Source organism: Trachypithecus francoisi, unplaced genomic scaffold, assembly GCF_009764315.1.
Source record: "Trachypithecus francoisi isolate TF-2019V2 unplaced genomic scaffold, Tfra_2.0 Lachesis_group10, whole genome shotgun sequence".
In the NCBI taxonomy this organism is placed as follows: domain Eukaryota; kingdom Metazoa; phylum Chordata; class Mammalia; order Primates; family Cercopithecidae; genus Trachypithecus; species Trachypithecus francoisi.
The window spans coordinates 73,695,952-73,801,157 of NW_022681455.1; the positions used below are offsets into that span (position 1 = coordinate 73,695,952).

Below are 105,206 nucleotides of genomic sequence, written 5' to 3' on the forward strand. Positions count from 1 at the left end.
AGGCGTGGTGGCTCACACCTGTAATCCCAGCACTTTGGGAGGCCGAAATGGGTGGATCACCTGAGGTCAGGAGTTAGAGGCCAGCCTGGTCAACATAACGAAACCCTGTCTCGACCAAAAATACAAAAATTAGCTCAGCGTGGTGGCGCTCGCCTATAATCCCAGTTACTAGGGAGGCTGAGGTGGGAGGATCGCTTGAACCCGAGAGGCAGAGGTTGCAGTGAGCTGAGATTGTGCCACTGCACTCCAGCCTGGGTGACAGAGCAAGATTCTGTCTCAAAGAATAAAAGAAAAAAAGATCAAGGTCTCAGATAAACTGTGGAGTCTGAAGCCTATGGTGAGAACAGCGGGAGAGAAGATGAATAAGGAAACAGGACAGGAACAACAGTGTAAACAAACTGGACCTACCAGACATGTGCAGGACACTCCACCCACATGTGGCGAATGCACGTTTAATTAATACCAATGCTCTCAAACTAATTCAAAAGAAAAAAGAAAAAGGAGGAAATACTTCCTAACTCATTCTATAAGCATGGCCCCAATACCAAAGCTAGATGAAGACCCTGGAAGAAGATTACAGACTAATATCTCATATAAAGATTGAGGCCGGGTGCAGTGGCTCATGCCTGTAATCCTAGCACTTTGGGAGGCTGAGGCAGGTGTATGATTTGAGATCAGGAGTTCAAGACCAGCCTAGCCAACATGGTGAAACCCCGTCTCTACTAAAAATACAAAAATTGGCTGGGCATGGTGGCTCACGCCTGTAATCCCAGCACTTTGGGAGGCCAAGGTGGGCGGATCACGAGATCAGGAGTTTGAGACCATCCAGGCCAACATAGTGAAACCCCGTCTCTACTAAAAATACAAAAAATTAGACAGACGTGGTCGAGGGCACCTGTAATTCCAGCTACTTGGGAGGCTGAGGCAGGAGAATAGCTTGAACCCAGGAGGCAGAGGTTGCAGTGAGCCAAGATCGTGCCACCAGCCTGGGCGACAAAAGTGAAACTCCGTCTCAAAAAGAAAAACAAAAAAACAAAAATTAGCACATGCCTGTAATCCCAGCTACTTGGGAGGCTGAGACATGAGAATTGCTTGAACCTGGGAAGTGGAGGTTGCAGTGAATAAGATTGTGTCACTGCACTCCAGCCTGGGCAACAGAGTGAGACTCTGTCTCAAAAAAAAAAAAAAAAGATTGATACTAGGCTGGGTGTGCTGGCTCAAACCTGTAATCCCAGTACTTTGGAAGGCTGAGGTGGGCAGATTGCTTGAGTCAGGAGTTTGAGACCAGCCTGGGAGACATGGTGAGACCTCATCTCTACTAATTAATTAATTAATTAATTAATTAAAAATAAAATAAAATAAAAAGCCAGGCGTGATGGCAACATGCCTGTCATCCCAGCTACTCAAGAGGCTGAGGTGGAAAGATCACTTGAGCCAGGGAGTTGGAGGCTGCAGTGAGCCGTGATCAAGCCACTGAACTGAGTGACAGAGTGAAACCTTGTCTCAACAACAAAGACAGATACAAAAATCCTCAACAAAAATTCTAGCAAACTGAATTCAGAAGCATATTAAAAGAATTATATGCCATGACCAAGTGGAATTATTCCTGGAGTGGTCCCATGTACAAAAATCAACCAATGTAATATACCACAAAGGGGAAAAAACCCACATAATCATCTCAACTGATATAAACAAAAACTGAGAAAATTTATATCCTTTCATGATTTAAAAAAACACTCAAATGGCCGGGCACGGTGGCTAAAGCCTGTAATCCCAGCACTTTGGGAGGCCAAGACGGGTGGATCACGAGGTCAGGAGATCGAGACCATCCTGGCTAACACGGTGAAACCCCGTCTCTACTGAAAAAAAACCAAAAAACTAGCGGGCGAGGTGGCAGGCGCCTGTAGTCCCAGCTACTCGGGAGGCTGAGGCAGGAGAATGGCGTAAACCCGGGAGGCAGAGCTTGCAGTGAGCTGAGATCCGGCCACTGCACTCCAGCCTGGGCGACAGAGTGAGACTCCGCCTCAAAAAACAAAAAAAAAAGCACTCAACAAAATTAGAAATAGGTAATTAATTCAATATAATAAATTCAATTTATTTATGAGGCAGGATCTTGCTATGTTGTCCAGGCTGGAGGGCAGTGGCATTATCATTACTTACTATAACCTCAAACTCCTGGGCTCAAGCTGTCATCCTGCCTCAGCCTCCAAGCAGCTAGGCATGCACCACCATGCCCAGCTAAGTTTTTAGTTTTTTGTAAACAAAGAGTCTTCCCATGTTGTCCAGACTGGTCTCAAACTCCTGACCTCAAGCAACCCTCCCATCTCAGTCTCCCAAAGTGCTGGGATTACAGGCAGAAGCCACCATACACAACCTGACCGTATATAAAAACCCACAGCTAATATCATACTCAATAACGAAAGACTAAAAAGCTTTTTCTCCAATAGCAGGAATAAGACAAGGATGCCCACTTTTTACTACTTCTAGTCAGTATAGTATTGAAGGTAGACAGAGAAATTGTGCAAGAAAAACAAAGAGAAGGCATCCAAAATGGCACAGAAGTAACATTATGTCTATCATGATCTTATATATAAGAAATCCAGGCAGGGCGTGGTGACTCACACCTGCAATTCCAGCACTTTGGGAGGCCAAGGCAGGCGGATTACCTGAGGTCAGGAGTTCGAGACCAATCTGGCCAACATGGTGAAACCCCGTCTCTACTGGAAGCACAAAAATTAGCTGGGTGTGGTGGGGTGCACCTGTAGTCCCAGCTACTTGGGAGGCTGAGGCAGGAGAATCACTTGAGCCTGGGAGGCGGAGGTTGCAGTGAGCAGAGATGGCACCATTGTACTCCAGCCTGGGCAACAAGAGCAAGACTCCATCTCAAAAAAAAAAAAAAGAAAAGAAAAAAAGAACAAATATTGTTCTTTCGAAAGATTTCACCTACAGGAATACCTGAGAGATACTGCAGGTTTAGTTCCAGACCATCTCAATAAAGTGAATATCACATGAATTTTTTGGTTTCCCAGTGCATATAAAAGTTATGTTTATTCTACACTGTATTCTATTACGTGTGCAAGAGTATTATGTCTTTAAAATGTGTATGCCTTAATTTAAAAATACATTATTGTTTTAAAAATGCTAATGATCATCTGAGCCTTCAGCAATGGTGTAGGCTCTTTGGCTGGTGTAGAGTCTTGCTTTGATGTTGATGGTTGCTGCCTGAGCAGGGTGGTGGTTACTGAAAGATCAGTGGATGGCTGTGCAGGCAACATTGAAGTTTGTCTCATTGGTTGACTCTTCCTATCCCGAAAGATTTCTCTGTAGCAAGAGAGGCTGTTTTACAGCATTTTATTCACAGTAGAACTTCTTTCAAAATTGGAGTCATTCCTTTTAAACTTTGCTGCTGCTTTATCCACTCAATTTGTGTAACATTCTAAATCCCTTGTTGGCATTTCAACAATGTTCACAGCATTTCACCAGGAGTAGATTCTATCTCAAGAAACCACTTTCTTTGCTCGTTCATAAGTAGCAACTCCTCATCCATTCAAGTTTGATGAGATTGCAGCAATTCAGTCACATCTTTATGCTCCATTTCTAATTCTAGTTATCTTGCTATTTTTTTGAGATGGAGTCTCACTCTGTCGCCTAGGCTGGAGTGCAGTGGTGCGATCTTGGCTCACTGCAACCTCTGCCTCCCGAGTTCAAGCGATTCTCCTGCCTCAGCCTCCCAAGTAACTGGGATACAGGCACCTGCCACCACACCTGGCTAATTTTTGTACTTTTAGTAAAGATGGGATTTCACTATATTGGCTGGGTTGGTCTGGAACTCCTGACCTTGTGATCCGCCCGCCTCGGCCTCCCAAAATGCTGGGATTACAAGTGTGAGCCACCATGCCTGGCCTTACAAAATGTATTTCTAAATAGGAGGACTTGAAAGTCAAAATTACTCCTTGATCCATGGGGCTGCAGAATGAATGCTGTGTCAGCGTGCATGAAAACAGCCTTCATCACCTTGCACATCTCTGTCAGAGTTCTTTGGCGACCAGGTGCACTGTCAATAAGCAATAATATTTTGAAAGTAATTTTTGTCTCAGTAGTAGGTGTCAACAATGGCCTTAAAATACTCAGTAAGCCACATCGTAATCAGATGTGCTGTCACCTGGGCTTTGTTGTTCCATTTCTATAGCACAGAATAGATTTGGCGCTTTTTTTTTTTTTTTTTTTTGAGTCAGAGTCTCACTTTGTCACACAGGCCAGAGTGCAGTGGCACAATCTTGCTTCAGTGCAACCTCCACCTCTCAGGTTCAAGCAGTCCTCACGCCTCAGCCTCTCAAGTAGCTGGGACTACAGGCACGTGCCACCACACCCAGCTAACTTTTGTATCTTTTAGTAAAGATGGGGTTTTGCCATGTTGGCTCGGCTAGTTTCGAACTTCTGGCCTCAAGCAATCTGCCTGCCTTGGCATGACCCACTGCACCCAGTGGATTTGGCATAACTGTTAAGGGCCCTAGGATTTTCAGAATGGTAAATAACCACTGACCTTAATGTCACCAGCTGCATTGGATACTAGACACTAACAAGTCAGGCTTTCCTGTGAAGTTTCTAAGCCAGGCATTGACTTCTCTCTAGCTATGGAAGTCCTAGATGGCATCCTCTCGCAAGAGAAAGCTGTTTCGCCTACGTTGAAAATCTGTTGTTTAGTGTAGCCACTTTCCTTCATCAATGATCTCAGCTAGATCTTCTGGACAACTTGCTTCAGCTTCTCCATCAGCACTTGCTGCTTCACCTTGCACTTTTATGTTATGGAGACGGCTTCTGTCCTTAAACCTCTGGAACCAACCTCTGCTAGCTTCCAACTTTTCTTCTGCAGCTTCCTCTCCTCTCTCAGCCTTCACACAATTGAAAGAGAGTTAGGGCCTTGCTCTGGGTTAGGCTTTGGCTTAAGGGAAGGTTGTGGCTGGTTTGATCTTCTATACAGACCGCTCGAACTTTCTCCCTATCAGTAATAATATGGTTTCGCTTTCGTATCGTTCGTGTGTTCACTGGAGGAGCACTTTTTCATTTCCTCCAAGAACTCTTCCTTTGCATTCACAACTTGGCTGTTTGGCACAACAGCTCTAGCTTTCGGCCTGTCTCAGCTCTTTTTTTGTTTATTATTATTATTACCATTTTTGTTTTTTGAGATGGAGTCTCACTCTGTCAGCCAGGCGGAGCGCAGTGTTGCGATCTTGGCTCACTGCAACCTCCGCCTCCCAGGTTCAAGTGATTTCCTGCCTCAAACTCCCAAGTAGCTAGGATTACAGGCGCCTGCCACCACACCTGGCTACTTTCTGTATTTTTAGTAGAGATGAGGTTTCACCATGTTGGCCAGGCTGGTCTCAAACTTCTGACCTCAGGTGGTCCGCCCACCTTGGCCTCCCAAAGTGCTGGGATTACAGGCCTGAGGCACCACACCCGACCCTATCTCAGCTTTTGACGTGCCTTCCTAAGCTTAATAGTTTCCAGCTTTGATTTAAAGTGAAAGGCATGTGACCCTTTCACTTGAGCACGTAGAGGCCATTAATTGGCCTAATTTCAGTATCAAATTTGGAATAGGACGGATGGGAGGATCACTTCAGCCCAGGAGTTCAGAGGATCACTTCAGCCCAGGAGTTCAACACCAGCCCTGGCAACACAGGGAGACCCTGTCTCTACAAAAAAATTAAAAATAGCCAGGCATGGTGGTGTGTGCCTATGGTTCCGTTACTCAGGAGGCTGAGGAAGGAGGATCGCTTGAGCCCAAGGAGGTTGAGGCTGCAGAGAGCTATGACTGCACCACTGCACTCCAGCTTGGGAGACAGTGCAAGGCCCTTTCCAAAAACAACAAAAGTAAACACAGTTTCAGCTAATGCTGTACATATACCAGAGTTCCCCCTTTCCCATGGTTTTGTTTTCCAAGGTTTCAGTAACCTGAGGTCAGTTGAGGTCCAAAAATGAGTATAGCTAAGATATTTTTTTTTCCAAGATGGAGTCCTGCTCTGTCATCAAGGCTGGAGTATAGTGGCGCAATCTCAGTCCACTGCAACCTCCACCTCCTGGGTTCAAGCAATTCTCCTGCCTCAGCCTCGCTAGCAGTTGGGATTACAGATGCCTGCCACCAAGCCCAGATTTTTTGTTATTTTTAGTAGAGACAGGGTTTCACCATGTTGGCCAGGCTGGTCTCGAACTCCTGACCTTGTGATCTGCCCACTTCATCCTCCCAAAGAACTGGGATTACAGGTGGGGTTTTCACCATGTTGGCTAGGCTGGTCTTGAACTCCTGACCTCATGATCCATTGCCTCGGCCTCCCCAAGTGCTGGGATTACAGGTGTGCACCACTGCACCAGGCAAGATATCTTCAAAGACCACATTCACATAACCTTTTATTGTTATAATTGCTCTTTTTTAAATTGTTGCTAATCTTACTGCACCTAATTTATACATTTTATCACAGATATTTATTTATAGGAACACATCCCATCAACCAGCATGCCACTCGAGCTGCAGGGCCTACACTCTAGAGGACTCTGATTTAAGGATTCTGAATGGTAGAAGAGGGGCTGTTACCTCTCCAGCAGAGAGCGCTGAAGGCTTCTGCAGTGCCACCCTGCAAATGCAGGTTCAGGCTCAACGCCAGTCACGTAACTAAGAAGGCCCTGTAGACGAAGCCTAGCCATCACTCAGGGAGTTCAGCAGACAGGTGTGGGACAGGCCTTGTTTCTGAAATATGAGGTCATCACTCAGGGGCCCTACGAACCTGTCTCATAACTGCACTGACTTCCAGTTGTGGCTGTTAAGTTTAAGCCCCAAACTTGGTGGCTCAAAACACATCAGTCTGGGCACATTGGCTCATGCCTGTAATCCCAGCACTTCGGGAGGCCAAGGCGGGCAGATCACTTGAGGTCAGGAGTTCATGACCAGCCTGGTCAACATGGTGAAACTCCATCTCCACTAAAAATACAAAAATTAGCCAGGCATGATGGCATGCACCTGTAATCCCAGCTATTTGGGAGGCTGAGGCAGAAGAATCACTTGAACCTGGGAGGCAGTGGGTGCAGTGGGCCAAGATCATGCCACTGCACTCCAAGCCTGGGCAACAGAGCAAGACTCCATCTCAAAAACAAACCACCACCACGGATGTCTTCTCTTACGGCTCTGGAAGTGAGAAATCTGAAATCAGTTTCTCTGGGCTAACATCAAGGTGTTGGCAGGCAGTTCCGGCTGGAGGCCGAGGGAGGCTCTGCTGCTATTGCCGTAGGCAGCATCCCCTGGTTGCTTCTGCTTCTTGTCTTCTGGGCCTCTCCTCCTCTGGCTCTGACGTCTCGTCTGTCCCTCTAATGAGGACTCCGTGATCTTACCAGACCCACCTTGATAACCCAGGACCACCTCTTCATCTCAAACCCCTAATCCCATTTGCAAAGCCCCTTTTCCACAGAAGGTAACACACACTCACAGGCTCTGGGGATCAGGACATGGACACTTCAGGGGCCATCCTTCAGCTGGCCACCATGACCAAGATGAAGGAGGCAATTGAACAGGCCAGCGTGGCCACGGCGGAGGCAGGAGCCGGAGAAGAGCACTAGCCTCGCATCTGGTGGAGGCCAGGGGTCAGGGTGTGAGGCACAGTGTCACGTGCTGCAACGAACAGCACGTGAGGGAGTAGATCCTAAAATGGACTCGAGGTCATGGGCCGAGGGTGACTCACAGGGAGTAAGTCAAGGTCAAAGCAGACTTGGGGTCCTTGGCTTTAGCTAACACAGAGATGAACCCTGGCCCGCCCAACCCATGGGGCACAGAATGAGCAGTGGCAGCCAGCAGAGTTCCAACCACAGGAGACTGGTGGCAAGTGAGATTTATTTAAACACCGACATGTCAACGGGAACAGGAAGAGGAACATGTGTGACCACCATAGTGATCGAGGCTTCTCAGCGTGTGGGATGAGACCTGCGGACGAGGCCCGCCCAGCGCTCAGGGAGCTTGCAGGTACCCTCCAGGAGGGCGAGTGGCCTCCGCTTCTGGCTCGGCACAAGCCTTCAACAGATTAATAAGTTATCTCCTTCAGCCCTGAGGGGAGACACACAGACACCATTAGGAGACCCTGGTGGCCAGGAGCAGCGGCCCCGAGAGGACCCCCAGTGACCGGCTCAGGGGCACCAGTCACACTGCTGACCACTGCAGCACCGCCCGCCTGCTAACATAAAAAAGGTTTCGTAAGGACAAAAGGTTGGGCAAGACTGTGTTTATGGGTGGTTTTAAAAGGATTAAGAAAGCATTATAACAGTTTATGGACTGTCTGCAGTTAACGCCAAAAATCTGCCCTTTATGTGCTGAACTTTGAGCAGAGGCAGAGATGGATCTTCCACATAGACAAGCACTGATGTCCCAAAGCAGCCAGGGGTCAGTGGGGACAAAAGAAATTCCTGACATTAAAATGCTCAATATATTGTTCCTTTGTTAGAACTAGAGTTCACATAAAAGTATTACAAATAACCTACATTTCCAAAAACATGGAAAAATTAATTCCGCCATAGTGACATAATATAATATTATAAAGCCATTACAATTATGCTCATTGAGCATTTTTAACTGCCAGTGGGAAGTGCTAAAAGTTATAATATTAAATTGAAAACACTTGAAATCAAAGTTGCATAAATATAAAAATTCAACTCATTATAAAAACAAACAAAACAATATTTAGAAACAGAGGGGAAGGGAAAAGTTGCAAGAGATCATCTCTGACTGACAGGCATACAGGTGGATTTTCTTTGTTATATTTTTTAGAAGCTTTCAACTTCCCTACTACGAAGTATTTTTTTAATATAATTAAGAGGAGGATAATATAAAAATACGCCAATAGTGACTTTTTTTTTTTTTTTCTGGAGACAGAGTCTCGCTCTGTTGCCCAGGCTGGAGGGCGGTGGCACAGTCTCAGTTCACTGCAACTTCTGCCTCCCAGGTTCAAGAGATTCTCCTGCCTCAGCCTCCCAAGTAGCTGGGACTACAGGCATGCGCCACCATACCCAGCTACTTTTTGTATTTTTAGTAGAAACGGGATTTCACCATGTTGGCCAGGCTGCTTTCGAACTCCTGACCTCAGGTGATCCGCCTGCCTTAGCCTCCCAAAGTGCTGGGATTACACGTGTGAGCCACTGCACTCAGTCCACCAATAAATGACTTTAAATCCAAAACAAACGTGAAGGCCAGGCACAGTGGCTCATGCCTGTAATCCCAGCACTTTGAGAGGCCGAGCCAGGCAGATCACTTAAGGTCAGGAGTTTGAGACCAGCCTGGCCAACATGGTGAAATTCCATCCCTACTGAAAATACAAAAAGGAGCTGGACATGGTGGTGGATGCCTGTAATCCTAGCTACTCAGAAGGCTGAGGCAGGAGAATCACTTGAACCCAGGAGGCGGAGGCTGCAGCGAGACGAGATCATGCTACTGCACTCCAGCCTGGACAACGAGCAAGACTCCATCGCAAAACAAACAAACAAACAAACCAAAACCAAACCAAACCAATGTGAAAGGTGTGTGTGGGCTGAGCTGCACAGTTAGGCAAATCTGTGTGGAATGACAAGTCCAAAGGGCTGATTATCAGTCTCAAGTCAACCTGGAATTTTTGCTTAGGGGATGGGGGAGGTCCTTGCCTCTGCCAAGTTCTGTTTCGGATCAGCTGCCTGCTTGTGATTGCATGTCATGTGGATTACATCCGGGGGAAGCTTGAAAGGAAGCCATTCCACTGAAGGCCGGAACTGGGATCTAAAGTGGCCCCCATGGGTCTGGAGAGATACTCAAAGCCTAACCACTGGGGGAAGCAAGCCCAGCAGGGGGCAGCTGAAAAGGAGCTGGGCCACGACCAAGACCAAGGTAACAAGAAACATAGATGGCTCCACACCTGCTCCCCGTGGCCCTACTCGGCCACAGACAGGGATGTGCACCTTAACGAGAAGAGGGAAAATTCAGCCGCTAGCAGCATGGGTTGGTGAGGGAGATGGAAGGATCTGTGCGTTTAACATCCAGTGAACCTGGTTGTAGGTGGATGGAAAAGACACACGCCGGTTCCTTTTCTGGAGATTTTTACTTTGAACTCTCAAGTCTTTTACCTTCCAGCTGCGGGAACTCCACAGTACATCTCTCAAGGGTTGTTTTGGGCTACATGGCTTAAACAGTTCTCCTGGTTTTTGTGCTACAAAAACATACAAGATATAACAGCAAATTCTCTGGATATGCTCACAGATACTTGTACATGATCCTCTAGTTCTTTCTGGGCCCAAAGTTCCAAATATATCTTTCAGTTTGGGAAGAAGAAAAGTTCCGGCCAGCCATAGTGGCTCATGTCTGTAATCCCAGCACTTTGGGAAGCTGAGGCAAGAGGATTGCTGGAGGCCAGGAATTATTTATTTATTTTTTACTTTTTGAGATGGAGTTTCGCTCTTCTTGCCCAGGCTGGAGTGCAATGGCACAGTCTTGGCTCACTGCAACCTCTACCTCCCGGGTACAAGCGATTCTCCTGCCTCAGCCTCCCGAGCAGCTGGGATTACAGGCGCCTGGCACCACGCCTGGCTATTTTTTTTCTTTTTCTTTTTCTTTTTTTTTGTATTTTTAATAGAGACAGGGTTTCACCATGTTAGCCAGGCTGGTCTCGAACTCCTGATGTCAAGTGATCTGCCCGCCTCAGCCTCCCAGAGTGCTGGGATTACAGGCGTGAGACCCCGTGCCCAGCCTACTTGAGGCCAGGGATTCAAGACTGGCCTTAGAGAGACCTCTACAGAAAATCAGCCCGGCTCCTGTAGTCCCAGCTACTCAGGAGGCAGGAGGATCGCTTGAGCTCAGGAATTGGAGGCTGCAGTGAGCTATGACCGCACCACGGTACTCCAGCCTGGGTGACACAGTGAGACCCTGTCTCAAAACAAGACAGAAAGAAGACAGAAAGAGAGAAAGAGGGAGGACAAAAAAAGGAGAAAGGGAAAGAAAAGGAAAAAGAAAAGTTCACTATTTCCAGGTCAAGGCAAGAAAAGTACAATCACGCACCGAGCTCATTTCCTCCTTTGGTTGCCCAGCAAAGGCAGTAATGCCGCATGAGCTGCTCCAGCAGCTCCATTTCATCCAGGAATTCAAGTGATTCTATCCTGTGGGAAGAATTAAAATAGAACAATCCCAGGGTCTGCATTGAAAAGGAAGATCATGGCCCATAGTTACGGATATGAAAAAACGTTCATGGTAGGTTAAGTGGAAAGAAGGCGGCTATAAAATAGTAATTATGATGTGGCTCCACTTTAATTTCTTTTCACTGAAAAGAAACAAAGTCAAAACACAAATGACAAACTAGAAACATATATTTGCAATTCAAGTGGCAAAGGGTTGAGTTCCTTATTATATAAAGAGCTGTTAAACTTTAGTAAGAAAAACTAGTGGTAACTGGAGGAGACGGGCAGAGTAAATTGAAGCAGATTGATACTGTCAAAACAGGACACTATGCAGCCATTTTAAAACATGGGGTAGGTCCATACGTATTAATAGGCAATAACCTCCAAGACATATCATGGAATTTAAAAAGCAAGTTGTGTCATTTAAAAGGCAAGTAATGTGCACAGTACACTACTCTCCATGTAAAGAAAAAGTGAGACAAATTTGTCTGTATATGTACAGACTTTTGGAAAATATAGAAGAAACCAGAAATGGTACTTGTCTCTTGAGACAGAAGGTAGTAGACCAGCAGTGAGGAGGGTTGTTTTTACTCTATACTACTTTATTCTGGCTTTATAAAAAATTATATGCATGTATGACTTTTCCAAAAAAGCCTTGTAAATGTAAACTTTTAAATATACATACACAGGTTGGGTGAAGCGCCTCATGCCTGTAATCCCAGCACTTTGGGAGGCCATGGTGGGTGGATCTCCTGAGGTCAGAGTTCGAGACCAGCCTGGCCAACATGGTGAAACCCCATCTCTACCAAAAATACACAAATTAGCCTGGCATGGTGGTGCCCACCTGTAGTCACAGCTATTCGGGGGCTGAGGCAGGAGAATTGCTTGAACTGGGAGGCAGAGGTTGCAGTGAGCAGAGATCGCGCCACTGTACTCCAGCCTGGTAACAGAGCGAGACTCAGTCTCAAAAAAATAAATAAATAAATAAATATACACACACAGAGAGAAACATGCACAAACACATGGAAACAGCTTTTTAAAAAGTTTCTGTTTGCTAGGAGCAGTGGCTTACGCCTCTAATGCCAGAGCTTTGGGAGGCCAAGATGGGAGAATCACTTGAGGCCCGGAGTGTGAGACCAGCCTAGGCAATATAGCAAGACTCCATCTCTATCAAAAAAAAAAAAAAAGTTTATGTCAAACTATGTACACACTATGGAGGAAAAGTCAGGCATTTTCAAAAAGTACACAGAATAAAATTAAAAAAAGAAACAGGATCCAAATTCCTACTATTCACAATAGCCACTGCTAACATCGAGTCCTGCCAGTTGCCCAGGCCTTGTCTGTTATATGTGTGCACGTATGCACAGGTGTGAACACATGTGCATGTCTGTGCATGTTTCTGTATTTGTGATTTCATTCCCGTCTTGGTATGCAGGCCTCAGGACCACATCTGAAGTAAGAATGACTACACATTAAGTAATGTGGTTGCTTCCCAAGTCATTCTACCAGAGACATCCAAAGCAGATCTGATACCAAGTTCTAGAAAAATCCATCACCATACTGAAGGCTCCAAGATGGTTATTATCAAGTACAGCTATCAGGAGACACTACTAATTATTAAGCTGTTCACTAGAATGAGTGCTCCCAAGGGCAGGAATGTCTTTTGTCCTATTTTGATCATTGCTGTAACCCTGGTGCTTAGAAAAGTGCTGGGTACACAGCAGACACTCAGCATTTGTTCAATGAATAGCCTCGCCTTAGACTTATACTCCACAGTTTCTGGCAAAAGCAGATACAAACTACGTGGCATTCAGAGAGCTGGGCAGGCTGTTCGGCCTGGCATAGACAGACAAAGGCCTTCCAATCTCCTTACCCACCACCCCCGCGAGGGTTACACGTTGCTGTCTACAGAAGTCCTGGAAACATGAGACAAATGACTTCCTGGAGGCAAGAGTTTCCTTGTGGTTGATGCTAGTCACAGGCTCCTTTCTGGGCATCTAGAAGCAGTCCCAGAGCAACCCCGTGTCAGGGATGTTCAGAACAGTCGTCTTGACATACAGCAAATGAAAACCAACCTGTGGAGAAGGATGCTTCCAGAAGAATCCAGGAAGCACTGACCTGATCACGTGGAGACAGCACTTTCTCAAACCCTCCAGGCTTTCATGGCCAATTATTCATGTACATATTTGGGAAAACCAGTGATATGTCTAAATGTTAATAAGTTATATGGAAAAGCAAAGCCAAAAATTCTTCTCATGATCTTGTAAGAGACCAAAGGCTATTGATCTTAGATCTCCAAAGGCAAGAAGAAAGCACGAAGCAGGAAGCACAGAGTGACTACAAAAAAAAGAGCTGAAGTGCGCACTAGGACTGTACATAGATGCACGACAGTGATGTTCTCTCCAGTGTTGTTTATAACAGGGAAATGAAAACAAGATGAATAAACAAGACACCACAACTAAATGCCCAGCTACAGACATTTTTAACTATTTAAAAATTATTATCAATATACTATATCCACATATCAATACAAATACTATGTACCCTATTTTTTTTTTTTTTTCGAGACACAGTTTCGCTCTTGATGCCCAGGCTGGAGTGCAATGGCATGACCTCAGCTCACTGCAACCTCTGCCTCCCAGGTTCAAGCAATTCTCCTGCCTCAGCCTCCCAAGTAGCTGGGATTACAGGCACCCGCCACCACGCCCGGCTAATTTTTTGTATTTTTAGTAGAGACACGGTTTCACCATGTTGGCCAGGCTGGTCTCGAACTCCTAACTTCAGGTGATCCACCTGCCTTGGGCTCCCAAAGTGCTGGGATTACAGGCGTGAGCCACCAGGCATGGCCCTATGTACCCTTAAATGGGACATGGCAACCCTCAATATTTTGATATGTAAAGGCACATACAATCTATTGTTTTCAAAAAGGATGGTGGTTTACAGACCAGTATGTGTAGTATGAATCCACAGATTAAAAAAATAGAAATCTATGTATTAATAAATATTTATCTTTCTATCTATCTAGGAAAAGACTATTCCCCAATATGTTAAGAACTGCTGCCTCCCAAGTGTGACTACAGAGGGGACAACTACTTTATACTTCATGCACTTTATAATGCTTGAGGAACTTTTTAGAACCACAAGCATAGATTTCCTTTATAATGGGGAGAAGTCCATTTAAAAACCCACCAGCCCCTTATACGTCCTTGAGCAACGTCGTTTTCTTCCCTCTCCAAAGTTATGTAAAATTTCCACTGCCAGGCTTGCTCTGGGAGTTTTCCAGGTGTAACTGCTTGTTTCTACTAAAATAATCAGTTTGGGCATAAGCCCTATCTCAGCTAATAGCTAATGAGTTACTTTCAAGCTGCTATCAGTGTTTAACTTGTTTCAAAATAGGTCTAGTTAGGGTCTTTTTTTTTTTTTTTTGAGACGGAGTCTCACTCTGTCGCCCGGGATGGAATGCAGTGGCCAGATCTCAGCTCACTGCAAGCTCCGCCTCCCGGGTTTACGCCATTCTCCTGCCTCAGCCTCCTGAGTAGCTGGGACTACAGGCGCCAGCCCCCTCGCCCGGTTGGCTTTTTGTATTTTTTAGTAGAGACGGGGTTTCACCGTGTTAGCCAGGATGGTCTCAAACTCCTAACCTCGTGATCCGCCCGTCTCGGCCTCCCAAAGTGCTGGGATTACAGGCTTCAGCCACCGCACCCGGCCGGTCTTTTTGTTTTTTTTTTTGAGAAGCAGTCTTGCTCTGTCACCCAGGCTGGATACTGTGGCGCAACCTCAGGTCACTGCAACCTCCGCCTCCTGGATTCAAGTAACTCTCCTGCCTCGGCCTCCTTAGTAGCTGGGATTACAGGCCTGTGCCACCACTCCCGGCTAACTTTTGCATTTTTATTTATTTTATTTTTTGGAGACAGAGTTTTGCTCTTTCACCCAGGCTGGAGTGAAGTGGCGTGATCTCAGCTCACTGCAACCTCCGCCCCCGCCCCGGGGTTCAAGCGATTCTCCTGCCTCAGCCTCCTGAGTAGCTGGAATTACAAATGTGTGCCACCCCGCCTGGGCTAATTTTTGTATTTTTAGTAGAGACCGGGTTTCACTATGTTGGCCAGGCTGGTCTCGAACTCCTGACCTCAAGTGATCGGCACACCGATGCCTCCCAAAGTGCTGGGATTACAAGTGTGAGTCACTGTGCCTGGCCTTGTGTTGTTTTTTTTTTTTTTTTAAATGAAATCTCCACATATTGTTCTGTTTTTCTGCATTAAAGAATAGAGGCAATCATGCCTTCAGTTCACAATGAATGCCCATCAAGCTGACGCTCACCAACCCCATACCTGCTCACTTCAGCTCGAGGTAACCTGTTGTACAACTCCATCATGTCGACGGCCGATGCTGTTTCCCACCCATTCGACAGGAGCCGTTCTTTCTAAAATGTGCAACGAAGAGAAATGGAGAACTAGAGAACTACCAGGCACCGGCTTACAAATCTGAGACACTATTTTGTTTTAAAGAGACAAGGTCTCACTCTGTTGCCCAGGCTGAAGTGCAGCGGTGTGATCATAGCTCACTGCAGCCGTGACCTACTAGGCTCAAGCGATTCCTCCCCCTTCAGCTGCCCAAGGTGCTGGGATCAGAGGTGTGAGCCAGTGCGCCTGGCACTGAGACGCTCTTAAGCACACCAGACCTCCTCTGAGCTGACTCCTTTCTCAAAAGCACATTCTAGACCCTAATATCTTCTTTTTACTTTCTGACTTTCCATATTGAACAAGCATTCCAAAGAGAAGTACTTCCAAAGAGAAATAAAGGAAGAACTTTTCTATGAGCGACAGTTTTTTAAAGCATTCTAATGGTTATGTGACAAAAGACATGTAAAAATGAACCTATTTATTTATTAATTTACTTACTTATTTTGAGGCAGAGGCTCACTCTGTTGCCCAGGCTGGAGTGCAGTAGCTTGATTTCGGCTCACTGCAACCTCCATCTCCCAGGTTCAAGCAAATCTCCTGCCTCAGCCTCCTGAGTAGCTGGGATTACAGGCATGCGCCACCACACCCGGCTAATTTTTGTATTTTTAGCAGAGATGGGGTTTCACCATATTGGCCAGGCTGGTCTCAAACTCCTGAACTCAGGTGATCTGCCTGCCTCAGTATCCCAAAGTGCTGGGATTACAGGCGTGAGCCACCGCGCCCACCCAAAAAAATGAACCTATTTATATGCGGGCAGGGGTGGGAGTTGTTTTGAGAAAAAATAAATGACTTTTTTAAAGGAAGGGGGCATTACGATAGAGTCAAAGAGGTTTAAGGGACATATCAATCATCTACAAAGTGTGGACAATGTTTAAATCCTGATTCAAACACATCAACTATAAAAAAAAGGTTTTTTTAAACAACTGGGGAAATTGAACATGAACTGGGCATTAAATGCTATGACGGAGTTGTCAGCTTGTGAGGTATGATCTGTGAAACGGTATCATCATCATCCTGGGAGAAGCAAGTCCTTATTGGTAGGTGATTCACATGCGTATTTAGGGGTGAGATCATGTGCTGTCTGGGATTTGCCTGAAAATATTCCAACATCAACAAAAAAATTGTGGGAGAATACAGGAAATAATACTGATAAAACAAGTAATACTGAAGTTAGGTGATGGGACGTGTGTTTTTATTTTACCATTCCCTCTACCTTTATGTTTGTTTGAAAATTTGCACAATACAAAGTCAAAATAATAGGATGTAGGAAATGTAAATGTGTATTTTCTACACCAAGATGGCAAAGCAGGACTTGGTCTTCCCAGTATCATGAACTAGCAGCCCACATGGAGGCTCAGCAGCCTATGGTGGCAGGCACTGAACAGGGCTTCTCCACGATCATATCTGCAAAGAAAGACCTTTATATATCTTGGTTGACTAAGGGTCCAAATGGATGTCCCAGTTCCTGCTCTCTGACCTGTGACTCTAATGACTTGCAGGTCTCCACTCCCGCCAGGTCACACTGGCGTCTCCGCAGGTTTTCAATCATGATCTGCCCAAACCGATCACCCATGTTCACCTAGGAGGGAAAGAGAAGGTAAGATATTACTCTAAGAGTTTGTTAAATATGCAAAATAAAACATCATCATCCTATTTTTAAGCAACAGAGGCTGACGCTTGATGATGCACACCCAGTGTAGGAAAAGGACTGAGGGGCAGGCACCAGCACAGTGCTGGCGGGAGCATAAACTTGGGTAGCCCTGGAAGGGCAACTGGGCAGGATACACCCATTTTAAATGCTCAACCTGGCCAAGCGAAGTGGTTCACGCCTGTAATCCCAGCACTTTGGGAGGCAAGGAGGGCGGATCACGAGGTCAGGAGATCGAGACTATCCTGGCTAACACAGTGAAACCCCGTCTCTACTAAAAATACAAAAAATTAGCTGGGCATGGTGGCGGGCGCCTGTAATCCCAGCTACTCGGGAGGTTGAGGCAGGAGAATGGCAGGAACCCGGGAGGCGGAGCTCGCAGTGAGCCGAGATTGTGCCACTGCACTCCAGCCTGGGCGACAGAGCGAGACTCCGTCTCAAAAAAATAAAAAAAATAAAAAATAAATGCTCAACCTGTGATGCACCAATTCCACCGAAAGCAATTTACCCTACAGATACACTCACAAGTGTATGCTAAGATGCAAGAATGTTTATCACAGCATTAGGTAAAACAGGAAGAATCTGGAAATAACTCCTGGCATGTCTGTATAATGAAATCATATATAGCCATGAAAACAAGAGAAGGAAGACAGATACAGAAATGAAATGACCTCTAGGGTAAACTCTTGAAAAGTGAAGTATAGAGGAGTATGGATAGTATACGCCCATCTGTCTTCAAGGAAAAAAAGAATCTCTATGTACATAGAAAAATTCTGGAATGTGGCAGCCTTGCTTTCCAGATTAGAGGACCAAGGTCTAGGGCAGGAGAGAGATTTACTTTTCCTTGTCTACCCTGTTGTATTTTTAATTTTTCTACCCTGCATGTGGTATTACTTTTCTAATTACAAAAACTGATCTTAAAAACCCAAAATTATATGTGAAAAACGCCAGGAAACAATATTAGTGTATACCATTGTAGTATATACACTATTGCTTTTTCAAAAATTCACCACTTTCAGCCAGGCATGGTGGCCATGCCTGTAATCTCAGCACTTTGGGAGGCTGAGGCGGGCAGATCACTTGAGGTCAGGAGTTCAACACCAGCCTGGCCAACATGGTGAAACACCATCCCTACTAAAAATACAAAAATCAGCTGGACGCAGTGGCACGTGCCTGTAATTCCAGCTACTCAGGAGGTTGAGACAGGAGAATCACTTGTACCCAGGAGGCGGAGGTTGCAGTGAGCCGAGACTGTGCAACTGCACTCCAGCCTGGACGACAGAGAGACTCTTGTCTCAAAAAAAAAAAAAAAAAGGATGGGTGTGGTGGCTTATGCCTGTAATCCCATTACTTTGGGAGGCTAAAGCAGGTGGATCACTTGAGGTCAGGAGTTCGAGACCAGCCTGACCAAAATGGTGAAACCCGTCTCTACTGAAAATGCAAAAATTAGCTGGGTGTGGTGGCAGGCAACTGTAATCCCAGCTACTAGGGAGGCTGAGGCAGGAGAATCGCTTGAACCCGCGAGTCGGAGGTTGCAGTGAGCCAAGATCACACCACTGCATTCCAGGCTGGGCAACAAGAGCAAAACTCCATCTCAGCAGGGGAAAATCCACTTAACAATATGAGAAATGATTTTTGGAGTGCACATGACAGCACTGCCAGACAAGAACCAACACTATTTTGGTGGAGAGAAAGGAATGTGGCACTAATGATCACATGGCACTTCTTCATTCCAGATAGAAAGTGTTTGTCAGCACATACTCTGTTGTTTTACTGCCTGGGTTTGAATCTTTGCTTGACATTTAAGAGCTTTGAGGCTGTGTGTAAACTACATAACTCTGTGCCTTAGTCTCCCCTTACCTATAAAATTAGAATAGTACTAGTATCTACTTGTGGCCAGTTGTGATAATTACATAAATTAAAAGGCTAGGTGCACTGGCTCACACCTGTAATCCCAGCACTTCGGGAGGCCGAGGTGGGCAGATCACTTGAGGTCAGGAGTTCAAAAGCAGCCTGGCCAACATGGTGAAACCCCATCTCTACGAAAAATACAAAATTAGCTGGGAATGGTGGCACACACCTGTAATCCCAGTTACTCAGGAGGCTGAGGCAGGACAATCACTTGAACCTGGGAGGTGGAGGCTGCAATGAGCCAAGATAGTGCCACTGCCCTCCAGCCTGGGTGACAGGGTGAGATTCCATCTCAAAAAATAAATAAATAAGTTAATCTATGTAAAACTCATAGAATAGTCCCTGCTATATAGTAAGCAAAATCTAAGAATTTGCTACCACTGCTTTAGAATTATTATTGAAATTATTATCATCCATGTAGTTTTGTCATCTTAAACTACTAATTAGAAAACAAGCTAAGCATGGTGGCTGATGCCTGTAGTCCCAGGGCTTCGGGAAACTGGGGTAGGAGAACTGCAGAAGTTTGAAACCAGCCTGGACAACACAGCAAGTCTCCGTCTCTCCCAAAAAAAAAAAAGAAAAAATTAACCGAGAATGGTGGTGTGCACCTATAGTCCTAACTAATGGGGAGACCAAGGTTGGGGGATCACTTGAGCCTGGGAGCTCAAGGCTGCAGTGAACTATGATGGCACCACTGCACTCCAGCCTGGGCGACAGAACAAGACCCTATTTCTAAAAAAAAAAAAAAAAAAAAAAAAAGCAAACAATGTAAGGCATGTGAGCAATTAATACATGGTTGTGAGGGTGCTGATCATTTTGTGTTTGTTAGGAAATTACTGAATTAACTTAAATGTTCATTATGCACCAGGTGAGGGTGGCGGGTGGGAGCAGAACCGGTTGAGGGACAGCTATGGGCAACATTTTGAAAACTGGCACATTCCCAGGCTTGCTCCAAAGTGACAAGATCTCTGGTCAGAATTCACTGAATCCATCATCTCTCATATGATGTTGAATAAACACCTGTTCAACAAAAGAATACACAAACTAAGGAAAGTAAAGGTAGAGGCACAAATCTGAAACATGTGGAGTATGGACAGTGGAATTTGTTTCCCCAGATGTGGTTATCCTGAAAGCAAAGATAGGTCCCCAGGATTTGTTCACATGAAAAGAAAAGACCAGTGAGGCCACCTTCCATTACATCCATCCATCAGGATGGAAGACAGAGTCTGAGGAGCGCTCCCAATTAAAGAGAGGGAAGGATGCAAAATTAACCAATCAAGAACCATCTACACAGGAACCTGGGCAGGAAGGGACCTGGAAAGGAAGCTGAGAGATCAAGGGCTAGCCCTAGATCTGTCCATAATTACGTGACACTGGGTAAGTCCCCTTATTGATCTTATGTGTGATAAAATAAAAAAGAAAAGGAGATTTAAAAAATAAAACTGACCAACTCGGGCAACATGGCAAAACTCTGTTTCTACAAAAAAAATTTAAAAATTAGCTGGGCATGGTGTGTGCACCTGTGATCCCAGCTACTTGGGAGGATCATCTGAGCCCCAGGTCGAGGCTGCAGTGAGCCATGATCCCTACCACTGCACTCCAGCCTGGGTGATACAGTGAGACCCTACCTCAAACAAACAAATAAATAAAAAGCAATACACAATAAAAATAGTGAGCATGTATCAGTGCTTATCATGCGATAAGCCACTGACCAGCATCTCAGGAATCCCCTTAATAATCTGGAGAGAAGGTATTATTCTTTTTTTTTTTTTTTGAGATAGAGTCTCACTCTGTCATCCAGGCTGGAGTACAATGGTACAGTATCAGCTAACTGCAACCTCTTCCTCCCCGGTTCAAGCGATTCTCCTGCCTCAGCCTCCCAAGTAGTTGGGATTACAGGCATCTGCCACCATGCCTGGCTAATTTTTGTATTTTTAGTAGAGACAGGGTTTCACCATGTTGGCCAAGCTGGTCTCGAACTCCTGACCTCAGGTGATCTGCCCACATCGGCCTCCCCAAAGTGCTGGGATCACAGGCATGAGCCACTGTGCCCAGCCAAGAGTGGGTATTATTTCTTTAAAAACAAAAAACTGGGGCTCAGAGACAGCAAAAAATAGCTAATGCTTACTTACAGCTGGGCAACACTGTCAGTACTTTTGGATACATTAACTCATTTACATCTCACAACAATGCTATGAAGTAGGGACTATTATTTTCAGATGAAGAAACAGGCACAGAGGGACAGCCGGGCATGGTGGCTCATGCCTGTAATCCCAGCACTTTGGGTGGCTGAGGCAGGCAGATCACCTGAGGTTATGAGTTTGAGACCAGCCTGGCCAACATGGTGAAACCCCATCTCTACTAAAAACACAAAATTAGCCGGATGTGATGGTGCACACCTGTAATCCCAGCTACTTGGAAGGCTGAGGCAGGAGAATGGCTTGAACCTGGGAGGCGGAGGTTGCAGAGAGCCGAGATTGCGCCACTGCACTCCAGCCTGGGCAATAAGAGTGAAACTCTGGCAAAGAAAAGAAAGAAAAGGAAAGGAAAGGGAAAGGGAAAGGAAAAGAAAAGAAAAAAAAGAAACAGGCACAGAGGGGTTATGTAACTTGCCCAGGTCACACAGCAGGAATGCCCACCTCTGGAGCATGGACCTTAGGCAGCTGTGCTGCCTAAGGTCACATAGCGGAGAGCACAAGCCAGGGCCAGGATTCAACCCAAGCTGGGCTATTCCAAAGCTCTAAAACAGAACTTCTTCTGCAATAAATCAGAAGAAGTAACAGGCAGCTGGTAAATCATACACAGTAATCTTAGAAACTAGAATATTTTACATTAAAATCCCACATTTCCAACTTCTTTCAAAAATCAGGAGTTCTGGCAGCTCTAGGCTCACATGCCTACATGATAACAACTGGCTGTAAATGGACAGTGGCCACTCCCATGAGGTGGGACGTTGGTGCTCCAGTTCACCACAGTCCCCAAACCCTATACTACTACACCTGGCTGACTTCCTCCACTGGTACCACCTGCCTGTCCCTGACAGTACCTGAGTTGCTACCCCAAAATGCTGGTAGCCAAAATCCCCTTCCTCATGTTCTATGACTCCACGGTACATGTAATGATAAAAATAAGAACTTGAAAGACTTTTGTAAAGGCTAAGACAGAAGTTCCAATAACTCTAGCTAAAAGTCTGCAGGAGGTCAAGAGGTCAGGAGTACTAAGATTGCTGGTTGATGAATAAAGGAGATACGTGAGAGGCTGGAGGAGGAAGGAAAAGGATGAGGGAAGTTATCCGAAGGGTGCTGGGAGAGGGAAGCCACCACAGGGGTCCTGTACAGAATCCAATTCGCCTGTGCTTCCTTTTACCTGTTCGTAGTTTATGAACATGGCTGCCTCAAAACTGTTGGCTGCCCACTTCAGGAGGCTTGCGGACTGCTCTGGAGTCATGTAAACCAGCACACATTCAGCTATCAGGAGTGTTGGCAATCTTAAGAGAAGAAAAAAAGGCACATAAATTTGTTATCATCAAGTCAGGACCCTCTAATCGTACTGCAGTGCTGGTGGGGCAGTCCATGCCCCAGGGAAATCAGAAGGCCTGAGTGAGCACAGCCCCAGTCAGGGCAGAAATACATGGGGAATACCATCACAATCCGAGCTTTCTACTGTGAACAGGTGAGCAGTGAGCAATGATTTGTGTGGCAATGAAAACATGTTAAGTGTGTGTGCTGAACTGTAAAAACGGCTACAAGTTCTCCCTTGCTGTGTAATCACACCATGCCAACATAACACTACAGCTTTTCCCATTTGAGAGGTGTTTATTCTTCTACCCCTGGAATCTAGGCTGGTCATGAAACTTTGCTTTGGTCAACAGGACAGTAGCAAACATGATGCAAAAAGAAGTTTTAAAGTCACTTGCACATTGGTGCTTGCTCTCTTGCTGCACTTGGAAACCTGAAGGAACCCAAGCTAGCCTGCTATAGGAGGAGAAGGAACCATCTGAAGGAACCCAAGCTAGCCTGCTTGGAGGAGAAGATCTGTGGAATAGAAGGAGGCCTCCCAACTGACAGCCAGCCAGACCCTAGCTGGCCTGCCCACTATCCACATGATTGAACTCCAGGATATCAGCTAAACCTAACCCCAATCAGAACCATCCAGCTAAGCCCTGTCCAAACTGCAGAAGAACCTCCAGCTAAGTAAGGCCAACCCAAACTGCAGAAGAACATCCAGCTAAGCCCAGCCCAAACTGCAGAACATCCAGCTAAGCCCAACAAGAAACTGGCTGAAAAGAACATGGTATGCCCTACCCAATGGACTACTATGCAGCTCGTAAGTATGATGTTTCAGGGACTGTGTTTATTGATACAAAAGCTATCCATGGTCCCCAGATTCAAGTGGCCTATCAGATGCTTCCCTGCACTTCTTCAAAGCAGATATCCCAGGAGTAACTAAACAGTCAAATGTCATTAGCTGTTTAATGTCTCTTTACACACAACAATGTGTAAGCTGTTTTGTTCATGGCTCTATAGTGGGTACCGGTACCTCACAGAATCTTGATTATTTGCTAAATGAGCGAATAAACTAACAAACAAATGATTATATGTGAACATATACACACATATATTCGATTTTTTTTTTTTTTTTTTGAGACGGAGTCTCATTCTGTCACCAGGCTGGAGTGCAATGGCGCGATCTCAGCTCACTGTAACTTCTGTCTCCTGAGTTCAAGCAATTCCCCTGCCTCAGCCTCCAAAGTAGCTGGGACTACAGGCACACACCACTACACCCAGCTAATTTTTGTATTTTTAGTAGAGACGACGTTTCTCCATGTTGGCCAGGATGGTCTCAATCTCTCAACCTCGTGATCTGCCTGTCTCAGCCTCCCAAAGTGCTGGGATTACAGGCATGAGCCACCGCACCCAGCCGATTCTTTTAGAAGTTCCAAAACTGGCTGGGTGCAATGGCACATGCCTGTAATTCCAACACTTTGGGAGGCCAAGGCAGGCAGATTGTTTGGGCTCAGGAGTGCAAAGCATGCCTGGGCAATATGGTGAAACCTTGTCTCTACAAAAATTAACTGGGTGTGGTGGTGCATGCCTGTGGTCCCAGCTACTCAGGAAGCTGAGGTGGGAGGATCACTTGACCCTGGGAGATTCACGTTGCAGTAAGCACAGATCACGCCACTGCACTCCAGCCTGGGTGACAGAGTAAGACCCTGTCTCCAAACAAACAAAAAGTTCCAAAATTATACACATAGCATAATCACATTTTAAAGAAAAACATATATTTACAAATTTGGGGATAAAATTATTAAGGTGGTTATCTCTAAGTATTGGGATTAGGAATTATTTTTATCTTCTCTTTGAGGAACCATCAAAATCATCAGCAACAATTAAAACTACAGAAATGAAGAGCATTCCTCAGAGACTTCTTTGACAGTTATCAACAGTCTCAACCGCTAACACAGGTGGATTCTATTAGTACTCACATTTTCACTTTTTTTTTTTTTTTTTGAGATGGAGTCTTGCTCTGTTGTCTAGGCTGCAGTGCGATGTCATGATCTTGGCTCACTGCAATCTCCACCTCCTGGGTTCAAATGATTCTCCTGCCTCAGCCTCCTGAGTAGCTGGGGTCCAGGCGCCCAACAACACGCCCAGCTAATTTTTTGTATTTTTAGTAGAGATGGGACTTCAATATGCTGGCCAGGCTGGTCTCGAACTCCTGACCTCAGGTGATCTGCCCACCTCGGCCTCCCAAAGTGCTGGGATTACAGGCATGAGACACCACGCCCAGCCTATAATTCACATTTTTCAGAAGAGGAAACAGATGCAGAGAAGTGAAGTCATCCAAGGTCATGGTCTAGTGCATGTTCCTGTCAGGATTCAAACCTGTGCAGCTGGACTCTGTTCCTAGACTCATGAACTACAAGGAACATTCTCCTTATGCATATATGCAAGATCTTCTCAAAGGGACACCACGAAAGTGGAACTGCTATATCCTATGGTACACACACTTACAACGTTACTCAATACTTTCAGATTGCTCCTCACTCTGGTTGCACCAAGTTCACTTCCAGCAGTGGTGTATCATTCCCTATCCCCCACATCCTTGCCAACACTTGATATTGTCAGCTGTTACATTTTTGCCAACTTGGTGAGAGTAAAATAGAATTTCATCTGATTATCACTGATGCCCAATACCTGTTTCATATGATATTCAGTTTCTTCTTTGAACTGCCTGGTAATCTATCCTTTGCCCATTTTTCTATGAGGCTTTTAATAGTAGTTGTTCTTTATATATTCTGGACGCCAATCTTTTCTTTATATGTTACAAACATGTTTCTATCCATACAATTATCTTCTCTCAAACTTTTATATGAAATAAGGCACCAGTATTTTTACAAAGTAACACAGGTGATTCTGACGTAGAAACAGACTTGAAGAACAGTATTGCTTAAAAATTTTCAGAAAACTAGGCCAGGCGTGATGGCTTACAACTGTAATCTCAACACTTTGGGAGGCCAAGGCAGGCGGATCACCTGACGTTGGGAGTTTGAGACCAGACTGACTACATGGAAAAACCCCATCTCTACTAAAAATACAAACTTAACCAGGTGTGGTGGCGCATGCCTGTAATCCCAGCTACTCGGGAGGCTGAGGCAGGAGAATCACTTGAACCTGGGAGGTGGAGGTTGCGGTGAGCTGAGATTGTGCCACTGCATTCCAGCCTGGGCAACAAGAGCAAAACTACATCTCAAAAAAAAAAAAAAAAAAAAAAAAGAATTTTTTTTCAGAAAACTAGGTAGCAATGAAATAAAACTTACAGAATAAAAAATAAGAACATGAGTATCATGCTACACTTCTGACTGGCCTTATCTCATAATTAGCATAAAATCACAAATGCAAAAGAGGTTTTAAAAAAAAATCTCACTGTGTATTCATGTTACATTTCTTTAGTTTCTCTTCCAGTTCAGACAGGTCTCGGAGATCGGCTCCAATAACGGCATATCTCTTTGAATCCAGTATGTGTCCATCTGCAAATGCAATCAGAGACTATAATTTTAATGAATATGTCTTTTCCAAAGTTATAGTAGCCTTATGGTTTTTCCCTACTAAAAAAATACATGCATCGTTAAAAAAAAAAAAAAAAAATTAGAGGAGGGTAAAAATTAACCAAAATCGTATCTTCCAAGATAACTATTCGTGTTTTGGTGTGTAACATTTCAGCCTTTTGTCCTATGTGCTTAAGTTATTGTACACAACAAAAACACATTCTCCCTCTCATGCACATAGTGGGTGCACACACGCACACACACACACACACACACCCTGAATAGAGAAAAGAAAATGGGACCATCCAAGATGTGGTTTGAAAACTGCTTTTCCTACATAGCAACAGCATCAGGGACATCCTTCTGTATAATGATTTCATAGCATTCCACTGACTGGATAAAATATAACTTATTTAGCCAATCCCTCACTATGAGACGTGGTATTCCTAAGTTTTCCCCATCTAGGTATTGCAAGCATCCTTGTATATACGTCATGAAGCACCTGTCCAGTTATTTCTTTAAAGTAGACAGTATGAGTGAAATTAAGAGATCAGAGGGTAGCCAGGCGTGGTGGCTCAAGCCTGTAATCCCAGCACTTTGGGAGGCCAAGTCGGGCAGATCACGAGGTCAGGAGATTGAGACCTTCCTGGCTAACACAGTGAAACCCTGCCTCTACTAAAAATACAAAAAAAAAAAGAAAAAAAAAATTAGCCGGGTATGGTGGCAGGCGCCTGTAGTCCCAGCTACTCTGGAGGCTGAGGCAGGAGAATGGCACGAACCTGGGAGGCGGAGCTTGCAGTAAGCCAAGATTGCACCACTGCACTCCAGCCTGGGCGACAGAGAGACTCCATCTCAAAAAAAAAAAAAAAAAGGAGATCAGACGGTAAGCCTATTAAATATGGGGACCCATTAGCAGGCTGCTTTCTAAATCTTATGCCCATTTGTGTTATGTTTTAAAAAAGACAATTTATGTACTAACGTATTTACAAATAAAATGACAGCCTTTGCTTTGAAAGACTCCAGCAGAGGTGGGATGAAATGGTATCTATAGTGATCCTCAGGATTCAGCTGTCATCAGAATCACCTGGGTGGCTTGCTAAACCACAGATTGATAGGCTCTACCCCAAATTTCTGATTCACTACATCTTCCACTAGCGGAAACTGACATTTCTAGTGGCTGGACGCGGTGGCTCATGCCTGTAATCTCAACACTTTGGGAGGCCGAGGCGGGCAGATCACGAGGTCAGGAGATCAAGACCATCCTGGCCAACATGGTGAAACCCCATCCCTGCTAAAAATACACAAATTAGCTGGGTGTGGTGGTAGGCACCTGTTATCCCAGCTACTCATGAGGCTGAGGCAGGAGAATCGCTTGAACCTGGGAGGTGGAGGTTGCAGTGAGCCTAGATCGCACCACTTCACTGCAGCCTGGGTGAAAGAGCAAGACTCTGTCTCAAAAAACAACCACCAAAAAAAGACGGACCATACTTACTCAACTCTGAGAAAGTCAATTAACATTGATTTAAAACCTCTGTATTGCTACTAGCAGTTCTTTCTGTGATCAATACTACTTTAGAGGATTGATTTCTAAGAGGCTTAAGAGGGAAGAGAAGCCCTGAAAATGTAAGACCATAATATGGTTTAAAAACTTAAGAACCAATTTATACACAGCCAGAATGAAAAGACAGTTGTGAAAATCCTAACTACTCAGGCTTGGTCATTATTACATTAAAGCAGTGGTTCTCCAACAGGGCAACTTTGCCATAGGGAACATGTGGCAATGTCTGGAGACACCTTTTGGTTGTCACAACCACAGGGTGCTATTGGCATCCAGTGGGCAGAGGCCAGGGACGCTGGTAAACATCCTACAATGTACAGAACGGTCCTACACTACAGAATTACCCAACCCAAGTGTCAAGAGTGCCGAGGCTGTGAAACCCCGCATTAAAGTTACACACAAAAACCCAAAGGCCGCTCGTTGATATCCAATTGTTAAAAATCCCTAAATAGTCCCAATTATTCTCTGATAGAGAAACTTAACATGCTGTGGCTTTTATCCAGAACATAGTATCCAGAATAAAAACTCGCTTTTGAGTGAATTTGCAGTTACATGGGCTTTGGTCTCAAACAGCTCTAATGTCAAATCTCATGTGAGCAAGCTGGGCACCGTGGCTCACACCTGTCACCACAGCACTTTGGGAGGCTGAGGCGGGAAGATTGCTTGAGTCCAGGAGTTCAAGACCAGCCTGGGCAACACGGCGATACCCTACCTCTACAAAATATACAAAAATTAGCCAGGTGTGGTGACGCACGCCTGTAGTCCCAGCTACTTGGGAGGCTGAAGCGGGAGAACGGATTGAGCCTGGGAGGTCGAGGCTGCACTGAGCTGTGACTGCATCACTGTACTCCAACCTGGGCAACAGAATGAGGCCCTGTCTCTAAAAAAAATTTCATGTGACTCTGGGAAAGTCACATAATCACTCAAGACTACCTTTCTTTTAATCATAAAACGTGAACAATGCCAGTCTTAGAAGACTGTGGTTAGGATTCAAGGAAATGGTAAAGTGATGATACTGTGGTACCATGGGTGGAATGGGAAATTCACCGGGGCAGAGAGGAATATTTTAAATTTTTCAGGGGAACACAGAGATACTACTCAACATCCGTCAGGCATAAGTAAGCGACTAGCTCAAGGCCATCACAGTTTCAACATCAGATTGCTCTGTATCCTTGCAAAGCTAAGTGTTCGGATGTTGCTATGGTTAAAAGGCAAGTACCAGGCTGGCACACGGTGGCTCATGCCTGCCTGTAATCCCAGCACTTTGGAAGGCCGAGACAGGCAAATTGCTCAAGACCAGTTCGAGACCAGCCTGGCCAACACGATAAAACCCCACCTCTACTAAAAATACAAAACTAGTCAGGCATGGTGGCGCACACCTGTAATCCCAGCTACTTGAGAGGCTGAGGCACGAGAATTGCCTGAACCCAGGAGGCGGAGGTTGCAGTGAGCTGAGTGTGTACCACTGCACTCCAGCCTGGGTGACATGTCAGAGCAAGACTCCGTCTCAAAAAAAAAAGTAAGTATTGTGCCAATGTGAATGTGGAGCAGGGGTGGTGTCTAATCTGATTCCAAGGTGAAGCTGTAAAGTGCCCTACGGGGCACACATCCCAGTAAGCAATTCTGGGTGCTTACGAATGAAGTAAAAATGGTATTTTTCTTTCACTGTATGTGTACTTTTTTTTCTTTTTTTTTTTTTGAGACGGAGTCTCGCTCTGTCGCCCAGGCTGGAGTGCAGTGGCCGGATCTCAGCTCACTGCAAGTTCCGCCTCCCGGGTTTACGCCATTCTCCTGCCTCAGCCTCCGGAGTAGCTGGGACTACAGGCGCCCGCCACTTCGCCCGGCTAGTTTTTTTGTATTTTTAGTAGAGACGGGGTTTCACCGTGTTAGCCAGGATGGTCTCGATCTCCTGACCTCGTGATCCGCCCGTCTCGGCCTCCCAAAGTGCTGGGATTACAGGCTTGAGCCACCGCGCCCGGCCTGTGTACTTTTTTTTCAAATGACTAATAAGTTGTTAGGACATAAATATACTTCGGCTGTTTAAACCTAGCTAATTAAAAAGAATTGCTGAGTGTGTTTTTTGGCTCAGGGATACTATGAAAACATTACTGAGACAAATTACTGGGAAGCAAGAAAGGTGGGGACCCCCTGGCCTAGCCCAATGCTTGCTACACAGCAGAGGTCTTCTGTGAAGACAACCACAAGTGATTAAATCCAGGCAGGTGCTGGAATGAGCCCAGCTGAGAAGTTTCACCTGAATGAACCCAACCCAAAGAATTGTAAGCTAAATAGACGGCTGTTGTTTTAAGCCACAAGCTAAGCAGCAGTTTGTTACAGTGCAGAAGCTAATGAATACCGGCTTTAATTATCTGCCTCGTTAAGCTCATATACTTTATCGTCCTAATCAGCTTTTTTTTTTTTTTTGAGACAGGGCTGTACTGTGTCACCCAGGTTGCAGTGCGGTGGCATGATCATGGCTCATTACAGCCTCGACACCCTCCCCGCACCCCCCCCGGCCAGGCTGCCTCAGCTTCCTGTGTAGCTGGGACCACAGGCGTGCACCACCATGCCTGGCTAATTTTTTTTTTATTTGTACAGATGTGGGGGGGGGAGGGAGGACGGGAAGAAGGGGGTCTCCCTATGTTCCCTATGTTGCCCAGGCTGGTCTTGAACTCTTGGGTTCCAGGGATCCTCCTGCCGCTGCCTCCCAGAGTGATGGGATTATAGGTGTGAGCCACCAAGCCAGTCTTAATCACTTTTAAGAGGGGATTAGGTCATGAGGTGAAAAGGCATGAGAAAACTGAAGACTTACACAATGTAACACAGTAGTTAAACACACACACACACAAGTGCTGGTGTATCATATGACTAATAATCTCTTCCACCACCGCCAGGTGCATTTCAAAAGAGATGTGTTGGATCTGTAGTGAATCCCATCAATCCCATTCATAGTATCTTCTATGACAGACTATCACTGTTGTTAAGCATTGCAAAGTGATCTTTTAGGTTCACAGATTTTCCCAGGAGCCTTTAGTTGGAAAAAAAGAAAAAGAAAAAAAAGAAGAAGAGGTAAAATGGAGACAGCCTGAGGCGGATTTCCGGACTGTACAGAGGGTTAGTTTGTCTGACTACCCATCTGATACTTATGACGCACTGAGCCGAGTCCTGGGAATAACTGATGAACAAGAAGACATGGTCCCTGCCCTCATGGGCTTATAATCCAGTGGGAAAGAGAGAGAACAAGGGCAAGTGGCTACAGAGAAGTTCAGGGTGTTGTGGGGCATGTGTAACAGGCTTTCAACTCCCTTTAGAATGGAGTCCAAAATTCTCAACCAGCTTTATGATCTTTCTCAATCTTGAAGCACGTACCTCCTGCCACCCAAGCCCCAGCCACACTGGCCTTTCCAGCTCTTCCTTCAGTGTGTCCCGGCTGAGATCATCTGTTCCCTACCTAGGGCCTTCTCAGGGCCCAGCTGAAATCCTGTTCACACTCTGAAATGCTTTCCACTTGCTGTTCTTCTCTCTTTCTGCCTACCTAATTTCACCAGAGTAGAAGTGGATTACAAAAACACAAACACATTGATCCATTCAAGCAGTCACGTGAGTATTCATTCAACACTGTCTATGCGCTAGATACTGCTCTTGGTGCAGGGGTTACAGTGGCGAACAAGACAGAAGCAGTCCCTGTTCTCAGGAAGCTTACATAGTAGAAGAGGGAGAAAGTGAATCATTAAATAAATGAGTCATCAAGATGGTATCACAGAGCAGTTAGTACCACAAGGAAACTGAAAGAGAAGAGTGTGAAATTAGGCAGCAGGGAGGGGGTCTGTCTTTAACCTAGTAGTCAGGGAGGGCCCCTCTGAGGAAATGGCAGTTGAGCTGATGAGAAGGAGCCCATCAAGCAAAGAGAGAGGAAATGAAAAGGACTGAGGGAAAGAACATGCTTGGCACAGTCAACAGCAAGGTATCTGTGTGGCTAGATCATAGTTACTGTGGTCAAAGGGAAAATCAGAAGCAGGTGCAGTGCTCACGCCTGTAATCCCAACATTGAGAGGTCGAGGTGGGAGGATCATTTGACCCCAGGAGTTCGAGACCAACCTGAGCAACACAGCGAGCCCCTTACCAAAAAATAAAAATAAAAATCAGCTGGGTGTGGCAGCACATAGCTGTAATCCCAGCTACTCGGGAGACTGAGGCAGGAGGATCACTTGAGCCCAGGAGTTCAAGGCTGCAGTAAGCTGTGACCGATCGCACCACTGTCCTCCAGCCTGAGCAAAAACAGTGAGACCTTGTCTCAAAAAGGAAGGAAGAAAGGCAGGAAGGAAGGCAGGCAGGCACGAAGGAAGGAAGGAGACAGAGAAAAAAAGAGGAAGGGAGGGAGGGAGGGAGGGAGGAAGGAAGGAAGGAAGGAAGGAAGGAAGGAAGGAAGGAAGGAAGGAAGGAAGCGAGCGACCGAGGGAGGGAGGGAGGGAGGGAGCAAGGGAGGGAGGGAAGAAAATCAGGAGGCACATAGAGGCCTGATGAACAACATGGGTCCTGCCAGGTAGGGAGTTTTAAGCAAGGGGGTAACAGAACCCAATTTCCCTTTTTTACTCTTTTGAGAGAAAGGGTCTCACTCTGTCACCCAGGATGAAGTGCTGTGGTGCCATCATAGCTCTCTGCAGCCTCCAACTTCTGGGCTAAAGGTAACCTCCCACCTCAGCCTCCCAAGTAGCTAGAACTACAGGCGTGCACCACCATGCCCAGCTAATTTTTTAAATGTTTTTGTGACAGGGTCTCACTAGGTGCCCTCAGCAATGCTCCTGCCTCAGCCTCCCGAAGCACTGGGATTACAGGTGTGAGACACCATCGACTCGGCCTTCCTTTTTAAAAAAAACACCTTCTGACTTTTCACATTCGTACACTTTTGATTTTTTACCCTAAGCAGATTTTAGCTTAAAAAAATACATCATCAATTCTAAGATGCATCCTTTCACATTTTAACATTCCTGAAATCAGGATGCATCTAACAGTTGGTGATGTGTCAGCTTAAGTGTCAGCACTTTTCCTTTCTTACTGATAAATAATGGTGATTCTTACTGTCACAGCCTTGTAGGTTTGATAAAACAAGGTCATTTTTAAACAAATATTTTTGTTGGTTTTAAGATCACCTATCACTTTGCCCAAATTTTCATTCACATTTTTATTCAAATTCTCCTTTCCCAGAATGATGGCAAAATAAAAATCTGTAAAGACCCAGAGTAAAAAATTTACCGACGAGACACAAAGTTAAAAGATAAGTAAAAGAACGAGAAAAAAGTTCAATAAAAAAAAGTTGACAACAGACCTTTATCAAAGAACACATCTATGTGTTATGAAGGGTTCCTATAAACTGAAAAGGAAAGAAACTACAAACTAACGGAAAAAGGAAATGAAAAACTTTACAAGAGGTCCCAACGTTCAATAAAACGAAGGAAAGATGCTCCATCTCACTAGCATTCAAAGTTACATAAATTTTTTTAAAATAATAGGGCATCAGCGGGGTGCAGTGGCTCACGCCTGCAATCCCAGGACTTTGGGAGGCCGAGGCAGGAAGATCACAAGGTTAGGAGTTCGAGACCAGCCTGACCAACATGCTGAAACCCGTCTCTGCTAAAAATATTTAAAAAATTAGCCGGTTGTGGTGGCGCTTGCCTGTAATCCCAGCTGCTCGGAAGGCTGAGGCAGGAGAATTGCTTGAACCTGGGAGGCAGAGGTTGCAGTGAGCCGAGATCGAGCCACAGCACTCCAGCCTGGGTGACAGAGGGAGACTCCATATCAAAAAAATAAATAAAATAAAATAAATAAAATAAAGATAAAAAATAAAATAAATAAAATAAAACAAAACAAAACAAAAGAAAAATAAATAAAATAATAGGGCATCATTTTGGCCTACCAGACTGGTAGAAATTTTTTCTTTTGGATAGACTCTCATCTCACTCTGTCACTCAGTCTGGAGTGCAGCAGCATGATCTCAGCTCACTGCAACCTCCGCCTCCCAGGTTCAAGCGATTCTCCTGCCTCAGCTTACCAAATGGCTGGGATTATAGGCGCCCGCCACCACACCCAGCTAATTTTTGTATTTTTAGTAGAGACGGGGTTTCACCATGTTGGCCAGGTTGGTTTTGAACTCCTGACTCAGGTGATCCACCTGCCTCGGCCTCCCAAAGTGCTGGGATTACAGGCGTGAGCCACCGCATCCAGCCAGACTGGTAGAAAAAATTTTAAATCACAATACCCAGTGTTCGGGTGCTATGGTTTGAATGTGTCCCTCCAAAGTTCGTGTGTTAGAAACTTAATCCCCCATGCAACAGTGTTGAAAGGTAGGACCTTTAAGAGGTGATTCAGTCCCAATGAATGAATTAATACCACTATCTTGGGATTGGGAGTGGGTTCTGAGTTGGTACTCCTTCACCTCTCTCACACAGTCATGCTTTCTTGCCGTTCTACCTTCCTCCATGGGATGACACGGCAAGAAGGTCCTTGCCAGATGTGGGCCCCTCAACCTCAAACTTCCCAGAACTCTACTAAGTCTCTGTTCTTTTTATAAAGTACCCAGCCCCAGGTATTCTGTTATAGAAGCACAAAATGAGCTAAACCAGAAAACTGGTACTGAGAAGTTGAGAAGAGGGGCTGTGGCTGTTAAGTACCTGAAAATGTGGAAGCAGATTTGGAACTGGGTAATGGGTAGAGGTTGGAAGAATCTGGAGGAGCGGGCTAGAAAAACCCTAGACTCCTTGCCACCCCTGCCTCAGAGAACACTTTCCCTCCTCTCGTGTCCCTACTTGTTGAAATAAAAGGACCTGGCTCATCTAGTCACCTGATGCCCATAGTGTTACCTGTGCTGACCACTGGTGAAGGCTGTCCTCTCTGCATGTTCTCTGATCTGAATTACTAATAAACCCCTTTAACTTCTCTCAGACAAAAACTGAAAATAACGGAAGATTGTGATAGAGATTTACCCATAATTTGAAAGGCTCAGAAATGGGAAAACCATTGTTAAGACACAGTCATAATTAAAAGTTGAGGGAAAAAACGGGGAAAACTGACTGCCAGGGCCAAGCAGGTAACAGAATTGAGTGAAGCAGGTCAAGTGTAAGATACCAGAGAGTGGTGGGGCAGAACTGGAAGACAGGCAACTCCTCTAACCGAGGCAGACACTATTTAATTGTTGCCTTGTGGAAATCATGGCCTAATGTTACCGCGTCTTCTGATTTTTTTCCAAGGAAAGCTAGAAATCGAGATTTTTCATGAGAAGTTTATTTTTGAAATGTTGGCAACTAACTCAAGGTCTTTACAGAAAGACTAAAGATTAGAGACCTAAGGACGTCTAAGAAGAGTCATACAGAAAGTCGTTGAAAATTCCTTCATGGTAACCCCAACACAAATGTAAATGTATCCGCAAAAGTCTACTGTAGACTAAAAATAAAATTCTAAGCCCCCCAGCCACCTGAACCAAGAGGATCCCAGAGTGACCTTGAAAACTGAGTTCTTGGCCACGTGGGGATAGGAAGTCAGATGCCTCCTTAAACCCCTTGCTTACTAACTGCCTGGAGGCGTTCTTCCCTAAGGGCTGAACAGCAACCACCCTTTCAGAAGACTCTACTGCTGCTATCATCCAATCCAGCTGCCTGACTGCTGCCCCTCTCTTTGGCCACTTCAAAACAGTCAACCAGCATTCCTTCCTGATAAGAGACCACAGAACAGGGAGTGGTTCTGGCCAGTCTCCGAAAGATGCGGGTTTTTGTGTCCTCTGCCTCACCTTTTGATGTCAGAGGGCCAAAACCTCCACCCTTGGATCATGCTAACACTGCCATTTTTTTGTACATGGAACCTATGACAGGGTGTGAAGCTCAACTGCACATGCACACAGTTGTCCCTTCATAAATATTCATGACTCCTCCTATAGCTCATTAAATATGTATGTTCGCCCACCCGACTGAGCATAAATTCCTCCTCCTTTTGCCCCTCCTTCAAAGTATCTGTTGTTGGCTTCTGGCAGGAAGCTGTGCTTCCCAGCCTGTTAGAATGGCCTCCCTGCAGGCTGCAACCCTCTCTGAGAAAGCAAGCTCTCCTTTCCAAATTTATGAACCTCGTCATTCTTCAGTTGACAATACATTGTATAACAACACACACACACACACCCCCAACACAAACCCCATCTTCAAAAAAGGGGTGGGAAGCAAAAATACTGATAGAGTCAGTTCTGCATTAGCTTGATACTTGCCCATCTGAAGTGTGTCCTCTGAATGCAGTTCTAGAATGGGGCTGGATAGGGGAGGCTTGCATCTATGGGAAGACAGGAAACAGGAGAAAGATGAGTCTATTTGCTCTTCAGTTTACTCATGAGCTCATTTATTGCACAAATGCAGACACTCACTAGCAAAATGGCAAATATATATTTGCTATTGTTCAAAGCAGGGGCCCCTCTAACAAGGGCTTCAGTTTAATCACTTTTGACCCTACACACATACAGTAAAACTTCAGTGGACACAGGTCTCAGGTGACATTGGCTAAGCATTACACTTGGCATCTGATGTCCAAATCACAAACTGATCATGAAGTATTTAGACTTAGAAATAGCTAAAGATAGCCTAACAAGAATTTTTCAAACATTCCAATGTTTTTTTGGGCCATCTCTAGTTTGCTGCCTATTCTCAATCAAATTTTAAAAGTTATCTGTTATTTGTCACAGGTAGCCAGAAGAATTGACTCTTACACAAACTTAAAGTTCAGTAACATTTATGTGGTAACTCCCCCAATCCAGAATAGGCAAAAAATCAGAAATCAGATATGCATCAATATCCCAACAACCATAACCAAACACCAATGCACTTTCTGTCCCAGGAAACCATCTCTGGACTTAACCAAGAGCCACTTACTCTTATTCCACTCAGAGTTTTAACCAGCCAGTACTTTCCAGTTCCCAGAGCATCAGAATTGCCATTTATCACTTAAAAAGCATATTTAATATAAAATTAAATATATTAAATATAAAAGAAAAGAAAAGGTAAAATCAGGAGGCACATAGATTCCTGATCCATTATTTTCATGGATCCAGAAAAAAATAAAGCCTGAAAGTTATTTCCAATTTGTAAGGATCAGACTTTTCTAAAGGATGGCTGAAACACTTAACGTTTACTCACATTTTTTTCAATATAAGAATTATGGTTTTATTTAAATGACTAAGTTAAAAGGGAGGATGGTGAGGGACTATAGTTAAAACTATTAAGATGCAGGCCGGGCACAGTGGCTCACGCCTGTAATCCCAGCACTTTGGGAGACCCAGGCGGGCAGATCACCTGAGGTCGGGAGTTCGAAACCAGCCCAACCAAAATGGAAAAATTCCATCTCTACTAAAAATACAAAATTAGCCAGGCATGGTGGCACATGTCTGTAATCCCAGCTACTAGGGAGGCTGAGGCAGGAGAATCGCATGAACCCAGGAGGCGGAGGTTGCAGTGAGCCGAGATTGCACTCCAGCCTGGGCAACAAGAGTAAAACTCTGTCTCAAAAAAAAAACAAAAAAAAAACCAACTATTAAGATTCCTTGATCTTGAGCTTGAAGTCACAGTTTGAATCTCAGCTCCACCCTTTCCTAGATAGAAGACTTTGGGCAAATTAACTTCTTTAAGCCTCAGTTTCCTTATCTGCAAAAAGGGGATAACAGCAGCACTTAATTCATGAGTGTCTTGTGAGGACTGAATGAAACAATCCAAATGAAGCACTTAACATGGTACTAGGCTATGAAAGCTCTCAGCACACACTAGTAAACCTGTCATCTGCAAGTCCGTAAACTCCCTGATACTGGACTCGGAATGGCGCCCATAACATCTCCTATATAATAACTAACTTCAGTCTTCCGTTAATTCAGTCACTTACACAAAAAAACCACTTATTGCACATCTATTCTGGGACAGGTAACTTACTTTTCTTTTTTTTTTTTTTTTGAGACAGAGTCTTGCTCTGTCACCCAGGCTAGACTGCAGTGGTGTGATCATAACTCACTGCAGCCTCGACCTCCTGGGCTCAAGTGATCCTTCTCTTTCAGCCTCCCAAGTAAGTGAGACTACAGATGCACCTACCATGCCTGGCTAATTTTTGTATATTTAGTAGAGACGAGGTTTCGCCATGGTGCCCGGGCTGGTCTCGAACTCCTGGGCTCAAGCAACCCACCAGACTTCGTCTTCCAAAGTGCTGGGATTACAGGCATGAGCCACTGTGCCCAGCCAAGGCCAGGTAACTTTCTACATGCCCTTGGAATAAAGTAGTAAACAAAAGACACACACATTCAGATTATGAAAATATGGGGTCACTTTTTAAATGTTCCAGGAAACTACATTAATGGATGGAGAGTCATAATGAAAAAGAACAGGAATGGGATACGGCTCCTTCTTCATGTTTAACCAGACCTGTTTAAAGAATCCCAGGAACTAGCCTTAGGAAATCTAAATGTCAAACCAAGGCGGCAGAGTGTCTCGTTCCAGGAAGGAACACTGAACAACTGATTTATAGCAGAGGTGTCCAATCTTTTGGCTTCCCTGGGCCACACTGGAAGAACTGTCTTGGGCCACAAATACACGAACACTAACAATAGCTGACGAGCTTTAAAAAAAAATAAGTCACAAAAGAATCTCATAATGTTTTAAGAAAAGTTACGAAATTGTGTTGGGCTGCATTCAAAGCAGTCCTGGGCCGCATGTCACATGCCCGCATGTCACCCGCCGACAGGCCTGGGGTTGAACAAGCTTGATTACAGCCTTGTTGCCTCTGTTCAGCCTACCAGGTGGTCCATTAACCAAGATAACCATCAGCCACTAGATATGCTGACCCACATCCCCTACCCCTCACATGCTTTGCCCAGCCCAGCCTACATGCCCTCTCCTGATGTCAGTTACCAGGCTTCGCTAATAAAATGTCTCTCCCGGCTCTTCCAGGGAGCCAGTCGCTGAGCCCTCGAGCCTCTGCCCTCTCCCTGTGCGCTCAAGCACAAGCCCCCAACTAAAAGCCTTGTCTGGGAAATCTGCTTGGTGCCATAACAGATTATCTGGTGAGCCAGGCAGGAGCACAAGGAGCAACTACCCTCCCCGCAGGGGAGGCTTATGAGCCAGTGGGCTGGAGGGAGGCACCATTGATTCAGCACTGCCACCACGACTGGTGAGTTTTCCTCTGGTCTCCGAGAGACTCCTCGCCACCCCCGCCCCAGACAACGCTTTCCCTTCCCTCGCGTCCCCTACTTGTTGTCTTTTTCCTTCTTCCTTTGTGCTTTCCTTCCTTTACTTTTAATTTCATTGGCTCAACCTGAATAGACACCCGTGCAGACGCACTGACGCGACTGGCAGGAACTGTCAGGCACCCTGGCTTCGGCCTCTGCCATCTTCAAGTCTTTCAGTGCTTTCCCTCCCTCTGCCACACCTGGTGGGAACGGAAGCCCGTGAGCTCTTCTCTGTCTGTTCAGTGTTCGAGCCTACAGACTCTGGGCGTGGCCTTTGTGTGGGGAGAATTGACAGCACATGGGACTGGAGTTTGCCTAGCTCATGCCCTGATCTGTTTTTCTTTTTGTGTGTTTCATTCAACATCTTATTGACTATCATTTGGTTACTACTAAATGCAGGACACTGGTCAGCAGAACCCGCATCTCATGTAAGGTTGAAGAAAAAAAAGAAACTATCCAAGCTAGCACTCTGTTTTGGGGAGAAGTTCTCTTCACTGGCCACACCTGCCCTCTCGTGTGACCCGTATTGTTGTGCTGTGCGGGGCTGGGAGCCAACTCTCTTGTCGTCGCCTGACACCTGTGCTTGCACCCTGCCCCTGGCCCTCTACTAAGACAAGCAGACACAGCGGCTACAGTCATGGGCAATGCCCCAGGCATCTTCCAAGACTCACGTCTGGGATGTATCATTTCTAAATGGAAGGAATCCAAATCAGACGGCTTAAAGAAAAAGAAACTCCAGCCTGGGAAACACAGGAAAACTCCACCTCTACAAAAAACAGGAAAAAGGAGCCAGGTGTGGGGGTGCCTGCCTGTGGTCCCAGGTACTCGGAAGGCTAAGGCAAGGATCCCTTAAGCCCAAGAGGTTGAGGCTGCGGTGAGTTGTGGTCGCACCATAGCACTCCAGCCTGGGCAATGGAGTGAGACCCTGTCTCAAAAAAAATAAATTTAATTAAAAAAAAGAAAAAGAAACTGATTTTCCTCTGTAATACAACCTGCCCTAGTACACATTAGATCAAGAAAAATGGCCATGGGTGGAAGTAGATCTCCTAGTTTTAACACTATCTTACAGCCAGATCTATTCTGTGAATGGACAGAGAAATGGGGAGAGATACCTCGATATAAGCTTTTAGGAAGTTATGCTAGGACCCAAAGCTACTGGATTCTTGTCAGGTGTGTGTGGCCCCTATTTCCAGGTTCCTCCTGAAGGAACTTAAGGAAGTGGACCTCCACAGCCTCAGGCCCCCGGAATTCCCTCCCCATCCTAAGCAGGCCTCCTGGGGAGGGGACCCCTGTGCTGTCCCCAATAGTGCTCTAATCGGACTCCAAACAGGCACCCTCTTTTGCTTCCCCACTGGCCCAGGGCTGTTTTCCCCTCAGAGAAATGGATGGAAACAGGGGAGTGACAAGGGTGCACGTTCCTTTTTTGGTGGTGGATCTAGGACTATGTAAAGAACGCTTTGGTAGATTTTCAGAGGATCCTGGTAAGTTTAGAGATGAATTTGTTAGACTAAATTTTGCCTTTTCATTGATGTGGCGGGATGTTATGGTCACTTTGCAGTATTGATGAAAAGCAACACATATTTGAAAAGGCTAACGAATATGCCAATATCTAGGTAGTCACTAAACACCAATATTCAGTCCTCCGTGTAGGGGGAGATGCGGTCCCAGGCAGTCTCCATGCGAGTGAGACTATGGAGAAAACCTAGATAAAGCTAGAATAAGCCACTTTGTCACCTGCCTGACTGAAGGAAGAAGGAAATGTATAGTCAAACCCGTACACTATGACAGGGTCAAGGAAAGTACCCAGAGAAAGGAGGAGATCCCAGTAGTCTTCCTCAATAGAATCCCTGAAGTGCTTGAGAAATGCACCCATGCAGACCTGGGGGCAGCAGAGGGGAGGCATCGCGTGCCGTGCATTTTATCCTTCAGCCAGCTCTGGACATTAGAAGGAAATTACAGAAAATTTGGAGGCCAGACCCCAGACTGTGCTGTTGACCTTGGCAGAGGAGGCTTTTAAGGTCTTCAATAACAGGTAGGACAGAGATGGCAGATGAGAAGAGGAGACTGACCAAAACAGTACCAAAACTGGCTGCCCTAATTCATCCACCACCTGAGGGTGACCCTAGGAGGCCCAGGAGATCAACCAATCGAAGACAGCCAACGCTGGATGGAGCCAATGTGCATATTGCAGGACAGAAGGTCACTGGAAGAGAGGCTGCCCTGACCTCCCTAAAACAAGACAGCCGGCAGGCAACCCTGGCCAGTCCCCACTCCTCACCAAGCTTTCAGATGAGATTGATAGACATCACCTGACAGCACCCTGGCTCCGACTGCAGTACACTCCATCATCATCACACCACGGAGCCTCAGGTCACCCTCAATGTGGCAGGTAGGAAAACTGAGTTCCTTGTGGACAGCAGAGTCGCCTGCTCTGTCCTGACCCAGCCTATTTGACCCCTCTCTAATTGCAATTGCAGGGTAATGGGAATAGACAGGTATCCTAAGGTAAGAAAATTTACTTTCCCTCTTGCTTGTGAGGCCATGTCTAGGCTTATTTCTCCTCATTTCTGTATGCTCCCCAGAATGTCCTACTCCATTTCTGGGTAGAGACTTATTAAGCAAAATGGGAGCCACTATCTCCCTGGAAGAGGACAGACTGCAGGTAGAGGCAGAGCCAGAACAGGGAATCCACCTGCTAGCACTCTTAAATGGAAAGGAACTTGAGAGCCAAAACATACCCAAAGAAAGCAACGATCATGTCACCCCTTCTCTACGGGACACTTCAGTCCTAGGACAGGCTAATAAAGTTCCCCCAGCAAAGACAGACCTGAAGCCTGGGATGGGCTACCCATGGAAGAAATCGTACCTCCTAAAACCTGTGGCACTGAACAGGGTTCAGCCATTACTCCACAAATTCCTATAGCAAGGGCTAAACCCTGCCAATCCCCAGGCAACACCTCGGTCCTCCCTGTTAAAAAGCCTAATGGAGAATATCAGTTTGTGTAGGACTTGAAGCGGGGTAATGAGGCAGTCATTTCCATTCACCCCACATTGGTACCAAGCTTGTCTGTGCTCAGATACCTGGAGATGCTCAGTTTTTCACTCTACTACACTTCAAGGATGCTTTCTTTTGTGTAGCTCTCTCCACCCAGAATCCCTGTATCTTTTTGCTTTGAATGGAGAAATCCCTGATACCCAGAAGGTCACACAGTACACATGGACTGTGCTTCCCCAGGGCTTCCGGGAAGGCCCTCACCTTTTTGGGACTGTAGAGAGCTAAGCCTACAGAATGGGACTTTATTACAATATGTGGATGACTTGTTCATTGTCAGACAGACATGGCAGGATTCAGATTTTAATATCATTAAAACCTTGAATTTCCTGGCTGAGCGGTGATACAAGGTCAGCCCCATCCAAGGCCCAGATTTATTTACAGAAGTTCTAATATCTGGGGTTCATTCTGACTCTAGGAGCCCAAACACTAGCTGTGGACAGGAAAAAGCAATCACTTCACTGCTGGTCCGACAAACAAAAAGGCAGCCCCAGGGTTTCTCGAGAATTGTGGGCTTCTATTGTATTTGGATTCTAAATTATGGCCTGACAGCTAAAGCCCCACATGAGACTCTAAAAGGGGAAGAAAGAGAGCCCTTGGACTGGGAGAAGAAATGTCAACAATCTTTTGAACCCCTAAAAACTGAGCTGGGTCAAGCCCTCGCCCTTGGACACCCCAACTGAAAAAAACCACTTACCTTGTATGTTTATGAGAGACTAGGAACAGCTTTGGGAGTCTTAACTCAAAGGTTAGGACCTGTTCAGAAGTCAGTGGCTCATTTTTCAAAACAGATAAATCCAGTTGCACAGAAGTGGCCTGGCTGCTGGAGGGCAGTGGCAGCCACTGCCCTGCTATTTAGTGAAGCATCTAAGCTGACACGGGGACAATATACAGAAGCTATGACTCCCCACCAGGTTCAGACTGGGTTAGAAGTCAAGGGACACCAAGCTCTCTTATTAGACACCCTGGATATTACTTCCAGGGTATGTCAGACTTTGAACATGGCAACCTCACTCCCAACCACAGATGATGAGGACTCACAGCATCAATGCACAGAGCCCACAGAACACACTCCAGCAGGCCTGGCTTGTGAGATAAGCCTCTTGAGAATGCAAAGACTGAATGATAGCCTGATGGCAGTAGCTTTGTAGAGGGAGATCCAAAAAGCAGGACATGCAGTAGTAAGCCCGAAGGAGACTACAGACACTAAAGCCCTTCCTCCCCAAAACGGCACAAAAAGTGGCACTAGAGAGAGGCCTTAACAGAGCCTCACAACTGGGAGAAAGGGAGGGAGTAAATTTATACACCAGCTCAAAGTATACGTTTCTCCTGCTGCGTGCCCATGCAGCCATATGGAAGGAAAAGAGAATGTTAACAGTTAAAAATTCCCCAGACAAATGTAAGGATCCAATCCAACTTCTCCTGGAAGTGGCACAACTTCCCTGACAGGTGGCAGTCATTCACTGCAAAGGCCACCAGAGGGACTGGTCTCTCATCAGCCAAGGAAATAGGGCCACAAAACAGGCAGCTGGTATAGGAAGCCAGCAATGTGTTGGCCTTAATGACAGACCCTACCAACCTTCCTAATCACCTACAACACTCACAACAAGAGCAAGAGGAAGCTAAGGGGCAGGGGGACCAGGAAAACAGTGCTGGATGGTTCACAGATGGTGACAAATTTTATTCCGGGAACTGACCACTGGAAACTTATTAAGTATCTCCATGATGCCACTCATTAAGGGAGAGATGTTTTATGGAATTCTGTCCATAAAATATTCACCAGAAAGACACTGAGAAAAACTGTAAAACAAGTAACCTTTGCCAGTGAATTGTGTGCCTGGAATAATCCCCAAACCCATCCAATTTCCCCCTCTTGACTTAAACTGGTTCAACACAGGGGAACTTATCTGGGAGAAGACTGGCAGGTAGTTTTAACCCAAATGCCTCCAAATCTAGGGTACAAATATCTCCTGGTGTTTGTGGATACTTTTACTGGATGGGTCAAGACTTTCCCTACACATACAGAAAAAGCAGTAGAAGTCTATAAATCTTCACTAAAGGAAATAATTCCTCAATTTGGACTCTCCAAGTCCCCTCAGAGTGGTAACAGGCTCTCCTTCATGGCTAAGATTATTCAGAGCCTCTCCACAACCCTAGGAATAGACAATGAACTGGCACCCCAACCATCAGGGAAAGTTAAAATGAACCATACACTTGAGATGACTCTAGCCAAACTCTGTCAGGAGCCGCGCGAGCCCTGGGTTAAGATGCTCCTAGTCTTCTTAGGGTCCGCAGGGCCCCTTTGTGCAGACTAAGACTTAGTTCTTCTAAGATGATCTACCAGAGGTTTTTCCCCACCACTGACCTCCTGTTAGGTGAAGAATTACATAAAGAATTACAGTATCAATTTAAGACAGATTCAAAAAGTGATTTCAGAGTACAGAAACAAAATCCTGCCAGTCCCCACTAAGGATGGGAAAACCCCTTTACAAGTTAATCCAGGGAACCAAGCCCTTCTAAAGAGTCAAAGGGCAGGCTCCCCGGAGAATCACCCCTTGCCTAAATGGGAGGGCCCTTACTGGGTGACCCTGACCACTCCAACCGCAGCCAAGTCACAAGGAATCACTAGCTGGGTACACCTCTCCCAATCAGAAATGCTTTCTCCTAAATGTTTCCAGACTCACCCAGATGGCCCATCTTACTCCTGAAAACCTGTGGAAGACCTCAAATTCAGGAGAGCCAATTCATCATCGGAGAAGTAATGTGGTTAAAGATCTTCAGTCCAGTACTTTTCCTCATATTACTAATTGTTTTACTATTATTCTGTTGCTTTGCTCAGCCTCCTCCCTCAGGTAAAGACTTCGTTTGTCTCTGCTGGGTATAAAGATGCTACTCTTTACTGTGTTCCTACTCCTCCACATCAGGGCACAGGGTAGGCTGGACCCACTAAGATGGGAAATGATCTCTCTTGACAACCTTTCCAGCATTATAGCTTCAGGTCATAATTTGTCCAACTGCTGGCTGTGCTACCATCATCCCCAGGCTCAGAGGGGCTGCCTCTTGCATTCCCTAAAAGCTCAACTACCAACTTCACAAAGGAGGTATGGAAACCTAAAATAACCTCTGTACCTCTTATTGTGGACCTAAGTGTCTCCCTTTCTTTGAATGTATAAACCTCACTGGGCTGCTAAATGCTTTGGTCACCAAAAAGGGTGGAAAAAAGAGAAGCTAGACCGCCTACTTTGGAATCCCACCGGGTTTTCTCTTAGCAGTAAAGAAAAACCCTAATCAAACTTGGGTTCAGGAAGGCTATCTTTTTCCCCATGCCAAAACAGTCATACCTCTCGCCAAAGCTTAGCTACTCACCTGAACTCCTCTTGCCTTGTGTAAGTTTGTGCACCCATGGAGTACTCTGTTCCTTTGTGGACACCCAGACTGCCATCTGACCAACAGCTACCCCTCAGCCAATTTCACCTCTCCGTTACTTGCACTAGCGTGCCCTTGTGTGGATAATGGACAACGCAACGAGGAATGCACGTTAGGTACTTTAAGTCCCAGTGGAGTAACAGTTCATAATATCACACATGTGAAATCTAAAAGGGCAATAGGGCTAATTTTGGCGGGAGTTGGAACAGCCCCTTGGGGTGGCTCTGCCCCTTAGCAGCCCCTTGGGATGGCTTTGCATACTGTGAGGCGGCTTTGAGAAACTTTCAAACCCTTGAAACACTGGCAACAAGTAGAGGCAGAGCCATAAAAGGATGTCAAGCCTCCCTGCACTCCCTAGCCAATGCTGTCTTAGACAACAGATTTGCCCTGGACTATCTTCTCGCTGAACAAGGGCAGGTATGCGCAGTAATAAACCACATCTTTTGTTCTTACATTAACAGTCCAGGATTGGTTAAACTGCAAGTTCAAAAGATTTACCAAGACCAGGCACAATGGCTCATGCCTGTAATCCCAGCACTTTGGCAGGCCAAGGTGGGTGGATCGTTTGAGCCTGGGAGTTCGAGACCAGCCTGGGCAACATGGCAAAACCCCATCTCTACAAACTTGCAAAAAAAGAAAAAAAAATTAGGTAGTCTTGGTGGCATGTGCCTTTATTCCCAGCTACTCCGGAGGCTGAGGTGGGAGGATCACCTGAGCCCATAAGGTTGAGGCTGCAGTGAGCCATGGTGGCACCACTGCACTCCTATCTGGATATCAGAGTGAGACCCTGTCTCCAAAACAAAATAAAAGTAAAGATTTACCAAGAGGCTACCTGGCTACATAATCTCAGTAACTCTACTGCTCAAACCATCTGGGGCTCCATCAGTGCATACCTACAAAGTATGACATGGTTTTTACCTTTCTTCGGACCCTAAGTGGTCATTTAATTGCTATTACTTTTGGGGTATTCTGTTTTTAACCTTTTGGTAAAGTTTGTGTCTTTCAGGTTTCAATCGCTCCAAGTCAAGCTAATGATGGCCCAAGGATTCCAACCCATACCATCCCAGGAGCACCCCAGTCCCTACAGGTCTTTAGGACAGTCAATGAGAGATTTCCCCACCCCCCAAAGTGAGGCAAGGATGACATCCCTGTTCAGCAGGAAGTAGCTTCAGAAGATGAGATCCTTAAGAATAGAGGGTGAAATCTCTCAGGGGAACTAAAGATAGAACAGAAATGGAATGGGGTTGCTTCTTCATAATATTTAACCATGCCTTCTACTTAAAGTTCCAGGAACTGGCCTTAGGAAATCTAAATATGAAACCAAGGTTATAGAGTGTCCCACCTCAGGAAGGAACACTGAACAACTGATTGACAGTCTTCGTCCCGCCAGCCAGACCACCAAGTGGCCCATTAATCAAGATAACCAACGCAACCAGATACGCTGACCCGCATCCCCTCCCCTCACGTGCTTTGCCCGGCCCAGCCTGCATACCTTACTCATGATGTCAATTCCCATGCTTCGCTAATAAAAACATCCCTGCAAGCCTCTTCAGGGAGCCAACAAGACAGTCCTTGAGCCTCTGCTGTCTCCCTAGTGCTTGAGTACAAGCCCCAAAAACAAAAACCTTGTCTGGGAAATCTGGTTGGCCTCGTGTTAATTTTAATTACATGGGGAGCCATAGAGCCTGTGATCTGTAATAAGGAAATGTATATTGCATTTTACAGACTGTACAACATGCTGGAATGAGTGCCAGGGCAAAAGGAAGTTGGTGAGGGGCAGTGAACGGAAGACAACACCCTAAAGTGAAGTCTCTGGCATTCAGGTCTGCCATCTCTTGAGAGCTAGATCTGAATTCTAGCTGGCTCTTGTTCTTCTGGCCACACCACACTTACTTGATACTGTGCAGCTTTCTTGTGACGATCATTGGAAAGTCAACCTCAAAATATTTACTTGGGAGAAGATCTTCATCCTGGGGAAAAACACACAATACTTTTTACTTCTTTACTCTTACATGTGCTAATCATCTTCCACATATCAAGCACTAGGCACCTAAGAGCGATACAGTGTTTAAGGATTTTAAATCAGGTGACTGATATGGGCAGACATGTTTTTCAAATTACTCATGAATAGATTTGAGGGAAGCAAGCACAGATGAAGGTAAAAGTCAGGACGCCAGAGGAGTTAGCCAGATAAGAAGGTAAGGTCCAGGAAGGAGCCTGAGCTAGGAGGTGGCAGCTGGGATGGTGGGGAGAGCTCAGAGGCGCTTTGGAAGTAGAATATACTCCATATTTTCAAAAGGCAGCTTGAGGCCAGGTGCAGTGGCTCACGACTGTAATCTCAACACTTCAGAAGGCTGAGGCAGGAGGATCGCTTGAGGCCAGGAGTTTGAGGCCAGCCTGGGCAACACAGCGAGACCCTGTCCATACAAAAAAATTAAGAAGTTTAAACGATGTAACAACAACAAAAAAGTCAGCTTGAGCTCTATTAGGAGGGTCAGGAAATCAACGCAGTAGGTTTTGACGAGCATTAATTTTTGGATGAAATAGGTTAAAACAGCTAGTATTAAAAGCATCACATATATTAAGGGTATTATTTTCTGATACATTTTTTTTTCTTTTTTTGAGATGGAGTCTCGCTCTGTCACCCAGGCTGGAGTGCAGTGACACAATCTCAGCTCACTGCAACCTCCACCTAGTGGGGTTCAAGTGATTCTCCTGCCTCAGCCTCCACAGTAGCTGGGATTACAGGTGCCCAGCCTCTGATACATTTTTCTGTGACAGTGAAGTATGGTAGATTAAAGAACAGGCACTCTTGGAGCTGGAGGGGCTCAAACACCAGCTCCACCACTTATATGCTGTAAGGTCTTGGGAAAGTCAGTAAACTCACTGGGCCAGGATTTACTTGTTTGAAAAGTGAAGAAACTGGGCACCGTGGCTCACGCCTGTGATCCCAGCACTTTGGGAGGCTGAGGCAAGCGGATCACAACGTCAAGAAATCGAGACCATCCTGGCCAACATGATGGGGGTGAAACCCCATCTCTACTAAAGATACAGAAAGTAGCTACTGGGGAGGCTGAGGCAGGAGAATCACTTGAACCCGGGAGGCGGAGGTTGCAGTGAGCTGAGACTGTGCTACTGCACTCCAGCCTGGGTGACAGAGCGAGACTCCATCTCAAAGATAAAAAAAAAGAAAAGTGAAGAAAATGCTAACACTTCATGGGGTTGTGAGGATTAATGAAGCAATACATGTGGGGCTCCCAGGAAAGGGCCTGACCTTAGTAAAATTATCACACGGGGATCCAAAGAGCCGATGAGCTATAACAATAAAGGAAGGTATACTGTGTTTTCAATACTGTACAACATGCTGGAAAGAAGGTCCCAGGGCAAGAAGGAAAGTGGGGCGGGCATCAAAGGAAAGCAGCACCCTAAAATGAGGTCTCTAGCATTCAAATCAACACTGTGGGTGCCTTTATTATTACAGACACAGGTACAGAGATGGGGGCCCTGGCTCGGGATGTAACATTTCTTCTTGTGGCCTGCAGTCAAACAAATATGAAAGACACACATACTCACACAACCATAGACACACACACACACACACACACGCACACACAGCCCTGGGTCACCTGGCTTGCTTGGTAGCTACACCCTCCCTACCCAGTCACGCACACATCACCCTATCATCCTGGTGTTCTCGCCGTGCCCTCCTCGCCATCCAGCCACCCAGTACCTCAGCCCTGCTGATGCCTCTGGAATCCCTCCACTCCTCCTGAGCTCTATCACCTCCAACCCAGACTGTCCCAGCGCTGCCGCTGGTGTCTCAAAGCTGCACGCTGCTGTGCACTGCACTAGCCACTGCAGGTGGCCTTCAGCAGCTCTGTACAGCGCTAAAACTCAGCAAGAAACAAGGCATTCCACGGCCTGGCCCACCTGCCCAGCCTCTCCCCCTCCCCGTCACCACTTATCCCAGAAATACAGAACTACTTTTTTAAAACAAAGATGACTGCTGACATCCAGAACCTGGTGATGGCTTCGCTGGTAGAGGACGGGATAGCGGAAAAGGCAAGGCGACACCTTGTTTCTGACTGGAGCAACCGGGCAGGTAAGAGAACCATTCATGGAGACAGTAACAGGAGACGGAGCACAAGTATGGAGGGACAGATGAATCCCAGGGGATAAGTGGGGGATAGCAGACCTCCTGTGGACAGCATGATGGGGGCAGAAATCACCTGCAACCATATCCTAGTAGATAAGTAACCCTTAAAAGCAAACATCAGGGCTGAAAGATACAGTACCCTCCCACATACAGACCATTCCTCTGCTGGAATCCCAGAGGACCCAACCTGGGCTTTATCTTTTTTTTTTTTTTCTTTTTGAGACAGAGTCTTGCTCTATCACCTAGGCTGGAGTGCAGTGGCGTGATCTTGGCTCACTGCAAGCTCCGCCACCTGGGTTCCCACCATTCTCCTGCCTCAGCCTCCCAAGTAGCTGGGACTACAGGCGCCCGCCACCGCGCCCGGCTAATTTTTTTGTATTTTTAGTAGAGACGGGGTTTCACCATGTTAGCCAGGATGGTCTCAATCTCCTGACCTCGTGATCCACCTGCCTCTGCCTCCCAAAGTGCTGGGATTACAGGCCTGAGCCACCGCGCCCGCCCAGCCGGCTTCATCTTTTTTTTAAAAAAAAGGAGGGCCAAGTACAGTGGCTCACATCTGTAATCCCAGCACTTTGGGAGGCCGAGGCAGGAGGACTGCTTGAGTCCAGGAGTTCAAGACCAGCCTGGGCAACACAGCAAGACCCTATCTCTACCAAAAATACAAATTAGCCAGGCATGGTGGCTTGCACCTGTAGTCCCCAGCTACTCGGAAGGCTGAGTTAGGAAGTTTGCTTGAGCCTGGGAGGAGGAGGCTGCGGTGGGCTGAGATTGCATCACTGCACTCCAGCCTGGGAGACAGCGCCAGATCCTGTCACAAAAGCCATCCCAGGAGACCTGGGCTCCTGAATCTGAGCCGATCACACTTAGAGGTACAGTCCATACTTGCCGGGTAGGGTTATGCAGAAGCTATTTCAAGATACTTGAGGGGGGCCAGGTGCGGTGGCTCACGTCCATAATCCCAGCACTTTGGGAGGCCGAGACGGGTGGATCACCTGAGGTCAGGAGTTTGAACCAGCCTGGCCAACAGAGTGAAACCCCATCTCTACTAAAATTACAAAATATTAGCTGGGCGTGGTGGTGGGTGCCTGTAATCCTAGCTACTCGGGAGGCTGAGGCAGGAGAATTGCTTGAACCAGGGAGGCAGACGTTGCAGTGAGCTGAGATCACACCATTGCACTCCAGCCTGGGCAACAAGAGCAAAACTCTGTCTCTCAAAAAAAAAAAAAAAAAAAAAAAAAAAAAGCTACTTGAGGGATATGGGTAGAGGGGAAATGGAAATAACTTTCCCTAGGAATTTCAATTTCTACAACACCTTTTCAGAACTTTTGCTCACAGCGTATGGGAAGTTAAGGATCACCTAAAATTCCAGAAGACAACGAGAACAACATTTTCTTGGTGCTTAAAAAAAAAAAAAAAAAAAAAAAAGGCCAGGCGCGGTGGCTCAAGCCTGTAATCCCAGCACTTTGGGAGGCCAAGACGGGCGGATCACGAGGTCAGGAGATCGAGACCATCCTGGCTAACACGGTGACACCACTAGCCGGGCGAGGTGGCGGGCGCCTGTAGTCCCAGCTACTCCGGAGGCTGAGGCAGGAGAATGGCGTAAACCCGGGAGGCGGAGCTTGCAGTGAGCTGAGATCCGGCCACTGCACTCCAGCCTGGGCTAGAGCGAGACTCCGTCTCAAAAAAAAAAAAAAAAAAAAAAAAAAAAAGCATATGAATGAAAGATAGCATACTGCCCCGCAGCTCTTACAGGACTTCTTCCTTTTTAAAGAGCTTTCCCACGCATTAGCCCTCCCAAACCTTGTAAAACTTCTGAATAAGAGGTCAGAGCAGAGAAAGCTTACAAAAGGCACACATGGACCTCTTAAAAAAGACATCCTGCCTGTGTGGTGACTCACATCTGTAATCCCAGCACTTTAGGTGGCTGAGGCTGGTGGATCACTTGAGGCCAGGAGTTCAAGACCAGCCTGGCCAACATGGTAAAACCCCATCTCTACAAAATAGCCAGGCACGGTGGTGCGCATCTGTAATCCCAGTTATTCGGGAGGCTGAGGCAGGAGAATCGCTTGAACCTTGGAGGCAGAGGTTGCAGTGAGCGGAGATCACACCACTGCACTCCAGCCTGGGAAACAGGGTAAGACTCTGACGGGTTGACGGGTGCAGCAAACCACCATGGCATGTGCGTACCTATGTAACAAACGTGCACGTTCTGCACATGTACCCCGGAACTTAAAGTATTAAAAAAAAAAAAAAAAAAAAAAAGAGATCCTGAGAAGGGGGCAAAATGACTGTGTGTGACAAGTGATGCTTCAACTTCTTATTCTGTTGATTCTTGATGGCCCTTTTGACATTTCACCCCAAACAGCCTGCAAGAAACTGACTGGAATGGGAGACACCAAGACTGGGAACAGCTGCCACAGGGCAGGAGGAATGGGGCACCCAAAGAGGACTCAACATGGCTGACCACCTCACAGACTGCCAAAATGGACCCTGCTTCCCTCCACAGGGAGATGGAGAGAAGTAGGTTGTACGAATCCTTTGGTTCTATGGAAACAGAATTCCGGAGACACCAAGAAATGGAGACCCCTTAAAGCTTTTCACTCACCCATTATTCCTTTTTTTTTTGAGACAAGGTCTCGCTTGGACGCCCAGGCTGGAGTGCAGTGGCGCAATCTCGGCTCACTGCAGTCTCAACCTCTAGGACTCAGGTAATCCTCCCACCTCCGCCTCCCAAGTAGCTGGGACCACAGGTGTGCACCACCATGCCTGGCTAATTTTTTTTTTTTTTTTTTTTTTGTAGAGATGGGGTTTTGCCATGATGCCCAGGCTGGTCTCAAACTCCTGAGCTCAAGCAATTCACCCACCTCAGCATCTCAAAAGTACTGGGATTACAGGCGTGACCAACTGCACCTGCCCCTTTATTCCTTTTGTGTGACAAGACTAACTCTTCTTTGTCCTGTTCCTGCTCACTGCCAACAGATGGGAGTCTTTAACTGTACAGTCTTGGGCTCCTGAGATTTTACGGAACAAGCTCACACCCATGACTCACAGCTAAACTTCTGCTGGTGCAACCTAGGAAGCATTCCGGCTGGAAGGTGCATGAGACACTAAGACCCACCGACAATGTTTTTGCTACGCTTTTAGAGACACGCACATACCTCTAAAACAGAGATTGGCAAACTGCTTCTGTAAAGAGCCAGAAAGTAAATAGTTTAGCCTTTGCAGGCCAGATGGTCTCTGTTGTAACTACTCAACTCTGCTGTTATAACTGTCATATGGCTGCTGAAGCACAATATGCAAACAAATGGGAGTGGCTGTCTTCCAATAAAACTTTATTTACAAAAACAAGCTGTGGGCCAGATTTGGCCCTGGGCTACAGTTTGTAACACCTGCTCTAAAAAAGCAAACAAATGTAATATATATACATATTTATATTTATATTTTAAAAGAAACTTCAGACCAAAAAAAAGGCCTTCAGCTCAATATAATTACCAATCAAAACCAAAACATTTCCACAAAGAACTTTCAGACACTATACAGTCTTCCTTCCTCACTACTGACTGACTGCCTTCTTCTTAGGAGGGGTACATAAGCCTCAGGGTACTTTGCTCAAAAATAAGAGGCTCAGATTTATTAATTATTAATCCACCTACAAGACAGGAGAAAAAAAAAACAAAATGCCAGACAAATCAAAGGGGTCTCAGGTCCAATAGCAAGATCTCTCCAGCGGCCTCTGTTAACACTGACATAGCACATTCTCTCACACTGTACTGTGCTCTGGTTCCTCACACCACACCATGGGACAACTCATTACAAAAACACAATAGGTCAGCCTGGCGTAGTGGCTCATACCTGTAATCTCAGCACTTTGGGAGGCTAAGGCAGGTGGATCACTTAAGGCCAGGAGTTTCAGACCAGCCTGGCCAACACAGTGAAATGCTAGCTCTACTAAAAATACCAAAATTAGCCGTGCGTGGAGGTGAATGCCTGTAATCCCAACTACTAGGGAGGCTAAGACAGGAAATCGCTTCAACCCGGGAGGTGGAGGCTGCCGTGAGCCAAATCACACCACGGCATTCCAGCCTGGGCGAGAGAGTGAGTAAGACTCTGTCTCAAAAACAATGACAGAAAAACAAAGACACAACAGATCTACAGAAAAGGGAAGGTCACCCTCCTGAAAAACCACAGAGGCTGTGTGCAGGGGAAAGAGGAAGAAATGTGGAGTTTAATGGGCAGATTCCAATGCTTGATCCCTGCCCCAGAGCCTCTGGCTGCAGGATCCTGGAAGACAATCTTGCAGTCCCATTTCCTTCATCTGTGTAAAATACCCTTACAGAGTTCTCAAGTTAATTCATGAGGTCACCTATGTAAAAACACTTCATAATGTTAGTGATTATATCTTGAGATGAGACTGTAGAGGCAAACAAATACCTACACTCTGTTGAGGTCACTGATTTCTCACTTTAGTAAGAGAAGGGTTGACAGCTCTGATGACCAAAGACCTTCATATCAGGTAAACTGATTAGGGACAAAACAGATAAGCAGGTCTTGGTCAACATCCGTAAAAAATCTGGAGAAATGCACGTACCCATTACTGTCACCTGACGGACCTGACAGAACCAAGCAAAATCTGTACAAACCTACAAAAAAAAAAAAAAAAGACAATTAGTGAGGACATTTTTTTTTTTTTTCCCAGAGACAAAGTCTCACTCTGTCACCCAGGCTGGAGTGCAACGGCACAATCTCGACTCACTGCAACCACCGTTCTCCTGGGTTCAAGCAATTCTGCCTCAGCCTCCCAAGTAGCTGGGATTACAGGTGCCCACCACCACACCCAGCTAATTTCTGTATTTTTAATAGAGACAGGGTTTCACCATGTTGACCACGCTGGTCTCTAACTCCTGACCTCAAGTGATCTGACCACTTCAGCCTCCCAAAGTGCTGGGATTACAGGCGTGAGCCACCATACCCGGCCAATCAGTGAGGACTTTGTAGGGAAACGGTTTGGCTATAAAAACTAAGCCCAGGAGGCCAGGCACGGTGGCTCACACCTGTAATCCTAGCACTTTGGGAGGCCAAGGTGGGCAGATCACAAGGTCAGGAGATGGTGACCAGCCTGGCCAACACGGTGAAACCCCATCTCTACTAAAAATACAAAAATTAGCCAGGCGTGGTGGCGTGCACCTGTAGTCCAAGCTACTCAGGAGGATAAGGCAGAAAAATCGCTTGAAGCCGGGAGGTGGAGGGTGCAGTGAGCTGAGATTGCGCCACTGCACTCCAGCCTGGGCAACAGAGCAAGACTGTCTCAAAAAAAAAAAAAAAAAAAAAAAAAAAAAAAAAAAAACTAAGCCCAGGAGTCAAAGACCACACTCTAGTTTTCTTTCCCTGTGAGAATGTAATTAGACCTGTATTCATACTCTAACAGAGCAGTTAAGAGACCAAATCAGAAAAAGACTACAAAATGGCTTTGCAACATATTATCATCACCCGGCCATACAAATCTCCAAATTTTAACCAAGATGCCATTATCCTGACAAAATCTTAGTTACTGTCAAAATTACAAATGTAGGCTGGGCGCAGTGGCTAATGCCTGTAATCTCAGCACTTTGAGAGGCTGAGGCAGGAGGATTGCTTGAGGCCAGGAGTTCAGGACCAGCCTGGGCAACATAGTGAGACCACTGTCTCTACAAAAAAAACTTAAAAATCAGCCAGATATGGTGATGCATGCCTGTGGTCCCAGCTACATGGGAGGATCGCTTAAGCCCAGGAGTTCAAGCCTGCAATGAGCCATGATTGTGCCACTGCAGTCCACCCTAGGTGATGGGGTAAGACTCTGGTTCAAAAAAAAAAAGTTATAAATGCATGCATGGCCTCTCCATTCCAGCAATTCTACTGGTGGATTTTTTCCTCCTGACATATTTCTACTCATACTGAGAGAAATATAAGGGTTTTTATTATAGCTCCATTTGTAACAACAATTAGAGACAACCTAAAATATCTGTCTCTAGGGCCCTGGTGAGATAAAACAGGACTGACAGTCGTAGGGGCATCTAGGCAGATGGGACAGGGGTGGGAGACAAGCTTTCGCTGCAAAACTTTTAATATATTTTTAAATTTCGAATTATGTGAAACTCTTCCAAAAATGAAATCTAAACACTTGGAGAGGGAGGAGGGGAATTTGAACATACCTTTAATCTCCAGAAGGTGGTATCCATGCCTGCCCCCAGGTTGATAATTTGACAACGACATTCTGTCTTCCGTAGAAACGCCTTTATAAGCTGACTGACACCATGGACTCGAGCAAAATATCCTGGGGGGGGGGGGGGGGGGCGGACACAGAAACAAGCTATCACACAGTGATGACAGAAATTATCCCTGTGAAGCCCACCCCAGCAGAAGAGCAAAACAGAAAGCATGCACCTTTCTGCAGTGTCACAGGTTAATCTGCAGACTCTATGGGAGAAACAGAAACTTTCAAATTCTCTTTTTTGTTGTCGTTGTTTTTGTTAAAGGCATCTGAACCAAGGTAAGTACAATCTATTTCATGAAGCAATTAACTGCCTTTGAAAAAATAAGCTATATTTTTATATATGAAAAATAAGTGTTTTACTTTGAAATGTCTGAAGTCCATCTTGGAAATGTGCCTTTCCTGGCTATACTGAAAGCTACTCTGGACTCAGGTAAACCTGAAAATTGTGAGATCACATGAAAAATAATATTATGGGTCAGGAAACTGAGCAGATGCATGTTACCACAAAGGAAGCTATATTTGTTATCCTGTTCCCTTCACCTCCACCCTGAATGGGTTAGTCTCTATGTAAAATGGGGGTAACAGAGAAGACCAGCAAATTGCTGCCTAATAGCTTGCTACTAAAAACACAAAAATGAGCCAGGCATGGTGGTGCACAACTCTAATCCCAGCTTCTTGGGAGGATGGACCACAAGAATTGCTTGAACCCAGGAGGCAGAGGTTGCAGTGGCCCAAGATTGCGCCACTGTTAAGTTTTCGGGTGGAGGGTTGGGGAAAAGGAGATGGGAAATAAAGAAGAAAAGACCACAAGGTCTGTCTGTGCTCTAAAACTCTGCTGCTCAAAGTATATGCATGGCTGTTAACAGTATGTGACTATTTTAAGAAAAAAACCTCATAGCATTTAGAAACTTTATTACAATTTGACAGGAAAATTTCAAGCCTGTTCAATCTACTAATAAATGATTTGGAATTGTACATTGTATGTCATTTTCATTTTATTTTTCTAGATCATTTCTATTGTATTTTACCGAGCTATCATCCGTGACGGATCGGACATTGGGGGAAAAATGTCCTCACCATACACCATTTAGGAGGCACTCCAATTTGGCTGCATTCTAAAGGTTCAAATCCAGGGTACAAGAGAGGGGTGCTGCCAGGGGGTGGGGTGGGGGTCTTTGCCTGTGCAGCATTTATTAGGAAATCTGCCTCAAAAGCAGGGGAGGGAATGCAAAATAAAATTGCATGTCCGTGTTTTCAGAAACCACCACTTCAAAATTTCTTGGCATTTCTTATAGAACCCACCTACAGGATCCAACTTGAGGACCAAGATTCCCTGCACACACAAGAATTATGGTCATTTGGTCAATTTCTCAATCTGGCTGAGAATAAGGCAGGCTCCCGTCTCAAAGCCTTTGACTTCATTGATGGAAATTATTTGCAGAGCCTAATAGTGTCTTAACACTAAAATAAGGCAACAAAAAGTAATTATCCATCTCTTCCCTCTCAGGCTTTACACTGCTAAGCCAGAAAGGAGCTGAATGACTACCTTTCCTGCATACTCTGCTGTCTGGGAAAGAGCAACTGGGGACTTAACACATTCAGGCTGCTGCCAATCAAACGTTGCACATGGCACATGCATGTCCAGATAGAGACTTCTCTTTATGCTCTGGAGCTTCTAAGGGGCAGGCATCTGAAACAATATTCTAGTTATGTCTGGAACAAGTTGTCTGTTGGTGCAAGCTTCAAAATAAATAAATACTTAAATGGCCAACCCTATGCATACTGTGAGCTGGGGAGGAAAATAAATCTACTGAAGACTCTTTTTTCTTGAGACAGGGTCTCACTCTGTCACCCAGAATGGAATGCAGTGGTACAATCTTAGCTCACTGCAGCTTCAATTGCCTGAGCTCCAGTGATCTTCCCACCTCAGCCTCCCAAGTAGCTGGGACTACAGGTACATGCCACCACACCTGGCTAATTTTTTTTTTATTTTTTGTAGAGACGGTTTCACCATGCTGCCCAGGCTGGTCTTGAACTCCTGAGCTCAAGTGATCTACTTGCCTCAGCCTCCCAAAGTGTTAGGATTGCAGACGTGCGCCACCACACCCAACTCTGTTGAAGAATCTTTTTTTTTTTTTTTTTGAGCTGGAGTCTTGCTCTGTTGCCCAGGCTGGAGTGCAGTGGCGCACTTCCGGGTTCACGCCATTCTTCTGCCTCAGCTTCCTGAGTACCTGGGACTACAGGTGCCTGCCACCACGCCTGGCTAATTTTTTGTATTTTTAGTAGAGATGGGGTTTCACCGTGTTAGCCAGGATGGTCTTGATCTCCTGACCTCGTGACCTGCCCGCCTCGGCTTCCCAAAGTGCTGGGATTACAGGGGTAAGCCACCATACCCAGCCCTGTTGAAGAATCTTAAGGGCCAAATCTCCTAAGCCTAGGCCTACTGCTGTCAGCACCTCTGAGCCCTCCCTCATATGAGAATTAGCAGGTCTCACAACACTTTCCCTCCCGCCCACAGTGGGGAACGTCAACAAAGCCGTAAAGGACCCACGTCCTCTAGACTTACAACCCTCAAGCTGTGCGACTGGGCAGATATCCTCAATTTCCATCCTTAGGGAAGATTCATATACACAGACAAGAGGCGTGAAAACTAAGATATGCTCAGCCTGAAATATACAAAAGCCTCTGGAATGTCTCCTTATAGACACTGGGTTATAGAAGAACCCAATTAAATCCACGTAATTAGTCCACACACCTAGATGAGCCATAGGCAACTAACCAAACAGAGGAAAAGTCTGATGTAAACTCTGAGAGACTGTCCTCCTCATGACTGTACTATAAAGCAGTTTCTCCGTATTTATCCAATTAGAGTAGGAATACACATGTGAAAAATAAAGCTTTCTGTATTTTTTTAATTGGGAAAAAAGTGATTACTGATAGGGACAGTTTACAGTGAAAGATATTTAAATGGGCTTTGAACATATGAAAATGATCCTCAACGTTACCTATAAATAGGAGAAGTATTTTTAAAATGCAATAAGATACCATTTTTCACATGACAGATTAACAAAGATTAGTACTTTTTTTTCCAATTCATTAGATTTAATAAAATTTCAAAAACTCTCATGATTTTAAAGTGGAAGTAGATATTGTGTTCTTCTTTTTTTTCTAAGTTCCGGGATACATGTGGCAGAATGTGCAGCTCCGTTACATAGCCATACATATGCCATGGTGGTTTGCTGCACCCATCAACTTGTCATCTAGATTTTAAGCCCTGCATGCACTAGGTATTTATCCTAATGCTCTCCTTCCCCTTGCCCCTCACCCCGACAGGCCCCAGTGTGTGATGTTCCCCTCCCTGTGTCCATGTGTTCTCACTGCTCAACTCCCATTTATGAGTAAGAACATGCAGTGTTTGGTTTTCTGTTCCTCTGTTCGTTTGCTAAGAATGATGGCTTCTGGCTTCATCCATGTCCTTGCAAAAGAAATGATCTCATTCCTTTTTAAGGCTGCAAACAAGTTTTATAACACCATGTTGGTGAGGATCTGGTGAAATAAGCACTTTTGCGCACAGCTGGAAAGGGAGCAGACCACAACTCCCTTCAACAATGAACCCCTAAAACCTTAGGCAGCTGATGAGGTGCTGTTGGGCAGGGAGATGATCGCTTGCCTCTGTTGATTTCGGGGGCCTTCCTCTCTTTAGACAATCTCACAAAGTGCTGGATGTAAGGGTCATGCCAGTAGCCAATGCTTACTGCAAACCTGGAAGGGAGGAAAAAGGAGGAAGGTGAGTAGAGATTGAGTAGGTTCAGACCAAGGTCCACTGCCAAGTTCCCAGGAACCAGGTCAAGGAACTCGACAAAAACCAACCATCCACCTCAAAAGGCCAAGTGCACGTTTAGTGCCCCGTTACACATGTGAAGACGCAGCCATCCATTCATCTTTATGTTCACGTTACACCACCCATCACATTGCCCACAGTAGGCCTTCTCACTCCCTTTCCTCATATTGCTAATTCACTGCCCAGGACCCTACATAGCAAATAACCTCACTTCATGTTTCATAAAGAAGATGTGCAGCCATTTATTCACTCCGCGAACTCATGGCCACAGTTAGTCAGTTAATTCCACTAAATGAAAAGGCCTGTGCCCAGAGGAAGGCAGACTCAGAAACACTCGACAAACAGCATGAATTAACCCAAGTGTTTCTCCTGACTCTGTGTTAGGTGCCGTCCTCTTACTCCCCTTAGAGATGTCAGAGTGGGGAAACCAGGAACAAATGAACACAGCAAGCACGAACAAAATAATGTGGAAAATGCCACAGGAGCCTTAATTCTCTCTACCCAGTCTATACCACAAGGAGTTAAGGCTTCGTTTAGCACAGGAAGCCTTCTTGCAACCATGAGAACCAGCTTTAGGACGACTGAGGAGTCATGAAAAGAACCTGGATGCCGAAGGCCATGCTCAGCTGCGCTGGGCCTGCAGACTGCTCTACCTCTGAACATCAATTTTGTGAGATAGTAAGTATCTTCACTCTTTTAACCAATGTGAGTCAGGCTTCTGTTACTTGCAGCCCAAAGCATCCTAGTGATACCCTGAGTAATACCCCCATTTCTTCTTGCCTGCTAAGTAAGGTGAAATTTAGGGTATGGGTGTGTCATGTCTCTGAGCTTCTAGAAGCAGATCATATAGCTTTAAATCTACGACTAAGGTTTACCTCTGGCCTGACTACAGTAAGTATTGAATTCTGCACAATCTCCAACCTCTTTCATGCACAGGCATCCAAAAAGAAGCACATGTTCAGCTGCTCCATGCAGCAACTCACCACAGAAACGTGCAAAACATTCACTAATGGACACGACCTGTTATACAAGCCCAGACTGTCCAAGGAAAACAGCATACCCACACAGTTTTATAACAGCATACTTTAAAAATGTTTTCAAACAGTCATAACCCATTAATACAACAAAATCAATTTGTTTGTAAATCTGCATTTTTTTAAATGTCGAACAAAGTAAAATAAAAAATAGGATGCATTACATACAGTAAGGATTAAGACATTCATGACACTTACTCACGGCTTCAAGTGATTCTCCAACCTCCGCCTCCGAAGGTGCTGAGATTACAGGTGTGAGTCACCGTGCCCAGCCTACTTCTGTTTCAAGTGTGTGGTGAGGGTGTAAGTGCAATGAAAAACATATTTTCTCAGTGCGGTTGGCAGTTTGGGAAACGCTGATTTCAAAGAAATCATATAGTGTCATCTAGTGGTAAAAGCCACATCTGCAGTTGAAACAAGAATGATAGCCCAGCAACCCACAGATGAGAATACCCATCCCACAGTTTTAAGGATTGGAAGGGACCTTAGAAATGATCTCATCAACCCTAATATCCAGTGCAAGAACCAATGCAACAACAAGTCACTGCCTGACTACTTCCCCAAGGAAGGCACCCACCCCACTGCTAAGCAGCTCTGTTGAAAAGCTGATCAATTTGCCTCCCTCTGGAAGCCGTAGCTTGTTGGACTCTTGGACAATAAAGAGCAGGTTCTATCCTCTCACCACTGGATTCTTCACACTATTCAATACTGAAGTTTAGTCAAGGAACATGTGGGTGTCTGCCAAGTGCTAGGCACTGCGGGTACAGCGGTAAACAAGGAGAGAAAGGAGAGAGAAAGATAATTACAAGATGATGAGGAATGAAGGCTGTGACTCATAGAGAGGATGAAGGCGACAGGGGAAGGCCTCTCTCAGAAGGGGATGGCCGTGGCGAGCCCTAGAGAATGGAAAAGTCAGGTGTTCAAAAGGCATTCCAGACAGGAGAAAGGGCAGGCAGAAAGGCTCGGGGAACACACCTGAGCCTCCAGTACAGAGAGGAGGCAGGGAGGCTGGAGGACAGCAAGACACTGGAGAGGAGGCCAGAGGGAGAAACAGGCTCAGGATGCAGGGCCTGGCGGGCATCTGGGACTGACCTCAAGAGCACCCTGTCCGTGGTCACAGTGGTGCACAGTGCTAGAGAGTGGTGAGATGCATGGGTCCATAATGCAAACACACGCAGCCAGCAACTCCCACCGGCTCCTACTTCCTAGTGCCACTAACACTTTCCTCCTCCCACTCTGCAAACCCAGGTGACTGCAATGGGTTTCCATGCACCCTAGGAAGAAGGATCTCACTGTCCAGCCTATCAGAGTGGCCAAGATGAAAAGATTTGCCACTCAGTGTCGGGCAGTAAGGAGGAGAGTGCTGTCGGGGGCTGCTGATGGGAGTTCTCAAGGGAGACAAGCAGCAAGTTTCAGGATTTACAGGACATCAGCTGGAGAGTAAGTGAATCAACTGCTGAACAAACTGACAACAAAATTATTATTATTATTTTTTTTTTTTTTTTTTTTTTTTTTTTTTTTTTGAGACGGAGTCTCGCTCTGTCGCCCAGGCTGGAGTGCAGTGGCGCGATCTCGGCTCACTGCAAGCTCCGCCTCCCGGGTTTACGCCATTCTCCTGCCTCAGCCTCCCGAGTAGCTGGGACTACAGGCGCCCGCCATCTCGCCCGGCTAGTTTTTTGTATTTTTTTTTTAGTTGAGACGGGGTTTCACTGTGTAGACCAGGATGGTCTCGATCTCCTGACCTCGTGATCCACCCGTCTCGGCCTCCCAAAGTGCTGGGATTACAGGCTTGAGCCACCGCGCCCGGCCGACAACAAAATTATTATTATTTTTTTTTTTTTTGAGACAGAGGTTTGCTCTTGTGGCCCAGGCTGGAGTACAATGGCGTGATGTCGGCTCACTGCAACCTCCGCCTTCCAGTTTCAAGCGATTCTTCTGCCTCAGCCTTCCAAGTAGCTGGGATTACAGATGCCTGCCACAACGCCTGGCTAATCTTTGTATTTTTAGTAGAGATGGGGTTTCACCACCTTGGGCAGGCTGGTCTCGAACTCCTGATATCGTGATCCACCCACCTTAGCCTCCCAAAGTGCTGGGATTACAGGCGTGAGCCACCACGCCCAGTCCAACAAAACTATTATTTAATCGAACTTGGCTTTGGAGAGGGATAAGGAAGAGGGCACTCAAGCTGCCAGAACCTCAAACTAGCACAATCATACTGCAAGGCACTGTGATGACAAGTATAAAAGGCCTGAAACACATGCATACACAATGACCACACAATCCCATTTCTAGGACTTAATCCTAAGAAAATCACCAAGAATGGGCACAAAGATTTCTCTGCAGGAACACTGAACACGGAGTGACAGCATCAGGTGAACAAACCCGGTTACAAAACTGTATGTATAGGATGTTCCCAATTTTGTTAGAGAATACATACACATGCAAGGCTGCCCACAGCAGACACCAAAGTGCTAATACACTGTTATCTCTGCACCCTGCATGACACTGTGCATCCAGTTCTGCCTGTCCATTTCCATTACATGTCTCTGCTCCCAAAACTCAGAGAATATCACTTCTATTTGTATATCCTGATTTCACATTTAAAGCCAGACTCAAAGAATCAAACATCTCAGATTTGGAAAGACCTCAAAGATTTTCCCAGTTTTCTTTCAATCCACAAATGCTTTCGGTTTCCATGACATTCACATGCCACCTGTTCAATTTAGTGTGTCTTTAAATCACTCACTTTTTAAAAATACCGAGGTCTGAGGTGCTGCCTAATATTTTCTGCTAACACAACACTGTAATAATTAGCTAACTACAAAAACGATAAACATCTGTGTAACACCTAAAATCATCTCTTTCCTCCCACGGGAAAGGCAGATCTGGTCCAACCACCTAATGCTTCATTCAAGAAGCATTTACTGACTGAGTCCTATCTCCATGAACGTCAAACTGGAACAACAGGGCCTTCTTCTGAAAGGTGTGAAATCCCCTCCAACAGCCGTTTTCTCATCTGAGGCGTCAAAGAATAAAAAGGGGCCTCCCTGCTCACCTGGCCTATAAGGATCAAGCCTGGAGTCTCACTTACCTCTTTCATCAACAGTCACCAAGTGCTTACTATGTGCCAGGCATTATTCCAAATGCTTGACAAAATATGAATACACACAAACAAGAACCCTCATAAGACCCTACAAGGCAGGCTTGGCTTTACAGATTGAAGTTAAGTCAGTTATATAAGCTGTGGAACTTAATTCTATTAACATAGAGAACTGAAAGTTTAATGTAGGTGTTCAAACTTTCTCCCCTGGATTTAAATCTGCCCCCCATACACACTTGTTTTTTCCCCTCATAACACTTGAGTTGCTTAAATGATGTGTGTTTGTACGCATACACACATAAGTCATGTGTTGCTTTAAGATAAGGATACATTCTGAAAAAACATGCTGTTAGGTAACTGTTGTGTAAATATCACAGAGTGCACTTACACAAAGCTAGATGGTACAGCCCACTACACACCCAAACTACAAGGTATAGCTAGTCCTCCTAGGCTACAAACCTCTATAGCACACTGTACTGAATAATGCATACAACCATAACACAATGATAAGTATCTAAACATAGCTAACTTAGAAAAGGTACCATATCTACGGATCACTTGAGGTCAGGAGTTCAAGACCAGCCTGGCCAACATGGTGAAACCCCGACTCTATTAAAAATACAAAAATTAGCTGGGTGTGGTGGCAGGCGCTTGTAATCCCAGCTACTCAGGAGGCTGAGGCATGAGAATCCCCTGAAACCAGGAGGCAGAGGTTGCAGTGAGCCAAGATTATGCCACTGCACTCCATCCTGGTGATAGGACCAAAACTGTCTCAAAAAAAAAAGTACCATATCACAACATAAACACAGAAAAGGTACAGTAAAAATACAGGATAAAACATAAAAAATGGGCCAGGCATGGTGGCTCATGCCTGTAATCCCAGCACTTTGGGAGACCGAGACGGACGGATCACCTGAGGTCAGGAATTTGAGACCAGCCTAACCAACATGATGAAACCTTGTCTCTATTAAAAATACAAAGTTTACAAAAATTACAGGGCATAGTGGCATGCACCTGTAATCCCAACTACTCGGGAGGCTAAGACAAGGATAATCACTTGAACCTGGGAAGCAGAGGTTGCAGTGAGCTGAGATTGCACCATTGCACTCCAGCCTGGGAAACGAGAGTGAAACTCTGTCTCAAAAAAAAAAAAAAGAAGAAGAAGAAGAAAAAGATAAAAAATGGTACCCCTATACAAGGCACTTGCCATGAATGGAGCTTGCAAGGCTGGAAGTTGCTGTGGATGAGTGAGTGAGTGACTGGTGATTGAACGTGAAGGCCTAGGATGTTGCTTTACACTATTATAAGCTTTCAAAACAATGTACACTCAGGTTACACTAAACTTTTACAATTTTTCTTTCTCTAATAAGTTCATCTTGGCTTACTGTAATTTACTTAAATTTAAAGTTTTTCAACTTTTTACTCTTTTATAATAACAGGTCTACTGTGTAGAGTTTCCGGAAAAGATACTGCTTTGCTGATGAAAGGAAATGGGCTCTTGAGAAACAGATGTCCTTTCCTAGGATTCTTTCTTTTTCTTCTTCCCTCCTGGAACAAAGCTGCTCAAATGGACTAAGAATACTCAGCAATTCCCTGGTAAAAACCTATCCTTACACCTGCAAAACAAGCTGTGGGAATTGCATCTGACTCAATTTGCAACTAAAAGCCTTTGGAAGTCAACATTTTGAGCTATCAGATTGAAAGAAAGCAATTTAGGCCAGTCATTGTGGCTCACTCTTGTAATCCTAGCATTTTGGGAGGCCGAGGTGGGCAGATCACCTGAGGTCAGAAGTTCGAGACCAGCCTGGCCAAAATGGTGAAATCCTGCCTCTATAAAAATACAGAAACTTAGCCGCGCATGGTGGCTCATGCCTGTAATCCCAGCTACTCAGGAGGCTGAGGCAGGAGAATCACTTGAACCCAGGAGGCTGGTTGTGGTGAGCTGAGACCGCACCACTGCACTCCAGCCTGGGTGACACAGCAAGACTCTGTCTCAAAAAAAAAAAAAAGAAAGAAAGCAATTTAACAGGAAGTCAAGGATGAAACACACACTGCAATGTTAAAGTGTAAGCAAGAATTTAGTGTATAAGGCTGGGTGCAGTGGTTCACGCCTGTAATCCCAACACTTTGGGAGGCTGAGGCGGGTGAATCACCCAAGGTCAGGAGATCAAGACCAGCCTGGCCGACATGGCGAAACCCCATCTCTACTAAAAATACAAAAAATTAGCTGGGCATGGTGGTGCATGTCTGTAATCACAGCTTCTCAAGAGGCTGAGGCAGGATAATCACTTGAACCTGGGAGGCGGAGGTTGCAGTAAGCCAACAATGCACCATTGCACTCCAGCCTGAGCAAAGAGCGAGAATCCGTCGCGAAAAAAAAAAAAAAAAACAATTTATATATAATACAAGTGTCTCAAATCAATGGGGAAATACAGACCATTCAGTAGTTGGTATGGGGACAAATGGCTAATGATGTAGAATAAAATTAATACTACAACCTTACAACACATTCAAAAAGACAGATGAACAATCCAACCATAAAACCAAAGCCAGAAAAATGATAAAAGAAAAGTTACAATAATTGGAAATAGCCTAAGCATGGCCCAAAACTCACCACCTATAAAGGTAAAGATTGTCAGATTTTGTATCATAAAGATTTAGAACTTCTGAAGCTGGACACAGAGGCAAGCGCCTATATCCCTGCTACATAGGAGACTGAGGCAGGAAGATCACTTGAGCCCAGGAATTTGAGACCAGCCTGGGCAACATAGCAAGATCCTGTCTCAAAATAAAGAAAAAAAGATTTACAATTTCTGAATTATGAAATGTACTGTACGAGTTGAACCAAGAGACAAGCATCAGCTTGACAGAAAATACTGCTACCAAAGCAAAGGCAAAGGATAACTATGCCTGAAATAAAAAGTTCTTACAAATCACTAAGAAAAACACAACCAAACAAGACACAACAAACAGTCCAACAGGAAATAACATGAACTGGAAGCAGTGGCTCGCACCTGTAATCCCAACACTTTGGGAGGTCAAGGAGGGCAGATCATTTGAGCCCAGGAGTTCAAGAGCAGCCTGGGCAACAAAGTGAGACTCCATCTCTATTGGGAAAAAAAAAAAAAAAAAACACATAGCCGGGCATGGTAGTGCATGCCTGTGATCCCAGCTACTTGGGAGGGTGAGGTGGGGGGATCACTTAAGCCACCAGGGAGGTCAAGGCTGCAGTGACCCAAGATTGTGCCACTGCTCTCCAGCCTGGGCGACAGAGTGAGACTGTCTCAAACAATAATAATAATCAGGAGAGAGGGTTCACATAAGAAATATCAATGACAGTGAACAGATTTTAAAAGCTCAGCCTCATGAGTGATTATAGGATAGAAATTAAAGAGACAGCCTATTTTCTACCCAGCAGCTGGTAAACAATGAAAGAGACTGAGACTATTCAATAATTAGCATCGCATTCACCATGGGTAGGTACAACTGATATAACATCTTTCAACAAGCATTTTGCAAAAACTTCTCCCTGGAAATCTATTTCACAAGAAAATTCACACACACGTGTAAAAATGCTAATCACAACACTATTTTCAGAGCAAAACCAGAGCCACCTAAATGATGAACAACAGAAGAGTGGCCAACGTACGAAACTGCAGAACACTGTGCAGCCATTAAAAACAATGAGACAGATCTCTGTGAAATGACATGGACAATATGCTCCTATTAGGCCACTGATATGGTTTGGCTGTGTCCTCACCCAAAATCTCACCTTGAATTGTAATCCCCATAATCCCTACATGTCAAGGGCAGGACCAAGTGGAGATAATTGGATCATGGGGGCTGCTTCTCCTATGCTGTTCTCATGATCGTGAGTTTCACAAGATCTGATGGTTTTACAAGCGACTGGCATTTCCCCTGCTTGCGCTCACTCTGTCCTGTCACCCTCTGAAGAAGGTACCTGCTTCTCCTTTGCCTTCTGCCGTGACTGTAAGTCTCCTGAGGCCTCCCCAGCAATGGGAACTCTGAGTCAATTAAACCTCTTTCCTTTATAAATTACCCAGTCTCAGGTATTTCTTCTTAGCAGTATGAGAACAAACTAATACAGTCATTAAGGGAAGAAAAAAAGAACTCACTTCTGTCATTAAAAAAATCTTTTAAGAGAAAAAATAATTTGAAATTTTATATATATATATATATATATATATATATATATATTTTTTTTTTTTTTTTTTTTGAGATGGAGTCTTTTTTTTTTTTTTTTTTGAGACGGAGTCTGGCTCTGTCGCCCGGGCTGGAGTGCAGTGGCCGGATCTCAGCTCACTGCAAGCTCCGCCTCCCGGGTTCCCGCCATTCTCCTGCCTCAGCCTCCCGAGTAGCTGGGACCACAGGCGCCTGCCACCTCGCCCGGCTAGTTTTTTGTATTTTTTTAGTAGAGACGGGGTTTCACCGTGTTAGCCAGGATGGTCTCGATCTCCTGACCTCGTGATCCACCCGTCTCGGCCTCCCAAAGTGCTGGGATTACAGGCTTGAGCCACCGAGCCCGGCCGAGATGGAGTCTTACTCTGTCACCAGGTTGGAGTGCAGTGGTGTGATCTTGGCTCACTGCAACCTCCGATTCCTGGGTTCAAGCAATTCTGACTCAGCCTCCCAAGTAGCTGGGATTACAGGCTCCCACCACCACCCCCAGCTAATTTCTATACTTTTAGTAGAGACGGTGTTTCACCATGTTGGCCGGGATGGTCTCAATCTCCTGACCTCGTGATCCGCCTGCCTCGGCCTTCCAAAGTGCTGGAATTACAGGTGTGAGCCACGGCACCTGGCCAAAATTTATATTCTTGATGTAAAAGTCATCAACTTCGGCAAACACATCCCAAAATTTAATCTGCTCCTTAAAAAAATGAAAACAAGGCCAAGGGTGTTGGCTCATGCCTATAATCCTAGCACTTTGGGAGGCCAAGGTGGGAGGATTGCTTGAGGCCCAGGAGTTTGAGACCAGTCTAGGCAACAGGGCAAAACCCCGTCTCTACAAAAAAAAAAAAAATACAAAAATCAGCCAGCCCTGGTGATGCACTCCTACAGTCTGAGCTACTCGGGACACTGAGTTGAGAGGATCACCTGAGCCCGGGGAGGTCAAGGCTGCAGCAAGCTGTGAGTATACCACTGCACTCCAGCCTGGGCCACAGAGTAAGACCTCATCTCAAAAAAAAAAAAAAAAGAAAACAAGGCCAGGTGCAGTGTCTCATGCCTGTAATCCAAGCAATTTGGGAGGCCAAGGCAGGCGGATCACGTGATGTCAGGAGTTCAAGAACAGCCTGGCTACATGGTGAAACCCCCTTCTCTACTAAAATAGAAAAATTAGCTGGGTGTGGTGGCACATGCCTGTAATTCCAGCTTCTTGGGAGGCTGGGGCATGAGAATCACTTGAACCCAGGAAGCAGATGCTGCAGTGAGCTGAGATCACGCCACTGTACTCCAGCCTGGGTGACAGAGCGAGACTCTGCCTCAAAAAAAAAAAAAAAGATAAAAAAAGGAAAAAAAAAAGAAATCAAAAACCATAAAATTTCACTTTATTGATGGACAACTTTTTTTGTTTTTCTTTTTTTGAGACAGGGTCTCACTCTGTCGCCCAGGCTGGAGTGCACTGGCGCGATCTTGGCTCACTGCAACCTGTACCTCCTAGGTTCAAGCAATTCTCGTGCCTCAGCCTCCCAAGTAGCTGGGATTACAGGCGCCCGCCGCCACACCCAGCTAATTTTTTATATTTTTAGTAGAGACGGGATTTCACTGTGTTAGCCAGGATGATCTCCATCTCCCGACCTCATGATCTGCCTGCCCTGGCCTCCCAAAGTGCTGGGATTACAGGCGTGAGCCACTGCGCCTGGCCTGATAGACAAGTTTTACGGCTAATTTATGTTTAACAGAATGTTCTAGTTCTGAAGTGGCATGTCCTCTCTGGGGATGGAAAGCAGCACCTGCCTTGAAAATATTTCAGATCACAATCTCGACTTTACTCTCTGGGGCACAGCTAAGAAAATGCCATCAGGATGCCGGAAAGGCCCTGGGCTGAGCCGTGAGGAAAAACTTGGCTTTGTGGAGAGACCCTGTGACCTGCTAAAGGGGAGAACATTTTTCCATGCAGTTGAAAATGAGATTAAGTTCTGTAATTTTCACAATGAAAGTTCAGCCTTATAAGCCCTGGTCTGCTTTCTAGAACACACAGACCACTAAAAGTCAGTAAAACAGAAAACCAGAATGTTAAGACCTCATCGGGAAACACAATCTTGAACACGTGCGCTCAGTTCCTGTCACTGAGGCCAGATGACAAACACAGCTCATGTGGCGCAAAGGTAGGAATGATCTGTGCTCAGTTCGCATCTATTCCAGTGGCAGAACACTAGGCACTTTCTAAACTACTACTGGGCCGACGACCACCAAGAAGATGAACAGGGTGTTATGAGAACATTTAACAGAAGGTAGATCTTGTCTGCGGGTGTCAGACAGGCCTCTTGGAGTGAGCCACATTTGAGCTAAGCCAAAAACCTTGGAGTCATATTGGATCCCTCAGTCTCACCCCATACCCACTCTGCCAGAACATTCTATCAACTCCACCTTCAAAATGCGCCCAGAATCTGATACATTCTCAGCACCTCCATCACCACTATCCTGATCCAAGCACCAGCCTGTCTCACAGGGGCCACCCCCATAGCCAACTAACTGATCCTACCTCCGTCCTTGCCCCTGCAGTCTGCTCCTAACAGAGGCTGAAGCAATGCTGTTAAAACCAAGTCAGGCCACCTCGCTCTTCAGTTCCAAATGCTCCAACAGCTCCCATCCCACTGAGAGGAAAAGTCAGGTCCTTACGAGAGCCTCCCTTGCGTGACCTGCAGCATCTGCCCCCACCTCCTGTGCCCATGCTGTCCCAGATCCATCCTGCACTCTTCCCCATCCCCCATCCTGGTCTTGTTGCTCCTGGAACAGGTCAGGCTGGCTCCTGCCTCAGGGCATTTCTACTCTCCTGCTTCTCTCTGCTGGATACTGCTTCCCCAGACACCCACAGGGCTCACTCCCTGCCCCCTGCAAGCCTTTCCTCTGCACTGACCTCAGTGAGGCCTTCCCTGGCCACTCCATCTCAGATGACAACGCCTTCCAACACGCCCACTGCATCCCCCACCATCTTACATGCCACATATTGTGCTCATTTGTTTCCTGGCTATTCCCCACCCACCCCCACTCCAGGAACCAATGCTCCACAAGAGCTGCATCCTGTGTTTGGCTCACTTCTGCACTGGCAGGGTGGAGGACAGCACCTCCATAACCGGAGCAGGTGCTCAACAAAGAGTGTGGAGCGAATGCACTAACCTAGCAGATAATGTGGAACTAAACAGGCAAGGGAGAGTGGAGGAAGCGTTCCAGGCAGAGGGAATGGCATGCTCGAGGGCCCCGAGGATGGAAGAAACAGGGCACATTAGATGAACTGAAAGGATGGCGGTGATGGGGGAGGGAAGTGTGGTATGAAGTGAGGCTGGGGAAGTACACAGAGCAGGCCGGGCCCTGTAGCCCATGTAAGAAATGTTGGTCTTTTTCTAATGGCAACAGGAGGCCATTAAGCTAGGGAGTGACACGATCAAATGGGCCTTTTACAAACCTCTGGCTTCAGTGTGAGATATGGATTTGGGGGAGGTAAGAGTGATTGGGGGAGCCCATTTGGGAGACTAGTACCATAGTTTAGATCACAGACGACAGGAACAGAGGTTGAGGAAAGTTGATTCCTTTCCTTACTTAGCCAAATAATTCCCTCATCCCCTAAATACTTAGCAGATAAAAGTTAACAGGTCTGAGTGACTGCTTGCATAAGAGGGAAAGTAAAAGGGCAGTTCCAAGATGATGCCAAATTTTTTTTTTCTTTTCTCTTGAGATGGAGTCTCTCTCTGTTGCCCAGGCTGGAGTGCAGTAGCACGATCCCAGTACGCTGCAACCTCTACTTCCCTGGTTCAAGCGATTCTCCTGCCTCAGCCTCCCAATAGCTGGGATTACAGGCGCACACCACCATGCCCAGCTAATTTTTGTATTTTTAGTAGAGATGGAGTTTCACCATGTTGGCCAGGTTGGTCTCCAGCTCCTGACCTCAGGTAATCCACCCGTCTCAGCTCCAAAAGTGCTATGATTACAGGTGTAGGCCACCACACCTGGCCTTAACTTGTGAACTGAATAAACCATGGCATCATTCACTGAGTTGCAGGTTGGGAATGGCAGGAGCTGATATGAAGCAGTCTTGGAAATAGTGAACTGGAGATAATACTGAGACATCCAAGTGGAGATTTCCAGCTGGTGGCCTATCAGGTTAGAGTGAGCAGATCATGAAAAGGTACAGTATGTATGTCATACAACAAAGTGCAGATGTTTACCTTGCAGCTGATGGAGAATCAAAAGGTTTTTAGGTGAGTGACAGAGTAAGACTTGTGATCCTGACAATCACCCTGGCCAGCAGGTAAGAGCGCATTGCAACAGATCAGGTGAGTGAGGAGAGCCCAAGCAAGGGCTATGGTTGTGGAAAAGAGAGGAAGATGTCCCTTTTCTCACTGACCCCTCTCCCACATAGCTGCCTGAAATTTTTCTAAAATACAAACCAAGATCACATCAGTTCCCCACTCAAAATCCCTTAGGATAAAACCCATACTTGTTGGGACCTTCCGTGATTCACTGTCTGAACCAAGCTTTCTCAATTCTAACCTGCTACCCACTCCCTACTCTCTGTCAAGTTCACCTAATATACCACTCTACTCCAGTCTCCATGCCTTTGCTCCTGCTACTGTCTTCTGCCTGGCAAACCCCAGTTTCCAGTTTATCTCTGTTTTTTGAGACAGGATCTCATTTTGTCACCCAAGCCACAGTGCAGTGGCGCAATCTCAGCTCACTGCAGCCTCGACCTCCTAGGCTCAAGTGATCTCCCACACCAGCCCCAAAGCACAGGGGACTAATGGCATGCACCACGACACCGGTTAATTTTTTCTTTTTTTTTTTTTTTTTTTTTTTCTTTGTAGAGAGGAGGTTTCCCCGTGTTGCCCAGGCTGGTCTTGAACTCCTGAGCTCAAGTGATACGCCACCTTGGCTTCTCCAAGTGCTAAGATTACCAGTTTATCTCTTTAACACCTCCTCCACTGCAGAAAAGAGAAGAGTGGTACTGACCTCGAGGAACTGGCCTGGTGCTGCGGGCCAGGCCCTAATGTTGTTGGAAGCTGGCTGGCACCCACAGGAAGGCCATGTTGTTCTCCTGTTGGACATAAACAACCACGCAGACCACCCACACAAGGGCACTCTGCATCACTGATGACAGGAGACGAAACGAGACCTCATCATTTTGTCTAAGCAGAGAAAAATCAAGGTCACGGTGCCACCCACGGAATACCAGACATCTCTTTCTCCCAGCTGAGAGAAGTGACTGCGGCTTCTTTACATGTTACAGCTTTAGCCTTACTCCAGCCAAACCTCCTTCCAGAAAAGAGAGAGCTACTGGACAGAATTTTCCCACCTCCTTTCAGTACTCAATACAGAGAAAATCCGACCTTCCCCCAAATCGCCCAGCCAAAGCCCAGATCCTAAATGTCTAACACCCTCTTACTGATGGGACCCACAGTTCCTCACGGTGTGAGTTTTCCCTCCTTGCAATAAGTAATAACCCCAGCTTGCTTAACTATAGGTGTGTTTCTGGTGGTCTTTACTGGAGGAATTCACAACTGTAAAAGTAAAAAAGGATGATTAAGTTTCTTGGGGGAAGGCCGGGCGCGGTGGCTCATGCCTGTCATCGCAGCACTTCGGGAGGCTGAGGTAGGTGCATCACCTGAGGTTAGGAGTTCGAGACCAGCCTGACCAACATGGTGAAACCCCTTCTCTACTAAAAATACAAAAACTAGCTGGGTGTGGTAGGGGGCGCCTGTAGTCCCAGCTACTCGGGCGGCTGAGACAGGAGAATCGCTTGAACCCAGGAGGGAGAGGTTGCAGTGAGCCAAGACCACAGCCTGGGCAACAAAAGCCAAACTCCCTCTCAAAACAAACAAAAAAAGTGTCTTGGGGGAAGTTAAGGGAGTCTCATTCTGAGGGCTCCCATTTTCTATGTTGAGCAATAGCTGATATTATCTTGAGAATAAAAAAGGGGTGGGGTAAATCAGAAGTCTGAAGAAAGTGAAAAACATCTGAATTAAGTATCCGGAGAAAGGGAGAGTGAATTGATCTGAGAAATAAACTAGGATAGTCAGGTTCTGTTAAGGGGACAGTTGAGGTTGGCTGACATGATTGCAGCGGCACCAAGCCACCCGACTGTGTAATTTCTAGCACCTGTATTCAAGGCAAAAATGGATAGTTTGGTTAAACCAGCATTTTGGGTCTACTAAGATCAAAGGACAAGGAAGATAAATGCACTGTCAATAGAATTACTGAGGGATGAAGGATAAACTCTAAGTAATCAATTAAGAGGTAACAGCGGAGGGAACATCTAAAAGATAGAGAAAACCACTGAGGTGCTAAGAAGAAATGGGCACAGCATGGGAAATAGAAAATAACTGGTCAAGCGACTTGGAAAAAGGGGTCAGGGCTGGAGAGTGTTGCACTCTCATCTGTAAGGCAGTGCAGGATCAGGATAAAAACACAGGGTATCATGGTGGGAAAGGGTGACAGAATCAGATAGGAAGAGGTGATTACTACAAACCAGGTGTTCAAGAAATTGAGTGGCCCATGCACAGGCTCCATGTGGACGCTGAGGTCACCTAAGGTGAAGTCATGAACTGAGGTAGAAGACACTGTGGGCCAAGCACCCCAGTCTTCCATGAATGAGGTGAATGACCAGGAGAAGGTGAACAACAGCAACCAGGAGGGCTCCAGCTGGGCAGGAAGGATCTCCATGGAATGAGACGGGGGACACACACAGGAGGATACAAAGCTGAAACCCCTGATCCTGAGATACACAGGGGATGAGAAGAAGGAGGAGCCACAGGAGAGGGCTTCAAGATGGGATATCCCTGGGGAAGGGTCAGGGTGAAGGCAAAGGGAGGCAGGGAATGGCTAAGGAGAGGCTAACAAAACAGAAGCTGATGTTGATTATAGGGTGGTAACTGCAGAGGACACAGTGAGGGGTTGGTGGGATGGTTGGGTCATAGGTAAACAAAAGAGGGGAGAACAGACTCAGTGGCATAGCATGATGGACATCATAAGGAGAGCAGACAAGGGAAGGGAAGGAGAGTGGGCTACCATGAAAAGAGCTCAATTGATACCTATTGAGTCAAATGGAATTAGTGTAAACCTAATATATCCAACCAGAAAATTTCTGATACCACAAGTCCAGGATCATGATGATGATAATGGTTTCACGACAATGAGGGGTGGTGAGGACAGTAACTACCAATTCTGAACACCTCCAGTATGCCAAGCACTGCTGGAAACACTCCCCATTTCACCTGCACAGCAATCCTCTGAGACAGACAACATCCTCCTTATCCCCAGAAGGGCTCTGTACCAAAGGAGGAAGCAAACTAAACAGAAGTAAAAGATTTATAGGTGCCCCAGAAGGCTGACTGGCTCTTTATTTTATAGCTACAACTCACTCAGGGCAGCAGGAACCACCCTAACTCATAGCTACTGCAAATTCAGCAACTGTAAACAGTATTCAGCCTGGAGGGAAGTCAAAACTAACGACAATAATTTACTGAGGGCTTCCCTTTGTGTCAGATCCTCTGCGTCGATAATCTCATTTAATCCTGACACCCATAAAGGTTACCTTTATTATCACTGTTTTAAAAATGAAAAGACTAGGCTGGGCGGGGTGGCTCATGCCTGTAATCCCAGCACTTTGGGAGGCCAAGGCGAGCGGATCACTTGAGGTCAGGAGTTCGAGACCAGCCTGGCCAACGTGGTGAAGCTCTGTCTCCACTAAAAATGCAAAAATTACCCGGGCATGGTGGCATGTGCCTGTGATCCCAGCTACTTGGGAGGCTGAGGCAGGAGAATCACTTGAACGCGGCAGGTGGAAGTTACAGTGAGCCAAGACAGCTGTGGCCAATAGCAACTGAAAACCACAGAAGAAAAAAGGCTGAGTATAATCCACTCAAATTCACAAATTTCAAAAGGGACTGCCTCTAAGACTTTAATACTTGTGTATTTATTGATTTAATCAATCACCACTTACACAGACTACATGCCAGACACTGCTCCAATTGCTCTAATATTAAATATCATTTTTGTCCACACCCACCTATGATGCATTATTATAGTCCCCATTTTACAGATCAGGAAACTGAGCCACAGAAAGGTTTAGTAATTTCCCCGACTTTATACTGCCAGTAAGTGGCAAAGCTCAGTTTGTGACAGAGTCTAGCTCCAGAATCCATGCTCTGACAGTTTAGTCCCCAAGAACCTATAAAAAGTGCACAGTTTAAACCAACACACTGGTTTTCCCCACTCTACAATCACTATGTGGCCTCAGCCTCCTTCTCCCACCTTAAAAGCATTCTTTGAGCTCCTCTAACAGTTCACACTCCTCTGAACACTCTCTTACAACTTTCCTATTTTTCAAGCCTTTTCTTCTCACTTTTTTCTTTTTTTTTTTTTTGAGACGTAGTCTCGCACTCTCACCCGGGTTGGAGGGCAATGGCGTGATCTTGGCTTACTGCAACCTCTACCTCCCGGTTTTAAACGATTTTCCTGCCTCAGCCTCCCGAGTAGCTGGGATTACAGGTGCCCGCCACCATGCCCAGCTAATGTTTGTATTTTTAGTAGAGACGGGTTTTCACCATGTTGGCCAGGCTGGTCTCGAACTCCTGACCTCACGATCTGCCCACCTCGGCCTCCCCAAGTGCTGGGATTACAGGCATGAACCACCGTGCCCGAACTCTTCTCACCTTAAACATCATTAACAAAATTACAAACTCTAATGGCACTGCTGTATTTGTCAGCACTCAACACAAAAAAACATAATTATGTATTTCACAAGTAATTATTGGCTTCCTGTCTCTCTTTTCCAACTAAGCTGTGAGTTCCAGTATGTCTGATACCATGTCTGTCTTGTTCTTGATGTATTTCCACCACTGAATTTCTACTAAGCAGCCCAAAGTAAGGGCCTGGCACAAAGGTCTCAAAAATTTTTGTTGAATGAAAGAATAAATGGTGGACACTCAAGTCTCATGTTTTCTCTTTATCTGACATGTACGTCTGCTGGCTACGCCCCCATCCCCACCACCACACCCTTAATAGTGGAGACTTAGTGTGCTACTGGCTCTGCAAGGAGATATTACCTGGCTCTGGGCGGGTTATTTCCCCTCGTCGTCATGAGTTTCAGGTGCACAACAGGAATCATGCCAATCCCCTAAAGAATGCAATCTACAAAAGAGAGAGAACCTACACCTCTCATCCTCGTAACCCACCAAGGCTGGAGCTAGTATGTGCTTCATGTTGTCTTTCCAGCAGAGTTTAGCTCCAAGAAGCCCAAGGCCTCGTCTGCCTAGTTCAGGGGCCTGCTCCCATCGACGGTACCCAGGCTTGCCCTCTGCCTGGCTCACAGCAAAAGCTCAGAAACGATTCGTTAAATACATGAAGCCCTGCTCCCTGCACTTCACAGGTGGGAAACGAGGGTCGTGCGAGGCGGGGGCTGCATCCCTGCCAGCCTCTAGAGTATTCTTCAGACGCAGGCCCGCCTCCCACCTAGGCCCGCGCCCCAGATGCCGGCCCCGAACCCCGCGCCCGACAGGCACCTCTTGCACAGGGAAGCATCTTCGCAGGTGCCGCGCACACCCTCGTCGTCCGCGTCGCAGCTCGAGGCGGAAGAGCAGGAGGTGATAGAGGACTCCCTCTGCCTAGTGGCCATGGGCGTGGAGATTCCGGGGAGCTGTGTCCGCCAGGGACATGGAAGCGGGGTCGACCGGCGGTGGGGGACGGCGCTAATCACAGGCAGAAAGCAAGAGAGGACTGTACGGCTCCACCTGGCTCAGCTGGCGCGGCTCGGTGACACCGCCCACGCCGGCTGCCCCAGCAACCTCTCCGGTTATTGGTTCCTCTTCCGAGCCGCTCATTGAACAATTATCCTGCCCCCTCAGCCTACGAAGTTGCTCATTGGATAATTATTTTGGCACCGCCTACATAACCCGGAAATTTGACGATAGGAAAAAGAAATTAAACAGAAGACTATCGCAATCCTTTCTGGGAAGTGTAGTCTTACGTGCCTGGAGAAGTCGTCCGGTTTCTGCTTGCTGGTCACGAAATTTTATAGCTATAATTAACTCAGGGCGGAACAGCTAGCAGAATCCTCAGCGTTCGGGCAAAGGGCAGAGAATCCAGCCAGAAGCAACAAGTATAAGTTGTTACGTTCAGTCCGGGCTCAGTGTCATTCAATTTTTACAAAATTTTGTTGTGTGCTGACTCTGCCAGCGACTGTGCTGAGGGCTTTGCACCCAAAATTGCCTTTGAAATGTAGTGAGGGGGGCGGGCGTGGTGGCTCACTCCTGTAATCCCAGCACCGTGGGAGGCCGAGGCGGACGGATCACCTGAGGTCAGGAGTTCGAGACCAGCCTGGCCAACATGGTGAAACATCGTCGTTACTAAAAGTACAAAAATTAGCCGGGCGTTAGCCGGGCGTGGTGGTGGCCGCCTTAGTCCTGGCTACTCAGGAGGCTGAGGCCGGAGAATCGCTTGAACCCGGGAGGCGGAGGTTGCAGTGATCCGAGATGGCGCCACGGCATTCCATCCTGAGCGACAGAGCAAGACTCCGTCTCAAAAGAAAAAGAAAGAAAGAAAAGAAATGTGAGGGAAGTCGTGTGTGGAAAAGTAATACAATAGGAAGCCATGTAGCAGTGATAATAAATGACCTAGAGCTACCAGGTAGCAGCATCAAGGGCTGAATCTCAGAAACACGATGTTCAGTGAAAGAAGGAAGTCTAACAACACTTTGTAAAATTCAAACCAAGTAAAACTAATGTTGTTTAGAGAAACATACACATACGGTAAAATACTGTACAGAAACGGGCAAGACGAGGAAAATTTTTAAAAAAAAAGAATCAGGATATTGGTGACCTTTAGGGAGCCGGGAGGGTAGCACACAAAAGGGAAGGGAGAGGCAGGGAAGGAGCACATAGACACATCCTGAGTTTCTCACGTGGGAGTGGGTTCACGTGTGTCTGTTTCATTATGATGCATATTCAAGATGTTCTGGATTTATTTTGTACTAAATCCAGTACAAAATATATGTATAAATTCAAGATGTACTGGGGAAGTCGCCTGGTTTCTTGCTGGTCATGAAATTTTATAGCTATAATTAATCCAGGGCAGAAGAGCTAGCAGAATCCTCAGTGTTCAGGTGATGGGCAGATAATCCAGCCAGAAGCAACACTTGTAAATTGTATATGTATAACGTATGTTTAATATACATTATAAATTGAAAATGTGTTTGTATATTCCATTTTGTTATCTGTCAGTTGTTGGAAGCAGGGAACAGACATACTTTAAGAACTTTGAATTGCACTCAGTTTTTTTAAAAGGAAAATAAACAACAGAAACCCAGAATACACACCTTGGGGTGAGGTCAAATATCAAATGCTAGCTCAGTATTCTAACGGAAGCACAATATTTCATTGATAGCCACAGTAGAAATGACAGAGGGGAATGGCTAAGGGTGGAGAGCTTTGCCAGGGGGAGTGCTAATGGGATGAAATACACCATTTTCTTGGAGTGGTCCTTTGCCAAAAGGTTAATACAAACTATTGCACAAGCATCGTCTCCCAGCTTAGCAGTGTCCACATTCCATGGGTGTTAGTGGATAGTAAGTGTTAACAGCAAGTACTATACGGTGTTAATCCCATAGTTCTGGACTGTGAGATTGAGGGTGACTGGAAGAAGGCAGAGGCAGATGGGTTATACACTTTTGTTGTTGGATGAGCCTTTGATTCAAAATAGCTGGTGATTCAGAGGAATTTGGTTATCTCAAAGTCTTCTTCCAGCTAACCTCCAGGGCTAGCTCATTCCATGTAAGTTCCTGGTTGAGGATCTGAAAGTTTATGACAGAGGGGAGTCCGGAGATTGCAAGCTTAGCCATCTCAGGCTAAATGATACCTTATTGCATGAGACAATGCTGGGGTAGTCTGAGCCATATCCCAGCCAGAGAAAGTTCACTGCCAACTAGACTGCATCTTTTGGCAAAGTCAAGAGAAGAGTCATGGAAGTGTAAAAGCTCTTTGGACATTAATATTGTGGGCCAAAAGTTAGGCATTCACCATGGAAATTCTCCCCAAAAGGCTACAATGGACAATTGTTACTTTGACTCTCCAGTATCTCTTTCTTCTATAAAAAAAAAAAATACCTAGAGTGGGCTGGGCACAGTGGCTCACGCCTGTAATCCCAGCACTTTGGGAGGCCAGGGTAGGTGGGTCACCTTAGATCAAGAGTTCGAGACCAGCCTGACCAACATGGTGAAACCCCATCTCTACTAAAAATGCAAAAGTTAGCCAGGCATCATGGCGCATGCCTGTAATCCCAGCTACTCGGGAGGTTGAGGCAGGAGAATCGCCTGAACCCTGAAGGCCGGGGTTGTGGTGAGATGAGATCACGCCATTGTACTCTAGCCTGGGCAATAAGAGCGAAACTGTCGCAGAAAAAAAAAAAAAAAGCTAGAGCTTCTTATGGAAAACTAAGCCTCTCCCCTTTCAGTCCACGTGAATCAAGACAGGCTCCTTGGCCAGGCGCGGTGGCTCACGCCTGTAATCCCAGCACTTTGGGAGGCTGAGGCAGGCGGATCACGAGGTCAGGAGTTCGAGACCAGCCTGGCCAACATGGTGAAACTCCATCTCTACTAAAAATACAAAAAATAGCCAGGCATGGTGGTGCACGCCTGTAGTCCCAGCTACTCGGGAGGCTGAGACAGACGAATCTCTTGAATCCAAGAGGCAGAGGTTGCAGTGAACTGAGATTGTGCACTGCATTCCAACCTGGGAGACAAGAGCGAAACTGTCTCGGACAAAAAAAAAAAAGCGACCATCCTTGCCTGATTCTAGGGGTGGAAACTTGCCAAGGTCTGGCCAACTAGCACCCAAAATCACCTTGCCATGATTCAGAGGGTGGTGAGGATTGGGGGAAGTGCTAACCAGGTTGTTCCAATCAGAATGAATCCCAGGAGTTGAATGGAAGTTGCTCAGTTTATTAGCAGAGCTCGCTTTTTTTGCCACACTTGAACTTGGGAGGTGCCATCAGGTGTGGCCTGTGTGTCTGCCACGTGGTCTCTGAGGCTCCCACCTGGGGCAGCAGCAACACAACATCCTAACCGGTGGGTGCTTGAGTTTCACTCATTTATGTTCAGGTTAGAACTTTTTGGTCACTGCATCTAGCCCTGTGACCATCACTAGCTGCTTGGGACAGCCATAGAGACACTATTAGAAAAGTGTGCCCCCAGCACAGTCCTGGGAACAATCCTTTGTGTTATATGTGGCAAGGAAGGAGACCATCATCCATCACCCCGGGAAGATTTAGGAATAGCTACCTGCCTGTGTCCTAACAGTAACTGTTCAAGCAAGGGTAGTGATGTTTCCTGTGGCACTGTTGCCCTGCTGCTGCTCTCTGTTCTCCTGACCCCTAAGAAATACACATCCCTGACAGTCAGTGGCCTAGTCACTGATGATGAAAAAAATAAAATGGACAGGGAATGCCATTTGTTGTTCAACTTCCCTCTGGATGAAAAACCCCAAACCGACAACCCTGGGCTTTGTTTCAGTGTTGCTTGCATTCGATCAAGGGGCTCAATAGCTCCAGTTGGACCCTAAACAAAATGAACTTACCTGGAGTGGACCCCAACACTGGGGAGATTACCTGGCATTCCCGTGGGGAGGAGGATGACCACCCACAGGGCAGGCTCCTGGTCTCCCTTTCCCGGTAACTTCCCTGAAGATTCACACCACAAGTGATCTGATGGAAACAAAAACCACGTGACTTGGACTTCGGAAGAGTGGAGGGAACCCTTAAAATACATGGGAATCCCACTAAATTTCAATGTGGTAAATATTTGACTATTATAGTTTTGGCTAATATGTTCTGCCTGTTTCAAGGGCCTCTCAGCCACCATCTGCCCGAGGGTGGGTGGATGGCGTCGCTGAACGTGAGGTGTCAAGGGCTGGGGCAAAGTCCCGCAGAGGACGCTTTGCTCTGCTCTCTGCTCCTCGCGATCTTCGCCAGATCGGGCTCGTCGGGGCTCGGCTCCGATCGGTCCAGCTCGGCTCGGCTCGGTTGGCCTCGGCCCCGAACGGTCGGCCCAGAGGGTGGGTGGACGGCGCGCCGGAAGTGACGCGAGAGAGCGAGGTCCACGGCTCGGGTAGCCGCAGCAGATGCAGTCGGTTGCCTTAGCTGTGAAGCCATGAAGGAGCTGTTTGGGTGTAGGCCTGCCTGCCAGGCAGAGCCCCGCGGGCTGCCGCCGCTGCTGTGAAGAAGCAGTTCAACCTCAATTAGCAGGTGGCCAACCTGACCATGGGCGGGTCGGCTCCGGCGACCCAGCCCGAGGCCAGCGGGACCCCAACTGTCGCTCAGTAGCCCCCTGGCCCCTGGCGACTAGCTGGGACGGACCGCTGCCTCCTCTGCAGCCACCCCTCGGGTGCCCCCTGCCCATTGTCCCTACCCCGGCGAGTATTGCCCTGCGAGGACTACACCCGATCCTTCTCTCTTCCGGAGGACACAGCCAGCCAGGGACCGCTGCCCTGTGCTGAAACTCCGATGACTTCTGTCCCTAACGCTGTGTCGAGCGCTGTGCTGTGAGGGGGCAGCATTGTCAGGCTTTTCGGGTTGACCCGCTTTTGGGAGTCCTGTAAGTGCATGGTAGCAAGAAATAAAGGGATACATGAAAGCCAGTCGGATTTGCTTAGTGAATTTCAGAACACCTACGAGGGAATTTGGAGGTGGTGCAGTCTCAAAAACCAGGATTCCTAGGAACTTAACTGCTGCTGCAAGTTCTTGACATTTAGAAATTCAGAATTGGGAGACCCCTTGTGCCAGTTTAAAAAGTCTTCTTCCTCTTGGATTTGGAGACAGCTACTTCTCCATGTTCCTTTGGTAGTGCTTGAATGCTTGGCAAGAAACATAGGCAAACAAAAATAATTTATATACGGAAGATGTGTGCTTACAGAGGGATAGCTAATGCACTGAACAAAACCTAGCTGTCATTAGATGGAGGGAGGTAGCAAAAGCTTCCCAGAGATGAAAAATCTGAGCAGAGACTCTGTCTTCCGTCTTTAAACACTGCTTTCAAATACTACTTGTATTTGATTAGGTCTCTTGGTCATAAAGAAAACCCAAAACTTCCTCAAGCAAAGATAGGAATTAGTTGTCTCCTAAGTAATCACAAGAGTCCAAGAGTAGTGTGGCTGCGGATTTGGCTACATCCAGGGGTTTCACTCTTTGGGCAGGTCCAAAGAGAGACAGTCCACTGGGAGACCCCAGTCTTCCAAGTCCCGGAGGGAAAAACAACTCTTCTCCCAGTCACTGTGACAGAGTCCCAGGATTGGCTCTGAATTATTCTGGGTCCCATACCCTTCCCCAGAAATGGACTTGAGTCAGCACCACTCAAGCCATATGAACTGAAGTGGAGGAGTACTGGTTCCCTAAGGTAAACTGGAGCACTGTCACTAGCAGGTGGGGAGAATGGATGGTAATCAGGCAAGCAATAAAGGTCACGATGTGCCTTTCGTAGTCCTGCTGAAAAAAGATAAGTTACTGTTTTGTTTTTTTTAAGATGGAGTCTCACTCTGTCGCCCAGGCTGCAGTGCAGTGGCATGATCTCAGCTCACTGCAGCCTCCACCTCCCGGGTTCAAGCAATTCTGCTGCATCAGCCTCCCAAGTAGCTGGGACTACAGGCCCGCACCACCACACCCGGCTAATTTTTGTATTTTTAGTAGAGTGGGGGTTTCACCATGTTGGCCAGGATGGTCTTGATCTCCTGACCTCATGATCTTCCTACCTTGGCCTCCCAAAGTGCTGGGATTACAGACATGAGCCACTGCGCCCAGCCTAAAAGATAAGTTACTGTTTCTTAAAAACCCTTAGTTGCAGATAATCCAGTGGATACAGTTGGTATTTTGGAAGAAGTGATAACCCAAATAGGGAGAAAGGAATACACTGGGATGAGGAGCTTGAAGGTATGAGGAGAAAGTGTCAAACAGAAGGAATTTGAGGAACGTAACTAGGAGAGCATAGTGCCTAGGCTCTGGTGGGGAATGTTTCATGCGGCCTTGATTTCCTCTGGAGCTCCGACTGCTTTTCCAGATAGTTGTTTTTAGAAAGCCAAGGATACAAACCCAAATTCCTAGAGGGCCAGGCTAGAAAAATCAGTGACTTGGGCCAGATGAGGGTCAGTGGGACCTGGAGGACCAGGACCTACCAAAGGGGCTCTAGGCCCAGTGTGGTCCACCTTTGTAATTTTCAAGAAGGGCCTGAAATCTGCGTTAAGCAACTACCCTTACACTCCATGGAACTAAACAAAATGTGTGGGTCACTGGTTGGCAACTGCTTGTCTGGAAGGACTCAGAAATTAACAGTTCCTGTTATTTTATTTTTCCATGTACCTTACCCTGATATTACTACATTTTCAGATCTTTGCATTTGTTGAAGAGCAGCTCATCTTTCCCTTTACTGAAAACTTTTTCTTTTTTTTTTTTTTTGAGACGGAGTCTCGCTCTGTCACCCAGGCTGGAGTGCAATGGCACCATCTCAGCTCACTGCAACCTCTACCACCCAGGTTCAAGTGATTCTCCTGCCTCAGCTTCCCAAGTAGCTGGAATTACAGGCACCCGCCACCATGCCCGGCTAATTTTTGTATTTTTATTAGAGACAGGGTTTCACGATGTTGGCCAGGCTGGTCTCGAACTCCTGGCCTCAAGTGATCGGCCTATCTCGGCCTCACAAAGTGCTGGGATTACAGGCATGAGCCACCGCACCCAGCCCCTTTACTGAAATCTTTAAAAGGTCTAATAGTAATACTCATCAACACTTCTATGGTGTGGTTTAGTTTACAAAGTGCTGTGCTAAACCTCCTGGCTTGGTTCTTGCCTACTGACAACGATCACTTCTGTCTTAGAAGAAAACGTAACTTGCCAAATTGCACAGCTACTAAGTGGTTGAGCCAAGACTTGAATCAGGGCTTCTTTTTCTTTTTTCTTTTTTTTTTTTTTGGAGACAGAGTCTGTCGCCCAGTCTGGAGCGCAGCGGCGAGATCTTGGCGCACTGCAGTCTCTGCCTGCTGGGTTCCATTCTCCTGCCTCAGCCTCCCGAGTAGCTGGGACTATAGGCACCCGCCACCACACCCGGCTAATTTTTTGTATTTTTAGTAGAGACGGGGTTTCACCTTGTTAGCCAGGATGGTCTCAATCTCGTGACCTCATGATCCACCCACCTCGGCCTCCCAAAGTACTGAGATTACAGGCGTGAGCCACCACCCCCGGCCGAATCAGCGCTTCTGAATGGTGGATCTCATGTCATTTTGAGTACAGGAACTGGGCTGCCTCTTCACCAAGGAAGGACGAATGTTTATTAAACATCTGTGCTTATGAAGCTGCAGGGCTAGGTGCTTTGCATACATTTATCTCCTTTCTCACAATAAGCCTCAGACGTGATGTTATTTATTCCTGATTTAACAGTGAGGATACCAGAGATTAAAGGGGTCATCGAGCTAGTAAATGACAGAGCTGTGGACCCAAACCCAGGTTTCTGATTCTGAAGCAGCTGTAAATTCTCATTACAGAGATCTAATGACCTTCTCCAGGAGTCGAGGACCCACTACCTCACTGAATTCTCAGAGTCAAAATGCATCTCTACCTGCTGATCCCAGAACAGTCCCCTGCTGCTGCGTTGAATGAATCTCATCTCACTTCCTCGAGTCAGCCTTTCCTGTATTTGATGATCACAAACCTTATCCTTACGTTGCCAGCAGTAACATTCTGCATCCCTCCCCAACTCCACTGTGTCCTTTTCCTCCCACTGATCTTCACTCTGCCTTTTCTAGGGGCACTCTGAACAGTATTTCTGAGAAGAGGTAGGTAATGTGTGCTTTGCTTCAGTCTGAGTGGATTCCATCAGCCTCTGCATAGAGCACGGGTGGAAAGAAATCCTGTGTCATTGCAGCTGTTTTTCAATCTAAGCTTTCATGGCCTTGTTATATAGTTTACCTGTTTTTGTCAGACAACAGGATGTTTTGCCTATATTGTTCTATTTCCCTTTCTCAGATGTTGGAGATGCCGTAGTAATTAATGAAGTACAAATCCATTTTAAAATATCTTATTCCTGGCCAGGCGCAGTGGCTCACTTCTGTAATCCCAGCACTTTGGGAGGCCGAGGCGAGTGGATCACTTGAGGTCAGGAGTTTGAGACCAGCCTGGCTAACATGGTAAAAACCCCGTCTCTACTAAAAATATAAAAATGAGCCAGTGTGATGACAGGCACCTGTAGCCTCAGCTCCTCCAGAGGCTGAGGCAGAAGAATCGCTTGAACCCAGGAGGCAGAGGTTGCAGTGAGCCAAGATCTCGCCACCGCACTCCAGCCTGGGTGACAGAGTGAGACTCTGACTCAAAAAAATCATACTCCTGTCTGCTTGGTCTGTGTGTCTTTCCTTAAAGTTAGATATTAGAAGTACAATACACTCGCAGTCCCTTATTTGGAAGTTTTGGGGCCAGATAAGTTTCAGAATTCAGACTGTTTCAGATTTTTCTAAAAGTAATAATGCGCATGTGATGTGGTTATATAATGCTGTGGGCTCTGGGACAGCCCCTGATAATCAAACATATTATTGTTACTATAGGAAAATATATGAATATTTTCCCACTTCATGGATGCCTAAAGATTATACATAGCTTCGTGTCAAGTCAGGTCAACTTTTGTTGCCAAATAAGTTACAAAAAAAAAGCTTATTTTGTAGAGCTTTTTGGATTTCAAAATGGTGAGTAGGGATTGTGGACCTGTCTTAGTATAAGTACCTATTGAGAGTCTGTGAAATTTTTTTACTTTAAATAATGTTTTCCATATTCCAAAAGGTTGGAAACCACAGTTATATTGTATAAGCAGGGGTCACAAACTCAAGTGCAAGGGCCAGTAAAATAAATAAGTGGGAGGTGGGTGTAGGACAGTAGGGAATGGGGGGACTGCAGTGAACTGGTGAGTACGTGTTCATTCAAAGGGGAGAGCTGCTCTTCAGTTCTAGCCACTTGTTGCCACGGTGAATGTGGGAGTAGTGAAGCCACATCTTCCATTTTTGATGATACTCCAGAATGCTGATTTCCATGTGATTTCTTGATATGTAAATATTGGCAACCAAAAATAAAAAAGAAACCCACTGTGTTACCCAAATAAAACATATCTGCAGGTTTTATCTGGTTGCGGGCTGCCTGCTTTACTTGTGGTTTGGAGATTAATGCCGATGGTATGAAAAGCTGTCAGCGTTGTTGGTAATGAATTACTTCTTGAGATGTGGATAGATACATATGTTTTGTAATTATTCATTACACCCCATATATATGCTATATGGTTTTTGCATGTAAAATATTTCGTAATAAGAAAACCTAGACAGGCCAAGACAGTTGGATTACCTGACATCGGGAGTTCGAGACCAGCCTGACCAACATGGAGAAACCCCGTCTCTACTAAAATTACAAAAAATTAGCAGGGCATGGTGGCTTATGCTTGTAATCCCAGCTACTTGGGAGGCTGAGGCAGGAGAATCTCTTGAACCCGGGAAGCAGAGGTTGCGGTGAGCCCAGATCATGCCATTGCACTCCAGCCTGGGCAACAAGAGCAAAAGTCGGTCTCATAAAAAACAAAATACAAACAAACAAAACCTAGACAACTTGATAGTCACTTTATTTCAGACCTGCCTCATTTTCTGGCCAGTGGGAAATTTCCTTCTTCACCTACAAATTTGAAACTTTCAATGTTTTTATCTTGGAAAAGGGAATGAAAGCCTCACGTTAAAAACAGGAGCCCTCATTAAAAGTAGGTTAGTGGCCAGGCGCTGTGGCTCGTGCCTATAATCCTAGCACTTTGGGAGGCCAAGATGGGAGGATTGCTTGAGGCCAGGAGTTTGAGACTAGCCTGGTCAATATAGCGAGACCCCACCTCTCTCAAGAGATAGGTAGGTAGATAGGTAGGTAGGCAGGTAGATAGATAGATAGATAGATAGATAGATAGATAGATAGATAGAAAGAAAAAGTAGGAGTTTTAAAAGGTTAGATTGTATGTTTCTACCTTTCCAGGGCCATAGTGATCTGAAGTAACATTGGGTATCCGTCCTTATATTGGGACAGAGAGCTGTCCTTAGTCTCCTCTCTTTTCACAGCTTTTCCCTGGGTCATCTCAGCTCCGTAACTGTCACCTCATGATTGATGACTCTGTTCTATGCTTTCAGTGCTGGCATCTCTTCGTCCCTAGAGTGATGCTGTCATCTCCGTCTTGAATGTCTCTGCTGACATGGCCTGCTAAACTTGAACTCACAGGCGGCACAATCGCTTGAGCCCAGGAGTTCAAAACCAGCCTGAGCAACATAGGGAGATTTCATCTCTATTCTTTCATTTTATTATAAAAAATATTCAAAATAAAATGAAATTGAACCCATGAACTTCATCCTCAAATTGTCTTCACTTCCCTCTGTCCTCTAGTCCATAAGTCACCAAACTTTGGCCTGCAGGGTAAATCTAGCCCATCGCATGTTTTATACAAAAGGTTTATTGGAACACAGCCACACACTACAGCAACAGGGTTGCATAGTTGGAATGGTGATCTATACAGCTCACAGGTCCTATGGTATTTACTCTCTGGCCCTTAATAAGAGGTATGCTGACCCCTGCCCTAGGGTATTGAATGCCCTCATGTTACTCACCATTCACTTGGCAATCCCCCTGTTTCTCCTCTTGTTTTTTTTTTTTTTTTTTTTTTGAGACAGAGTCTTGCTCTGTCGCCAGGCTGAAATTCTGTGGCGCGATCTTGGCTCACTGCAACCTCCACCTCCTAGGTTCAAGCAATTCTCCTGCCTCAGCCTCCCAAGTAGCTGTGATTATAGGTTCACACCACCACGCCCAGCTAATTTTTGTATTTTTAGTAGAGACAGGGTTTCACCGTGTTGGCCCGGATGGTTTAGATCTGTTGACCTCATGATCTGCCCACCGTGGCCTCCCAAAGTGCTGGAATTATAAGTATGAACCACTGTGCCCAGCCTCTTCTCTGTCTTCTGTACCCTGGCTATCACTGTGATCTGGCAGTGCTGCCTCCTTAGTTATCTTTTGACTTGGTCTCTCTTTCTCAGTGACTGTCCTTCCTGTTACCTTCATCAGGTGCTCATTGTTTCTCACCTGCACTCATAATTGTCATCCAGCTGGCTTTGCTGGTTTTAGCTGGATTTATCCCTTTGGTCATCTAGCTGTCACTTCTGTTTGATGTGGTAGTCACCATTGTTACAATTATATCTGTTCTATCCTAAATTATTTTTTTCCAGTGAATTCTGTAGAGTTTAGAATTCCTACATTTATAGGAAATTAATATTTATTTTTGACAGTAATTCCAAATTTCCTGAGATGATAATGCTGTCATTTAATTTATTCTCCAGAAAGTGATGCTGTACTATAATGCATGTCATTATACATGACATGATGAGTATTGCCTTTTGCCACCACCTTAGTTGCTTACATATGTTTTAAAAATTTGCTAGCTATTTAAATTTTTTTCATTAAGGTGGAAATGAATGTGTCCTTATATTTGTATTTCTTTATATGAGTTTTCTGTGTGTGTCATTTGTTTATCTAATTGTTACAGAATTGTTTAGTTATGAATTTCATTATTCAATTACCACAAGTATCTATTAAGAACCTGTCAGTAAATTTTCAGGCCTGGCACGGTGGCACGCCTGTAATCCTCCAGCACTTGGGAGTCTGAGGCGGGCGGTTCACTTGAGGCCAGGAGTTCAAAACCAGCCTGGGCAACATGGTGAAACCTTTTCTCTACTAAAAATACAAAAATCAGTCAGGCATAGTGGCGTATGCCTGTAGTCCCATCTACTTGGAAGGCTAAGGCATGAGAATCACTTAAACCTAGGAGGTAGAGGTTGCAGTGAGCCAAGATCATGCCACTTTCCTGGTTGGGTGATAGAGAGAGAATCTGTCTCAAAAAAAAAAAAAAAAAAAATGAGAAAAAAGAAAGAACCTGTCAGATGAGGCTGAGGGGAGACCAGTCTGTGGGTCACTAGTAAAGAGTAAGGATAAAAAGGCAAGGCCTCAAATATCCTGTTAAAGTTGGACTCCAGGCAGTGGGAACTTAATATAATTTTATGCAGGGAAGTAGCATTATCAGATTTTCATCCTAGGAAGTGGACCCTCACAGCAGTGTGAAGAACAGACTCAAGGTGGGGCCAGTGGTAGAACCAGCAAGATCAGCAGGGAGTCAGCTGGACAGGAAGGAATGGACCACTGCCAAGGGAACAGGAGAAAAAAGGAAAGAAATTAGAAAGTATCTGTTGGTTCACTGGATATGCAGTGGGTGTGAGAGAGAGATCAATCATGATTCTGAGGGCTCATCCTTGGGTGATAAGGATGTAATGTAATATATTGAGTTTCTTTTTAGACATGTTGATTTTGAGAAGCCCATGGACATCCTGATAGAAGTATGCAGCAGACAATTAGATAAACCAGTGTGGAATCAGGAGAAGGATGAGGTTAGACGTAGACATACAGAAGTCATTGGCATACCAGTTGAATCATGGGAGTGGATAAGTTTATCCTGAGACTGCAGGCAGAGTAAGAAGATCTTGTTAGGTGATGATGGTACCTTGGAGAATATTCACATTTAAGAAGTGTCAGAACAGCCAGGCACGGTGGCTCACGCCTGTAATCCCAATACTTTGAGAGGCCAAGGTGGGTGGATCACCTGAGGTCCAGAGGTCAGGAGTTCAAGACCAGCCTGGCCAACATGGTGAAACCCCATCTCTATTAAAAATACAAAAAATTGGCCAGGCATGGTGGTGGGCACCTGTAGTCCCAGCTACCCAGGAGGTTGAGGCAGGAGAATCGCTTGAACCCGGGAGGCGGAGGTTGCAGTGAGCCAAGATTGCACCGCTGCACTCCAGCCTTGGCAATAACAGCAAAACCCCATTTCTTAAAAAAAAAGTGTCAGAACAGGAAGCCACAAAGAGACTAAGAAAGAAAGTTCTAACATTAGGAGGGAATCTGGGGAGAGTGGTATCATTAACAATGAAAAATGCAGAGAAAATGTAAAGAATGAAGATGTGGTGCTTCATGTTTATCAGGCACTACGGAAAGGTTAAGTGAACAAAGAGTATGCATTGGATTTAACAGAAAATAGCTGGGGCATGAGTGAGACAAGATTTTGTAGAGTTTTCAAAAACAAGTCAATGAACAACGAGATCATGATAGGAGTGTTGAATTTTTTCAGAGTCTTGGCTGTGAAAGGTAGACAGATAAAGTGGTTGGTTGCTGGAGAAGCAGAACTAGGAGAATGTGATGTGCCAGGAAAAATGGGCCTACTTGTGTAGTTAGGGACAGAGACAGATGAAAGACAAAGCAGATTGGGAGATCAGTAGAATGAGGTCTTTGAAGAAGTCTGAATGGATAATGCCCAGGGGACTGTTAGCCTTCAACTGCAAAGCTGGATCCCTTTCCTCTGAAACAAAGGCAAGGAGTAGAGATGAATGAAGAGAGGATGGTGGAATATAGGCAGGGGGCATGCGGGTCTTGACTGCTGGTCTTTAATGTCTTCGAGAGGGTAGAAGGCATGATCATGCCTGAGGAAAGTGATAAAGATTTGGAGGGGCCCTTAAGGAAATTGATCTCAAGGGAGTTGACCATGGACATTTGATAGCATTTGGGGCACAAACTATAGGAGCTGTTGAAATAAATTGGAGAATATCTATAGGACGAACTTCTACTTTTAAAAGGAATAAAATGGAGTCATTCACGTTTTGAGAGATCTACAAAGTGTAGTGATTTTTTTTTAGAAAGCATATCAGAGAATAATATGCGATCATTAATACAGACATGCACGTATTTTTAAAAGATCTGGAAAAACATTAATAATAGTTTTTTGGGAAATGGAAAAGAGTAGGACATAGCCAAAAAACAGAACTTTTACTTTTTTTTTCTTTGTTTCTTGAGACAAGCTGTCACCGTGGTTGCCCAGGCTGGATTGCAGTGTTGTGATCATGGCTTATGGCAACCCAGACCTCCCAGGCTCATTTGACCCTCCCATCTCAGCCTCCTGAGTAGCTGGGACTACAGGTGCCCACCAGCACACGCAGCTATTTTTCTATTTGTTTTAGAGACAGCGTTTCTCCATGTTGTGCAGACTGTTCTTGAAATCCTGAGCTTAAGCTATCCACCCTCCTCAGCCTCCCAAAGTGCTGGAATTACAGGTGTCAGTCACTGTATGCTGAACTTTAAATTTTTTAATTTTTATGCAACTTATACTTTTCTGCTGTTCATATATTTTTCTTGCATACCAACTATACACTCGTGTATTTTACAATATTTGATCCTTAACACACGTAAATATTTTAATTACCCAAGGCATACAAAAATACCTGCTCCTTATAAAAATCTGAAAGCATTATAAAACGATTTCAACTATCCCTCAAACACAACCTCAGTCTGGCCAACACCCAGCCTCACAAGAAACAACCATAGTGTGAACTTGTGCGAATACCTTTACAGTTCTTCAGAGAGACTCTTTTTTTTTTTCTTTTGAGATGGAGTCTCGCTCTGTCGCCCAGGCTGGAGTGCAGTGGCATGATCTTGGCTCACTGCAACCTCTGCCTCCCAGGTTTAAGCAATTCTCCTGCCTCGACTTCCTGAGTACCTGGGATTACAGGCATATACCACCATACAGCTAATTTTTGTATTTTTAGTAAAGACGGGGTTTCACCATGTTGGCCAGGCTGGTCTCGAACTCCTAACCTCAGGTGATCCACCGGTCTCGGTCTCCCAAAGTGCTGGGATTGCAGGCGTGAGCCACCGTGCCCGGCCAGTCCTTCAGAGACTTTTAAAAATTTTTCTGGGACTAGTTTTATTAAATTTAAAGAAAGTATGACTGAAAATGAAATGACTGTTTCCAAAAGGCCACTAGTGATAAAGCAGATACACAGCGTGTCTTGATCTTTCATAGTCTCTGAGAATCATCTGTTGCTTTGACAGCCTTTCAGCCCAGCTCCTGCACTCTGGTCAGGTGACATCAGCGGAGGTGCAGATGCGGGCAAAGCCTCTGCAGCAGCATTTGACAGATGATGCCCCAGCAAGTCCAACCAGGCTCCTAAGAGACAGCAGAGGAGCAGGGATTGGCATCTGCTCCTCTGGGTATGGATGCTGGGGTGTTTCCTAAACTTTGATGTGCATTTTTAGTGAGTTTTATCTTTCCTGGAGAATTATGAGGAGGAAGACTTGTTGGAAGAGTAGATGAAAGAGATTCGGTTTTAAGAAATTTCACAAAAAGTTCTGAAAAAGAACTGTTAAGGGCAGATGGCTGATTCAGCCCCCGTGGTGTTTGGGGACCCTTTCTGATCCTCCTTCAGGCCACCCAGTTGTCCACCTGGTAGCAATACCATGCTCTTCCTGAAACATTGGCTCCATTTCCTCCCTTGGGATACCCAGGAGGCTTCCCATTGCTTGTAACACTTCATGTTGTTCATGTTTTGGTGTGTGGAGATAACTAATGAAGAGGTTTCTCATTAGGAGCTTGTCCACTTTTCCTTCTGTGCTGCTGACTAACTGTATGCATTTCCTTTGGAAATTATCCAGCCTTTCCTGTAGGACCACATTTTGTTTTTCAAGTTCTTTGATGTGTTGCTCCTTTTATTCTATTTTCTTTTCCCTGGATGTTTCTGCGATTTTTTCATTGTCCTGTTTTAGTGTACCCGTACCCATTTCTAGAACTGATATTCTCTTCCTCAGATTTCTCACTGCCTGCTTCAAAAGTTCATTTTTATTCGTTTTTTTAGTGAGATTTTCTCTCAATGAATGTATCAGACTGTTTTTGGTTCTGATGAAAAGGTTTTTTCCCCAAAGTAACCTGTCTAAGACATTTTGTTTCTCCTTCAGCTGCTGAATTTCTGAATGCGTTTGCTCGTGTTCTTTTCTTTCTAGCTCTGAGGTGGCCGCAATGGAATCAGACAGTCTCTGATTGTCTCCTTGGAGGGATCTAATGGTTGCATCTTTTTCCTGCAGTGATTTTCTCAGCTTCTCGATCTCTTGCTGGAGCAGTTTAGAAGACCCACTCGATAGAGCAGACTCACTTGCATGAAGAGATTCTGCGGCATGTGAAGAAATTGCTTCCGCGGGGAGCTGAGGTAGAATATCCAGCTGTGGGAAGAGACTGTCCTCGCCGTCACAGAGCTGCCTGATGCTGTGCTGCGTGTGTGCTAACTCCTGCCCCAGGTTTTTGAGTTGAGTTTCACTCCTTTCGTTTTTTTGGATCAGATATCTATGGTTCATCTGACACTGAGAATCGTCATCACTGTCGATTGAAAACTTTGCCTGAAGTTGACAAAGTTCTTCTTGGGGTTGGGCTGCCCCCTGTCGCATATTTTGCGCTGTGGTCACCAGCTGCTCTTTCCATGCTTCTGCTTTCTTCACTGGCTGTTTTAAGATACTGGGTTCTTGTGGAAGCTCCTCATACTGATTGTTAGTAAGAGTTCCAATGTCATGACCAGTGCTGGATGTTTGCAGGATTGCCGCTAAAGGTTGACATTTCTGACTTAATGCATCTATTTCAATATATTTTTATTGATTGAGATGTGATGACTTCAGAATATTGTCTATAAACCTCTCCTGACCGCTATTAGTGGGTGATTTTTTATTTTCCTCTTGCAGCTCACACAGGCCTCCTTCGTTGTCAGCAGTTACATCCATTCCGTGGTGATACTCTCTTTCTAGATAGCTGTTTTCCCTGGCCGCCTGTCTCCAAACAGCGGATAGTTCTTCTGTTTCCAAAGCAGGTGCTTGCAGTTGCTGCTGAAGGTGAGCAACACCTTGGGTGTAAGAGGCTGAAGCCGTTCTAGCCTGAAGACCTGGCACCTCCACATCTTCCTGCTGGATGATGTGAGTGAGTTCGCCCACCTCATTGATGGACGGCTGATCCATCTGTTGAGTTAAAGTCGTATTCTTGTCATGTAAAACTTTAATCTCCAGTTCTTGTTCTTTGGTTCCTTTCACTAATCTTTCAGTTTCCAGTTTAGATGAATCAGGCTTTTCAGTTCTGTTTTCTGTATGAAGACACTCAGCTTCTGTCGTTTGAAAAACATCATGGTCTGTTTCAATGTCATCTCGTTTTCCACGCAGGTGAGTTTTGATTTGTTGCTTTGTATTTTGCAAATTCTAAATTTCTTCATCTTTGGCTGAAAAGCCCTGGGTGTGTGTGATACTCATGTGCTCTTGCTGGCATTTAAAATCATCCATTTCCTGTTTCTGGTCTTGTAAAGAACGAAGTAGTTGCATCTTACTGTGCAACTGCTCTTCAGTTATCTTTTGATATTTTATTTCTGCCTCAAGACTATTGTTGTTTCCTCTCAGTTGAGATACCTCAGTTTCTAGTTCCGTAATTGGATCTGCAGTTCTAGGCTTGGCCATAGGTGCAGTTTGACTATGTTGAAGTGTCTCATTCAGTGGTTCTATGAAGACCACACATGCATCAGTGTCCTTGATTTCACAGTTAGGGAACTCTTCCCCCTTATCTGTTCCCTGTATCAGCACATTTGAGATGTGGCTGATGAAGGAAGTCACATTTTTGCCCACTTGCCCCATGGAACAGCCTAAGCCAGAGCCAGGGCCCCCAAACCAGGAAGACATTGATGGGTCTTAGAACTGACCTGCTCTCCTTCGTGAAAAGCATCCAGTGCACTGGGGTTCACATCCAGTCTGGGCAAGTCAGGGAGGCCTTGTCTTTTTTTAAATTTTTTTTCTTTTTTTTGAGAAGAAGTTGCACACTCTGTTGCCCAAGCTGGAGGGCAGTGACACGATCTTGGCTCACTGCAACTTCTGCCTCCCGGGTTCAAGCGAGTCTCCTGCCTCACCTCCCGAGTAGCTGGAACTACAGGCACACACCACCATGCCCGGCTAATTTTTATATTTTCAGTAGAGACGGTGTTTCACTATGTTGGCCAGGCTGGTCTTGAACTCCTGACCTCGTGATCCACCCGCCTCAGCCTCCCAAAGTGCTGGGATTTCATGCGTGAGCCACCGCGCCTGGTGGAGGCCCTGTCTTTAAAACAGACATTCACAATGAGGTATTGCTAGGCAGCGCCTGCTCAGAGGCTCATAAAGGGCAGGACGCTGCCTGGCAATGCACAGACCTGGGGCGTCACTAGGGCCAGACTGGTGCCCATGGGCCTCTGCTTATCTCCATACCTTCCCACCCTCAGGGTTGGCACCCTCTCCCTCTGCATTAGTGACTTTCCCCTGTGCCACATGCAGCACCTGCCACGCAGCCCCCAGGACAGCTGCTCAGTACGGGGAACCCCAGATGCTTTTCCCTGAGTGTGAGTGTGAGCGTATGTGTTAAGAAAAACGTTACCTTTCATTTTTTCTAAGTGGCACCATACAGTCCATATGTGTTCTGCATCTTGTGATTTTCATGCCACAATTACTTTATTAAATGGAGATACAAATTTACACTGTGGAGCACACCCATCTTAAGAGTACAAATCAGTGGGTTTTGGCAAATGTCTATACCTGCACATAAGCACTACCCTAAGGAAGATAGTGAACGTTTCCATCATCCAAAAAGTTCCTTGTCCCCTTTGAGATTCACCTTCACCCTTCTGCCCTGGCAAGCCTTGTTCTTGTCTCTGTTCCCATGGTTGAGTTTTACATGTTATTGAAGGTCACACACAGAGTATCCTATGTGTACGCTCCATGTAGCTGGCTTTTTTCCAAATGCATTTCAGATCTCTAGTGAGTTTTAACTCCCAAGCAATCACTCCATTAATGGATGGATCCATCAGCCACAGTATATAAAGGTCCTAGTAGATTGCAAGGCACCAAGTTGGTGCCCAACACAAAGCTGATTTTCATACATTGCAATCAGCTAGAGGGTAGGCAGATGGTGTGGGAGTGACTGGAGGCCTGATGCCATTCAAATATTGAAAAACCATCAGGCGAGGCGCAGCGGCTCACGCCTGTAATCCCAGCGCTTTGGGAGGCAGAGGCAGGCAGATCACCTGAGGTCAGGAGTTTGAGACCAACCTGGCCAACATAGTGAAACTCCGTCTCTACTAAAAATACAAAAAAATTAGCTGGGCATGATGGTGGGCATCTGTAATCCCAGCTACTCAGGAGGCTGAAGCAGGAGAATCGCTTGAACCCAGGAGGCAGAGGTTGCAGTGAGCTGAGATCGTGCCACTGCACTCCAGCCTAGAGCAGAGAGCAAGACTCTGTCTCAAAAAGAAAAACCATCAGTGGTTCTCTGTTGCTCCGTAGTTCCATGGCAGGCAAAGTCTTTCTTTGCAGCTACATCCCCACCCCCCCGTTCTGTGCCCTACTGAGTACACACTCCTCCCCAAACCCCTTCTCCCCATGCTCTTTGGTTGTCCTGACTTATCTGAGGTCCACTTGGACTGTTTCCCTGCTGTCCTGGCCGCACAGTTCATCACTCTTCTGTCTGTGCCCCCATAGTGCTCTCCTCAAGGATGATTGTTGACATCTCTGTCTTTCCCATGAGCTCCCAAAGGTGGGGACTATGTGTCATTTGTCCCCCCTTTTTATTCCTTCCCATTTCTTGACATTTAGCGGGAGCTCCATCAATAATGGCCATATTAACCAAGATCTGAGATCCTCAATACCTTGGATGAAGTCCATCCTAGGATATGTGGTTTACACCTGGGGACTTGCTTTTGCTCATCTGTGAATGCTCAGCTGAGATGCACTGGTGCAGGTGTTTCTGTAACCTCCTTAGCAGTGGTGGGAAGCCCAGCAGCTTAAGACGTTAGCTTCTGATGCAGGGTTTGCTGACTCTCCACCTATTCTGTGCCTGAGTTTCTGTTTATTGTTTGCCTGTGATTCTCTTTGGTGCCACCCCACACGGTGTTATCACAACCAATCCTGTGTTTTCGTTGAACGTCCTGCCCTGCTCCTGCTCTAAGTCTGACTTGCTTTTTGTCTTTGTGTGGTCCAGGCTCAACTGTCACTTCTTCCAGACAGAGGCTAGAACAGCTTGATAAGTTTGGAAAGGTCATTCTTAGATAAGACTTGGGATTTATCTGAAGGTTGTTATTATTTGTTGTAATTCTCAGAACAGTTAACACGCCATGAACCCTCACTAGGTGCCACCAAACACGTTGAATGAAGTACATAAGATGGTGTCCCTAAACAACCACTCTGGTGACGATATTGTTATTATTATTTTATGGCTATGATTATTCCCATTTCACAGTGGAGGAAATGTTGCTTAGTAAGGTGCACCTGTGAACATCCAGGCCTGCAATTCAGAGTCTGATTTGACTTCAGAGCCATTTCTTTTTTTTTTTTTTTCTTTTTTTTGAGATGGAGTCTTGCTCTGTCACCCAGGCTGGAGTGCAGTGGTGCAAACTCGGTTCACTGGTGCGAACTCAGCTCACTGCAACCTCCACCTCCCGGGTTCTAGCAATTCTCCTGCTTCAGCCACCTGAGTAGCTGGGATTACAGGCGTGTGCCACCATGCCTGGCTAATTTTTGTATTTTTAGTAGAGATAGAGTTTCACTATGTTGCCTAGGCTGGTCTGCAACTCCTGAACTCAGGCAGCCTGCCTCAGCCTCCCAAAGTCCTAGGATTACAGGTGTGAGCCACCTCACCCAGCCTCCAGAGTCATTTCTTATCACCCTGTTTCTTATCACTGAGTTTATTCTGCCTGAGGGCAAGAGAATAAAGCCAATTGTAAATCATGCACATCAGAGCTCCTTCTGGGCAGCCCTAGAATCAGGGCATTTATGGCCTAGAACACAGGGACCCCGGAGACTATAGTGCTGCCGTGCTGCAGTGCGTTAAAGCCGCTACCCTTCCAGTCTGTCCCGCTACTCACTCTGCCACCTGCCAGCTGTTGCTACCCGAGTCTTCTCCTTGCAGTGGTTCTCAATGCTTGCTGCACTTGGGAATCTCCTGAGGAACTTTAAAGAAAAAACATGTGAGGCCCCACCCCCAGAGGTTCTGATTCATTGGTTCTGAGTTGGGGTCCAGGCATCTGTATTATTGGGCTTTTTGGACAATTTTATGAGGTATATTTTATAGGTCATAAAATTCACCCATTTTTCCCTTTTATTTTTACTTGACAGGTAATACTTGTACATATTTATGGGATACAGAGTGATATTTTGATACATGTTCACAATGTGTAATGATCAAATCAGGGTAATTATCATGTCTATCACCTGAACGTTTATCTTTTTTTTGTATTGTGGGCAATGAAAATCCTCTTCTAGTTTTTGAATATATACACTAAATGTTTGCTAACCCTATGCATCCTACAGTGCTACAGAACATTAGAACTTATGCCTCCCATCTAGCTGTGACTTTCCCCATCCTCTTCTCCACCCCACCCTTCCCAGCCTCCAATAACCACAATTCTACTGCACTTCTAGGAGCTTTGTTGTTTTTAGCTCCCTCATATGAATGAGAACATGGGGTATACATCTTTCTGTGTCTGACCTATTTCAAAAATTTTCCCATTTTAAGTGTACAAAATGATTCTTAGTAAATTTACAGAGTTATATAACCAGCACCACTATCCAACTGCAGAACATTTTCATCACCTCAAATAAGAGCCCTCTTGCCCCTTCTAAAGTTAATCCCTGTTCCTAATCTCCCAGCTTCGTGGCCAACCACTCATCTACTTTCTGCCTCTGTAGATTCTGCTTCTATCGAGTCCTGTTTTCTGACCATTTCATGTAAGTGCCTTCACCTATGTTATTTTCAGAGGCCTCACGATTGTCGTGTAGCTCTGGTTAAGAACCACCATTACCTCCTAGATCTTTTTTCACTAATTTTCTGGGTGGCTCCGAAAACTCAATAGGCCCCTGCCAGGGCCGTCTCTTAGATAATCTGTGAGCTAAATGAGTCCTTGTAAGTTGGACTGAGAACTTAATGATCATTTACAACCTGTTTTTTATGGGGATGAGCTTGTCAAAGTCCAAATGTGCTGACCTAGTTTGGAAGGGAGCCTGCACAACCTGTCTTCAGACGCCGCGCGCCTCCCCAGCAGCCATCAGTCACAGCACTGAGTCAGAGCCGAGGTGTGGAGGGAGGACCCTGTGTGGCCTGGCCTTGAGCACTTTTGCTTTAGATATTCTGTGTGGCTTTTTAGCTCTTCCTAGCCCTTGGCTGCCTCACCAGAGCAATAAACTGGACTCCTCCAGAGCTCCCTTCCCTTTAGGCAGTAGCTCTATGTGGATGTACTGTCTGCATCACAGTATTTTACAAAATTTTCTCACATACTTTTGCCTATTTAAATACATTTGATATCTCAAACTCAGCGGCCTCCAGGTCCAAGCAGGTACCATGAGTGACTGGAGCAGGCCGGGGAAGGAGGCACTTGGAATTTCTGAGAGGCCACTGAGGTGGTCGGTGGTGGAGGAACAGTTTCCTTCAGACTTTGCCATGAGCAGGAATCTTTACTGGAGCTTTGAGACGGTCCACATGGTTAGAGCAGGGATAGCAAATAGATTCCATTTCATGTGCCAGAGGGGAAAAAGCCAACCCACCGAACAAAACACTGCGTGGGTAAGCTTACACATGCAGGAAAACGATAAACCTCAATTCAATTTAGGGTAAACTGTAACTGTTCATCTTAGTCACTGGAATTCAAATAATATTATCAAGGGTAAGATTGAGAAGGGTTTTGTTATAGTTTAAAGTAAAAAATAAATGTTATTACCATGTTTTAGAGAAGTTGTAAATATGTGGGTAAAATACCATCATTTGGGGAAATAATTCAGAGTATAGAACTATTAGACCTATTTTTCCCACACCATTGCCAAAATATTTCTATTGAATCATTTCCCCCTGATAAGTATCCTTTTACTTTTCAGTGTTATACATGGGAATAATTTTTTCCCAGTACCATCCCTTTAGAGTTCTTGAACTCTCTTATGACTTGTAAACTGCTTTGTGGCAAGTATAACTTTTTTTTGAGTTTCAGAGGGTCCTTTGTTATTTATTTTATCTTATTTTATTTTTGAGACAGAGTCTCACTCTGTCGCCCAGGCTGGAATGCAATGGCACAATCTCAGCTCACTGTCACCTACGCTTCCCAGGTTCAAGCGATTCTCCTGCCTCAGCCTCCCAAGTAGCTGGGACTACAGGCACCCACCACCACGCTCGGCTAATTTTTTTTTATATGTATTTTTAGTAGAGATGGGGTTTCACCGTGTTAGCCAAAATGGTCTCAATCTCCTGACCTCTTGATCCACCCGTCTCGGCCTCCCAAAGTGCTGGGATTACAGGCATGAGCCACCGCGCCCAGCCAATAATAAGTATCTTTAAAAGTTTGTTTGATTGAAAATAAACAACAAAACTAGAGATGACCCAAAAAGTCTTTGAAAAATTCCCATTAGCCTGTCTTAGTTATTTCTTTTTTTTCTTCTTCTTCTTTTTTTAGATGGAGTCTCACTCTGTTGCCCAGGCTGGACTGCAATGGCATGATCTCTGCTCACTGCAACCTATGCCTCCCAGGTTCAAGCAATTCTTCTTCCCCAGCCTCCTGAGTAGCTGGGATTACAGGCGCGTGCTACCATGCCTGGCTAATTTTTGTGTTAGAAATGGAGTTTCACCACGTTGTTCAGGCTGGTCTTGAACTCCTGACCTCCTGATCTGCTCACCTCGGCCTCCCAAAGTGCTGGGATTACAGGCATGAGCCACCGCGCCCAGCCGAGTCTTACTTATTTCTATATCTAAGTTTATTTCATGATCCGTTTGTGATTTGTACATCAAATGCTGAGCATAATGCTTATGCTTCACTGACCTCACCTGAGACCTGCATCCACTGAATTTTTACTGTATGTGCTTAGGGTCGAATGTAATTAAAGTCTTGTTTATTTACTTTTTTTTTTTTGTAAATAAGTTCTCCTTCTGTTATGCAAGCTGGAGTGCAGTGGCAGGTTCATAGCTCGTTGTAGCCTCAAATGTAGCCTTCCCAGTAGCTAGTGAAGGCCTTTTTAGAGGGGCCCTTGCTTTGAAGAGTAGCAAATATGTATTTGCCATTTTTGTGGTGAGTGTCTGCGTTTGTGCAGTAAATGAGGTCATAAGTAGACTGAGGAGTACATGGGCTTATCTCCTCCTCTTTTTTTTTTTTTGGTTCAACAGATTTGTGTTGAACAAAGGTACATACACACTGAACAGTTATATCTTATAGTTCAGTATATTTCTAGTGAATGAATGAGTCTCTACTACTTGTTTATAAATATGAATGTTTATGTAATTTTAATAAACAGTGAATAATTTATACATGTTTTGTAACTTGCTCTTTTCATGTCAGCATATATAGATCTGCATTATTATTTATAATTGCTTTATTGTACTCCTTTGCATGGAAATTCCCCTCTATTTAATCTATTTAATCTTAATAGAGGGGAAATTCCCCTCTATTTAATCTGTTCCCTACTGATAGTCATTTAGATTTCTGCCTTTTTATTTATTTATTTATTTATGTATTTTTTCTTTTGAAACAAGGTCTCACTCTGTTGCCCAGGCTGGCATACAGTGACATGATTACAGCTCACTGCAGCCTCAGCCTCCTGGGCTTAAGTTGCCCAGGCTGGTCTTGAACTGAGCTCCAGCAATCTGCCCACCTCGGCCTCCCGAAGTGCTGGGATTACAGGTGTGAGCCACTGTGCCCAGCCTATGTTTTTATATTAAACAGTGTTACAGCAAATACAAGTATATGTGCATGTTTGCAGGAATTGCTAGTGCAGAGTTTGCACGTTATGAATAGCTACTGCCAGGCTTTTCAAGTCCTTTTTTTTTTTCTTTTTTTACCAATTTACAGTTTCACTGAATTGGGTGAGGAGTTTCCTGCCCTATACCCTCTGTCTCACTTTGTTCTGTGCTGCTGTAACAGAATATATGAGACTGGGTAATTTCTAGAGAACAGAGATTTATTTCTTACAGTTCTCAAGGCTGGGAAGTCCAAGGTCAAGGGGCCCACATCTAGTGAGGGCCTTGTTGCTGCATCATCCCATGGTGGAAGGTGGAAGGGCAAGAGGGCATGCTTGCCTGCAGGAGAGGAAGGGAAGGGGCCTGTACTCGTTCTTTTTATCAGGAACCCCTCCTGTGATAACTAACCCTTTCATGAGGGCAGGGGCCTGTGACCCACCCTTTCTTAAAAATCCCCCGCCTCAACACTGCTGGAAGGGGAATGAAGTTGCCAACACGTGAACTTTGGGGAACACAGTCAAACCATAGCATTCTGCCCCAGCCCCCCAAATTCATGTCCTCTCACACGCAGAGTACATTCATTCCATCTTGACAGGTTTAATGTCTTCATTTGTTCTAGCATCACGTCAAGAGTCCAGAGTCTCATTTGAATCAGATACAAGTGAGACTCAGGACAAGATTTCTCCCAAGGCAGATTCCTCTCCACCAGTGGGCTTGGGAAATTAATGTGCTTCCAAAATACGATGTGGGGGTCAGGCATAGGACAGCAAGTCCCATTCAAAGGGATTCATTTCCTGTTGTTGCTGTAACAAATCACCACAAACTTAATGGCTTGAAGAATACAAATGGATTATCTCACAGTTCCAGAGATCAAAAGTTCGAACCAGATCTGCCTGCACTACAATCAAGGTGGCAGCAGGGCTGAATGCCTTCCTGGACACTTGAAGGGAGTGTCTGCCTCCTCGCCTTTTCCAGTTTCTTGGGGCTATCCATGTTCCTTGGCCTCTTCCTGCAATTGTCAAAGCCAATAGTTTTTATGCTGTCCCTTTCTTCCATGATTGCGTCTTCACTGACTTCCTGGGCAACTGTGAAGGACTTCTGTGATTACACTGGCCCTACATGGATAATCCAGGCTAATCTCCCTTTATGCTGATTAGCAACTTTCATTCCATCATTAAGGTTTCATTCCAACCTTAATTCCCCTTTGCTATGTAATCTAACACATTCACAGGTTCTGGAGTTTCAGAAATGGACATGACTGGGGAGGGGAGAGCATTTTTCTGCCTACTCTAGATCCAAATGTCAACTCAAGGTTGAGCAGCCCTGATTTCAAAGGACATATGCACACATTACACATATCCACACGTGCATGCATTACACACACATACCTGTACACATTTAGACAGACATGTGGGGCATCTTTACATGTCAGAACACAAATATACACCTCTACCTCCTTTTTTATGGCTGCTCAGTAACCCATCCTGTGAATATACCATGTTCTACTTAACACCTTAATCTTAACTGCACAAAAGTAAGGCAGCACCACCAAACTTCCAGCCTCATACAAATCTAACTGAACTGTGGACTGAAGACAGCTAAAGACTGTCAAACTTTCACATCACAAACAGTTCCTCCAAAGCTTTAGGGATCTACTTGAGCCTTCATAATAGCCAACAACAGTAGCAGCTACATTTGCTAGACGCTTTCTATGCCCCAGACACTGGGTTGACACCTACATCTACTTTAATTCTCCAACCAGGCAAATCAGATAGGATCTACTATTACTCCCACTTTACATATAAGGAAAGTAAAACCCCGAGAGGTAACTTGCCCAGGACCCCAGCACTAATAAGTGGGATTGTGGGGTTCAAACCCAGAGGGCTTGACTAGCAAGCCCTAGATTTAGTTTATCTAAACCAGGGGTCAGCAGACTACACCTGAAGGCTCAATCCAGCTCACTGCCCATTTTTTATGGCCAGAAAGCTCAGAAGAATGGTTATTTTTAAATGACTGGAAAAAAAATTCCAAAAGAATAATAATACTCAGTGACACGTGAAAATTATATGAAATTCAAATTTCAGTGTATATGAAAGTTTTATTGGAACACAGCCAGGCTCATGTGTTTATGTGCTATCTATGGCGGCTTTCAGGCTACAACAGCAGAGTTGAGTTGTGACAGACACCACCGCGTGACCTGCAGAGCTCAAAACTGACTCTCTGGCCATTTATAGTTTCTCCAATCACAGGGAGTCTGGTCCTCAATCTTTCTGACTGCTTCACGCTGAGAAGGGGCATTGTGGGATAATGACGAAGAATGAAAACGTCATGCCTATAGCTGAAGTACTCACAAGTGCCTGGCTGGCATCCAGCTTGGTGGAACATGGTAATATGGGTCCTTTTATCTTGGTTTTAGAACAATATTTCAAGCCATAC

General features: G+C 45.6%; 1 protein-coding gene across 3 annotated transcripts; it reads right to left on the reverse strand.

Moving 5' to 3' along the window:
* Positions 1 to 7,837: 7,837 nt before the first annotated feature.
* On the reverse strand, positions 7,838 to 78,457 carry LCMT1 (leucine carboxyl methyltransferase 1). 3 transcript variants are annotated; one of them, XM_033217709.1, is made up of 11 exons: positions 77,626 to 78,457; positions 59,582 to 59,673; positions 55,850 to 55,971; positions 47,399 to 47,475; positions 36,040 to 36,101; positions 26,116 to 26,218; positions 22,555 to 22,675; positions 17,107 to 17,208; positions 15,498 to 15,589; positions 11,054 to 11,151; positions 7,857 to 8,086 (listed from the first exon to the last, which is right to left on the reverse strand). In XM_033217709.1, the coding sequence occupies exons 1-11, from the start codon at positions 77,736 to 77,738 to the stop codon at positions 8,064 to 8,066; spliced, it is 1,005 nt and encodes a 334-aa protein (XP_033073600.1). In that variant the 5' UTR covers positions 77,739 to 78,457; the 3' UTR covers positions 7,857 to 8,063. The 3 variants fall into 3 exon arrangements, 2 of the variants coding, with proteins under 2 accessions (XP_033073600.1, XP_033073601.1); XM_033217710.1 differs by lacking the exon at positions 77,626 to 78,457 and adding an exon at positions 77,170 to 77,277; XR_004438823.1 differs by lacking the exon at positions 15,498 to 15,589 and having other exon boundaries at positions 7,838 to 8,086.
* Between the last annotated feature and the right edge of the window lie 26,749 nt (positions 78,458 to 105,206).

Coding starts and splice junctions, on each gene's coding strand:
- LCMT1 (XM_033217709.1), bottom strand. CDS start 77,738: ATGGCCACTAGGCAGAGGGAGTCCTCTATCACCTCCTGCTCTTCCGCC. Junction 36,102..47,398: donor AGAAAGCTGCACAGTATCAA/GTAAGTGTGGTG, acceptor GTCTTCCCATAG/ATGCAAGCCTCCCCTATCCA. Junction 17,209..22,554: donor TGTTCATAAACTACGAACAG/GTAAAAGGAAGC, acceptor TTTCCCTCCTAG/GTGAACATGGGTGATCGGTT.